A 144,179-nucleotide genomic window follows, 5' to 3' on the forward strand; every position below is an offset into this window, starting at 1 on the left:
CGCCATCACCCTTGGGTCCTGCTGGCTGGTTCACACCTTTCTTTCCCTCCAGCTTGGTGCCACTCCAGATACCTGCTTTTCACCAGCAGCTGGGCCTTCAGCATGCCTCAGCCCACATGTACTTGGTCCGTTTGTTTTCTTGATCCCCACCGTGGCTTGTCCAAATCATTGCCCTTCCTCCAGACCTCTTTCCCCACTGATGGCCTTGCCTTCTCTTTCACTGAGGAAGTCAAGGTGCTCTGGCATAAATCCCGTCAACTTCCCATCCTGCTCCGCACCCCCCACTTCTTCCTTTTGGTCTCAGAGTCGTGTTGATGCTCTCCCGTGACTCTTGTCTCCACTTGTGCTCTCGATCCATCTCTAAGACCAGATAGCTCTTCTGCTGGATGATGCCTCTCTCCTAGGGTTTCAGCCTCTCTCCACTGGCTCCTTCCAAAGAAATTGATAAATATACTCAAATCTCTCTTTAAATAACGACAACAACAAGATTCCTCGTACGAATCATCTAGCTTGGCTTTCTCATTCCCAGTCTGGCAAAGAAGACCACCACCTTCCTCCCTGCCACGTCCAAAGGCCTCTTTTTAGTTCGTGTCTGCCTTGCCGTCTCTCTCTCTTTTTTTTTGAATAATAATACCAAACTGCTTATAGTTCCCTGATAATAGCCATGCAGTTCTTTTTTTTTTTTTTTTATAAATTTATTTATTTATTTTTTGGCTGTGTTGGGTCTTCGTTGCTGCACACGGGCTTTCTCTAGTTGCTGCGGGCAGGGACTACTCTTCATTGTGGTGCACAGGCTCCTCATTGTAGTGGCTTCCCTTGTCGTGGAGCACGGGCCCTAGGCGTGTGAGTTTCAATAGTTGCGGCACATGGGCTCAGTAGTTGTGGCTCACGGGCTCTAGAGCACAGGCTCAATAGTTGTGGCGCACGGGCTTAGTTGCTCCGTGGCATGTGGAATCTTCCCAGGGCAGGGCTCGAACCCATGTCCCCTGCATTGGGCACTGGCAGGCGGAGTTGTACTTACTGCACCACCTAGGAAGTCCTGCCTTGCCTTCTCTTTAGCATTTGATACTGCTGACCTCACCCTCTTAAGGTTGGCCCCTCCTGTCCTATTCTTGCCCTCCTTAGTGGGTTTTTGATTCTCTGCCCTAGCTTTAAGGGTTAGTGTGACCAAAGGTTCTGTCTTTGACCCCTTTCCCTGTCCTTCCTTTCTCTCCCATCCCGTCACTCTCACACCCCTTTCCTCCTCCTCACTTTCATTCTGCATAATCCACTCCCAGGGATTCCATGACAGTTTTTTTTTATTGATTTTTTTTAAGGTTTTTTTTTGTTTTTTTTCCCACGTGGACCATGTTTTAAAAAGGCTTTATTGAATTTGTTACAACATTGCTTCTGTTTTATGTTTTGGCTTTTTGGCCCCAAGGCATGTGAGATCTTAGCTCCCCAACCTGGGATCAAACCCGCACCCCCTGCCTTGGAAGCCCAAGTCATAACCACTGGACCACCAGGGAAGTCCCTCCATGTCAGTTTTTATATAGATGATTTACAAATTGAGTCAGTATGTCATGAATTCTTAGTTCCAAATGACAATACCCAAGCACCCGCTGGTGCTAGCTGTGGATGGAAGTTCCATGGACACTTCAAGCTCAGTGTGTGAAAGTGAGCTCATTAGCTTCCCCCACCTGAAAACTGCTCCCCTGTAACTGCAAAGATGCCACCTGGAACTACCAAGCCGGAAACTTGGAGTCATCTTTGAAGGCTTCGCTTCACAGATCCAGTATACACAATTAGTGGCAAAGTCCTGTATTCTTTTGCTTGCAACATTTTCCATCTCTCTCATCTTCATGGCTTTGAACCATGTCAGGTCCTTACTATCTCTAGTTTGGAGCCCTGCAGGGGTCTCCTAACCAGTGCTTTCACCTTCAGCCTTGCTGACCTCTTATTGCCACCAGAATCATCTTTCTAAAAAACAAAATGATGTCACTCCCCAGCCCAAACCCTTTAAAGTCTCCCTGTTGCCTACAAGACAAAGTTCAAGCTCCGTTGCAGGGTTTCAGGAGCCTTCCATGGCCTGCACCTGCCCTGCCCCCTTCTCTTTCCTGGAACTCCTGCCCCACTCAACACCTTGCTGTTCTCCAGAGTCCCTGTGCTCTTTCAACCCTTTGTGCCTTTGCTCGTACTAGTCCCTCTGTTTAGAATAGTCCCCTGCCTGCCTGGTGGACACCCCTTAACTTCTGAGACTCAGTTCAAGCACAGCTTCCTCTAGAAAGCCTTCTCTGATCGCTTTCCTAGAGTAAAATTGACCCCTCCTCCCTTGGTGTCTGCACTGCACCCATAACTAGAGCTGTGGTAGGGTGGGAGGGGCTGATGGGGCACTTTACTCCTGGCCCACGGCTGCGCATCTCAAGGCCAGGGGCCCTGTCCTTCATCCCTATGTGCTTGGTGCCTCCCCCAGTGCCTGGCCCCTGGTAGGTCTCAGTATATGGCTTCTGTTGGCACTGACCGGGACGGTGGGGGCGTGGGAGGCCCGGGAGGGATTCTGACTTCCAGTTACAGAGGGGCTCGGACTGAGGATGCGGCTGTGAGCCTTTATTCATGCACAGAAGAGCGCCCTTCCCCTCCCTTCACCAGTTTCTTCTTGGGCACCCTCCCTGCTCTGTGGTGGGTCCCAGGTAGGCAAGGCAGTTGGCCGTAGACTCTCCCGAAGGCACAGTGACTGCTATTGGGATGGATCCTCTTCCAGCTGCAGCTGGAGGAAAGCGCCTGCAAGAGAGGAGTGGGCCAAGCATCAGGAGCTCAGAGTACAGCTAGCAGGAGCATTTGTATCGTTCGTCAGCACCTGGGTCCTGTCCTTGTGGTACAGGTTGAGCCACTTATACACAGAAGAAAAAAAAATCCTGATTGGGTTTTCCCTCACTTTGTCTGTGTTTACAGCAAGCACCCAGCCCCACTTTAAAAAGCGGGGCCCCGGCTTGGGGCCGCATCCTCAGCGTCCCCCCTTCTGTTTGTTCTGGGCGTCGCGGTGGCAGGACAGGGCCTGGGGCTGAGGCTGAGGACCTCTTTACCTGAGGCCTTGGCGTAAACTGTCTGCTGGTCTGAGCTCTGGGCGACGCAGGACATGTAAAGCTTCTGGTCCTCAATCTTTTCCACGTCGACGTGCAGCACAGCCAGGGAGCCCACGGGGATCAAGCTGGGAGAGGAGGTGGCTTAGCCTCTCCCTCATGTGAACCCCTGGCCCCCATCCCTTTACCTCCCTGTCCCCCACAGCCTTCTCATCATCCCACCCTGCCTCAAGGACGTAAGTGGCCCTGGGCTCAGGGCCCATCTGCCAGCAACCAGAGTCTGACGGCAGAGGTTGTGTTCTGGCCGGGAACCAGGGGACTGTGCGGCTGGGACAGGAGAGTGACAGGCAGGGCTTCTGCACCCCCGCGGCCACGGTTGGCTGCCCCTCAATAGCCAACACCCCAAGGATCCGTACTTACTTTTTGAACCTGATGTTGAGATTTAGTGTGAACAGCCCCTCTCCAGCCAGGTAAGCAGTTTTAGAAAAGGTCTCGTCTATCATGGCTACCAGGGACCCTCCGTGGGCAAACCTGGGGGTGGGGGTGGGGAGAAAGGCCAGGGCTGGAACTACCCCACCGTCATCTTTCCCCAGGAAAGGAAAGGAAACACATCGGGATCCCGTCTGATCAAACCAGTCAAAATCAGCGGATTTTTTTTCCATGTTGCTACAGCATGTGTTAGCAATCACTGATGCCATTATTTTATTTCACCAGGAAAAAAAGTTTTTTTGTTAGAGTTAATGGGAAAAGCTTTTTCTGATTCATCACCGAATTACTGGCAGCAACTACCATAATTTGGAAAGGTGCATTCTCTAAACCAGGGGTCCCCAACCCCTGGGCCACGGACCGGTACTGGTCTGTGGCCTGTTAGGAAGCAGGCTGCGCAGTAGGAGGTGAGTGGCGGGCGAGCGAGTGAAGCTTCATCTGTATTTACAGCCGCTCCTCATGGCTCATGTTTCTGCCTGAGCTCTATCTCCTGTCAGCATTAGATGAGTTGTATAATTATCTCATTATATGTTACAATGTAATAATAATAGAAATAAAGTGCACAATAAATGTAATACCCTTGAATCATCCCCAAACCATCCCCCACCTCATCCACGGAAAAATTGTCTTCCACAAAACCAGTCCCTGATGCCAAAGAGGTTGAGGACTGCAGCTCTAAACCATGACCTTGGGCCAGTTCTCACCTCACCAGTCACGATGGTCAGCGTTGAGCCCACATTTTCAAGATGGGTAAACGTGAAACTTAACTTAGGACCTATAAAGTGCTGACTAGACGGACTCGCGAGCAGTGCTGCCTGTGGAAAGCCGAGAGCCGGCTTCAGCGGGATGCTGCCAACGCTTGCTTTAATTAAAGGGTGTAACATTCTTGTTCTCACTTGTGTAAGCTGACTTTCATGCCAAAGCTCTATTGCTGGCGAAGTTGGGGAAAATAGAAAGGCACCCAACTTTAGAATGCAGATAACACAAAAGAGATTCAAGTTTCTGATTTTCAACTGTGTGGTCTCGATTCTCCATGGACCAGGTCAGCTGTCCCTGCTGTACTACCATGGGTTACCCTGCTGCTCCTGCCACCAGGGGGCTTCCCACAAGCCTGTTTCCCCCTTCCTTTGGTGGAAAGAGCTGGGGGCCATGCAGCCACACCCACCTGGTTTGACTCCTTGCTCCACCTTCACTATCTGATCTTGTGCAAGTTGCCAAACCTTTCTGAGCTTTAGTTTTCTCACTGTGAATTGTCAATAAAAGTAATTTCTCTCTCATCAGCTCGCATGAGGTAATGTTTACAAAACTCATGTATGCTTCTAGTCTCTTCCCTTCCCATGTTGCTTGAAGGAGGGGAAGAGTTGCTGGGGAAGAACCCTAAGCTTGCTCTTTCCGCGTTGTCCACTCTGCCTGGGCAGGAGACCCATTGCCAAGTGTGTAGATGCTGCAGGGTAGCTCTTGGTCAGCCAGTAACCTACCCCACCTCATCGCCTAGGGGCTGGATGGGTACTTGTAAGACAACAGGAAAAATACATATTGGCATCTGCCCCGATTCCTGGCACAGAGCTCCTGAAACCCTCGTAATTTCCTGGGTGATTGGAATGTCTTTTGTTCCAATGAGGCAACTCTGGGCGGGCTCCTGGTTGAGGGCTCCTCACCAGAAAGATCAAGCCATGATTAGAAGGTTGGAATTTTCAGTCCTACTCCCCTCCCCCCAATTCTCTTGAGAAGGGAGAAGGGCTGGAAAATGGAGTTAACCATGGATCACACCTGTCTGTTGAAGCCCCCATGAAAATTCCGGTTAGTGTGGGGCTCAGAGAGCTCCTAGGCTGGTGAACACATCCACACGAGGAGGATGACGCTCCCCAACTTCACAGGGACGGGAGCTCCTGCGCTTGGGATTCTCTTAGACCTTATCTTATGGGTTTCTTCCTTCTGGATATTCATCCTTTATCATGTCTTTAATACACTGGTAAATGTAACTAGGTGTTGCTATGAGTTCTGTGAGTGGTTCTAGTAAATCCAACCAGAAGAGAGGGTTCTGGGAACTACCAATTGTAGCCAAATCAAACAGAAGTTGTGGGTAACCGGGGGACCTGCCCTTCCAATTGGCATCTGAAGAAGGGTGGGAGCAGTCTTGTAGGACGGAGCCTTTAACCTGTGGGATCTGACACTATCTCCAGGTAGACAGTGTCAGAATGGAGTTCAATTGTAGGACCCCAGCTGGTGTCACAGAGAACTGCTTGTTGTGGGGGAAAACCTCCAAACATTTGGTGACCAGAAGTATCAGAAGGGAAGTGTTCCCTATGAGAGTAAAGGAGCCTCTCAGGAAAGAAAGACATAGCAGGGAAGACCTGAGTTTTTCCTTACACAAGGGATAGACTGAACTGTTTTTTTCTAATTCAGTGCTAATTTCTTCTCGGACCCCCTCAGTCCTCTGGCTCCAGTGTTGGGTGGTCCTCCTCACCTCTCCTGCCCCACCTCCATGAGGCCCTAAATACAAGTCAGCCACACTCCACCCTATCCCTGCCTTCTTGGAGGTTTTCCTCGTCAAAAGGAAGGGCACCCATAGCCTGGGTAGAGCTCTGACCGAGTCTCCCACTGTCTGCATGCACTAGTGTGGAAATCAGTGGAAGATACCTTAAGGATGGCCAAGGTGACAAATGGCTGCAGTCCGAATCCATGGCCTGCAGAGGTGATGACATCTATTAAGCTCTTTGAATTCTGTTTAACTGCAATTGTGTCTCTCTCAGGCCTTGGGACCCTAAAGCGTCTCCTTCCCCCTCCACTCTCCTCTCCCTTGCAGGAATTCTGACAGCTACAACAGCCTTCAGTGACTGTCTAAAGCAGGAGCAAGGATGGAGAAGGCAGACAACCATGGGCGTGCTGACCCAGTATCCTTGGAGAAGAGGCTCAGGGCCAGCCCGATGCTCCCCTGAAGGTATTTATATCCAGTGTGAGTTCTTTCCTGGGTCCATTCCCAGTTTGCAGGCAATGGAGTACAGTGGAAGAAGCAATGGACTTGGAGTCCCAACTCCTGGATTAAAGTCCCAGATCGGACCTTGATTGTCTGTGCTACCTTGGGCAAGATAACTTACCTCCATGTGCCTCAGTTTGCCCATGGGTAAAAGGTGAAGTTTGGACAGATGGCGTGATAGCTATATTGTGCTTTGTGGTTTATAAGCACATACACATTGGCCCATAATATCATATCTCTCAGCTATCCTGGAAGGTAGATATTACTGCCCGAAGATTTAGGTAAGGAGACTGAAGGCCAGAGGTGAAATTGCTTGCTTGGGGTCTCCAGGGGAGCAGCGACAGAGCAGGACCAGAAGCCTGGCTCCTAATTCCAGATCCTGTCTTCTTCCAGTCCGCCATATCCTTCTCAAAGTGGCTTCTAAGACCTCTTCTTACTGGAAAATTCCCAGACCTGAATAAGGAGGCTCTGTCTTATCTGCACAGTGGGGACTGGACCAGATGAGAGAATATCCTTCCAAGCCTGAAATTGTGAGACTGAAGCCCAGTGCCTCCCACTCCCACCCAGCTCCTTAGAGAGAGGTACAGACCCCAGAGTGTGGTCATGCCCAATCTACCTGCTGAGTGAAGCCCAGGAAGCAGCCAAAGATGTCCCCCTGGACCTGCCTGATGTCTTACCCTGGGGCCCCCTCCAGGTAGGGGCCTGGTTGGAAAAGACAGACGGACTTCTTCTCAGATGGGTGGAAAAAGATGACATACTCGTAGCCTTGTCCCTCCGTCTCGATACATCTGGTGAAGATGCGCCAGTCACTTTTGTCTGGGGAGAGATGGGCAGTGACACAGGTGAAGGAGGGAGCGTGTGAAGGCATGGGGCCCTGTCAGGACGCAGGGCCATCATTCAGCAGCATGAATGGAGCCCGGCCTCAGGTATAGGGTTGAGGAGAAAGCCAGAGGACACACAAGCTCTGCTCTCAAGGAGCCTTCAACTGGAAAGCAAGGCATGGACCTGTCCTCAGGGCCCTTGGTTTGAGGGGGACACAGCCCTGTTCTTAGGGAGCCCTGGGTCTTGAGGAAGAAAAACTCATGAAGTTCCCTGGCTGAGAGTGGATACAGGGTCAGGGGCAGATCAGACTTTGAGACCTTAACCATTGAAAATTAAAATGTATGGCATTTAATTCACATATAATTCAAAATAACAATGCTGAACAGAAAAATAAGTGCAGTAGAGTCCCCTAAAGTTCTGGTTTTTTTCTCAAGGCGACTATAAAAACTCTATCTTTTTTGGATGGAAATCAAAGTCTTCAAAAATTTTTGATGCACCTGCTTTGTTTTTTCCATAAACCCAATGTACAATGCATTCATCACTGGGCTGGACGAACACACATGTGAATGAGAGAGACAAGTTAACACCCACACACATGCACGCACCCACACACGCGCAGAGAGACCAAAGTGGAAAGCTCTGTCACTCTGATCTGTGGGTGTTTCAGGAGAGCCTCTGGGCCTAGCAGAGCAGGGATGGTGTGCGGAGGTCTGTAGTGAGCAAGGGGGAGCCCTCAGACCTTTGTGGGGTGGGGAGGAGGGCTTGGGATAAGGCTCCACCGTAAGGGAAGCAGCCCCAGGGAGAAGGCAGCCCGGCAGGGAGCAGAGTCAGCAGTTGTCCAGTGGGTGCCCTCTTGGCTGGGAACAGAGGCAGCTGCTAGGGGTGTGCTTTCTTCCCCTGGGGGAGCGGAGCCAGGGGCCTCAGCGGATGCTTTCCTCATCCACCTGCCTGGGGCTGCAGCAGGAGGGGTGGAGTTAGTAGAAAGAACCTCTGGCTGAGAACTGGCACAGAGCATGTGAATGTCCTTCCCGAGAGTCTCTGACCACAGGGAAAGGGGCTGGTTGAACTGACCCCGGTGGGCCGGGACACGTGTGCCAATGGGCCCTCTTAGGCCAGGCTTTACCTGAGGTAACTGGTAACCCTAGTGGGAGCTTGAGCCCCTGCATGTGGTCTCTGTTGGACTTGAAGGAGGGCACTCTGATCCAGCCCTCGGCCTTAGTCTTCTCCAGAAATTCATGGTACAGGCTCAGCATGTCTGGACACCAGCTGGCGTTGGGGAGGGCGTAATTCTTCAAATCTGTCTTCTCCGGACAGAATCTTGAGACCTGGGCAGGAAAAATCGGGGAGACTTAGACAGCTTCCTTGGAGGTGGGCTGCTGCTTGGACTGCGGGACCTGTAGGTAGTGTGCTCCTGGGTTCTTGGGGTCCTCAATCCCTTCTGCCGGTCTGACTTGAGGGAAATGGCCCTTGGGGACTCCTGTGGGTGACCAGGCAAGGGGACACCAACGTGCACAGGAAGGGAAGGAAAGGCACTGGGGCTGACAGTTAGAGGCATGCTGCTCTGTGCTGGTGCAGTAGAATTGTCCTGTTTGAAAGCCTTTGAGGCTGAGAATGGCTACTATTAGCCCAATGTACAGATGGGGAAACTGAGGAAATATTGCTAAGGTTGCCAAGCTTGTGAGTGTGCGAGCCGGTGGTCAGACTAGAGCTCATTCAGAGACACTGTCTACCCTGGGGGGTGCGACCACAGGTGAGGACCATTCTTACCACCCCTTCACCTCAGGGGCTACTGCAGTTCTGTGCTCAGCTGTGGGCCTGCCGGGAGAGGGGGAGCTCCTATGAAACATGTTTTGGGTGCTCACAGTGGTGCGGTACCTTCTGTGGGAGGAGGAAGTGTCCTCTGTGGCGCCAGATACTCACGTTCCAAATGCAGCCATGGGCAGCAGGCCAGCTGCTTGCCGAGACCACACACAGGGTCCTTTGTCTGCAGATGTCCCAACTCAGCCGTGACAGTCTGAGTCCCACAGGAGGAACGTGGCCACGAGATTCGGATCAGGATGAAAGTAACCTGGTGGTCTTAGTTTTGGATCTGGGCTACTTGGTTTCCTTTGCCACATCAAATAGCTCCCAACAAAGTGCTTGCCTGCCCCAGCCACAATCTGGGAAGCGGAGATTTGGGGTGATCCTTACACCCTGGGCCCCCAGGAGAAGGGCTGCCCATCTGGCTGAGCTGCGTACTCACCAGGGAGTCCGTGGAGGAGCCGAATGCTGAGGCGGGGCTGAATCTGGGCAGGATGTGGGGGCCACCAGGAAGGGCTTTGTGGTGGCCAAGTCTTGCTGCTGCCTGGAAACCTCTCCTAATCATGGCTGAAAGCTGGGATCGGGTTGGCGGGGCTGGGGCAGGGAGGCAGGTGAGTGCTTTGCAGCTGCACCTGGCGGCTGTCTGTGCAGCCACCTCTCAGACAAGCCTCACTCCTCTCTGCCACGAAGCTTTTATGAGCAAGCTTCCACTGCAGGTGATTAGGCAAGGCTGGGCTGGTTTGGTACAACAGCCCAGCCTTGCCTAATCAGCTTGGGGTCTTTACCTAGCCCAGAGCCCCACCCAGCACCTGGGGAGGGGCAGATGCTGCTTGGGCGTGAATGCATAGCAGGACTGGCCTGAGTTCAGAAAAATATTCATTAAGGGAGCAAAAAAGTACATGATGGACTAGTACAGGGTACATGAAGCTTTGGAGAGTTGCCCTGGAGTTTTTCTGGGAGAGCCCAATAACATTGGGAAAGATCAGGGAGGCCTGGTCCTTGACTGGAGGCTGTGGGTGGGGTATCTGTGTGTGGGGGTGGAGCGTTTGTGGCAGGTGCTCTGCAGCAAGACTCTGAAAGCTCTGGTACGATCCTGGGACTAGAAAACCAACTCACAGCCCTCAGTCACTTCCTTCTTCTATCCCATGCAAAGAGGCAGCACAGGCAAGCCTCCACTGCTGGTCCCTGGTGAGGAGAGGGGGAGGGAGGGGAGGGGCTTGGAAGGGGAGGCCAGAAAATCATTCAGGAAGGAAGCAGCGTAGGTAGCAAGGGCATTCTGCGCTTTGGGAGCCCCAGAGAGGGGATGATGGTGGCAGACAGTGCTGGGAGTGAGGTGGGGAGCAGGGCAGAGGAGGCTTTGTTGATGATGAGCCTGGAAAAGAGCGAGCTTTGAGCGGGGGAGTGGGGATGCTCCGTCAGCATCTGCAAGGGTGCGGACTCTTCGGTGGTGGTATTTCGTCTACTGAGTTAAAACGGCCAGTTTGCAACTAAAAGTCCCAGATTTTAATTCCTTAAAATAAAGTATGTTCTAAAGTTCAAAACTATGCAAAGGTGGAATTATGATGATGATGTTGATAGTTTGGTGGGTACTGAAAGATCATACTATTTTAATATGGAAATTTAAAGATTTTATCCCACTTGCTGTAGTTAGCTGCCCTAGAAGACTAGGAAAATATAAATGTTTTCCTCAGCTCTTGTCAAGGCTTGAATGAAACTTCTTTAAGGACTAGGGGAACCCAGTTTTTCGGTTGATTCAGTCTCTGGGTCTAACCATGAATATCTGAGTCAGTTGCCAACATTTAAAACCGGGGAGTTTCGTACAAAGCAGAAAGGCACGGACCTCCAGTTAAGTGCAACCATCTGGCAACAGGATCTTCATTCCTTTGCGGGAGCAGGGGCTGCAGCACATGCCCCGTGCCCTCTGGCTTGCCCAGGCCTCCCCTGATACTGGGCATTCCTTCAACTCCCTCTGCCAGCCTCTGTGTGTGACACTTAATTTGGGAGACGGGGCTCGAGGAAGAGACAGGAGAGAAAAGAGGAATCTTACAAAGGACAGACAGACTGAGGACAAGGGAGGAGGGCGGAGGGAGGAGGGGAGGAACCCACAGCGGGTCCTGGAGGTTGGGAGCTGATCCCAGGAAGGTTGCCCCCGGAGGAGGCAGGGGCTGTCGTCTCAAGAAGAATCAATAGCTGAACCTGGGAAAGGAAATCCTTGTTTCATTGCCCGAGTTCATTGCCCGAGTTCATTATCTGGTTCATGACACAGAGTTCCTGAGTCCCTTGAAATTTCCTAGGTGACAGGAGTAGCTTTTGTTCCAATGAGGTGACTCTGAGTTGGCTCCAGATCGCCTCAGGATGGGGGCTGGTCACCAGAAAGACCAAGCCATGATTAGAAGCTTGGAATTTTCAGTCTTACCTCTCATCCTTCAGGAAGGGGAGGGGGCTGGAGCCTGAGTTAATGGTCCATCATCCCTACATGATGAAGCCTCCACAGAAATCCCCAAAGTAGAGGGTTGCGAGAGCTTCCAGGTTGGCACACCCCACCTCCATGAGGACAGAAACTTGTGCACTCAGGATCCTTGCAGACCTTGCCTTATGTACCTCATCATCTGACCATTCATCCGTATCTTTTATCATACCCTTCATTAAATCATAAGCTGGTAAACATAAATGTTTCCTGGAGTTTGGCAAGCTGTTCTAGCCAACAATCAAATCCAAGGAGAGGACGGGTCATGGGAACCTCTGATTTGTAGCCAAGTCAGACAGAAGTTGTGGGTAACTTGGTGACCTATTCCTTGTGACTGGTATTTGAAGCAGGGCACAGTCTCGTGGAACTGAGCCTTTAACCCATGAGGTCTGCACTAACGTTGGTTAGTGTCAGAACTGAATTATAGGGCATCCAACTGGTATCGTAGAGAATTGCTTGGTGTGGAGGAAAAACCTACACATCTGACATCAGAGGTGGGTATGAAAGTAAAGGCGAAACACAGGAAATTTTTCCTATAGGCACCCCCCTACTTTAGTTGTTTTGAAATTTTTGGTTAAATCAACTTTCAAATCCTTACATCATTATGATTACGTAAATTTTGTTCTCAGCCTTGCCATATGCTGTAGTTCCCTTTTCTTTCTCATACAACTTTTATTTTCCTTGAATTGATAATTTCCAAGGTTCGGCTGGATGCTGTGGTCCAGGGGAATACAGGGAAATTGAAGGACAGTGGTTGAGATGATCAGCCTTCATTTCCCAGCTGGGAGGGAGGAGAGTGAAAATAAAAGAAATGAAGATCTGGCGATGTCTGTGATATTTAAGAGCAGATATAATGGGATCAAGGGTATGACAGATGGAAGGTAATTGGAAAGATATCTGAGAACATCTATGGTGATGGCAAAATTGTATGTGGGGTGCTGGATTCTGATGGCTGGCTTAGGATGGAGGAAGTTGGTTGTCCAAGGCCACCTAAGAAGAGGAAGAGTAGGATTGTGGAGAAAGTGCTCTTTTCCCCCATTTGGACTCCCTTCCCACCATTTCACACACCTTGTGGATTCCTTCTGCAGCACGGAGCTCTTCCTACCTGTGGGCTGGGAATTCAGCTAACCAGGGAGGTGAAAAGGTGTTTGGCCAGTGCTTTGAACACGGGCTTTGGCCGCAGCCCTTCTCCTTCTGTGTGAACTCAGCTCAGAGAGAACAAAGATCACTCAGCTTGGAGAAAAAGCTTCTCCGCAGACCTGGATAAACAATTCGAAAACAGAGGGAAGTCAGTGAAGGTTCAGCGTAATTCAGAACTCCTGTTGGATTCTTATTTAGCTTGTTGTCTGACTGGTGCATTTCCCATTTGGGACCTTGTGGGGGGGATGTTGAGTTTGGGGCCTTCTCTGGCCGAGAAGTGACATGTCCCCAGAAGTACATCCTGGGCCTGACCTGACAGGGGGTGCGCAGAAGAACCAGCTGTGGTGTGCTGGGAAGTGGTAAGGGATTAACCGCTCCTAGTGGAGAGGAGAGCTCGAATTGGTGGCATTTGTCAGCTTCTGTTGTGTAAATATTCCCATAGTGGCTGACTTCAGGCTACCAACATGAGGCCACTGGCCCTGACTGTGAAGCTGGGAGAATGTGTGCTCAACCAGCTCTTGCGAGCTGGAAGGCACTGGTTCCAGCACACTGCTGAACTGGAAGCTTCTTTGGCTTGGAGCGAAGCAACACGGTAACCAAGGCTGTGGTAGGTTTAGCAGATCACTTCCTGGTCCGGGTCCTCCTAAATGTAAACTCGCGTCCTCTTCCCTTTTCAACTCCCCTTCCCTCCCGAGACCGACCAGGTCGTAGCACTTAGTCTCCCCAGCCCGCCCTCCTCCCCTATTGCCCACCCAACACGTTCACAGGCCATCTGTTGTTGTTGTTGTTGTTTAAAGATTTGTGTGCTGTTTCAAGATATTTAAAGAGGAAAATTATAACATTTCTAGAAATCTTCCAAAGTCGTCCTCATCTTGGGGGGCGCTGGAAGCCCTCTCAGATCTTTCTGGACACGCGGTGGAGTTCCCCGGGGGGCCAGCAGGGCTGGCTGGCTCCCTGCTGTCCTGGGGGGATTGGAAGGGTTCTGTCTGCGATGACCCCCTCCTCCATCCCACCTTTCTGGATGAGGAAGGAACGTCTCTAGCAGCCTTCCTGGACACCGTTGCTATTTAGTCCACCGTGAGCTCAAATCCCTCCTGAAGGCTCGGCCCTGTAGGCTCACACAGGGCAGTTTCTGGGGGGCTTCCAGACCACCCATCTCCCTATCAGGGTATGGCTGCTCTCCAGACTCCTGCCCAGGCTGGCCTGCCCTCAGGGACACTGGGTTTCTTGATCTTCTTATAAGCTAAGCGTCAGGGCGCAGGCTGGGCAGGAGCCGCTGTACATAGCAGAGAGCGATCGGCAAACTCGAAGGGCTCCCACAGGCGGCTGCCCTGGCCGTGTCCCATTCGGGACTTGCCACAGTAGAACACAGGCCCAGTTGCCAGCTCTTCTCATTTTCCCAGAAAAGCCAGCACAGATCCGGACTTTTATGTGAAAGCTTCTGACTTTGCAACTAATGTATACAATTTTGCATGAGCCAAACCAAACGTCTCTGATGGGATCTTGTCCTGTGGGTAGCTGATCATGTCCTCGGGGTCTAATCTTACTGCTGGGCCTTTCTCACCTCGCTCTTCCGGAAGTCCCTTGCTGTCTGCCCTAGATCTCTTCTGAGTACTCCTAGATCAGCTTTTTCCTGGTTCCCTCTAGGAAGGACCTTCCTGAGATTCATTTTATACTCTGGCTGCCTGCAGTGGGCCCTCTGGAAAGCAGAATAACTGCCACATGTTGGAACTGATGAATCATTTGGCTCTATGCTGCTTCAGGGTTTTTGCTTTATCCCGTTTCTAAGGTTCTTGGTCTTGCTGGGGGTGGGAGGAGTTAATGGGAAGCTCGGCCTCAGGCTGGCCAAGACAGGAGAACAGGCTGTCTGCACCAAACCTGGGGCACTGGGTGGGGCTAAAAGCAGTGGTTGCTAAGTGCTCTGCCCAGAGGGGCCCTGGGTGGTGGGCTGGTGGGATGCCCGCTGGGAGAAGGACAATACAGGGAGGGCAAGGCTGTGGCAGAAGACCTATGGGAGCTGGGCAGCTGACAGGCAGCTGTTGGCTCCACGTGCTGCTGCCTGGTGTGGTCACTGGGCTGAAGGAGGGGGTCCCGGCAGACTACAGGACCAGGGAACTGGGCCAACCGAGGGCAACCTGAGCTCCTCCCAGAAAGCTCCCAGAGAGCCCCCCGCCCCCACCCCACCCCATTGCTCAGCTGGAACTGACTTCCCATCTGTGAAATGCTAAGAGGCAGAGAGAGGCAGGACCTCTAAGCTCAGAAAGTGACAAATCCTGAGGGTGGGTATGTGTGTGTGGCCAGGCCTACACCTGAAATTCCCTCTTTCTCATACCCGGTCCTTTGAGAGCTGGTACCTTCCAAACCAATGGGACAGGCACATCTGATTCCTCAGCTTGGGGTACAAAGGAAGCTCACATGTATTTATTTATTTATTTATTTACCACATACCATTTGTTTATTTATTTGGCTGTGCTGTGAGGGCCCGTGAGAGCAAGTCCTCTTCAGGTTCCCAGGAGGAACCATGTGCGGCCCCGGGGGCAGGTGGAGGGAGATGCCCCCTCAGTGCTTTGGCTCCTGAGTGGCTCCTGCAGGAGGTTTTGGACACTGTTCTTTACAGGGAACCTCCTAAGACTCTCCCACCTGCAGCCCCCGCCTCTGTGCTTCCCAAACAAGGAGACCTCACCTTTGTTGGGCAATTTTCCCTGCTACCGCCACCCTCATAACCACCCTCTCCACCTCCTATATCCCCAGCCAGCCCTCAGACCTCCACTTAGTCGGGCAGGAGGCCTCTTTCTTCTCCAAATTCTTTCCTCTTTCACAAGAGTTCCCAGAGCTCTCAAACCCCAGCCAGAATGATTAGCATCTGGAAAACACCTGGTTTTTCTTTCCCTGGGGGCTGGTGGGGCTCTATCTTCATACTTCCAGGGGCCTGAGAGGACGCACTGGCATTCCATTCTCCGAGTGCTGTGAAAAGATTAAGTTCCTATTAAACTGGCCTGACCATGGATTCCATCCCTGAAGGTAGGCGGTCCCAGAGCATCTGGCTCTGGGGCTCTGCCCTAGATTCTGTCTATGAAGACAGAGAAAAGGACCCATTGGGAGGTCCCTTCCTTCCTGTTGCTGTGATTCCTGGCCGTCAGCAGGCAGGGGAGTGGGCGATGTGGCCTCCTCTCCTCTCCACAGCTGGGCGCTGGGCACTGGACACACGGCATGACCACTGTGCCTTGGTGGCCCCGTCAGCAAAGAACAATGTTGTTCCAGCTCCGGTGTAGAGTTCCTTGGTGCAGAGAAAGCCCTGCTCCCTCCCCAGTGCCCTCTGCTAGGCTGAGCTGGCCTGGCTCCTGGACACTGTGGACCCCGGTGCTTTACCCCCCGCCCCCACCTCCGGCTACTACAGCTGCAGAGTTGCCTGGCTCTCTTAGTGCCTGCACAGGCATGCACACACACGTGCACCCACTCACAAACGTACTGTGCATGCCCACACGTGCTCACAACCACGTGCACGCACACACACAGATGTGGACATGCGTGTATACACTCAGGCACACAACACACACATGGGATTATGTACACACATATATACGTTTATACACATGCATGCATACGTGTATGTACAGTGTACACACAGCCTCACAACACAAGTGTGAGTACACTTGCCCACACGTAGAGACAGAAATGCACACGCACGCACACGCGGCGTCAGTGTCCACGTTTGCACACAGGCACGCTCACTCTCACACTGACTCACGTAAATACCACACGTACACATATGCACACACGCTCACCTGTTTACAGGTCGGGACACTGAGAGTTATCGCCCCACCCACTGCTCATCGTGGTTCAACATTTTGCTTCTCCTTTAAAATGTGAGTATTCCAGCGACGAGCCACAACGTAAGCAGTTAGTAATTTTACTTCTCAGTTTAAGTGGGATCCTGAAAGTAGGGTTTTTTTTTTTAAAGTTTTATTTCTTTTTGGCTGCATTGGGTCTTCAATGCTGCACACGGGCTTTCTCTGGTTGCAGCGAGCGGCGGCTACTCTTCATTGCGGTGGCTTCTCCTGTTGCGAAGCACGGGCTCCAGGCGTGTGGGCTTCAGTAGTTGCAGCAGGCGGGCTCAGGAATTGTGGCTCATGGGCTTAGTTGCTCCACGGAATGTGGGATCTTCCCAGGCCAGGGCTCGAAGCTGTGTGTCCCGCATTGGCAGGCGGATTCTTAACCACTGTGTCACCAGGGAAGTCTCTGGAAGTAGGTTTTGATAAGGAAAAGGAGAACAACCTTGAGTCTGGAAGCAAAATTTCCCTGGATGCACAATTTTGCCAGGTACCCCTTCCCTGAAAGGGCGTGGCTGGACCAGACAGACTGACTTCTTCATAGGTGACGTTCAGGGAGCTCTCAAGACTGTTTGAGTCCGGAGGTGCCTCTAAAGAGCCTTTGGTCTGAGCCCCTCATCTTATAAATGAGGAAACTCAAGTTCATTGAGGTTAATCAGCTTCACTGATTGTACTTCCAAAATATATTTTAATCCACTTCTCTCCTGTCATCCACATATAAAATCTCAGGGAAAGACTCTACCTAATTACTTAGGTTACGTGCCCCCTCCTTGGACCAATGTCTGTGGGCAAGGGGATGAGGAGCTGTGATTGACTAAGGCTGGTCAAGTGCCTGCCCCAGTGCCAAGGGTATGATTGGTCCCCTCCCCCCCAGAATCAAATGAAACCCAGAAGGGCCAACTGCCAAGTCAGCTTAGTTCCTTTACCAGAAGACAAGGAGGGAGGGGTGATGGACAGACAGAAAACAACTGACGTGCATGGCTGTATCTTAGCAATGGTCCAGAAGTTTTGGCCCCAGAGATGAATGGAAATCAACAAAGAGGTGAGTCATGATGGAGAAGGGTGGCCAAGGAGGCATGTCCCCAGTATGCAGATTGGGTTTTGGGAGAGAAGGGGTGAAATGGAGACAAAGTAAAAGAAAGGAGTGAAAGTGGCTCTCCCTCTGCTGAGCTCATTTAGAAGCCCTATGGTTCAGAGGTTTTTTTTTTTTTCTTCAGAAATGTGGGAGGGACTTCCCTGGTGGTGCAGTGGTTAAGAATCTGACTGCCAATGCAGGGTACATGGGTTCAATCCCTGGTCCCGGAAGATCCCACATGCCGTGGAGCAACTAAGCCCGTGTGCCACAACTACTGAGCCTGCGTGCTGCAACTACTGAAGCCCTAGAGCCTAGAGCCTGTGCTCTGCAACGAGAGGCCACCACAATGAGCAGCCCTCGCACCAGAACGAAGAGTGGCCCCTGCGCTTGCCGCAATTAGAGAAAGCCTGTGCACGGAAACGAAGACCCAACACAGCCAAAGATAGATAAATAAATAAATAAATAAATATATTAAAAAACAAAAGAAAGAAACATAGGAAAGTATGTGATGCATGTCACAAATGACTGAGGACATGGGTGACTTTATGGAAGCATTTTTTCCCCCCATATTTTAGATTTGGGTGAGGTAGATATCATTCCCGGGTGTTGATTTCAGTACTTTCCCTTTTATCACTTTTCTCCTTACTTGTGGAGAATTTATCTTTTCCTGAGAACAATAAGGTACTTCAGAGGGCATCTAAATGCTTCTCCTTAGAAAATTTATTTCATTTGCATTCCTGAGTCAGCTAATGTGCATCTAGAGACAGTTAGCTACAACTCTGTAACATCCATCCCCAGTCCTTTACACTTTTACTTATTATTATTATTATTTTAGGGGTTGTTTTTTCCCAGATCCCAAAATGGAAACTAATGATATCTACTATCAAATCTTGCCCCATTATTAAAATTTTATCAATTTCTTGATTGGTGTATCATTCTTTATAAAATATAAAGTTTTCAACATTCAAGTTTGAAAACTCTGGTCTTAAGTCAGTGATAACAGAAATGTCTCTTCCACCTCTGCCTTCTGCGGGCTTTCTTGTCAGGGCCTAGCATATACTCCATCCCACTTTTATACACTTCAGTGCCCGAGTCACTAATCCCAGGGGACAATAAATCCCAGTGTTGGAAGCTTGGGATCTGGCTTGGAGTCAGGAGGACCCAAATGCAACTCCCAGGTTTGCCTTGACTTCCTTATCTATAAAATGGGAATAATCAGAGTACCTACTTCATAGGGTGGTGGTGTGATTTTGGGAAATTTACTTAACCTCACACAGTTTGCTCACCTGTTAAATAAGGCCATCAACAGCATCTGAGAAGGAAAGGGGTGAGGTAAATGATGTGTTTACACAATGCCTGGAAAACGGTAATTTTCAGAAATAGCTACTACTTTTTTTCTTTTTTTTAACAGTACTTGTACTGCAGTAGGCTTGAATCACTCTAGAGGAAACTTGTGGGCCAACTCACCTTCGTTTCACTCATGAGTACAAGCTCTTCATAGACAGCCTCTGCACGTCATCTTGAACGTTGCTTCTCTCTTGTTGGCAACTCAAGACACCATCAGCTGAGAAGGGCAAAAGCCTTGCATTAAAATCTATGGTACATGTGTTTGTAAAGATTCTTTAAGGTCCGTGTAACTCCCTGCCACCTGGAAGTTGACAGCCCTCAGCTCTGACTCTCTTCCTTCTCCCTCCCCTTTTGTACTTGGCTAGAGTGCCATGCTCTGGAAGCACAAGGCTGAGGGCATAAAAGGAGGTGAGTGAACGATCACAGCTCAAGTCATGCCCCATCCGGCCCCAGAGGTGAATCATCCTTTTGTCTGGCATATCCCACCTGTTACCTTCTTAGCCGTCTCCCTGTCAGGTCCACTGCCGTGGTATCGCAGTTCCAGAAACTCTTATTTTATTTAAGAATGGCCCCAAAGCACAAGAGTAGTGATGCTGGCAATTAGGATATGCCCAAGAGAATTGCCAAAGAGATGTGCCTCCTTTAAGTGAAACGGTGAATGTTTTCAACCTAATAAGAAAAAAGTCATATGCGGAGGTTGCTAAGATCTCCGGCAAGAATGAATCTCCTATCTGTGAAATCTTCTATCTGTGCTAGTTTGCTGTTGCACCTCAAACTGCAAAAGTCATGGGCACAGTGCATGGTAAGTGCTTCGTTAAGACTGAAAAGGCATTAAATTTATACAATAAGGTGTTTTGAGAGAGAGATCACATTCACATACCTTTATTACAGTATATTGTTATAATTGTTCTATTTGATTGTTCCTTGTTCTCTTAACTGTGCCTAATTTATAAATTAAACTTTATCATAGGTATGTATGTAGAGGAAGAAACGTAGTATATATAGGGTTCAGTACTATCTGAGGTTTCTGGCATCTACTGAGGGTCTTGGAACGTATCCCCCACAGATAGGGAGGACTAGTGTTATTATCGTGACTGCTTTTGTGCTACAATGCCACAGCTGAGTAGTTGTGACAGACTGTTTATGACCTACAAGCCTAAAGTATTTATCATCTGGTTCTTCAAGATAAAGCTTGCTGACCTCTGCCCTGTTTAAGTAACAGAACTGACTGGATAGAATTGTATAAAGATATTAAAGAAAAAAAAAAGACCACTTTGTTCCTATTCCATAATTCCCTTCCTTCAGGGGAAGGGTTTAGGTAGTTTTTTGTTTGTTTGTTTTTTCAAAGGTTTTGAGGTTAAGAAATCAGTGGGAAACTGAGACGAAGCGAGAGAGTAGCACAGACATATATATACTACCAACTGTAAAATAGATAGTCAGTGGGAAGTTGTTGTATAACAAAGGGAGTCCAACTCGAGGATGGAAGATGCCTTAGAGGACTGGGGCGGGGAGGGTGGGGGGGACTCGAGGAGGGGGGGAGTCAAGGAAGGGAGGGAATATGGGGATATGTGTATAAAAACAGATGATTGAACTTGGTGTACCCCCAAAATAATAAAAAAAAAATTAAAAAAAAATCAATGGGAAAACTTTCTCGTTTCTTATTACTTTGTCAGATAGTTAGGCAATTTGGTAAGGTTCAGGTCATAGTTAACTGAAAGGTTTTTGAGAGTTAAAGATAAGTGGAACGGGTTTGAAAAAGGTCTGCTGTTGAGAATGGCTGTAGCCTAGGAAGCACCTGGTTGAGAAGCAGTAGAAGAAAAGTTTCTTCTTCAAAGAAAACTTCGAAGTCTCTTGCTTGGGCAATTTTGATTTCCTTTGAGCAATATATTAAATAAGATCTGCAAAATAAACACATCACAAACACAAATTTGATATATTTTCCAGCCCACTTGATTTGTAAACAATTAAAATAATTTTAATTTTATTATCAATACAAATCATATTTTTGCTTTTATTAGAAACACCTTATTTTAATAGTATTTTAAGTGAGATCAATCAAACAGAACACGTCAGTCATTGTTTTATCCTTGACAAAGGACTCCTGGTAATATAAGTGACAGCTCTGCTGTTTTATGTTTGCTCTTTAAAAGTTTGCTTTACTCAACTTTGATTTTACAAAAGACCTATCTGAGTACCTGTTTTCACTAACTGAAAGAAGCCTGAAGAGGATTTTGGCTTTTATGAAAAAAAGTTGAACAAAAATAGCATTCAGCATTTATTTATTTATTTTTATTTTTTTATTTAAAAAAATTTTCTTGGCTGCTGTGCGGTATGTGGGATCTTAGCTCTACAGCCAGGGGTTGAACCCACGCCCCCAGCAGTGGAAGCACGAAGTCTTAAGCGCTGGACTAGCAGGGAAGTCCCTACAGTGAGTCTTTTAGATGCAGCGGGTACCCCAAGCAGCAGCGAGAGTGGCACTGCCAACTCCTTCCCAGGGAACTACACTCAGCACCTCAGCATCAAGCAGCCACAGCTTTGAACTGTGTCTGTGAGAATCTGTGCTTCATCTCAGTTTATGAGCAAGATGTGTCCTTAGGTAATTGCTTCTTCACTTTACACTATTTCAGCTTACGAAAGGTTTCATAGGAACACTGTACTTGGGAATAATGGGGGAAACATGTACTTGCATTTTTTTAAATTACTTCAAAAAATTTATTTATTTGGTTTCACTAGGTCTTAGTTGTGGCAGGCAGGCTCCCTTAGTTGCAGCATGCGAACTCTTCATTGTGGAATGTGGGATCTAGTTCCCTGACCAGGGAAGGAACCCGGGCCCCCTGCATTCGAAGCTTGGAGTCTTAACCACTGTGCCAGCAGGCAAGTCCCTGACCTTGCCTTTTTAGTATTACCTCTTTTAACAACTTCGCTGAGATAAAATTTATTTAACACACAATTCATGCGCTAAAGTGTATAATTCAATGCCTTTTGTATATTACATTAAATTTTAAAAGTTGTGGTAAAAAAATTTATAAAACTAGTCATTTGAACCACTTTCAAGTGTATAACTTTGTGGCATTAATTCCATCCATGATATTGTGTAACTATCATCACTATTTCCAAAACTTTTTCATCATCCCAAACAAAAATTCTGTACCTATTAAACGATAACTCCCTATTCCTCCCTCTCCCCCAGCTCCCTTTTACCCTCTATTTTCTGTGTCTGTGAATTTGCCTACTCTAGATACTTCATACACGTGGAGTCATACAATATTTGTCCTCTTGTGTCTGGCATATTTTGCTTAGCATGTTTTCAAGGTTCATCCATGTTGTAGCATGTGTCAGAATTTCCTTCCTTTTAATGGCCGAATAATATTCTATTTTATGGATTTTGCTTGCCCATTCATCTGCTGACAGACACTTGGGTTGCTTCTACCTTTAGGCTATGGTGAACAATACTGCAGCGGACACTGGCATGTAAGCACCTGTTTGAGTCCTTCTTTTCAACTCCTTTGGAATTGCTAGGTCATAGGGTAATTTTATGTGTAGTTCTTTAAGGAATTGCCAAACTGTTTTCCATAGTGGCTGCACCATTTTATATTTCCACTAGCATTGTCTGAGAGGTATGCCAACACTTGTTATTTTCCATTTGGGCTGTTTCCACATTTTGGCTATTACGAATAACGCTGCTATAAACTTTTGTGTACAGGTTTCTGTGTGGACATATGTCTTCATTTTTCTTGGACAAACACCTAGGAGTAGAATTTCTGGGTCATGCAGTAATTCTGTGTTTAACCTTTTGAGGAACCACCAAACTGTCTTCCATAGCAGCTGCACCATTTTGTATTCTGCCCAACAAGGTAGGAGGGTTCCTATTTCTTCACATTCTTGTTGACACTAGTTATTTTCCGTTAAAAAATTATAGTCATCTCAGTGAATATGAAGTGTGGTTTTGATATGCATTTCCTTAATGCCCAATGATGTTGAACATCTTTTCATGTGCTTGTTGGCAATTTGTATACCTTCTTTGGAGAAATGTCTAATCAAGTCCTTTGCTCATTTTTAAATTGTGGGCTTTTCAGGGTTGAGCTTTAAGAATTCTTTATATATTCTGGGTACTAAACCCTTATCAGATACTTGATTTGCAAATATTTTCTTCCATTCTATAGGTTGCCTTTCTACTTTCTTGATAATGTCTTTTGATGCACAAAAGTTTAAAATTTTTATGAAGTCTTGTATGCTGCAACTTTGCTGAATTAGTTTATTAGCTCTAGTTTTTTTGTAGATTCTTTTTGGGATTATCCACATATGGACCCCCCACCCCCACCCCAGGCCTGGCCCAATCCACATGCTGAAATTCCAACACCCAGTGTGATATTAGTAGGGGGGACTTTTGGGAAGTGCTTAAGGTGAAGCCCTCATGAATGGGATTAGTGTCCTTATAAAAAAGGATCCAGAGAGAAGTGTAGCTCCTTCCATCATGCAAGGACACAGTGAGAAGGTACCAGATATGAACCAGTAAGTGGGCCCTCACCAGAAGGTGACCATGTTGGCATCTTGATCTTGGCCTTTCCATCTTAACTCATTTTAACTGTGAGCAATAAATTTCTGTTTTTTATAAGCTACCTGGTCTGTGGTATTTTGTTATATCTGTCCAAGTGCATTAAGACACTTAGGAAACGAATATGGACTCCTTCCAGTGATGATAAACTATGCTTCGGGTAAGATGCAATACCACAGCCTACATTAACATGGCACAGTAGTTTAATCCCTAGAATCGAAGACAACAGATGTGAGGTATCCAATCCTAGAGGAAGCAGTTGTGTTTCCTACTATAGCCAAAAAGATTTGTTTAGACACAACAAAACTAGTTTTGTAACTTATAATGCATACATATGCACAACACAACACAACACACATACACACACACACACTTATGCACTCACATATTTATTTCTTCCTTTGGTTTTCTGGCATTTCCAAGTTTGTGGTAAAAGTTTCAATATGAATTTTTTCTCTAGTCTGCAATGGATCAGACATCACACCTGTGCAACCTTAAGGAGCCCATTCAAATTTCAGGAGAACCAGACACTTATCCTAAGGAGACAGAAAGAATTGCTGATACTCTCACAGGGAGTGCCTCTGTGTAAAAAAGTTTGGAAGGTAGAAATGGAGCTCCTGGAGTTGTAGTCAGAAGACTTGTTTAGGAAGGTCTGTGTTAGCAGGCTTCACCCGATGGGAGATTCAACAGTGGGTTAGTAGAGCAGGACTGAAAACAACTACTTCTTCTGGAGGAGGGACAGCCTTATGCAGATTGGTGTGGAATTCACCAGAAGCTCATTTACAGCAATTCTTTTTCAGGATCCAGCTTTATAAATATGCCTAAACAACAAAATAACAGAAGATGATTATAAGTCAACTGACTTCAAACTGATGGGACTTCTCTAAGTGTACACACACACACACATACACATACACACACATAGAAAGAAAAGCAATTTAATTTGTATCTGTCATCTATCTATCTATCAATCATCTATCTATCTATCTATCATCTATCTACACAAACACACTTTGATTCATATTGGTACCTTTGTGATATCTGCCTACTCTCATTTTTCAGCTAAATTAAGAATCAACTTTTGGACTTCCCTGGTGGCTCAATGGTTAAGAATCCGCCTGCCAATGCAGGAGACGGGTTCAAACCCTAACCCAGGAAGATTCTACATGCCACAGAGCAACTAAGTTTGTGCGCCACAAGTCCACAAGTACTGAGCCAGTGCTCTATAGCCCGCGAGCCACAATTACTGAAGCCTGCACACCTAGAGCCCGTGCTCCACAACAAGAGAAGCCACTGCACTTAGAAACCTGCACGCCGCAAGGAAGAGTATCCCCTGCTCGCCACAACTAGAGAAAGCTCGCACACAGCAACGAAGACCCAATGCAGCCAAAAAAAGAAGAAAAAAAAGAATCAACTTTTGACTATCACAACACTGTATGAACTCTCCTGGGTAACCAAGTCCTCTACCACTTGGTCATTTCATGGTTCATTACCACTTCCATTAGAGATAGTCAAGTGAAAGGAAGTAAAATTACAACTGAGCCATCTGGTACCTTTATGATACTGAAAGGTTTAGTGAGACAGGAAGTATAAACCACAGCCTGGAATGGGATTTTTAAACTGACTGTGGATTCAAATTATTCCTGATCTTCCTCCTGCTTCTTTTAAGGGGGAAATGAATTTCTTAAACAAGACACAAAAAGCATTAACTGTAAAGGAAAAAATTTAATAAATGTGACTACATTTACATTAAAAACTTCTGTTCATAAAAAAGTTAAAGCAAATAAAAGACAACTTACGTACTAGAAGGAGATGTGCAGCTTATATAGCCAACAAAAAGATTAGTTTTATAAAAAACACAGAATTCCTAGAAATCAGTAAAAAAAAAAAAAGTAAGAAAAAAAACCCAATAAAAGTGGCTGAACACATAGGAACTTCACAGAATGGGAAACAAATATGGTCAATAAATATATGAAGAGATGTTCAGCTCCACAGGTAACCAGGGAAATGCAGTGGTATCTCTCACACTGACACATTTTATAACGATCTGATTGGCAAGAATCAAGAAATTTGACTTTACCAATTGCTAGAAAAGATAGGGATAACAGAATCTCATGTATTGCTTGTGGGAATGTAATTCGGTACAGCTTTAGGAAACAATCTGGCATTCCCCTGTAAGGCTGAACACTCTTATACCCTACAACCGGGAAACTCCACTCCTAAGTATATGCCAGGCTCTTGCCCATATACACCAGCTGGAGACATGAATGAGAATGTTCATAGCAGCCCCACTCATAGTAGTCAGAGGCCCGCCACTACGGGAGGAGATAGGTCCATTGTGGTATAGTCACACAATGCAATGTTACTCTACAGTAAATGAACAGATACATCGCCAACAACATGAGTGAACTTCAGTAACACGAAGCTGAGTGGGGAAAAAAAAATCAAGTCCCAGAAAATCATATATAGCACAATCTATTTTCTACAAAGTTCAAAAACAAACAACTAAACAATATATTACTTAGGCACACATATATTCTTGATCAAACTTAAAAAAAAAGGTGTAAAGGAACGAAAAATCAGAAAATTCTAGATCAGATTTACCTCTGAAGAAAAAATAGGAGGATGAGATGGGGAAAAGTAATTAGGTAGGGATATAATATTATTAAGATTCTGGTTCTTGTCTGATTGTAGGTTTCAGGATGTTAATTATTAAATTAGAAAAATAAACACATTAGTGGATGAGTAAGTAAAAGATGACCATTCATGTAATGACTGCGTATCCTAAATCAAGTATTCTGACTAACCCAAACATGTGCATCTGTGGTCCGTTACAATAAAAAAAATCAAAAAAGAAAACGGGACTTCTCTGGTGGCCCAGTGGTTAAGACTCTGCCCTCCCAATGGGGGGGTCCCGGGTTCAATCCCTGGTCAGGGAACTGGAGCCTGCATGCCACAACTAAAAGACCCTGCATGCTGCAACTAAGATCCCCCACATAGTAACGAAGATCCTGAGTGCTGCAACTAAGACCTGGAGCAGCCAAATTAAATAAATAAATAGACAACTATTAAAAACAGCAACAAATTAACACGCTTAGAATAAGATAAAAGAAAAATAATTCTAAATAACCAAGGAAAAATTAATGTTAATAAAATTAAATGATTATTAAAAAAAAGAAAACCAGCAAGAAAAACAAAAAATATTGGATATCTAAATTAACTCATCTAAGTCTGAAGCTACTGAAGGTGAGGCTTCCAGGACCTCTCACTTGCAAAGGCCCTGTGAGAGCTGACAATATACAAAGCTCCTCATTACAACAGTATTTGCAAGAGCAAAAGACTGAGAAAATATCCATGTCCAACATCTCCAACTCCAATCCAACACCACAGGGTTTATTCTTGTTTACTATTTTTCTGTATCTGGAACTCCTCTGATGTGAGAAACCTGGCTCCCGTCACGGCTGCCAGCCTGTGCAGATGCCACCCTCTCCTTATGGGCTCTGACACCCATGGGGCTCCCCCACGTGGACTCCCCTGACATCCTGTGCTGGGTCACTCCCCTGTGTAGACACCTTCCACTCCACTTCACTCAGCCTCCCAGACAGCAATGGGCTGCTGTAGCCACCCCTCCCTGTGGCCTCCGCCTCATCCTCCAGCCTACCATTCCTGACTCTACCTAATGGCTTTAGAAATATTTAGGAAGGAAGGAAGGGGTGAAATGGGAAGAAGAAAAAGGGAAGGGAATGGGAAGAACCTCTCTATTTTTTCTACACTGATAACAGAAATACATTCACTGTCCTGTATCTTGTGTTTTTCATTCCATATATAGTAATGACTTACACAGCTCCATATCATACACAAAGAGTTCCTGTATCCTTACTACGGCAGCACAATGCTCCCTGGCACTTTTTTATGGCACACATAGTATGTGGATGAACTGTGGCCCCTTTCCCTACTCTCCTATCGATAGATACCTGTGTTTTTCCAGTCCTTTGCTAGTTCAAATAACATTGCATGAGTAGCACAATTACTGGAACCCTAGAGCAACCGTACACGTTGTAATGTTGCACACATGTTAGTACACCTGTGGGATAAAATCCTGAAAATGGGTCAAAAGGTACATGACTACAATTTTGAGAGATGCTGGCAAACAGCTCTCCACCAGCAATGAGTAAGAATACCTTTAACTTGTTCTTTGCATGACAGGGAATTAAAAATTTCATGGCATGTATGGGTTGTATTTGGTTTTACAACCATACCAAAACAAAACCCCCCAAAACAAACAAACAAGAAAACCAAAACAAATTAGGCCAAACCTAAAATAGAAAGTAGCAGCTTCTTACTTGTTGCCTCTGAATATAGAGTCTTCTCATCAACACTTCGAATGTTACAGGAAAGAAACAATTTCCTCCCCTCAGTTTTATCAAGTTGGGTAGTTATCACAACAGTAGAATAAAGGGGGATAGGTCTGCAGAAAAAAGAAGAAAAAACCTAGCTTTTATCAGATTTATGTAACATTGAGAGATGCTCAAGTGCATGACAGGGGTGGAAATTTATGATACCTGGTATCAGTGGGTGCTGACTATCTTAGATAAAATGCTCCTAAAAGGGGCAGACACCACCACCTGCTCACGCCCCCTTCCTCCCAAGCACCACTGCTCTCAGGTGGCTCTTGGGCACCCGGTCCCAGACGGCTGTTGTGGGTCAGGTTCAAAGAGGTGTCCAGATGATTCCTACGATGGCAGAGGCTGTCCCATCTGAAGGGAGCTGAAATCCTTTAAAGCGGGGTCCCCAACCCCCGATCCGCTTACCAGTGCCAGTCCGTGGCCTGTTAGGAACCAGGCCACACAGCAGGAGGTGAGTGGAGGGCAAGCAAGCAAAGCTTTATCCATCGCTCACCATCCCTGGCACAACAGCCTGAACCATCACCCCCCTCAACGCCCTACCCTCCGCGGAAAAACTGTCTTCCATGAAACCAGTCCCTGGTGCCAAAAAGGTTGGGGACCGCTGCTTTAAACAAATGAAAACAGGACCATCCCGTGGCATGGTCCCAGTCACCTGCTCTCATTTCTCTGTCATAATCAAACTTTCTCACTAGAGTAACTGTCACTAGAAAGACACCGAGTTACAAACTGCTGGTAACAGCTCACTGTGCTAAGTCAGTGCTGTCCAGCAGAACTTTCTGTGATGATGGAAGTGTCCAACAGCTGAGCTGTCCAACGTGGTAGCCACGGGTGGCTACTGAGCACACAACATGTGGCTACTGTGAACGAGAAACTGAATCTTTAAAGTTATTTACTTTCAATTAATTCAGATTTAAATTTATATAGCTATATATGTCTAGTGGCTACAGTCACCTCTGGGAATCTTGGAAGATACAGTACTATAATGAAAGAGGCATCTCTTTATAGGTGAAATTTTAGTTGGTATAAACACAATGTAGAGCAGGCAGAGGTGTTTTATGCTCCTATAGCACCACCACATGGATGAAGGAACTACCCCATGCAGAAAGGAAATTAACACTCTCACTACCCCTCTGTCCAGTTTTTGCTCCCATTAGCTTTTCCTGAACTTCTCGATGGAACAACTGAGCTTTGCCAATCCAGGATTTACTAAGACCCAGGGGACATGTGGTGTTCTTGCCTGCTCAGCATCTCCCTTTCCTACTAACACTGCTCCTTTCATTTATCCATCTGTCCTACCCCTCACCACACTCTCTGTTCACATACCTACATTCCCCTTTCTTTGGGGAATCACTCCGATTTTCAGCCCATGTGGGTTGACAAGAGTTGACATCTGATTCTTACCCCCCAGATCCTCTACCCTTGGTTGGGCATGTGGGCATGGGTTGAAACTTAATCCTGGAACTTGTGCTAAAGCCCCTGGGGCTGGGTTCTTTTTCTGCTGGAGTTGCTAGGCTTGCAAGATATAAGTCTGCCTGGTAGCTGTGACACTGCATTGGGAAAGGCTACCTGAGGATGAGGAAGACCTAAAGGAAAGTATGGCTGAGACATAGGCACAGATTCCTAATGGCATCACTGAATACCCGCACCCAACCATACCTGTCTTCTCAACCATGCAAGCCAATATGTTCCTTTTTTCCTTAAGCTACTGTGAATTAAGAGATCTATCTCTTAACAATGAAAAATTCCTTGATTAATATGAGAAAGAGAAAGGAGAAATATAAAATAACTATTTATAGAGTATAATTTTCTAAATGCAGCTAATCATTAGGCACAGATAAGTTTGATTGACATAGAAAACAGGCTTCAGATCATTTTACTTATCCAGTTTTGTTAGACAACTCACTTAGACTTGTGTTAGAGGCAAAACAAAACAAAAGATAACAGAGATAAAAGCAAATTTTAAAAATAAAAGAAAAAACATACAGACACAATAGAGAGGCTTAAAAAACTAAATGGGGGCTCTTTGAAAAGGCTAATAATCTCTGGCAAAAAAGATTAAGAAAAATGAGAGAGTGCATAAATAAATACTATTGGGACCAAAAAGGACATAACTACATACTGAACTGAGGTAAGAAAAATTGAGAACACCATGAATAACTTCATGTTAATAAATTTGAAAACTTAGATGAAATGGAAAAATTTGCGAAACAGAAAAGATGAACAAAATTGCCAAAAAAAGGATTAGACAGCCTGAATAGTTGAATAAAGAAGACACTGAGGCCCTAAGTGGATACGGAAGCCACACCTAGGAAGGAGGCCACATCTTGAATCATTTCAGGGGCGAATCCTTTACTTTCACACACAAGACTGTATGAAAACAAAAAAATGTGTACTGATTTAAGTAGGTAAAAAGTAGGGGTTGTAATAGTACCTAGTGCTACCTCAACTAATTTACTGCAGTTTTTTTTTTAAAAGCCCTTATTTTTGACTTCTGGTTTAATGTGGAGAGAACTTGGCCTGTAAGATTTTGGTTCTTTACAGTATATTGAGATTTGATCTATGAACCAATCTATGATTAGTTTTTGTAAATGTCCCATGAACGCTTGAGAAGAAAATGTATTTTTCTCTAATTACTGAATATAGGGTTCTATGTATGTCCAATAAATCATACTTGTTTAATTTTTTTTTTTGGTCTGCTCGATCAATAACTGAGAACAGTGTGCTGGAATCTCCCACTATGAAAATGGATTAATTTCTTCCTATGAATCCACTAATTTTGTTTATATACTTTGAAGTTATTTTATTATGTACATACTGAATTAGAATTGTTACTATCTCCTATTGAATTGAATCTCATTATTATGAAGTAGTCTTCTCTATCCCCAATATTACTTTATTGATAATTTATTATTTTTTCCTGATATTCCACTTTCTTTCAGCTAGCTTTTGCCTAGCATATTTTTGCTTCCATTTTCTGTGTCACGTTAAAGATATGTCTCATAGAAACAGTTTATAGATTTTGTATTTTAAGATGCAATTTTATAATCTCTTTCTTTGAACTGATGGTTTGGTCCATTTGGTGTAATTAGTGATTTATTAAGAGCTATTTCTACCATCTTATTTTGGTATTCTATTTGACTCCAATGATGCTTTTTTCTTCTCTTTCTTGCATTTGTAAAAATTTAAATTTTCTATTTATTTATTTAGTTGTTCAGTTTTTACTCTTCTACTGGTTAGACTTTAATTATATATACTTTTATTATTATCTTTATTTATTTATTTATTTTATTGGCTGTGTTGGGTCTTTTTTGCTGTGTGCGGGCTTTCTTTTAGTTGTGGCGAGCGGGGGCTACTCTTTGTTGCGGTGCGCAGGCTCCTCATTGCCGTGGCTTCTCTTGTTGCGGAGCACGGGCTCTACGGGCGTGGGCTTCAGTAGTTGCAGCACATGGGCTCAACAGTTGTGTCTCCTGGGCTCTAGAGCGCAGGCTCAATAGCTGTGGCACATGGGCTTAGTTGCTCCGCGGCATGTGGGATCCTCCCGGAGCAGGGATCGAACCCGTGTCCCTGCATTGGCAGGCGGATTCTCAACCACTGCACCACCTAGGAAGCCCTACTCTTTTATTATTTTAAAATCATATCACCCTCCCCACTGAAAAATTCAAAGATTAATTATGTTCACCTCCTCTCCAAACTACATACTATTTTTTTTTGTCCAGTATTTTAGCTGTCCTTTTAAAAATCCCCAGAATATAGCCATTATTACTACTTACATATAGACTTTGTTGAGATTTACGTTATCAACATATTTACTGATGTGTTTGCTCGTTATTCTTTCATCCTCCTGCCTGGTGGCATTACTTTCCTTCTTCCTGAAGTATATCCCTTAGAAGTTCCCTAGGTATTGTCCCATGGTTTGTAAACTTTTCCCATTTTTGTTTTAATAAAAGTACCTTTATTTTGCCCTCATTTTTTTTTTTGGGGGGGTACACCAAGTTCAATCATCTGTTTTTATACACATATCCCTGTATTCCCTCCTATTTTGCCCTCATTTTTGAAATTTAGTTTTGTTGAGAGCCTAAGTTACATGTTTCTTTTAGCACCCTGAAGATATCTGATTATCTTCTCACTTCCACTGTTGCTGATAAGAAGTATAACTGCTTCTAAGAGGGAAGACTACTCTTTTGCGTACCCTGTCTTTTATCTCTGACTGCTTTTAAGATCTCTTTGCCTTTAGTATTCTGTAATTTCTCTATGATATCTCATGATACAGATTTATTTTTATTTATCTTGCTTGATATATGTTGTACTTTCTGTATCTATAGCTCATGATTTCCTTTCGTTCTAGAATATGTTCACCCATTACCTCTTCAAATACTAGATCTCCTCCATTCATCCCACTGTCTTCCTCTAGGACTCCAACTTCGGCACATTAGGACTTTCCATTTGTCCTCTTAGCTCAACTTCTCTTATTTTTCACCTCTTTTTCTCTCTGTGCTGAATTCAGGTTAATTTTTTTCAGCTCTATATTTGTTCCCTTTCAGCTGTGTTTAAATCGCCCTTTAACCTATCTACTGAGGTGCTTCTGCATTTAAACAATTACATTTTCATTTCTAAAAGTTTTAGATTCTGTGGCAAATCTGTTAATTTTTATAATTTCTTGTTGCTTTCTCTTTTTGTGATTTCATCTTTTATTTCTTTGAACAGCTCATACATAGTCCTTTTATACTGTCTAATTATCATGATATCTTAAGCCCCTGAGGCTCGGAGTCCATTATTTATCGTTTCTGCTGATTCTCACTTATGGTGGTTTATTTCTGTACATATTTGGCACAGGATCTAGTTGTTCTGAATGAGGAATGTCCTTCAGCACTTCCTGTCTACCCTTGCAGGAAGACATCTAATCCAGACCTTCTCAACTAGTATACCATGAATGGGTTATAGAAATATTATGATAGTGATCCTTTCAGCTGGCTAGCCATCACTAAGCATTAGCGTCTTTGTCTACTTATCTTAATGTGCTAAGCACAAGGACATAAATCAAGTGTGACATTTGGATCAGGGGGCTGGAAAGTATTGGGGATGATTAAGAAGCAGTTTTGCTTCTTAGAAGAAGGAGGGACGATCAAGACACCTGATGATTGACACTAAACTATCTTCAATTAAATTTCAATCCCAGGTGGTTGTCTCTAGCATCCTGGAGGGCCATTTATTGATTAGATAAAACATGTTTTTTATTATTATTACTATTATTATTATGTATCTAATAACTTTATACAAAAATATAGGGTCTGATAAATATTACGTTCTAGACTACTTATATAATCTAATGTTTTATTTTGGTCTTTAATTATCAATTAATAAAAGAGAATGGAGGTTGTGAATTGTAGGGAAGGGTACCAGACTTAAGAGTCAGAAGACTTGAGTTCTAATCCCGGCTGTATTCTCTCTACCCATGTGACTTCCGGTAAAACTTGTTTTCAGTAAGTTTTCCAATTGTGGGTAACACATGAATAGCAAAGTAACTGATTTATGTGAATAGTTTGTTGGATGAGACAAGGACTAGGCATAGGACCTGGCAGGTAGCATGTGCTCAACACACAAACACTTGAGCTAAATTGTAATCCAAATACTCTGCTGAGCTTGTTTTCAAATGAACTCCCCCTTGTTTTTTTTTTTTTTGAGAAGGGAGGTTGTACTGAATTCTTCACCTTTATTTGAACATAGAAAAATATTTTAAAAACTGTGAAACAAGGAAAAATATTAAAAACACAGCTTAAAATATATTATTTATCATGTTAAGAAAGCCGTTTCTAGGATCTAATTTTTAGCCATAAATAATATAAAGTATTGACTACATGTAAGGATGACAATTTTTCCCAAATTAATCTTTAAAGTCAATGTAACTGCTATCAAAATCACATTTTACTTTTGGGAAGATTTTTGACAAATTTATTCGACCTTTAATTTGGTTTACTCAAGTGATACAGAGAGGTGGTTGATGAGACATAGGGTTATATAAGAGAATGAGGTACAATGACAGGCTGGGTGAGGGGTTAAAAAGCTGAGGCACAACTAGGAATAAGAGGAAACTACCTCAACTTCATAAAGGCCTCATGTGAGAAGCCTATAGGTAATATCATACACAATGGTTGAAAGACTGAAACTTTCCCTCTAAGATCAGGAACAAGACAAGGATGCCTACTTTTGCCATTTCTAGTCAACAAAGTACTGGAAGTCCTAGCCAGAGTAGTTAGCCAAGAAAAAGAAATAAAAGGCATACAAATCAGAAAGGAAGAAAAAAATTATCTCTGTTCACAGATGAAATGGTCTTAACTGTAGAAAAACCCAAAGATTCCAGAAAAAAACTGTTAGAACTAATGAACAAATTCAGCAAAGTCATAGGATATAAAATCAACACACAAAAATCAGTTGCGTTTTATACACTAACCATGAACAATCTAAAAAGGAAATTGAGAAAACAGTTTCATTAAAAATAGCATCGGGGCTTCCCTGGTAGCGCAGAGGTTAAGAATCCGCCTGCCAATGCATGGAACACGGGTTCGAGCCCTGGTCCGGGAAGATCCCACATGCCACGGAGCAACTAAGCCTGTGTGCCACAACTCCTGACCCCCCCACTGCAATTACTGAAGCCCGTGCACCTAGAGCCCATGTGCCCCAACAAGAGAAGCCACCACAATAAGAAGCCTGTGCACTGCAATGAAGATTAGCCCCCACTCTCCACAACTACAGAAAGCCCACACACAGCAATGAAGACCCAACGCAGCCACTTAAAAAAAAAACATTTAAGTAAATAAAGAAACAAAATTAAAAAAAAATAGCATCAATAAGAATATAATACCTAGGAATAAACTTAACAAAGGAGGCAAAATACTTGGATACTGAAAACTACAAAACACTGCTAAAACAAAGACACAAATAAATGGAAAGACATCCTGTGTTCATTGATTAGAAGACTCAATATTTTTAAGATGTCAATATTATCCAAAGTGATCTACAGATTCAGTACAATCCCTATCAAAATCCCAATGGTATTTTTTGTAGATATAGAAAAATCCATCCTCAAGTTCACATGAATCTCAAGGGACTCTGAATAGCCAAAACAATCTTGAAAAAGAAGAAAAAATTTGGAATTTTCACACTTCTTGATTTCAAAACATACTACAAAACTACAATAATCATGACAAGGTGGTACTGGCATAAAGACAGACCTATAGGTCAAAGGAATAGAATAGAAAGCCTAGAAATAGACCCTCTCATGTATGGTCAAATGATTTCCTACAAGTGACCAAGACCACTCAGTGTGGAAAGGACAGTCTCCAAAAAATGTTGCTGGGAAAACTGGATATACACATGTAGAAGAATGAAAGTGGACCCTTACCTTAAACCATATACAAAAAATAATGTGAAATGGACTAAAGACCTACATGTAAGCTCTAAAACTATAAAACTCCTAGAAGAAAACATTGGGAAAAAGCTTCATGACCTTGGATTTGGCAATGATTTCTTGGATATGACACCAAAGGCACAGACAACAAAATAAAAAAATAGACAAATGGGACTACATCAAACTTAAAAACTTCTGTGCATCAAAGGACAGAATCCACAGAGTAAAAAAACAACTTAAAAATGGGAGAAAATATTTGCAAATTATATATCTGATAAGGGGTTAATATCTAGAATATATAAAGAACTCCTACAATTCAACAACAAAAAAAAACAAAAACCTGATTAAAAAAATGGATGAAGGACTTGAATAGACATTTCTCCAAAGATGATATCCAAATGGCCAACAAGCATATGAAAAGATGCTCAATGTCACTAATCATTTGAAAAATGCAAATCAAAGCACAGTGAGCTATCACCTCACATCCATTAGGATGGCTACTAGTAAAAAAAAAAAAAAAAAAACCTAAATAACAAGCGTTGGCAAAGAGGTGGAGAAATTGGAACCCTTATGTATTGTCGGTGGGACTGTCAAGTGGTGCAGCAGCTGTGGAAAACAGTATAGTGGTTCCTCAAAAAATTAAAAATACGATTACCACGTATCTAGCAATCCCACTTCTGGGTACACATCCGAAAGAATTGAAAGCAATACCTCATAGAGATATTTGCACACCCATGTTCATTACAGCATTATTCACAATAGCCAAGAGGTGGAAGCAACCCAAATATCTATCAATGGATGAATGAATAAACAAAATGTGGTACATACATACACTGGAATATTATTCAGCCTTATGAACGAAGGAAATCCTGTTATATGCAACAACATGGATGAATCTTGAGGACATTAGGCTAAGTGAAATAAACCAATCATAAAAAGACAAATATTGTATGATTCCACTTACATGAAGTAAATATAGTAGTCAAATTCACAGAAAGTAGAATTATGGTTGCCAGAGGCTGAGGGAAGGGGGACATGGGGGGTTATTGATGAAGAAGTTCTGGAGATCTGTTTCACAACAGTGTAAATATATTTAATACTACTGAACTGTACATTTAAAGGTTAGGATGGTAAATTTTGTCATGCCCCCGCTTTTTTTTTTCTTAACCACAACTAGAAATTTAAAAAACATTTAAAAAATATAAGGCACAAAAAAATGTTAAATCTAAACTATCAGAGTGAACTCATGACCTTATGAAACATGAATAACTTTTCAGTCTGACACTGTGATGGCCTAGCAGCAAGGTCATCCTGCCCACCATGAGAACGCACGTGGAACCATCTAATAGTTTTCTGGTCTTTAGCGCTATTCTCCACTAAAAGGAATCAGAGATCTGTGTAGAGTAGCTATTCTATGTCTTGGCACAGATGTACCTTATTGTTGTTAGAAGTAAAAGTGACAATAAGAACAGCAATGTCAAGGGCAAAAATGACAAGCAGCTAACACTGATACTTGCTATGTGGCCGGATGCTGTTCCACGTGCTTGACATGGGTTAATTCATTTATTGCTCACAATGACCCTATGAGGTAGGTATTATTATCCTCTTTTTAAAGATGAGGCCATCGAAGCACAGAAAGGTTGAGTAACTTGTCAAAGGTCACACAGCTAATAAGTGCTAAAATGGACATTTGAACCTGTTCCAATGTCTGTCCTCTTAACTAGTGATTATGCTGTCTCTCAGGAGACAAGAGTCCTTAAAAGCTACTTGGATAGAACAGAAAGGACAAGGAGTCAGTCTAAAGAGACTTCCATAGGCCAAACGTAATATAAGCATAGAAAAGAGGGTGATAATTATAGCTAACTACATTATGGAAAGTTCCTAATGATTCTCAAAAAAAGGAAAAGCTAGCATAAGGAGTATAAAAACAACAGCTATAATTCAAAGATGACTATGATTGGATAAGTTTAATTTTTTAAGCAGTTTACACAAGAGAAGAGTCTTGACAAGTAAGTGTTTCTTCTATGAAGTAGGTATCTGTCTTATATGTATTTTACTCTGCAGAAGTAGGAAATGGTAGACACAGAGTAAGGGGTGTGTACAGGTCAGGTTTGGGGAGGTTGTATTCAAAGAATTATGCTTACACACACCATGGCATAAGCAAACCAATAGTTTTCTTAGCTGTAAAGTGTGGGCAGAGGTATATAGCGGATACCTATGTTCATCAAGGAGTCTTCCATGTGTTAGTCAAAAAGGCTTGAGCATCTGCATGAACAAGGCAAAGACTTGTACAGCCCTTAGCATCCCCATCAGGGCTGTTACCTCTTATGTAACCCCAAAGTGTGTGAGGTGCAGGACGTATGCCATTTGGGGGTTCAAAGTCCTGCATAATCTCCACAAGAACCCTCAACAATCCCCTACCCCACACCAAAAGAGAGAGAGCTCTGAGGAAGCCAAACAATTCCGGGAAATGCAAGAATTATACCCTTAAGAGAAAGGACTGATTACAGAAAAGAACCAGCTAGAAAGAAGGTGAATGTCTTGCCCAGTTGAATATCCCTGAAAGAAAACTACACAGACTCTTGCCCTATCTCCTGGAAGACGTTACCTCTGCCAATTAAGTGAAATGCACTGAATTGCAGGTAATCAGGAAACCAAGGCAGAATATATATGACTAAGACATGGCAGACTTAGATACTAAATAAGGGGGAGTAGATTTGGAAAGTCCCTCTGACATGGCAAGGAATCCTCAACTCCAAAAGGCGCTCAGCCTTATGAATTCAGGTTCATGTTCCAATCACCTTCAAAGGCAAAATTCTGTCACATCAAGGATCACTAGGTTTGGACTTCCCTGGTGGTCCCACGGTTAAGACTCCGCGCTCCCAATGCAGGGGGCTGGGGTTCGATCCCTCGTCAGGGAACTAGATCTTGCATGCCAGCAACTAAAAGGAGCCCACATGCCACAACTAAAAAAAGATCTGGAATGCCGCAAAGATCCCGCATGCAGCAACAAAGATCCTGTGTGCCACAAGTAAGACCTGGCCAAGCCAAATAACTAACTAACTAAATAATGTTTTTTTTTTCACAAAGACTTACCAGGTTGACAGTCTAGAACCTACAAATTTGGCTGATATGAGTTGGTTTCTTTAGAGTCTGACACAATTACCAGAAGCCTGGGGAGTTATTCTAACCTAAGGAAAATGTAAGTATTGACAGCCTGAAGACATTAATCAAACCCAGAATGAAAAAATTTTAATATGTTAAGTGTAGGTGAAATGCATTTTGTAATCACTGAGATAATTTTATGTTTAGAAGAAACTACCATACTAGGTTTATTTCCTTTACTGAATTATTTAGTTAAAGCTGACCATGTTTTTAATTAATGCTTCAATATTTAAAATAATTTATATTGTATTATTTTTGTGTGGATTTGTTAATATGTCTGTCGTTGTGTCAGTTGCTGACGCTGAATTTATTTGAGGTGATGGTGATAGCAGTTAAGGGACCACTTTCCCAATCTCCCTTAACGCTAATGAGATTAAATGGGTGTGCTGTGCAGTACTTCCAGAAACTGTCTTTGAAAGAGAGAAGATAGCTCTTCTCCCCTTCCTTAATCCTGCTGTGCAGGACATGTGGTAATGGCTCTTGCTGCCACCCTGGGCTGTGAAAATATAAGCTGGAAAGAGCCTGCATCTCTGGGAACTAGGGAGCTGCCATACTAAATTTCTTTCACATGATAAATTTCTATCTTACTTAAGTCATTTATTTTGAAGTTACTATTATTGGCAGCTGGGGAGGAGGAGTTTAAAGCAGCTGGCCTCCAATTTATTCACTCTGTGTGTGTGTGTGTGTGTGTGTGTGTGTGTGGGTGGTGGGGAGCAAAGAGAAACACTCCCAGGGGAAAAAAAGGAGGTAAATGACCTTGTCTAATTTTTTCTCACTAGGCCTGCAAGGTAAATATACCAGGAGTTAGCAAACTATGTCTCACTGGCCAGCTGCTTGTTTTGTAAATAAAATTTTATTGGAACACAGCTATACCCATTTATTTATGTATTGCCTGTGGCTGCTTTTGTGCTACAGTGGCAGAGTTGCGTAGTTGTGCCAGAGACTCTATGGCCTGCAAAGCATAAAACATTTATAAAAAACTTACATTGACCCCTGAAATAAACTAATGATGTTTGCTAGAGCGGACGAGTCCTTTTCTATAGAATGCCCTGGGTAGGATATGCCTGGCTAAGTATTACTCAGTGTAAATAAACCCATAATTTATGAATGACTGCCACATAAGCCATTCAGCTCTCTGGGGTGTAATATGGAGATGTTTTGTTACCTACATGCTTCCTACTGTGTGAAGTAATAACCCACAGAGCCTCATTTGGAGATCTTCTCTATTGAACTCTGTTCTTAAGCTCTATTCTGCCCTATGGCTCTCTTTCTCTATGCCTATGCCAGTATCCATAGTATTTGATTGACTGTAGAGAAACAGCTGTATAATCGAATAATTAAATAAGATCATGCTGAGCTTTGTTTCTGATGGATACCGAACTTTTCTTGCTGCCCTTTTACTTCTTTGTGTGAACTTATGTAAAACTTATGTTTTATGGGGACTTCCCTGGTGGTGCAGTGGTTAAGAATCTGCCTCTCAACTCGACGATGGGTGATACCTTAGAGGGTCAGGACAGGGAGAGCGGGAGGGAGTCACGGGAGGGAAGGGATACGGGGATATATGTATAAATACAGCTGATTCACTTTGGTGTACCTCAAAAGCTGGTACAAGAGTGTAAAGCAATTACACTCCAATAAAGAGCTTAAAAAAAAAAAAAAGAACCTGCCTGCCAATTCAGGGGACACGGGTTCCATCCCTGGTCCGGGAAGATCCCACATGCCAAGGAGAAACTAAACCTGTGTGCCACAACTACTAAGCCTGTGCACCGCAACTACTGAAGCCCACACACCTAGAGCCCGTACTCCACAACAAGAGAAGCCACCACAATGAGAAGCCCGTGCACCACAACCAAGAGTAGCCCCCGCTCGCCACAACCAGAGAAAGCCGTCGCATAGCAACAAAGACCCAACACACCCAAAATAAATAAATAAAATAAATAAATTTAAAAAAAATTTCCTTTAAAAAAAAACTTATGTAGTGGATGTTGGTGCTTCACTCAGATCCCCTTCAATCTTTTTTCACCTTTGTTTTTTGGATATTTTTATTAAAGCCAGCTTTCCTCAAACACAGTGAGCGAGAAGTACCTGGGAATTTATGGTCCCCAGAATAGCCCTTATCCTATGACAAATGCATGAGAGAAGATGAGGACTCCGGCTCGCTTACCTGAGGTAGGAATAATACCGAGGCACATGTTTCACTCCCGAGTTCCTTGCGTGATCAGGTTGAAGCTACCCTTTGCAGGACTGACAGCCGAACCTTGGGTGGCTTCTCCCCCTTCCCTGTCCCTCTCCCATGCCCTAGCTAGCTTCCTCTGGGAGAACTTCCTCTCTTGCACAGAAATTCTTTTCTCAGGATTTGCTGCTGGGGAAACTGACTTATGATACTGAAGCAGTAAAGAACACCCAGGAATTTACCTTTTAAAACTGATGTTGAGATTGGCAGTCATGACTAATCCCTCACGCACAGCTGCAGAGACACCAACAGTAGTATCAATCATTGTAGCAATGGCACCTCCATGAAGGAACCTAGTTACAGCAGGAGGAAAGGAGAATTGTGTGCAGAAGTTCTGAAAACAGCCCCTTAAGAGAGACAGCTTGTCCCAGCATTCCATATAATTCACTTCTGAAAGTTCCACTTAGTTCATGTTCAATGTACTGAATGTCAAATTATATCCATGTTCGCACCTTTATTTTGCTTATAGCATAATACTGTAGTATTTGTAACAAAGCCTAATAATCAGGTCACAAGTAAGCAAAATGGTAAAATACAACTTAGAAAACTTATATTCTGTTTTTATTAAACTAACTATACACCCCATTGTATAAAAATTTAGGAAATGCAGATAAACAGAAGAAAAAGAAAAAGAAATGAAAAATTATAAGGCCATCTCATGACAAACCACTACTAACATATTGATACTCTAAAATTATACTCTATTGTACTATGTCCTATGCATTTGTCATTTAATAATTTACAGTACACATCTATCCATGTCAACAAATATATATCGACATTACCACTTTCATGCCTTCATCGTAGTCCATGGATACAGGGTGATACCATAAGACAACAATCTTAGATCCACATTTCTGGTTATCATTCTTACCCAGGTGTTCCTTGCAGATAAGGACCTCCTTGAAAGAAGCAAACGGTCCTTTTCTCATTCTCATTATCGAACATCACATACTCAAAGCCCAGGCCTTCCTCATAGCTTCTGGTGAAGATACAGACCTCTGGCAGTAGCATTTCTTTCACAAGCTTTGGGTCTGCAGGGAAATCAGGTGGATGGGCACATGAGAAACAGGTGTGAGAAAAATACCATGTCAGAGCCAAATATCTGTACCCTGCAAGCATCACAGGTCAATGGACGATTGATTAAAATGCCAACGAGATGCAAAATTGAAGGGGCTTCGGAGGGTCCCAAAGAAACAGAACACAGGATCTCTGCTCCTGTGGAATTAGTCTAACTGGGGATAGAGTAAAAATAAATGAAACCAAAACAAAGTCCTAACACATGGCAATCAGGAAACAAAGTACATGAATGTGAAGGGTATATGGAATAAAATAATAAGGTATAGACAGAAATCCCTCCTTAGAATAAGTGTGATTTACACGGAATTTAAAGAAAGAGAGCAATGTTAACGGTAAAGAGGTTTTCCTTGCAGACGTGAGCTTAGCCTGAGCACAAGACAGTTATCATACTGAATCAGAAACAAAGCCAGTTCAGCCCAATATTCAATGTGGTTATGACTCCTGAGTCCCAAACCCAGGGTTAGAACCATCACGGTTCATGAAATCAAATTAGCGGGTTGTACTCAGGCTTTAAAAAGAAACTGAATGCTTCACATATATCCTGGATAAGTGTTAGTGTACTCATTTATTGTTGTGTATTTTTTCAAATACACAACTGCGCACAAGTTGTGTGCTCTGTGAACTTGTGAGTCAAAATGTAGGTAAACTTCAAATTAAAGACTGAAAGCTACTGCTCTGAGGGAAGGGCACATTTGTCCTTTCATATCTATTTTTAGATTTAATTCCTGAAACTCTTAGCTTTCTTTCACAGCTCATCATGATTTGCCACGTATAATGCTGTTTCTTTTTTTGCTACCAAATTTACATTTACAAACTTGGAAAAGGATATGAGATGAGAAGATCTGGGAGGAGTAGGGAGGACAAGGGAGGATGCCTATTATTTCGGCCTTGAGCATCTGCGGACAGGCACCCTGTCTTTTGGACTTTGTGTGTTCCACAACTGGCACAGACAGGCACATACTATATGTACTCTAGCAGATGCTGAGGAACTGAATGATTTGGAGGGCCAGACAAAGAAACTCCAAACTGAGAATCATTCTCATGGGAAGAACCTCGTCCTGGGAGTTGGAAAATTTTTTGTGACTTAGCTTTGGCTTAGAACTTGCTGTTTTCTCCATACTTTCTCCATACAGTGAGGAGATAAACCTAAATGACCTCTAAGATCTGTTCCAACTCTGACATTCTGTGACTTCAAGATAAGCATCAAACCCTTCCAATTTTTTACTTAGGAGTTCAAAATTTCTGGTCTAGATAACTAAACCTTGGGGTGGAGGTTACTTCATAGGTATGGGAACAATAAAGATGGCAGGGGGTCTGTTAGACCTGCAGAATCTTTGGCTCTACCCCTCACCTACTGAAGCTGAACCTATGTTTTAACAAGATTACCAGGTGCTTCATAGTCATGTTAAATTACGAGAGGAACCGGTCTTTTAAGACATGGGAGAGAACACTGAAGGTAACAGAGGAATAACATCATCAGGTTTGTATTCTGAATTACTCTGCCAGCTGGATGAAAGGAGGGGGATAAGAAAGATGAGGGAGAAGACCACTGAAACACTGTAAAATCACAGTCACCAAACTCTTCTGCTTGGTGGGGTGATCTTCTCCAGCTATGTTCAGCTATGCGAGGGCCCGGGTCAAGAAGACATGGCAGGTGGTTAGATTCATCCAAGGCTGGGGTTGTCCCAGATAAGTGTGCTCCAGAAGTTCAGATAAAAGAGGACTATGGGGACAAAGAGAAAGAAGAGGACTCAAAGAACTGAAGGCCTTAGTGAGGCCTAAGAATTTTTTTCTGTGGGGATTGTGAACCAGTAAGCCGGAAGGAAAAATGTTGTGGTCAGAAAAAGGATGTCTAAATGTGTGGATTTGGAGGTGGTACACTTTCTGAAGATGATAAGGCTCAAGATGTCCACGGGAGTGTGTCACTTGGGCTGTGTGAAAGAAAGATCATAGGTGATGAGGAGGTAAATCAATTGATGGTGTGGATGCTGGCTTGCTGAGAACGGTGAATGGATTTGGGTAGAGAGGAAGATGGTTAACCAGGTGCTGAAACACTCAACATATGAGGGAGAGATTGCTAGATGACAGGTTCAAGAAGGGGAAGTTGAGGGCGATAAAGGCAGAAAAAGGCAGATGGCGGCGGGGGCAGGGGGTGGGGGGACTTTGCTGGTGGTGCAGTGATGAAGAATCCACCTGCCAGTGCTGGGGACACAGGTTCAAGCCCTGGTGCGGGAAGATGCCAAATGCCTCGGAGCAACTAAGCCCGTGTGCCACAACCACTGAGCCTGCGCTCTAGAGCCTGCGAGCCACAACTGCTGAGTCCATGTGCTACAACTACTGAAGCCCGAGCGCCTAGAGCCCGTGCTCCACACAAAAAAAGAAGCCACCGCACTGACAAGCCTGCACACCGCAACGAAGAGTAGCCCCTGCTCGCCACAACTAGAGAAAGCCCGTGTAGCAATGAGGGAGGAGATGTGGGGATATATGTAAACATGTGGCTCTTTCACTTTGTTGTACAGCAGAAACAGACACAATAGTGTAAAGCAATTATACTGCAATAAAGATTAAAAAAAAATTAAGTCCAGATGACTGGTTGTAAGGTTTAAAGCAGAAAGCAAGAGAAGACAAAGGTTAAGACTGTAGCAGTAGCTCCCAATCTGTTTTCTATTCCAAAACAACTGAGGTTAACTTTTTTGCAAGGGAAATTTACATTTTTAAAGGAAACCTCCATTTGTAAGGGTGTTTTCCTCTCAGTACCAGGAAGAGAAGGACAACTCTAAATCACAAGAGAATCTTTTCAATGGCGAAAGCAACAACTCACATCTTTTCCTGGTAATCTCCTGACAATGCCCCCCACCCCCAACACCTTTTTCTTGTCTTTAGCTGAAGATGGTATTTAAACTGCTGGCTTAGGGGACTTCCCTGGTGGTCCAGTGGCTAAGACACTGTGCTCCCAATGCAGGGCACCTAGGTTCGATCCCTGATCAGGGAACTAGATCCCACATGCTGCAGCTAAGAGTTCACATGCTGCAACTAAGAGTTCACATGCTGCAACTAAGAGTTTGCATACTCCAACTGAAGACCCTGCATGCCGCAACTAAAGATTCAGAATCTGCAACTAAAGATCCTGCACGCCACAATGAAGCTCCCACGTGCTGCAATGAAGACCCAGCACAGCCAAATAAATGAATAAGTAAATAAATATTAAAAATAAAAATAAGGACTTCCCTGGTGGCTCAGTGGTTAAGAATCCTCCTGCCAATGTAGGGGACACGGGTTCAATCCCTGCCCCAGGAAGATACCACATGCCATGGAGCAACTAAGCCCGTGAGCCGCAACTATTGAGCCCATGTGCCGCAACTACTGAAGCCCACGCACCTAGGGCCTGTGCTCTGCAACAAGAGAAGCCACACAATGAAGCGTAGCTCCCACTTGCCGCAACTAGAGAAAGCCCGTGTGCAGCAATGAAGACCCAACATAGCCAATAAAAAAATAAACAAATTTATTAAAAAAAAAAAGGAATTCATCTGCCAATGCAGGGTACACCGGTCCGATCCCTAGTCCGGGAAGATCCCATGTGCCGAGAAGCAACTAAGCTTTGAGTCACAATTACTGAGCCAGCATGCCACAACTACTGAAGCCCGCACACCTAGAACCCATGCCCTACAACAAGAGAAGCCACTGGAATGAGAAGCCTGCGCACCACAACAAAGAATAGTCTCCTGCTCACTGCAACTAGAGAAAGCCTGCGCATAGCAACGAAGACCCAACGCAGCCAAAAAATTAAAATAAATAAATAAATAAAAAATAAAAAATTTTTTAAAAAATTTAAAAAACCCAAAGAACTGGTGGCTTAGGCCACCTGGAGGAGTTACTCACTTTTCCATGGGTATCTCCCAGGTATACAGGAAGTATATATGCTAATAAACTTTGTTTGTTTGTTTGTTTAAAAGAAAGGAATAGGCAGAAAAGAAGGCAGTCCACTGTTCCTCCCAATTCCTATATGAGGGATCTCCTTTTTTTGTTGTTACTACAGTGCATTTATTTTTTTCACAGCATGTACCACCATCTGACCTACTTTGTTTTCATTATTTAGTGGTCTCTCTCATCACTTCAGGTCGGCAGAGATTTTAGGTTAAAAAACAAAAAGTAGAGCATCTTAAGCAAATTCCCTGGTGTGTGTTTCCTCCCTTCCTTCTTATCTCTCTTCTCCCTACAAATAGGTATAAGGCACTTACTATGTACCAGGTACTATTCTAAGCACTGGAGATATAGTGGGGAATAAAACATACAAAACTCTCTGCCCTTATGACGCAAACACTCTAGTGGTGAGAGAGAAACCATTAAATAAACACAAAGCACGTCAGATGGTAAGTGCTGCGGAAAAAATAAATGTACCTTCATAAATGCATGTTATTAAGTGAAAGAAAACAGTCTGAAAAGGCTACATACTGTATGTATTCTGGAAAAGGCAAAACCACGGAGAGCATGAAAAGATCAGTGGTTGCCAGGGTTTGGGGGAAGGAGCGAGAGATGAACAGCAGGCACACAGTGAATCTTTAAGGCAGTGGAACTATTCGGTATGATACGTGTCATTATACATTTGTCAAAACGCATGAAGTATTAGGCAAAGAGTGAACCCTAATGTAAACTATGGACTTTAGTTAGTGTATCAATACAGTCTCATCATTACAACAAATGTACTTTACTATTGCAAGATGTTAACAAATCGGAAGCTGGTGGAGGGAATTCAGGGGGATACGGGAACTCTACACCTTCGACTCTTTTTTTCCCATAGTCCTGAAACTACTAAAAAAAAATTTTAATTAAAACACATACACACACACACACAGGACAGGAAGTACAATGTGTATACGTTGGAGGTGGGGTGGTTTGCCTTAGGAGTTCAGAGCCGGGGAGATGAGGGGCTGACTTGAGTGTTCTCAGCTTCTTAGGGGGACAGAGCCATACACTGGGAAAAATAGTAAATTAAGGTTAGTGATGACAGCCTCAAGAGAGAAAGGTGATGAGAATGTGGGAAGGTGGAGGCCTTCTGGGGCCCCTTCTTGCTAATGGTGGTGATGATGCCATGGTGGGGGCAGTGTTATTAATGGCAATAGGCTTTATGCTCTCCCGCAATCTGCAAAATTCATTGAGATTTCTAGCCTGTAAAACCGGAGAATATAGCAACCCCCCTGCACTATCCTCCTTCCTTTTTCAAGTTGTTAACAAGTGCTTCAATCTGTTCTTAGTTTTATATTTGATAGTTAAATATTCTTTATGGGAGAGTAGTTGTTCCTACCAAGAATACAGATTTTTAAGTCTTCATGCTTTCGAGTAGCCTTACGTGAAGGCGAACGTTCCCAGGAGCCGTCTTCACATTTCTTCATGAACTCGTCAAAGAGGAGTCTTAAGTCCTTGCTCCAGCTGGGGTTGGGGAGAGCAAAGTCCTTACGAATGACTTTCTCAGTAGAAAATGACCTCTAAAAGAGAGGAGAGAAAGGAGAGTAATGGGAGGTACTTACTATTTCATAACATATTCTCCTATTTTCTAAGACTGTCTTGCTGCTCTTCCTCTTCCTAAAAGCTTGTCGTTTTGAAGTGGAAACAAATTTCTAGGATCATGGGATCTGCCCTCCTTGGGATAAATGGGAGATTCAGAGGGGATAAATGATTTGTTCAATGTCATCCAAATAGCTATTGGCAGCGTTGGCATTAAGCCCAGGTCTGCAGACCCCCTTCTTTTTTTCAAACCTTAACCAAGCACAGGCGAGCCAGGAACTGGGGAGGAAAAGAGATAAAGGACAGACAGTTTTCCTCCATGTAAAAAGTGCTGCCAGTTGGAAACACACAGGAAGCCAGAGCATGGGGGTGAGGTTTTCATCTCAGGTTGTGTATTCAGGGGTTCTTTGACTTGAATCTTCATTAGACAGGCAGAAATTAGCCAGAGAGAAAGAGTACTGTAGGCAAAGGAACACTGTGCAAAGGCAAGGAGACATGAAACAGCTTTGAGGGGCCTTACAACCACCACATGAAGTAGGTACTAATTATTATCCCTGTTTTACAGATCATGAAACTAAGGCCTCAAGGAAGCCTGCAATTGTTTCAGTACAAGGGGAGAAGCAGATAGCTGCAGAGACGTAGGCAAGGGCCTGACTGTGAGAAGCTTCCACGTTAAGTTAACTGGTTTGAATAGCATCTGCAGTGCTCTTGGAGGAATTTTAAACAGGGGAGTGACAAGATCAGACTTGGCCATAATAGGAAAGATAGTGGGAGTGATTTCAAGACTGGAATCAGAGGGCCCTGCCTGGAGCCTACTGGAGTAACTCAGGTAAAAAATCATGAGTGCATGAAGCAGAATTTAGTGACTATTTGGATAACGAGAGTGAGGGAAGAGGAAAGATACAAGAGCCAATGCCAAGTTTCTGAACTGTGCAACGGAGTGGGTGACAAAGCCACAGGCCAAGAAAGACGACAAAGAAAGAGGAGGAGGTTGGAGGGGAAAAGTTCTTGATGTCATAATAACCACAGCTTCCACCAGTGCTATTTCTCGGTAGCACTCTGCACTGCTACCACTCCAGTGCCCACGCAGCAGGTGGAAAGGTACAGGGACCCTGGAGGACTTGGGGGACAAAGTGTCCTCTACAGAGGAGCTGGACAAAGCAAATGCCCATAGGCACCAGAAAGGAAAATCAGTTATTCTGACTTCTGCAGAAATCCTAGAACATTAAGATCACAGAAGCTATCAACTCTGTGGTGTTCTACTTCCAGGCACCCTTACCACTTCATTCAGATTCAGTGTACCTGCAACACTTGGACTACACCCCAGGGTATAGGGTCTAGGGAGGTGTTCTTATTGTGATGGAAGAACCAGACAACCAGCCTTCTGCTGACCTCTGGGCTGGCTCTGATCCTGGCCTGATGGGAAGAATTTAGGGAGCCTGTCCCAAGAACTCTATGGAACAAAAAACTTCCTGGCTAACAAAAGGATGTCTTGGCTTTCCGAGGGGAAACATGAGTAGAGTCAAAACCCTCCACTCCCGAGCCCAGTATTTGTACCTTTGTTTTTTTCCTACGGTTTTGGATTGGCTTGTCCCTGCAGATTTTCAGCTCAGAGAATTTGGGAAGGAAAGAAAAGAAAAACAAAATTTTCTAACCCACTTATCTCTCCATCTTAATGTAACTAACAGTAAAATTTTGATCTATTTCCTCCAGTTTTTGTAACGATAGCTTTTCTTAGTATATTTGTAACCTCAGTAAGAAATATAATTTTTCTTTTGCTTTATCACTTAGAATTCTTTAGTGTTCACTTTCTCATGTCCTTAATCTCTGTTATTACCATTTTCAGCAGCAGAAAAATAGTCCTTTACAATGATGTACTATAATTTACTTATTTAAATTGTGCATGTAAATTGTTTCCAGTCTTTTGCTGCTTTAAGTGAAAAGGATCATTGGAACTCTATGAATATAGTCTTTTCTCTACCTTGGACTATTTCCTCAGAATCCAGTCCCAATCATTTAGTTTTTAAAGTACACAAATTCTGGAAGTACCCTAAGAGACACAATTAGTCATAAATTAATATGTATTGATGAATACCTGTCAATTGCGAGGTAGAACAGGATGTGTATGCTCTGGAGTTGTGAATTTGAGCTCACCTCATTCACAGGTCTCATCCTAAATAGGGAACTCTAGGTTTGATCAGTTCTAGTGTCCTTTATTGGACCAGTGCAACAGAGATAATAGAAGACTTTTAGGACTTAGAATGACTCCCTTGACCCTGGGCTCTTCTACCTGATTTTAACTTTGAAAGTCTGGGGGATTTAGCTAAATGCAACAAACTTTTTTTTTCTTCTTTTTTTGGCTGCACCACACTGGCATGCAGGATCTTAGTTCCCGACCAGGGATTGAACCTGCGTCCCCTGCAGTGGGAGTGCAGAGTCTTAACCACTGGACTGCCAGGGAAGTCCCGCAACAAACTTTTTTGAGCCCTACTATAGGCTCTGGTTCTGTGCCAGGAACAGGTAATATAAAGAGAGAAGACTGAAACCCTGTCCTCAAGTGCCTGCAGCCTCGTGTATGAAAAAGGCTACAAGAGAAGTAGACACAGACACTGAAGGAGTGACTTTCAAGGAAAACTTCAAAAATATGAGGACTGATAGAGTGACTTTTAAAGGATGAAAAGTTCACTAAGGAAAGAATAGGAGGACTGTTCCAAGCAAAGGCACAGAGAAATGGGGAACTGCTAGGATTTCAATCTTCATGGATGAAAGGTGCAAAGAGAAGAGCAGCGAGATGGGGATGGCAAAGCAGAAGAGGAATGACACGACAGCGGCTCTTTGGCTTTAATGAAGGCTTAGGTTAATGTTTCATCTTCTGGGTCAATGTTTCCAAAGGCCAATAGGAAAGATGCTTTTAGCTGGCACAAGGACAATGATATATGTATTTTTAAATGAATATAATATCAGCAAAGGATATAAATAGCACATCACCCTTGTGATTTCATAAACGTTATTGCTTAGGATGAAGGTAATTAAAGAAAGGAGTCTTTAAAGAATCATGAAGGTGGTATTTGAGTGGCAAAGTACTTTTTTCCATTATGGGGAGCCTCAGGGAGTTTTTTTTTTAATGTTTTTATTTATTTATTCATTTATTTATTGGCTGCATTGGGTCTTCGTTGCTGCACATGGGCTTTCTCGAGTTGCGGTGAGCGGGGGTCTACTCTTCATTGCAGCCGGGCGCCTCATTGCAGTGGCTCCTCTCTTGTTACGCAGCACGGGCTCTAGGCGCTCGGGCTTCAATAGTTGTGGCACATGGGCTCAATAGTTGAGGTTCATGGGCTCTAGAGCGCAGACTCAATGGTTGTGGTGCACGGGCTTAGCTGCTCTGAGGCACGTGGGATCTTCCTGGACCAGGGATCGAACTATGTCCCCTGCATTGGCAGGCAGATTCCTAACCACTGCGCAACCTAGGAAGCCCTCAAGGAGTTTTAGGCAAAGCAGTTACCTGAACTTAGGTTTGAGAAAGCGCCCTCTGATGTAAAGGATGAGGAGCCATGGTAAGGTGAGAAGCAACGGTAAGGAAAGCAGTTCAAAGACTGTCGCAAAGCTCCGGGAGAAACGTGGTCAGAAGCCGAACCAGCTGGGGAGGAACGAGAAACATTTAAGAGATATTTAGGATACTGGGACCAAGGGCTGTGGAGAGTGACCCATCACAGGCAAAGAGAAAGCAGAAGAGTTTTGCAAGATTCCTGATCTGTGGTTTGAAGGCTGAAGTGGACAGAAGGAAAAGAAAGAGGAGGTTTTTGTTTGTGTTCCTGTACATGTCAGGAGGCAGAAAGTAGGAGTGGAACCATTAACTTTAGTTTGAGGCATGTTGAGTTTGGGACCACAGAAGAACACTGTGATGTTGTGAGAAATAAAGATGATGAAAGTTTCAGTCCAAGTAGATGAGAACGAAGAGATACTTGGAGTAACGGCATCTGTAAATGCACAGCACAGACTGTGCATGAGGGATACATGTTAGGGATAATCAATGTTTTTTTGTTCCCTGAATAGAGAAAAGGTCTTGCTAGATCTCTGATTACGTATGTTTCAAGTGGGACTTAAGTTACAACTTTTAATGTGTCTCCTTTTAAGATGAAGTTACTGAACCAAAAGAAGCATGATTTGTAAGGCATGTAAATACTACTGTTACAAAGCCTATAAACACTGTGAAATATTCTCAATATAGACTACAAGACGCCAACATATAATTAAAGAAACAAATCTATCTTTGTTGTGAGATTAGCACAGGACATCTTCTTTTCCAAAGTGCATGTTAGTACCCTATTAATAACCAACCTGCACTCATTATTCTTTAAAAGTAAGCTGGTGCGGCCTCCTTCTCTGGACTCTGGTTCTGCGGCAGATGCAGCAGACCCTGAGTTGTCGCCTCCTGGCGAGCATGAGGGGCCATCCTGCTTTGTCCTACAGCAGTGGCCCGCACTCCGCTTGCTCGTTCTTGAGCAGGGCACTGCAGACACCCCATCCCGGCCTTGGTGTTTGGTAAACAGAAGCCCCAGCGTGTTGGGAGCCTGCAACCCTTCGCCCAGCATGGACAGTTCTGGTGTGACCCATGCTGACGGAGGATGGCAGCCTCTGGGGTGGAGAAGAGCATCAAGAAGACCGAGAAGAAACTTGCCGCTCGAGAGGAAGCTAGATTGACCGGCTTCATGGACATCATGAATAACACGTGGAAACTGATTTAAATCCACCACCCAATTTTAGTTGAATCTACAGTCTACCCAGGGATTTATACCCAGGGTCAACCTGAAATCACGCTGGGAGGGACTGAAGGCAGAACCTTGTTGACAAGCTACATAAGTCCAAAGAAAACATTTTGTGATATGATCGTTATGGTCCAGGAACAAAAGATACCTGCTCACGGTGTTGTCCTTGCTGCAGCCAGTCATTTTTTTTAAACTTAATGTTCACAACTAACATGCGTGAGTCAAAGTCCTTTGAAGCAGACCTCAAAGATGCTGAACCTGGCATTATTTATTAACTTGTGGAATTCACTTACACTGCTAGAATTTCTGTAAATGGCACCAATGTTCAATCTTTGTTAGATCCAGCAAATCAGTACCAGATTGAAACTGTGAAGAAAATGGGTGTTGAAAGAACAAGTTGATGCTTCAGATGTCTTGTTATAAGTGTGCTAGCACAGAGTGTCCAGACTGTCCTGAGTCGCAAGCAACTGCAGAGTGAGTTTTTTCATCAGCATTTTACTGAATTTTATAAAACTGATGAATTTCTGCAACTTGATGCCAGGCGAGTTACACGTCTCTCAACCAGGACACTGTGACTGTGAGAGCAGAGGACCAGGTTTACGATGCTGCAGTCAAGTGGTTGAAATATGATGAACCTAATCGCCCACCGTTTATGGCTGACGTCCTTGCTAAAGTCAGGTTTCCTCTTAGATCAAAGAATTTCTTAAGCAAAATGGTACAAGCTGATCCACTTATTCAGGACAATCCTGAATGCCTTAAGACCGTGCTCACTGCAATGAGGTATCATCTCCTGTCTCCAGACGACGGAGAAGCACTGGTAGAAGGCCCAGAGGAAAGAAACATGACTACTGCATGATCCTATTTGGAGGCTCCCAAACACAGTCTTCTAGATATTTTAACCCCAAGTTGAAGACAGAAGTATATTCTGCATGAGCCCGGAAGTGAGAATGCAACATTGGAATTCTCTCTCGATGTCTTTGCTCTTATAAATGGTCCATACCTAATGCTCTTTTGTACACTCACCACAAGTTTTTAGACTTCCAGTGGAAAAATTTAAATAACTGAAGAAATAACGACCAATAAAAACATCCTCATTCCATCAGTTATTGCTTATGCCATAAAACTAACACCATTAGAATCCTATTACAATATTCATTAAATGTTTCTATTAGCAGTACCAGCCTCTCCTTTCTTTTTGCTAAAAACCTTATCTTGTCTGCTTAGACCCTACAAATTGCACTTAGTTCCTCTGCAGATCCAATGCCTATTTATGTCTTCTAGGCAACAGGACAGGGACCTGTAATCCTGCATACCTTATTCCCAACCTTACCTTTATAAATGACACTATCCCTCTTCCCTTATACTCTCAATCACATAAAGAGAAGCGGGCAGCCCTCACTGTAATATCAGTCCTGGGATTATCATTGGGATAGGAACGGGCTCAGCAGGACTTTTAAACTCTATTTTCACTGCCCAACAGCTCTCTCTTGAACTCACACAACAGACTGCCAACCTAGCAGCTCAAATGAACACTCTACGAGAACAAATAAATTCTCTGGTAGGAATGGTTTTACAGACTAGAAGAGCTTTAGACTTCCTAACAGCTAACCAAGGTGGGACCTGTGCAGTGTTAGAGGAGGATTGCTGTTTTTTGTCAACCAATCTGGCAAAATTCAAACTAACCTTTGAAAGAGCTAACGGAATTAATAACAAGGGAGTTTCAGGGGGATTTGACTGCTGGGATTTCAAGACTAATATCTGGTCCTGGTTCTCTTGGCTAACCCCTTTTATAGGTCCAATAGCAGCCTTTCTACTTCTACTGATCTTTGGGCCATGTATGTTTAACCTCCTCATTAAGTATGTCTCTTGTAGAATACAACAAATAAACCTCCAAATGGCAATGCATCAAGAATATCGGCCAGTCAACACCCGGACACTTGAACAAGCGGCCAACACCCCTCCTTAGGTATAACCCTGACAGAGAGCAGGCAATGGGAACCCAGGGCCCTACAACACCCCCGCCCAGCAGGAAGCAGCCAGAGAGATCATCACCCCTTTTCCTTACAAAAAGGGTTCCCAGACACCTGAGAGGGACCTAGGCCAATAGGCATGAGCAGGGTATCCAATAGGGCCAAAGATTTGGCCCTTTAAATAAACAGAGGGGGAAACGTGATGAGCTCCAAGGGCAAAGAACAAGATAAACTCAAAGGGACAACATCACTGGAACAGAGAGTTATCGGAACCTTATCACTCTGTCACTCAGCAACCATTGCAACATCTCTGAGCCTTCCCAAGCAGCACACCGTGCTCCTTTGCCAGCCCATATAAGGAAAGGTGGTCGTCCCAGTCTTCTCCTGCTCTGCCCACTGGAAACACGCAGACCCTACCCAATCAATCAGCACGGGGCTCACAAGTCCCTTTGTTCTCTGGCTATAAAAACAGGCAAGCAACCCATGCTCATGGTCCACTCTCCCTGGCTGCCAGGACGTTGGCCTGCTGTTCTGGCAGCGACCCTTTTCTTTAATAAACTCTATCTTCCTTACATTCTGCCTGTGTCTGCAAATTCTCTGCCAACCCCTGCCCAGACCACGACCGCTGGCGGCCTTCATTATTTCTAATATTAAAACAATTGGGGAAGCTGGTTTCATTATAAATTATTATTAGTTACCTTGAATCTACCAAGGTGAACGTTATTTCATTATTCAAGTAGACTGCTTAATAATAAGTACTGTGTAGGAATTGTTTTAAAATTCTTGAACTCAACATTCTCAGAGATGTTAAAATGGTTTTAACTGTCATTAAATGGGGTCCATTTGTGTGTGTCCTATATGAGCCCCAAAGGATTATCTTCATTGATCTCCTCCAGAGAGGCCAATTTAAGCAGTACCACTTAATTGAATTATCTAGGATTAAGCCAATATCCCTATAAACTATTATCTTTGGATATTCCTTGGATATAGCTGGTGAGAAGCAATGAATAGTTGTATTAATGGCTGACTGAAAAATGATAAGAAAGAAAATCTTAATGTTTTTCTAGTAGATAAGCAGATAAAGAAATCTTAGGTTGCTATGCTGAATTGAAATGATATTGTTCTTGGGACTTTCCTGGTGGTCCAGTGGTTACGACTCTGCCTTCCAATGCAGGGGACACAGGTTTGATCCTTGCTCGGGGAATTATGATCCCACATGCCATAGGGCAACTAAGCTCACATACCACAACGAGAGAGAAGCCCACGCACCTCAACTACGACCCGACACAGCCGAAAGAAAGAAAGAAAGGAAGAAAGGGAAAAACGATATTGTTCTTGTCATGGTCCTTTCATGAAGGCTGCTGAATCTCCCCTTCCCCACCTGTATCTGTTTTTAAAGTTTTCAAGTGCTTAATGATTACTAAAAGAGTTATTTATGTGAATCCAGTGCTCCGTTCTCTTAGTATTGGTGTTTTCAAATTGTAGCATGAGAATGTGTTATGATATTGATGCCGAAATAAAAGCTGACAATAAAAAAAAAAGGTACAATAGCTTTCAGTTCTTGCTCAAGACAGAGCTGTTTCCTCCTCTATGCTCCCTTACTACGTCCCATAGCACACGTATTTTAAAATTTTGCACTTCCATTCCTTTCTCCCAAATTAGATTGTAAGCTCCTTGAGGGAAAGGGTAGTTTCTTACCCTTACCATTAGTAACCAATGTCTGGCATGTTGTTGGTGCTCAATTTATATTAATTGAATATATCAATGAATCAAAATGTAGGGGTATAAGAACATGCAATATTTACTCAATATTAACGCCAGACACTGCTGTTAGACACTTGCCTTATCTCACTTAAACCTTATAACAGCCTTTAAACGTGAGGAAACTGGTTTAGAGGGGGCAGGATTATCTGACAAGCAGAGAACTAGGTTTAAATCCTTATTAGAGACATGCTCTTTTCCTGAGTGTATAATGTAATGGTTATAAGCCACACTGCTAGGTTCAGATTCAAATTCTACCACGTGTGTTTCTGTTTGTTTTGACTGTGTTGGATCTTTGTTGCTGTGAGCCAGTTTTCTCTAGTTGAGGTGAGCGGTGGCTACTCTTCCTTGCGGTACACGGGCTTCTCACTGCAGTGTCTTCTCTTGTTGCAGAGCATGGGCTCTAGGTGCACGGGCTTCCGCAGCTGCAGCACTCAGGCTCAGTAGTCGGCGCTCCAGGGCTCTGGAGCGCAGGCTCAGTACTTGCGGCCCACGGGGCTTAGTTGCTCCGAGGCACATGGGGATCTTCCCCACCCAGGGAGCGAACCATGTCCCCTGCATAGGCAGGCGGATTCTTAACCACTGTGCCACCAGGCAATTCCCTACTACGTGTTTTCTATCTGACCCTGCTTAACTCACCACCTTGCCTTATGAATGTAGCAATGGCATTCCTTGACCTGCTTACCTGATTCAAGCACCCTGCACACTGCGTCAAAATGTCACCGTCCTGTCCAGTTTCTTACGGCGTGCATCTCAGGACTGCAAGATCCGGTGACCCTGTTAACATCGATGCCTTCTGGAGAGGACGTTAGCTTTTATCCTGAGGTCTGCTGGCTGAGGCAATGGATAGACAGCGGAACACACCCGTCCTCACAGGCTTGCTCCTGACGGAAAGTCCCACCCCTCTGCCCACGTCCGCCGCCCCGCGCCCCGGACTCACCCACGCGGGTCCCGGGTCCCTGGTCGGCGGGAGCGCGCCTCTCCCCCGGCCGCCCGGGGCCCCGAGCGCGCGCAGCCCCGCGGGGCAGCGTCTCAGCCTGGCTCCGCGCGCTCGCCGCGCTCCCCGCGCTCCCGGCCGCCCCTGAGGTCGACCCACCCCTCGGCCGCCCGCGAGCCGGCTCTTCCTCTCAGAGCGGCGAGCGGGGGGCGGGGCCTGGCGCGCGGGGCCGGGAGCTTGCGTCTGGGGGGCGGTGCGCGGAGCGGGAGGCAGGCGGCCTTTTCCTCCCGTAAAAGCTTCCGTTCGACTCCTGTGCGGGAGCCGCTTTGGCAGCCGCTGCCGAGCCTCGCCAGGGCGGCCCAGCGGCCTGGAGGTGGGGAGTCCGCGGCTGCCACTCAGAGCCTCGGGGGCGCGCCCACGTGCTGCTGGTGAGGACTCGCTGGCCTTTTCCCCCGTCTGGCCAGCTGACCTCGTTCTGTGCTCTCTGTTCGCCAGCAGTTCTCCCTCCATCACAAGACTTAGGCCCTGAGGCGGGTAGGAGCACCCGCAGCGGACTGTAGGAATCGAATATTTTCTTGCAGGCCATGGACAGTGTCGTGGTCTGAGAACACAGGTTGGTAAAGAATTTCCAGCTGCAAGGCAGAATGTAAGGAAGATAGAGTTTATTAAAGAAAAGGGTCGCTGCCAGAACAGCAGGCCAACGTCCTGGCAGCCAGGGAGAGTGGACCATGAGCATGGGTTGCTTGCCTGTTTTTATAGCCAGAGAGCAAAGGGACTTGTGAGTCCCGTGCTGATTGATTGGGTAGGGTCTGCGTGTTTCCAGTGTGCAGAGCAGGAGAAGAATGGGACGACTGCCTTTCCTTATATGGGCTGGCAAAGGAGCACGGTGTGCTGCTTGGGAAGGCTCAGAGATGTTGCAATGGTTGCTGCGTGACAGAGTGATAAGGTTCCGATAACTCTCTGTTCCAGTGATGTTGTCCCTTTGAGTTTATCTTGTTCTTTGCCCTTGGAGCTTATCACGTTTCCTCCTCTGTTTATTTAAAGGGCCAAATCTTTGGCCCTATTGGATACCCTGCTCATGCCTATTGGCCTAGGTCCCTCTCAGGTGTCCAGGAACCCGTTTTGTAGAGAAAAGGGGTGATGATCTCTCTGGCTGCTTCCTGCTGGGCGGGGGTGTCGTAGGGCCCTGGGTTCCCATTGCCTGCTCTCTGTCAGGGTTATACCTAAGGAGGGGTGTTGGCCGCTTGTTCAAGTGTCCGGGTGTTGACTGGCCGATATTCTTGATGCATTGCCATTTGGAGGTTTATTTGTTGTATTCTACAAGAGACAACTTTAACAAGGAGGTTAAGAATATATGGAAACATCAGGCTATGGAGGCCCATGAACTCGGGGGAGGGCGGGCAGCATCACCGGATTGTTTTCTGAAGAGACAGCAGAGGCCGTCCAGAGGTTGGTAACTGTAGGTGGCATCTCATGAATCTCCGGTTGTTTGATGAGTATCGTCCTCTGGAGGAGGGGCTGCCCCAGTCGTGACACACGGATCCGAGGAGTGAAGCCTTGTATTTTGACAGCTGTGGGGGTGGCCAGCAGGGTTTGGTATGGTCCTGTCCACACTGCTTCGAGCGGTCTTCGATCCTGTAGAAGGGTGTTAACACATACCCAGTTGCCTGGGTGTAAGTGGGGAGAGGTCTCCACGAAATTGGGGTCTGGCTTAGGACTGCTTTGGTCCTGGTATTCCGAGATAGTCTTAAGAGTCAATGCTAATGTTGGGAGATATTGTGCTAAATAATGGGTCTCTGGATCGACCAGGAGGTCTGCATTTAAGAATGGTCTTGCCTAGAGGATGTCATAAGGACTTGGGGGAGTCCTAGCCTTTGGAGTGATCCGGACTCTTAGCAGAGCAATGGGAAGGAGGGTGACCCATGTCTGGTGCATCTCTGTTGCTAAGTTAGTCAGATGTTTCTTGAGGGCTGCATTGGCTCTTTCGAGCTTGCCTGATGCCTGAGGATGCCATGCCGAATGAAGATGATAACTGATTTGGGGACTTCGCTGGTGGCACAGTGGTTAAGAATCTGCCTGCCAATGCAGGGCACTCGGGTTCGATCCCTGGGCCGGGAAGATTCCACAGGCCGTGGAGCAGCTAAGCCCCTGTGCCACAACTACTGAGCCTGTGCACTAGAGCCTGCGAGCCAGAACTAATGAACCCGGTGCTGCAACTACTGAAGCCCGCGTACCTAGAGCCCATGCTCCGCAGCAAGAGAAGCCACCATAAGGAGAAGCCCGCATACCGCAATGAAGTGTAGCCCCTGCTCTCCACAGCTAGCCCGCAGGCAGCAACAGAGATCCCATGCAGACAATAAATAAATAAACAAATAAATAAACAAATAAATAATTTTTTCTTAAAAAAAAAAAAACGGATTTGGAGGACCTCACTAAGCCCTTGGGTTAGGCTTGAAATAAATGCGGGGCCATTTTCAGATTGCAAAGAGCAGGGCAGCCCGAACCAGGGTATGATATGTTCCATGAGAGTAGTGGTAACCTCGGATGCTCTGTCAATCTTAGTAGGGAAGGCGTCTATCCATCCTGTGAAGGTGTGTACCATGACTAGGAGATATTTGAAGCCTTTACAAGGGGGCATGTGGGTGAAATCTATCTGCCAGTCTTCTCCTGGCTCTGAACCAAGCTCCAATATGCTTCCCCTACAACACGTTGCTAGTCTAATGGAGACTATCAGAGGTCACGTCCCCTTCCCCAGGCCTGATCTCTCTCATATCCAAGGAAAACTAAGCTCCTTTAGCCAGGACGCTTCCACTTTTATCAGGGAATTTCAGGCCCTTACCATAGTCTTTGACCTAACCTGGCAAGATATTCATGTAGTCCTAACTGCCTGCTGTACTCATGAAGGAGAGACCAGGATCTGGGCCTTGGCTCAGGCCTGGGCAGACGAGGCACACACCCAAAAGCCTAATGAGAACTGAGCAGGGGCAGAAGCAGTCCCACCGGCAGACCCAGGATGCAGATACCAAGCAAATGAAAATGGGACAATGGGGGGCTGACTAAGAGAAATTACATGATTACCTGTGTAAACTAGAAGATATGAAAAAGGCCATCATCAAACCTGTCCATTATAAGAAACTCAGTTACAAAGAACCCTCTGAGAATCCAGCCCGATCGAGGTCTTACAGGGAAAATCACAGGGGACTAATAGTCCCATTTGGATGGATTTGGAGATTACATTAGTCCCATCAATGTTTTTTCCTTAAGAGGAGATTGTGCTACCCTAGGAAAGGAGTCGGGGCCTTTAAATGCATGATTATTGGAATGGCTGTGGCAGATCTGCCGGGAGCAGAAGTGTCCCATTTCTCCAGGGGAACTTGCTGGAGGATATGGGGCAGGACTTTAGAGTAGGCTTCGTGGTGGTTGTTAAGGCCATATTTCCTGGAGTGGATGATAAAGTAGCTTTAAGTTTTGTTAAAAGGTCTCAGCCTAACAGAGGTGTAGGACAGGCCAGGAGGACTAGGAAGGAGTGTATGAATAGTATTTTCAAGAGAACAAAGTCGGGGAGGTATAAAATGGCCATAAGAGGGTTGCCCGTCTATCCCTGTTAGGAGCATCAAGGAATGGTGAGTGGGATCAGAGAAGGAAGTCAGGGCTGAATAAGTAGCCCCAGTGTCAGTGAAAAACATTATAGTAGCCCCTGCCACATCCAGGGTTACCCTGGGGCTCCTCCAGTCTTAGGGGAACATAGGGGCCTAGATTAAGCCCAGGGCACCTTCAGTCATCCGCATCCAGGAGCCCCAGATTTAAAGCGCCATCTGGTTCCTGCTTCATGATAGTCAGTGACCATGGACAAGGGCAATTGGCCTTGACCTTGGCTCAGGGGGTCGGGACCCAAAGTACCCTGGTATTGCGTGGTTCTGGCAGTGGCCTACCCGCTTAAGGGTGGGAGGGACAACCCCTTTTCCAATGGCCCTGTTGGCGACAGTAAGGGCATGAGGTGGCAGGGGGTGGCCGTTCCTGACAGTGCCCCTGAGGACCCCACTGGCAGCAGATCGATGGTGGTTTCTGAGAAGAAGGAGGGAGTCCTGTGGGTTCCTGTTGTAGGAGGGACTGAGTAATGGCAAGCGCCGTATATTGAGCCTGCTGCTTTAGTTTTTCTTCCTCTCTTAGCTGTCACCTATTCCTGGAAACCTCCTCCCTGTTGTTAAAGCCCTTAGAGGCTGTGTCAAGTAGGACAGAGGATGGGGTTTGTGGGCCCTGTTGTAATGTCTGTAGCTGTTGCCTGATGTTAGGGAATGCCTGGCTTATACAGTGAACTGCAAGTATAGCTTGACCTTCAGGGGCCTCAGGGTCTACGCTGGTGGATTTCCTCATAGCCTCTGCTAATCGGGCCTCAAAAAGGGCCGGATTCTCAGAGGGTTCTTTGTAACTGAGTTTCTTATAATGGACAGGTTTGATGATGGCCTTTTTCATATCTTCTAGTTTACACAGGTAATCATGTAATTTCTCTTAGTCAGCCCCCCATTGTCCCATTTTCATTTGCTTGGTATCTGCATCCTGGGTCTGCCGGTGGGACTGCTTCTGCCCCTGCTCAGTTCTCATTAGGCTTTTGGGTGTGTGCCTCGTCTGCCCAGGCCTGAGCCAAGGCCCAGATCCTGGTCTCTCCTTCATGAGTACAGCAGGCAGTTAGGACTACATGAATATCTTGCCAGGTTAGGTCAAAGACTATGGTAAGGGCCTGAAATTCCCTGATAAAAGTGGAAGCCTCCTGGCTAAAGGAGCTTAGTTTTCCTTGGATATGAGAGAGATCAGGAATGGGGAAGGAGCTGTGAACTCTGATAGTACCTAGGTCTCCATTAGCAACCTGTTGTAGGGGGAAGCGTATTGGAGCTTGGTTCAGAGCATTGGGCTGCCCCATGACTGAATGTGGGGAGGGCAAGGAAGATTTGTGTCCGGGGAAGGAGGTGAGGATTGGGGAGCAGAAGTTGAGGGGGAGGCAGGTGTGACCAGGGACAAGAAGGGTCATCTAAAATACCTGCTGGAGGGGGAGATGGGGAGGGGTGAGGCAGTGAAGCTGATGGAGCGGGAGAAGCGGGAAGACGAGGCAGTAGAGTGGCAAGGGAGAGACGCATGTGACGGGATCCCTCAGGCTCGGATTCGGACTGAGGGTCATGAAGGCCAGGACGTATGGAACCTCGCAGTCCTTTCCTAGTCTCCAGCAATAGAGATCAAGTTGGAAGATCATGTGACAATTTGGTGTCCCCTCAAGAGGCCATTGCTCTTGGTCCCCCAGTTTGTATTGGGGCCAAGCCATGTTTCAAAAGAAAATGAGCCTCTTCTGTTTGAGATTGTCTGGATCAAATTCCTTCCAATTCCTGAGAATACAACCAAGAGGTGAGTCTAGGGGAACAGAAATACCTGAACCCATTCTTAGCTCCGATGCCATAGATTGGGGGTACTGAGAATCACTGACAGGCAAAAAGATGTCCCCCCTTTGTCTCAGTGACATCTTTGTGCGACTTAAGGCACAAAAAATGCTGGTGGTCTCAGCAGTCGCATCTGACTGAGAGAGATGGCCGGGGCAATGAGAAACCATGTGACTAGGGCACCAGTGAACAGAGAGGGGAATTCCTGGAAGCCAGCTGGGAACTGACTCACGTTTAGAAGACCCTCAGGGATGGGAAGAATTTCTCAGGGTGATCTAGAGGTGGTAAGGTCCTTTGGAGTCACTCCAGGCCGGAGGAGAAGAAGCAGAAGTAACAGGAAAAGAGGACTGAGGATCATCCCACCTTCTAACTCTACCGAGGATGCAGTCACCAAGGGACTGTGGACATTGTGTTTTGCTTCAACCACCATGTGCCTTGCATTACACAGAGGTTATCTTGATGGGGTAGATGCTCTAATAGCCTGGTCTGTTCCCTGACCCTCTTCTCCTTTCATGGGAGTATTTGGGTGGCAATCGCCTAATGTCTTTTATTATTTCATTTTTTAAATCAGATATGTAATATGTATTTGTGTATTATTTATGTATGTATGTATGTATGTTTGGCCGCATTGGGTTTTTGTTGCTGCGCACAGGCTTTGTCTAGTTGTGGAGAACAGGGGCTACTCTTCATTGCAGTGGGTGGGCTTCTTAGTGTGGTGGCTTCTCTTGTTGTGGAACACGGACTCTAGGCACGCAGGCTTCAGTAGTGTGGCTCAAGGGCTCAATAGTTGTGGCTCGTGGGCTCCAGAGCACAGGGTCAGTAATTGTGGTGCACAGGTTTATTTGCTCTGCAGCATGTGGGATCTTCCTGGACCAGGGATTGAACTCATGTCCCCCTGCATTGGCAGGTGGATTCTTAACCACTGTGCCACCAGGGAAGTCCCCCTAATGGCTTTTAGATGCCTGACCCATGCCCGCACAATGCCAATTGGCCTAGTCCTCCGTCAGAAGGAAGACAGAGGGACCCTCACCCCTTCTGGGCGGCAGTTACTGGGGCAAAGTGAGCTGTGGAGCCTGCGGAACACACGAGGGTGTGGCCGTGGCCAGAGCTCCTCCATTGCTTCCACAGCCACTCGCCTGTGTGCAGAGGGTCCCAGGGAATGAGGAGAGGAGGTGGGGGAAGGAATCCCCCAGGAGATATCCCCGTACGGGCCACCGAAAATGTCGTGGTCCAAGAACACAGGTTGGAAAAGAATTTCCAGACACAAGGCAAAACATAATGAAAACAGGATTTATTAAAGAGAAGAGCCACTGCAAGAACCCAGGGCCAACGTCCTGGTACCCAGGGAGAGTCAACCATGAGCATGGGTTGCTTGCCTGTTTTTATAGCCAGGGTACAAATGGACTTGTGAGTGACCTGCTGATTGGGTAGGGTCTGCATGTTTCCAATGTGCAGAGCAGGAGAATGGGACGACTACCTTTCCTTATATGGGCTGGGAAAGGAGCACGGTGTGCTGCTTGGGAAGGCTCAGAGATGCTGCAATGGTTGCTGCGTGACAGAGTGATAAGGGTGCGATAACTCTCTGTTCCAGTGATGTTGTCCCTTTGAGTTTATCTTATCCTTTGTCCTTGGAGCTCATCACAGAGAAGTCCATGGTTGGGACTGATTTGTAGAGAGACTTCTGAGTGCAAAGGACATTTACTCACTTAAAAAGCTATTTTCTCTTCCTCTTGCGCCCTTCCTCCAAACACACCCTTAAGGCTCCAGGCAGAGGTAAAAGTCCTTAAGTCTGCCTTTTTCAAATAGAAATATCAATATAAATCGTATCAACACCTGTAGGATGCATTCATCTTTTAGCTTTGGAGGCATAGCTGAGCTCAAAGTCTCATTCCACTACCTAATGACTTGTACACTCTTTAATTGTACCTGGCCTCTTGTTTATTCGTTGTTGTATTAAAAAGAATATATCAAGTGTTACTTGTTGCCAGGAACTTCTCTTTCAACAACAATCACTGAAGGTAGAAGTTACTTGAAGTTACAGAAATAGAGACACAGACGTAGAGAACAAACATATGGACACCAAGGAGGGGAAGTGGGGGTGGGGGTGGAGTGGGGGGGTGGGGGTGGAATGAATTGGGAGAATGGAAGTGCCATATATACACTAATATGTATAAAACAGATGACTAATGAGAAAAAAAAATCGAACTGTACACTTTAAATATATGCAGTTTATTGTATGTCCAAAAAAAAAAAAGAATCCTCCTGCCAATGCAGGGGACTCAGGTTTGATCCCTGGTCCAGGAAGATCCCACATGCCACAGAGCAACTAAGCTCCTGCGCCACAAATACTGAAGCCCGAGCGCCTAGAGCCCGTGCTCCGCTGCAAGAGAAGCCACTGCAATGAGAAGCCTGCACACAGCAATGAAGGGTAGCTCCCTGCTCGCCTCCCCCAACACACATACCCTCTACCTCTAAGAAAAGTTGTCTCCTTTTCAATAGGGTATTCCAGTTTCCTGAGGGCATGGATGGCGCCAAATTGTCTTGTTATTTGTAGTACTTCTTTTAATAACTCACACACATTTCTTCAATACTTGTTTAGCAGCAAGAGTCCTAAGTATCTTTGGTGTTTATTGTATTTCCGTGTGGTGCATGCAGATAGAGGCACATTATAAAACAAACCCATAAATCAAGATGACTTCTGTTAGTGAATAAGAAGATAGTTTATACAGATAATTTACAATTGTATATGTGTACAAATTACACTGTCGTTAGAGTCCATCAAAACCTGTAAATAGACTCCAGCCTTGCTGAGATTGTACCAACAGCTCTTCTAGGTCAATTATACTCAGTATACCTTTCAGATTTGTCAGGTAGTGGCAATGCATTTGGCTTAATCACCCACACTCTGACCTGGCTTCCTCACCAGGTACTTATCGGAGGTATTCATGTTGACAACACATATGAAATGTCCGGCCAAGTTTTGAGGGAGATGTGGTGGATGACAGTCTAGGAATAGGATTGGTAGTTTGTGGAAGCGGAAGAGTTTTTCTTGGATATTTGTGTGGCTTATGCAAAGGATAAATTTTCATCCTTGTTTTTGATAGAATTATGCTTTAATGAAGTAAGCCAACTGTATGAAACTTGTGTTGTCATCATTCTCCTTTAATACTGTAAGCAGCTTTATTTAGGTTTAGTGGGGACATATAATATACTGCATGTATTTAAAGTGTACAAGTTGGTAAATGTTGATACATGTAGACTCCTATGAAGCCACCAATGCAATCAAGATAGTGAGCCTATCTGTCACCCACAAGTTTCCTCATGCCCTTTGTAAACTCTTCCTCCTACCCTCTAGGTAAACACTGGTCTGCTTTCTGTCACTGTAGTTTGCATTTTCTCATGTTTTAAATAGAATCGTATACATATACTCTTTTTTTTAAGATTCATCCATGTTGTTCTTATATCAATAATTCATTCCTTTTTACTGCTGAGTAGTATTTCATTGTTTGGGTGTACCATTTTCCCATTCACCTGTTGATGACCATGTGGGTAGTTTCCAGTTTTTGTCTATTACAAATAAAGCTTCTCTGAGCACAGGTCTTTATCAGAATGTATGCTTTCTTTTCTCAATTCAGTTGTCCTTGCACCTGGATCAAAAATGGGTTATTTTTTCTTCTTTTTCTTTTTCCTTTCCCTTTCTCTCTTTCTCTCTCTCTTTCTCTCTTCCTCTCTTCCTCCCTCCCTCTCTCTCCTTCCTTCCTTCCTTCCTTCCTTCCTTCCTTCCTTCCTCTGTGGCTTACAGGATCCTGGTTCCCCAACCAGGGATTGAACCTGCACCCTTGGCAATGGAAGCACGGAGTCCTAACCACTGGACCACCAGGGAATTCCCTGGTTATCCATTTTTATGTATTGGTCTGGATTCTCTACTCTGTACCTTTGATCTAGTTCTCTTTCTTTTTTTCCTTTTTATAAATTTTATTTATTTATTTACTTTATTTATTTATTTATTGCCTGCATTGGGTCTTCATTGCTGCACATGGGTTTTCTCTAGTTGCAGAGAGCAGGGACTGCTCTTCGCTGTGGTGCGTGGGCTTCTCATTGCTGTGCCTTCTCTTTGGAGCACAGGCTGTAGGCGCGCAGGCTTCAGTAGTTGTGGCACATGGGCTCAATAGTTTTGGCTTGTGGGCTCAAGAGCACAGGTTCAGTAGTTGTGGCATACGGGCTTAGTTGCTCCGCAGCATGTGGGATCTTCCCGGACCAGGGCTTGAACCCATGTCCCCTGCATTGGCAAGGGAATTCTTAAGCACTGCACCACCAGGGAAGCCCTAGTTATCTTTCTTGATGCTAATACCATACTGTCTTGATTCTTGTAGCTTTGTGGCTAGTCTCGAAATTATTTTCAACTTTGTTCTTTTTCAGAGTTGTTTTGGCTATTCTAGATATTTTGCATTTCCATATGAATTTTAAAATAAGTTTGTCAATACTACAAAAAACCTGCTGGGGTTTTGAATTGATATCTTAGTAAACTGAGTCTTCTCATGAACAAGTTATACTTATAAACAAATCTTCTCACAAACAGATTGTATTTCTCCATTTATTTAAATCTTCTGTGATTTCCCTCAGCTGTAATTTGTAGTACAGGTCTTGAACATCTTTTGTCATATTTGTATTTCCGTATTTCATACGTATTTCTGCTATTGTAAATAACATTTTAAATTTCAATCCCTGGGCTTCCTATGTGGCACAGTGGTTGAGAATCCGCCTGCTAATGCAGGGGACACAGGTTCGATCCCTGCTCCAGGAAGATCCCACATGCCATGGAGCAACTAAGCCCGTGTGCCAAAAAAAAAAAAAAAAAAAAAAAATTTCAATCCCTGATTGTTCACGCTCGTATATAGAAATACAGTTACTTTTTAATATATTGATCTTATATCTGTAAACTTGCTAAACTCAGTTACTAGTTCTAGTAACTTTTTAATAGATTTCTTAGATTTTCTATGTAATCATGTTATCTGAGTTTTACTTTTTCTTCCTTTACTATCTGGACAGCATTTTTTTTTTCCTTATTGCACTGGCTAGACCCTGCAGTACAATGTTGAATACTAGTGATGAAAGCAGATAAGCTTGCCTTGTTGCTGATCTCAGGGGGAAAGTATTCAGTCTTTCACCATTAAGTATGATGTTAGCTATAGGTTTGTTGTATTGACAGATGCTCATTAACACATGGAGAAATCCCTTCTATTTCTCATTTGCTGAGAGTTTTTATTAGGAATGGATATTGTATTTAATCAAATGCTTTTTCTGCATCTAATAAGATGATCATGTAGTTTCTCTTTTTAAATTTGTTTAATATTGTGAATTACCCTGATTGATTTTGAAGGTAGAACTAACCTTGCTTTCCCTGGATAAACCACATGAGGGATATTGGTCTGTACTTTTCTTGTGATATCTTTTTCTGGTTGTGATATTAAAGTATTGCTGGCCTTATAGAATGAGTTGGGAAGTATTACCCTCTTCAATTTTCTGGAAGAGTTTGTGTAGAATCGGCATTTTTTTCACAAATGTTTGATATATTTCATTAGTAAAGGCACCTGGGAGTGGAGTTTACTTTGTGGGAAGGCTTTCAACCATGCATTCAATTTCTTTGATAGATGCAGGGCTATTCCTGCTGTAAGAACCTTGCAACAGTGTAATTTCTTCTCTCCTGGACTTTATGCTCTTTTTATCATGCATTTTATGTTTATAAATGTTAAAACCCTCACAGTACATTGCTATTATTTTTGTTTAGGCAGTCATTTGTCTTTTAAAGAATTTTAAATAAGAAAAAAATCATTAATTTACCCATGTAGTTATTTCTGTTGTACTTCATTAATTTGTGGAGATCCAGATTTCCGTCTGGCATCATTTTCTTCTGCTTGAGGACTTCCCTTATTTCTTGTACTGTGTGTCTGTGTGTGTGGTGTGGGGTTCTTCTGGTGGGTAGTGTGGTAATGAATTCTTTCAGCTTTCATGTGTTTGAATATATCTTTATTTTGCTGTCACTTTTGAAAGATTTTTGCTGAGTATGGAATTCTATGTTGACAGTTTTTTCCTTTCAGTATTTTAAAGATAATGCTCTACTGTATTCTCGCTTGCATTATTTCTGATGAGAGATCTGATGTCATCCTTATTTTTGTCTATACATGTGATGTCTTTTTTCTGTGAATGCTTCCAAGATTTTCTCTTTATCACTGTTTTTTTTTAAAAACAATTTGGTTATGATGTGCTTTGATTTTTTTTCATATTTCTGTGTTTCGGGCTCATTAGGATTCTTGGATCTATGGATTAATGGTTTCCATCAAATTTGGGAAATTTTTGGCTGTTATTTCTTCAACTGTGTTTTCAGTTCTCTCTCAGCTTTCTTTTAGGGACTCCAAATACTTATATATTAGGCCACTTACCATTGTCTCACAGCTCACTGATGCTCTTTTTTTTCTTTTTAAATTTCATTAAAAAATTCTCTTTTCTCTGTTTAATTTTGGATAGTTTATATTGCTGTACCTCCAAGTTAACGAATCTTTTCTTCTGAAATAGATAATCTGCTGTTAAATCCCATCCAGTGTATTTTTCATCTAAGACATTGTAACTTTTATCTCTAAAAGTTTGATGTGGGTCTTTTTTTATATCTGCTACCTCTACTTAACCTATTGAACTTATAGAATACAGGTAAAATAACCGTTTTAATGTCGTTTTATGCCACTTTTAATATCTGTATCAGTTCTGGGTTGGTTTCAATTGGCTGATTTTTCTCTTCAATATGGGTTGTATTTTCCTGTACCTCTGCATTCCTGGTAATCTTTGTTTAGATGAGGAAGAATTGAATGCCAGACATTGTGAATTTTACCCTGTCAGGTGCCAGGTAGTTTTGTATTCCTATGACTCTTGAGCTTTGCTCTAGGATGCAGTTAATTTACTTGGACACAGTATGATCCTTTTGAGTCTTGCTTTTAAGATTTGTTAGGAAGGACCAGCGCAATGCTGAGTCCATGGCAAGGTTTCTCAACCTCAGCACTGTTGACATTTTGGACCAGATAATGCTTTGTTCTCAGAGGGCTGTCCTGTGCACTGCGAGATGTTTAGTATCATCCTTGGCCGCCCTACTAGATGCTAGTAGCACCTTGCCCCTAGTCCTGATAAATCAAAACTGTCTCCAGATATTACAGACATTGCCCCCTGGGGGAGGAGAGCAAAATTACCCCTGTCTGAGAACCATTAGTCAAAGGCTAATTATTTCCCACTACTGAAGAAAGACCTTTTTCACACTCTGTCCAATGCCATATGAATCCTGAGGTTTTCCAGTCTAAGCTGCTGGAAACAGGCTCTCTTCCTGGCTCTCTGTGAGAGCTGGGCACTGCTCACTCTCATTCTCTCAATAGTTCTCTCCCCAGCATCTGTGGGATAGTTTCCTCACACAAAGGCACTGATCGATGCTCTCAATACCCTCTGCAGGTCTCGAGTTCTTCCTCTGGACCGGTCTCTCCTCTCTAGCACTCTCTCCCACAAACATTAGCCACCTTGGCTTCCCCATACTGTCGGCAGCACTTCCTCAGCTCGGGGAGTCCAACAGGTTCACCTGAGTTCCCCTTCCCTGCGTGGCAGCCTGGAAACCCTTTTAAGTTAATTACAGGGCTCTCTCCTCATTTGTTTCCAGTCTCTCAGGCATAACTGTCCTTCACTGGCTGATGTCCAGTATCTTGAAAATTGTTGTTTTGTTTATTTTGTGTGGTGGTGGTGTTTTTTGTGGAGAGTGCGGTGAGGTCAGTATTCTTTAAGGTGAGTGGGTAAATCTAGTCCTTATTACTGCATCTTGAACCACAGGCCAGTCCTTTAAGTTTTAACCTTAGACTGAGTGCCTTATTTCCTGGTAAACTTGTTCCCCCTCTCTGGTAAATTTTTACATTACATTTTTAAAAACTGCAAACTTTGATCTTTTTGTAAAACAAAAGTCAGAATGAACATGAGCATATAAGCTATAGTGGACCTTGGATATTCTCGAGAGTTAAGTTTCAAGGCCTTCACAAATCTCCAAAATTTCTGGTATTACCATTGAGGGGGAGCAGAATATGTGACCCCAAAATATACCACTTCAGCATGTGGATTATTTTGAGTTGATGACAAGGCTCAACAGACTCTGAAAGAGCTGTTTACCTTCCCCTTAACTGCCTAAAAGAATTTGGATTGATGGCAGGAAAAGAGCTAATACCAAAGATAACTTTTTATCAGAGAGACTTAGTTATGTGGTATGGCAAGCATTTGTTTATCAAACATTTGCTCACCAAACATTTGCTCTTCTCATCTTCCTGTGAATTGTCTTCCTGCCCTTTGAAGCCCCAGACCCTTCTCCCTTCTTAGCTGAGGGTGGCATATAAGCCTCAGTTGCCTAGGTATCTCTGGGTTTCATGTCTTTGGGGCTCCCATAAGCATGAAATTTGTTTTTATTCTGTTAATCTGCTTTATGTCAATTTAATTGTTAGACCAGCCAGAAAGGAAGAAGGGAAAAGTTTTCTACCCCTACATCATAATATACTATCTCCTCCAAAATTTAATAAAGTAGGGAATTCCCTGGTGGTCCAATGGTTAGGACTCAGTGCTCTCACTGCCGGGGCCTCAGGTTCAATCCCTGGTCAGGGAGCTAAGATCCCGCAAGCCACAGGGCTCGGCCAAAAAAAAAAAAAAAAAAAAAAAAAAATTTAATAAAGTATTATGGAAAAAATTTAAGAGGTATCTTAATGAACTATGAACATACATGAGTTTTTAAAATTATTATACTTATTATGTAATAAGGGAACCAATGAGATGTACAACTATTTTAAAGTAGACTTCAAAGAGCAAATACAGAAATGCAATCAGATATGCTAAAATGGATTTGTTAATACAGATAGAAATTCACAAGGCAATAATTGTAAATTAATGCAAATACAGAAAAGTGCAAATAAATGAGACAAAGTTAACTTCCCTCATCAGGAGTTATTTGCATTCTTGTCGATTCTCTATGTGAACGTACGTGAATTTTGAGTTAATAAATTTTATTTCCTTGTTATAAATCTAAGGGTCACCCTTGACCTCTCCTGTTCCACACTCCTGTACCCCATTCAGTTAGCAGATACTCCTGAGTTAACCTTGTAAGCCAGTTGTCTTCACATTTTTGTTTTTGCTTGAATAACCTGAAAATAATTTTGAAAAATTATGTATTCGCATACATCTTAAAGTTATTTAAGATATATATATAATATAAAGATATATATATTAAAAAAATATATGTAAAATATATCTTTCCTGACTTTATATATACATAAAGATATATATATAAAATATAAAGATATTTAAATTTTTTCTCATATACTTAAATAGTTGTGGTGTTTATAATTTTTTGTGTGTTGTATAATGAATATGTACTTTAAATACATTTTTGTCAAAATCTTAGGGCTGCAGATTTAGCTCACTTAAGTTTGGAAAATGTTTGCCATATGAACTAATTGGCAAAATCAATCCTCTTTGGAAAATCAGTCAGTGAAATCAATCTTCCTATTAGAAAAAGTCTGTAATTTTTCACTTCAAATAATGGTGTTAATATGTATCCCTCTGATAACCATTTCACTTTTGAATTTTAAATTCTGAACCTTGCATTTATACGTGCCCTGGATGATAAAAACATGCTGCCTCGTTTAATATTTCTTGCTGAATTTCCCTCTGATTTGCTATCATAGGACTGTTCCTCAGGAAGGACATATTCCTGAATTCTTATCCCCTGGGGCAATGCACCAAAGTGAGATGCTGGATAGGTGAGGGTATGTAGTGGGAGAAGGGTGACTATGAAAGGGGAAGTTGGAAAGCAGACTGCAGGCTAATTTTCAGGCAGATGCAATTTATTTGCATCATTACTATTTTGATGTAGTATCTAGAGTTGTTGTATGGGTCTTAAAGTTATTTTAATCACATGGGGGAAAGGGAGATTGCTACCTTGGGTGGCCAGGTGGAAGGTATTATTATTTCCCAACTATCGCGTGCTCTAGCTGTACAGGTCCCCTTTCAGCTCTGGGAACATCCCAAGCTCCTTCCTCACTCAGGGCCTTCTCGTATGTTGTTCTTCAGCTGGCAGTGCTCTTTCACCCCATTCTCTATGTAGCCAACTCCAACTAATCCTTTGCTGTCAGCGTAAGTGTCACTTTCTTAGTGAGGCCTTCCTTGACTAACGGGTTTACTGTGTGTCAGACACTATGCTAAGTGCTTTACGTACAATATTTTATTTAATCTGAATTAGGTCCTCATTAAATTCTCCCATAATAGTTGGAACTTTTCCTTTAAAGCACTTATTATAGTTTGTAGTTAAATATATATTTCTGTGCCTCCCTCAGGAGACAATAAGCTTTCTCTGTGTCTCTTTGGCTCACCTCTGCAGCCCTAGTGTCTAGTACAATAACTGACTGATCACAGGCACTCAGAAAATAGTAGTTGAGGGCTTCCTAGGTGGCACAGTGGTTGAGAATCCGCCTGCCAATGCAGGGGACACGGGTTCGATCCCTGCTGCAGGAAGATCCCACGTGCCGCGGAGCAACTAAGCCCGTGCGCTGCAAATATTGAGCCTGCGCTTTAGAGCCTGTGCGCCACAACTATTGAGCCCATGTGCTGCAACTACTGAAGCCCACGCGCCTAGAGCCCGCACACCACAATGAAGAGTAGCCCCCACTCACCACAACTAAAAGAAAACCTGCACACAGCAAAAAAAGACCCAACACAGTCAAATAAATAAATAAATAAATAAATTTATATAAAAAAAAGAAAATAGCAGTTGAATGAACAAATGAATAGGAAACATTTGGAAAGAGGACTGGGCTTTTTATTTTTCTCTCTCAACCCTCTTTCTTTAGGTTATCTCATCAATTCTCCATTTAAACACCATCTTTACACTGAGGCTCCCAATTTTATCTCCAGTTCAAAGTTCTCTTTACTTAATCATCTGGATAATTGTGTGAAATAACCATTATTATCCCTGTTTTACAGATAAAACACCTGGAGAAAATTATATGTTCTAGTGCCATCATCAAATGTAGGGTTTCATGGATGTTATAATGTATTCCTAAGAAGGTTCTACTATAGCGTTCTCAGTACAGAGTGCTGGGTTGGTCTTTTTCCAACATTACTTTCATTGAATTCAGAGTTAAAAACTGCTGTAGGATTTGTTATGTAAAGACACCTGGATTGGTTGATGCAAGCTGTTAGGTGAAGATTCTGGTAATGAGGAGGGTCTGTTGAACTGGATAAGAAGCATTCTTTAGAAAATTCTGATTTAAGAAAGCTTATTTTTGCCTTGATGTGTCATGGGTAATAAAAAGCACAATTTATAAATAATTACAAATGCCCGAAACGAATTTTAAGGCACCAACATGTGCCTAAAGAAACAAATCCACTTCTGTATTTGTGGCATTACTGTAGGCCACACTTCCTTTACTTTTATATAAAACCATTTAGGATTAGACACTAATTCAAATGCCTTCAGAGTCTTGAAAAGGAAAGCTACAGTAGATTAAAAGCAACACCATCCCTGTATGAGTTCCTAAATCTCCGAGCAAGTGAAGTCTGAGTTTTTTTCTTTTTTCTTTTTTTTTTGGCCATACCGCGTGGCATGTGGGACCTAAGTACCCTGACCAAGGATAAAAACTGTGCCTCCTGCAGTGCAAGCACAGCGTGTGGATTCTTAACCCCTGGACCACCAGAGAAGTCCGAGTTATGTCTTGAGGGGCAGCTAGGAGTTGGCCCAGAAATGAGGTAGGAGAGGACATTGCAGCTGCAGGGTGTCCAGGCGTCAACCTCCATGCCAGAGGACAGCATGGGGTCACTCAAATTCAGGGAACTACCAACAGTCTCTGTGGGGTTTGGACATGATTAGGACAGGGATGTAGGGAGAGAAGAGGCTGGAGAAGCAGGCAGGGCCTTCAAGATCCTGAGGGATCATTACCACCCATAGGAATATGCTGGGGGTTTCCTCTGGGCAGTAGGAGCCGGGAGGACTGTTAGCAGAGGAGTGACACTATCCGATTGATATTTCAGAAAGATCATGATGGCCACTATCAGACTGGTGCTGGAGTCAGGGATACGCTTGAGACGCTGTGGGGGAGCCTGGGAGTGAAGGGATTTGGTCGTGGATGAGACCTGGCATGTGGGAGAGAGGGGGAGTCAGGGTGTCACTCGGTTTCTGAGCTTGGATGGGGGATGGTGGAAGGTACTCTTCAACGTGGGAAAGGAGGGGTTTGGGGGCAGAGGGAAGAAAGGTGAGCTCTGTTTTAGAGATACCTGTGGAGATGTTCAGTGAGCGAATAGAAAAGTCAGGAATTTGAGAGAGAGGCCTGAAATGTCCTTCGATTTACTGACACAGGACATATTAGAGACCTCAATAAATGCCATGTATGTGAAGTGAGGCTGGAAGCCAGACTGGAGGTTACAGAGGGGTGAGTGGAATGTAAACAAATGTGTGCAAACAGGAGCAGACTGACTGTTTAACCGGCAGCTTACCCTGAGGAGGGGAGAGGGTGAAGAAACGATTGTTTGTTTTTTAAAATAAAGAGCTTTCTTTTTTTGGCAACTTTTTTTTTTCAGTACAGAGAAAGTATCAACTGTACATGCTAAGAAAATTTAACAACACAGAAGTTATAAAAATAAAAGTAAAACTTGGCAGCCTGTTTTTTGACTGGACTCTTGAGCTGTGGACCTGGCACCTACCATCAATCAGCCTCCACTTCTGGCCCATTTCTGTTTAAACCTGTTCAAGCCTCTTTCACCCAAAACAACAGTCAATAATGACAGTAGAAACCCTCATTCCTATGCCACTAACCCATTGCTACCCTTTCTGTTTCTACCACAGCCAAAGTTCTCAAGAAAAAAGCAAAAACAGAAACAAAACCACATTTTTCAACTCTTTGCATTCAGGCCCCAGGTACTATTTGAATTGTCGTTCACAGCTACTAAATTTAGTAGATATTTGTCAAGCCTTATTTAATCTCTTCACAGCAGTTAATAGTATTGATTACTTTCCTTTAAACTTCCTTTTCTCAGGACTGCCCTGGTGGCATAGTGGTTGAGTCCTCCCACCAATGCAGGGGACGTGGGTTCAATCCCTGATCTGGGAAGATCCCACATGCCTTGGAGCTGCTAAGCCTGTGCGCCACAACTACTGAGGCTGCGCTCTAGAGTCTGCATGCCACAACTACTGAGCCTGTGCACTGCAACTACTGAAGCCCCCGTGCCTAGAGCCGGTGCTCTGCAAAAAGAGAAGCCACCACAATGAGAAGCCTGCACACCACAATGAAGAGTAGCCCTCACCTGCCACAACTAGAGAAAGCCTGAGCACAGCAATAAAGACCCAACACACCCAAAATGAATAAATAAAATAAATAAATTAAAAAAAAACTTTTTCTCTTGGTTTCCTCAACATCAACTCATCCAAGTTTAATTCCTATGTCTCTGGAAATTTGCTTCTTTGTGGAATCATTTTCTTTCTTATTAAATCTTGTGACATCTGTCCTTTGCCCTCTTTTCACGTGGCATGATCTGGCAACCTTCATTACTCTTTAACTACATTGTGGAACAAAGTTTGAGTTCAAATCAGACTCTGTACCTTCTTGGCTGAATGTTTTTTTCAAACAATAACCAATTCTCCAACTTTCTGTTACCAACTGGGTGTTCTATAATTTAACTCAGTTATGACTCCAACTATCTGGAGTCAGTATAGACCCTGGATTAAGGGCTCAATCTCACCATACTGCTCCCATCTCAGATGCCAGCTGCAAATAGGGTACCCAGGTTACTGCTACTTCTGCCTGGCTGACTATAAATTCAGGGATTCCCATGCCCTTTTCCCTGTAACTCCCATCCCAATTTAATAATTCACAGAACTCAGGAAAGCACATACTTTCTGTAACAAATTTATTATAAAGGATATATGTCAGGGACTGCCACATACAAGTTCTGGGGCAGAAGTGAGAGGGTGGAGGGGCATTGGTGCAGAGTTTCCATGCTTTCTCAGCATACTGCTCTCCCAGCACTTCAAGTTCACCAACGTGGCCTCTCCCTCAAACCTTGTCAGAGTTTTTATTGAGGTTTCATTATGTAGGCACAATTGATTAACTCATTGGTCACTGGCGGTTGAACTCAGTCTCCAACACCTCCCCTCCCCAGAGGTCGGGGGGTGGACTGAAAGTTCCAAGGCTCTAATCACACAGTTGGGTCCCAATCCTGAAGATAAGGTAGGGACTCTGCCCTGAGTAACTTCATTAGTATAAATTCAGGTATGGTTGAAAAGGGCTTGTTGTGAATAACAAAAGACCCTCTATCACTCAGGAAATTCCCTTCACGTCTGAGGTATTAGATGCTCTTAGTTCTTTTTCCATCTCTGACTTCCTTCTGTCTTCTTTGAAAATTCATCCTCTTTCATGAAGCCTTCAAATGTCGGCAGTCTTTAAAGTGTGCTTCATTCATCCACTCATGCATTCATTGAGTTTATTCAATAAAGTTTTTATTGAACATTTGCTGTATATCAGGTTCTCTTCTGGGTGCTAAGGATAGAGCAGTGAACAAAATACATAAGTATTTTTAAAAAGTCATTGATGGATGTTATGATGCATTCCTTAGAAGGTTCTGCTGTGGAGAAAGAAGATGTGGTGCATATATACCATGGAATATTACTCAGCCATAAAAAGGAACGAAATTGGGACATTTGTAGAGACATGGATGGATCTAGAGACTGTCATACAGAGTGACATGAGTCAGAAAGAGAAAAACAAATATGATATATTAACACATATATGTGAAATCTAGAAAAATGGTACAGATCAACTGGTTTGCAAGGCAGAAATAGAGACACAGATGTAGAGAACAAACATATGGACACCAAGGGGGGAAAGCGGGGAGTGGGGAGGGGTGGAGGGGGTTGGGATGGGATGAATCAGGAGATTGGGACTGACATATATACATTAGTATGTATAAAATAGATGACTAATAAGAAAAAATATCAAATTGTACACTTTGTATACAGTTTATTGTATGTCAATTACATCTCAATAAAACTCTTTAAAAATTTTTTTTAAAAATGTTCTGCTGTGTGGTTCTCATTGTAGAATGCTGGCCTGGTCTTTCTCAACATTGCTTTCGTTGAGTGCAGAGTTAGAAGGTGATCAGAGCTAAGGAAAAAGATAAAGCAGGAAAAGCTGATAGGAGTACTAGAATGGGGATTGAATCACAATTAAACAGGGCAGTCGGGCTAAGCCTCCCTTGAAAATATGACATTTTTAACAGAGACTTGATGAAAATGGGGGAACTAGCCATTTTCATATTTGGGAAGATGACAGATGCAAAGGCCCAAAGTGGGAGTATGCCTGGTTTTTCAAGGCGTATCAAAGAAGCTACCGTGTCTACATCAAAGTGAGTGAAGTGCATGGAAAGAGCTAGTGAAGGCCAAATTACACAGAGCTTTGCTGGTCATTGTAAGGACTTTGGCTCTTACTCTGAGTGAGATGGGGCACCACTGGAGGGTTTCGAGTAGAGTAGGGACCTGATCTGACTTACACGAGCTAAATTAACAGTGTTACTTTGGCTGTTAGGTAGAGAAGACGCCGAAGGGGTGACTTCCTTCCCTCTGCCCCCAAGCCAATTTCTTTCCTATCCCACTTTGGAAAGTAGTTTCTACCAATCAAGCCCAGAAACCTGGATAGTATCTGACTCCTCCTTCCCTCCTGTGCCTTACATGCAATCAGTTACCACTAATTAGGGAGACCAGTTAGGAAGTTATTTCAGTAGTCTAGATGAGGGAGGATGTTGCCTTGGACCAGGGTGGGAGTGATAGAGGTAGTTATTCCAGATGTAATTGAAGGTAAAGGCAACAGGATCTGCTGATGAATTACAAGTGGAGCGTGAGAGAAAGAAAGAAGTCAGGATGATACCAAGGATTTTGGCCTGAGCAAACGGAGGTATAGAATTGCCCACAACTGAGACGGGACAGACAGTAAGAGGAACAGGTTTAGGGAAGAAGATCAGGAACTCAGTTGTGGATGTATTAGGTTTGAGTTAGACAAAAAGACCCAGGCAATAGAATAGAGTGCATAGACACAGACCCACATATACGTGGACACCTGATTTACAACAAAGGTGTCATCGCAATTTGGCAGAGAAAATATGGTCTTTTAAACAAATGGTGCTGGATCCATTGGATAGCTTGATGGGAAAAGGTGAGCCTTGACCCTATTACATCCCATGCACAAAAATCAATTCCTGATGGATTGTAGATATAAACATGAAAGGTACAACAATAAAACTTCTAGAACATAACATGGAAGATCTTCATGACTGTAGAGGCAATATTTCTTAACAAAATACAAAAATCACTAACCATAAAGGAAATATATTGACAAATTGAACTTCATTATAGTTAAGAATTTTTATTAGTTGAAAGATACCAGTAATGATGAAAAGGCGGGATTTCCCTTTTGGTCCAGTGGTGAAGAATCCGCCTTCCAATGCAGGGGATGTGGGTTCAATCCCTGGTCGGGAAACTAAGATCCCATGTGCGGTGGAGCAACTAAGCCTGTGGGCCTCAACTACTGAGCCTGTGCTCTGGAGCCTGGCACCACAGCTAGAGAGAAGCCCACATGCCGCAACTAAGACCTGATGCAGCCAAGTAAATAAATAAATAAATAAACAAAATCTTTTAAAAAATGATGAAAAGGCAAGACTCAGAATGGGAGAAGATATTTGCAAAAACACATATCTGATGAAGGACTTTAAGTATAAAGAACTCCTACACACCAATAAGGAAAAGTCTAACAAACATACGCATACATAAGACTTGATCAGGCACATCAAAAAAAAGAGGATATCCAAAAGATTAGTAGGCAAATAAAAGGTACTCAGCTTTCTTAGTCATTAGGGAACCGCAAATTAACCAGTACACACCTCTCCGAATAGCTACTGAAAAAACACTGACAATACCAAATTTTGATAAGGAAGTGGAGAAACTGAATCCTCATGTTCAGCTAGTAAGAGTTTAAATTGACGAAACCACTTTGGAAAACTGGCTGTGTCTACTAAGGCTTAACATACACATTCCCTATCAACAAGCAGTTCTACTCCTAGGGTACATGCCTAATAGAAGTGAGTAAAAGAGACAAGGAAAAGAATGTCCATAGTGGCTTCTTTTATAATAGCACTGAAGTGGAAGCAACCCAAATGTCCACCAGCAGTAGACTGGAAAGATTGTGGTAAACTCATACAGTGTCTCTCCTGCAATGAAAAGACATGCAGGGACTTCCTGGGTGGAGCAGTGGTTAAGAATCCGCCTGCCAATGCAGAGGACATGGGTTCGATCCCTGCTCCAGGAAGATCCCATGTGCCGTGGAGCAACTAAGTCTGTGAGCCACAACTATTGAGCCTGTGTGCCGCAACTACTGAAGCCTGTGCACCTAGAGTCTGTGCTCCGCAACAAGAGAGGCCACTGCAGTGAGAAGCCCGCGCCCACAAGAAAGAGTAGCCCCCGGGCCCCACCCCCTGCTTGCCACAACTAAAGGAAGCCCATGTGCAGCAACAAAGACCCAATGCAGCCAATTAATTACTAAATTAATTAATTTTGAAAAAAAAGAAAAAGAATGAGCTGTGCCTCACCCAACAGCCTGGTCAATCTTATAATATTGAGAGAAAAGAAGCTAGCCATACAAGGGTATATTTAAGTTTCATGTATACAACCTTTGAAAACAGGCAAAACTAATATAAAATGATAGAACTGAAGATGGTGTTACCTTTGGGGAGGTAACACCATTGTTGGTAAGGAGGGGGCACAAGGGAATCTACAAGAATGCTAGTAATATTCCACTTCTTGAAATGAGCAGTGGTTACGTGGATATATCCATTTGTATAAACCCATTGAGCTACACTAAAGATTTATATCATATCCTTAATGTCTTGCAGCTCATTTTGAAATAATAGGTTACAGTTTTGATCTGTTTTGTGGGCATGTTTTTCTGGATGCTCTATTGTTTGTAGGGATGTTATGCTGTTCCTTACTCTATTTTTTTAACAACTTGGTGAGGATTCAACCTAAACCTTTTTTGTTGCTGATTTTTATGTATTTTTCCTGAACTTTATTTTTTAAAAAAAATTATTTATTTATTTTGGCTGCGCTGGGTCTTAGTTGCGGCATGTGGACTCTCAGTTGCGGCATGCACGGGATCTAGTTCCCTGACCAGGGATCGAACCCGAGCCCCCTGTGTTGGGAGCAAGCAGTCTCACCCACTGGAACACCAAGGGAAGTCCCTTGAACTTTTAGAATGAGGAAGGAAAGCTTTTATAACTTCACAAAGCTCCCTCTGTGTTTTGGTCTAATGTTAAAAATATGAAGCCTGCTTTCTGACATTTGCGGGAGCTGTTCTCCCTGGACTTTGATCAGGACCTTGCCTCTCTCTTGTCCTGTCTTGCTCAATTTTGATTCTACTCCCTGCATTTTCTCTCCAGCAGGGGGCCCTGTTCTGGAAGGAAGCCCTGGGAGTTGAGTTCTGAGAGTTCACAGGGGCCAAACTGCCCCAGCCCCCTGAGTCCTTGCTGGGAGCCCTTTGCACTCGCCCAGTTTCACCGGTGCCTTCTGTACCTGTTGCTGATTTGGAGTTCTGTTCTTGGGTCCGTCAGACGCTGCCCCATTTCTTCCTTCTCATACAGATGCTGATACTGTTTTGTGACTGTTGATTTGTCCCTTCTTGCTTTCATTTGGGGGTTCATGGGGATATTTTATCATTAAAGCTTTATTGTGAATGTCCGTAGGGCTTAGTTTTGCTTTCAAGCGGCTTATCTGTTTTTACGTGAGGATTCAGAGAGATTGAAAAGCTGTGCTGTTGCCACTATCTTCCCAGAATCTCCTGTATGTGTGCTTGAAAAAGACTACTTTTTTAGAGAAGTTTTAGGTTCACAGAGAAATTGAACAGAAAGTGCAGAGAGTGCCCATATATTCCCTCTCCTCCTGTTTCTCCTACTAGTAACATCTTGCACTCGTGCTACATTTGTTATAACTGATAAACCAGTAACGTTACATTAACTAACGTCCGTAATCTACATTTGGGTTCATTGTTTATGTTGTATAGTTCTGTGGTTTTTGACAACTGTATAATGTGATGTATACTATATTTCTATAAGAGTTAAAAAGAAGAATCACCCTCTGCTTAGAAGCAGCTTACCTGTTTCTGGTACTGAGACCTTAAGACATGGATTTATAGAGCCTCTCATAGAGGGGATTCTATCGGGTTAGCCAGAAAGTTTGTTCTGGTTCTTCTGTAACATCTTACGGAAAAACCTGAACGAACTTTTTGGCCAGCCCAATATAAAATGAAGCAAATAGCATCCCCAAAGACAGCAAAAAGTCTCTCAAGGGCTCTACCATGTAATGTCTCCCAATATAAGCAATGGCAGTGAAGTCCAGTGAAAGACATTTAAGAGGAATGGAAGAGACCCAGTAGGGGAGGTACAACAATATAGCATATGTATACAGATTCCTGATATTCTGGCCTCAGAGGGTAATGTACAAGCATACCTTGTTTTATTGTGCTTCACAGATGGTATTATTTTTGTTTTTACCAATTGAAGGTTTGTGGCAGCCCTCTGTTGAGCAAGTCTATCGGTGCCATTTTTCTAGTAGCATTTGTTCGCTTTGTTTCTCTGTGTCACATTTTGGTAACTCTTGAAATATCTCAAACTTTTTCATTATTATATTTGTTATGGTGCCTTATGATCATTTATCTTTGATGCTACTATTGCAAAACGATTATGACTTGCGAAAGGTTCAGATGATGGTTAGCATTTTTTAACAATAAAGTATTTTAAAATAAAGGTATGTAATTTTTTTAGACTTAATGTTATTGCACACTCAATAGACTACAGTATAGTGTAGAAATAACATTTGCGTGCACCAGAAAATTCACGTGACTCGCTTTATTGTGATATTTGCTTTATTGCAGTGGCCCGGAGCCGAATCCACAGTATCTCCGAGGTAAGCCTGTTCTGTGACTTACATATACTTTAAGTGATCCTACATAAAAATTTTGATAGATGTTGAGAAACAATGGCAATATTATAGAGCTGTTTGCTTATTAAATATTCATTATCCAATTATGCCTTTTTTTTTTGGCTTGAGAAACTAAATCTGAATTTTTAGACTGATATTCTATATGAGGAGAGGTGGGCTTTAAGCATGGTTAATAGTCCACTGACAACTGTGATATCTCACTAGCTGTGGAGACGTGCAGTGGGAATAACACCAGATTCCTTGCAGCATTTTTATTACACTTTTTGTCTCTGTATGGAACTACTTGCAGCTATATGTTCCATAAAGTTTGTGGTTTTAATCCAGTCACTTAGATTTTAGTAACTCTGCCTTCCGTTTCTTTCTTAAATTTTTTTCCCTTTAATTTCTTTTAAAATTACTTTATAGTACCACTGAGCACACACAAGAAGAACACCAGAGAATTTGCTGACAATTTTGGTCAATACATTCTCAACAAAACTGCACATTAACCTTAACAGCCAAAATAGTTTCCTATTGATGCTATAACAAACAAACAAACAGTGACTTAAAATGACACAAATTTATTATCTTATAGTTCTGGAGGTCAGAACTTTGAAATGTGTCTCATGGGGCTAAAACTGAGATGTAAGCTGGGCGGGAGGCTTTGGGGGAGAGTCTGTCTCCTCGCCTTTTCCAGCCTCTAGAGGGTGCCCTCATTCCTTGGTTTGGACCCGCAGCCAGCAATTGCATATCTCTCCAGCCTCTCTTTCTGTCATCACAACTCTTTAACTCGACTGCCTAACTCTTTCACACCTTAAGGACTGCTGTGATTATATCGAGCCCACCAAGACAATCCAGGATCTCATTTCAAGATCTCCTAACTCAGTCACATCTGGTAAAGTCCCTTTTGCTAAATGGGGTAACATATTCCAAGGTTCTGGGGACTAGATGTAGACATCTATCAGGACCCACTATTCTGCCTGCCACAAATACATTTAGATTATAATCTATTTCTTCCTTTTACTTTAAAAAAATCAAATCATAGTTGATTCACAATATTATACAGGTATACAACATAGTGACCAATATCTTTATAGATTAGAACACATTTAATTCTTTCATCCTGAATCTTCTGAATTTCTGGTCAGTAGACAAAATTTTTGGCTGTTAGAAACGTCCTTTGAGTAATTAAGGAAATTTTATACACCATTATTTTCTAATATACTTTAAGGCTAATTTTCCTCTGTAAGCTAATAGGTATGTTTATCTCAATACCTAATAATAGCTTGTACCTTTAGCTGATGACCTCTGTCTTATTAGGGGCTTAGAAGAACTTCAAAACTTAGTCTGCTGGGCCTTACCCAGAGAAAGATTTCTCCATTATTTAACCTTTTTGGTTTCCAAATTGGGTATAAAAGAGCCAACAGATATATAAAATGAGATCTTGGGGACTCTTTCCTCGTCTGTAAAAAGGGTGGTAAGATGTTCCTCTCATATTTCTCCAATTCTCATATCCATAGCAGGACGAAATATGCTAGAGGATGATGAAGTATGTTCAGTGATTCAAACTAGCTCAGAAGTTACCACCAAGAATACCCATGCAGCTAGCTCTCCTTGAAACCTGGACTGCAGTGCTTGTCACCATTAAATCTTATGGAATAGCAGAGAGGATAGATTTTTGAATTGTTGCTTCTCGGGTACTCTGCCAGTAGCTGTAGAGCAGACATAGTAAGAGTGGCCAATGAGCAGTATCTGTGTCCTCCCCGCGATGGGATTAAGGTCGGAGAAAGCAGGTTCCAAGGCAGAGAAATCTATTGTGAGAAAAGTCTGCAGGTGAACGCTCTGTCAGGTTTCTAGGGCTGCAGGACAATTGTACTATGAGCTCTAAGGGCCCTCCTGGGAAATGAGTCACACTGAGGACAGTGCTTTCTCATAGGGGAGCTGACAGCTGCAGGAAGCAAGGGCTCTACCTGTAGAATTTCTCACTTCAGAACAGAAACCACAGAAACAACAACCATCTTTAGCATGGAGGAATAGGCAAAAAAAAAAAAAAAAGAAAAAAAAGAAAAAAGAGAGAGGGAGGAAGAACAAAGAACATAAGACTATTATTTACATTTCCTTGGTTTCTGGCATGACAAGGGATGTAGATCTCTTAACATAATATTTTTCTCCTTGGAATGAGGAAATAAAAGCTACCACTTATTGAGGAGCTACCAGGTACTAGATATTGAATGAGGCACTTTATACCCATAATATCTCACTTGATTATCTCATAGCAACCGGTAAGGTCTATCTTGATACCTCCATTTTAAAGGTGAAGAAATACCTTCAAGAGATTAATGACCTTTCCCAGGATCACGGAGTTAGTAACTTGTAGAGTAGGAATTCAAACTCTGGTCTTTCTGACAATATAAATCATAGTGAAATCCCTCATTTCATAAAAATGAGGAATTCCAAGGCATAATCTCAATATCATTCCCGGAAACATACACTTGTTGAAGCCTGTCGTTGCTCTGTCTCATTGCTGGACCCAGGTTTCTAGGTAAAGATTAAGTGCCATCCAGTAAATCACATTAAAAAGAGACAGCGAGAGAAAGCAAGTAGCCTCGGGACCTGCAGGGGGCATCAGAGGCTCATTGAGCCTTAGGACTCAGCACAATTCAGAAAGAAGCCAAAGGGCCAGGCCGCCGAGCTCCGGGAGGGACCAGGCCTGCGGCCAGGGCGCGCTTCCGGGCGCGCTCCCGGGCGCGCGTGGGCGTGGGTGCGGGCGCGCGCGTTCCCGAGTCTGTGGGCTGCTCCAGGCAGGCCTGGCTTCCCACGTCCAGATCGCTACCTGAGCGTCTTTCCCCGAAGTTAGGGCAGTTGGCTGCGTCTTCTCCCCGCCTTTCTCTGTAACGTGAAGACCTGGAGGAGGTAATTCCTATTCCAGGAATGTATCTGGACGCCTCGTGGAACCCTGTTTTATAGAGAGGCAGCCAATAGTGACCCATTTATGCACTTCGCTGGCCAAACTACTTCTGGAGTTCTACGTTCACCTCTATATCAAGACTTTAAGAAGACCTCAGAGAAGCTGGAATTATTTCAGAAAAGAGCAAAATGATGAACTGTACTCAAAAGCATGACAAATGAAGGAGTACTGTTTGAACTTGGGAAGATTCTTGTAGAAGGGCGAAAGCTACCCGGACTGTCTCCAAATATGTAAAAATTCTTCACGTGACATAGATTTGTTTCATGTGGTCTTAAGAGGTGCAGACTTGAGAGAGACAGATTTCAGATCCTGAAAAGACGATCCCTTTCTAGCACTTGCCAGAGAAGGTGTCTGCTTTAGGTTACATGGACGCCTTGACCACTGGATTTGACTTTAAGTAGATTGTGAAGGCATTCTTAAAAGGTGCAGGGGAGCCAGGCGTCAAGAGAAGAATTAGTTGATGGTATTTACAGCCCTGGGAGTCAATCAGCTCATGGTTCCAGCCTTAAAAGAATTTACAGGTTAGCAATGAGACAAGACAAATGCATCAAAAGGTAAATAATGCAAGAAGGCCATATGATAATGAGAGGTACTAATAATAAGTTCTAGAAATTCTCATGACAGATTGTCCTCATCACATTTCCAGAGACTTAAGGGACAAGACGGAAATTGAAAATCGACTGTGCTTAGAACTGCTCTGTCCAGTAGGGTAGCCACTAGCCAAATACGAGTATTTGTACTTGAAATGTGGCTAGTCCAAATTGAGACATGCAGTAAGTGTGAAATACACACCAGATTTCAGAGTTAGTACAAAGAAAAAATGTAAAATAGCTTAATTCTTATATTGATGACATGTTGAAATAATATTCGGTAGGTATTGGGTTAGTATATTAAAATTAATTTTACTTGTTTATTTTCACTTTTTTAATCTGGCTGCAAGAAAAATATTAAATTACATAGGTCTCCTGCATCTTGTTCTATGAGATAGTCCTGACCTAGAAGGAGATATACTTCATTGAACTCTAAGAGCTATGTTTGTACCCTTTGTAGTCCCTGGGGGATTTTCCAAAACATGAATGGAAAGACAGTCTGATGACAAGATTCCTCAAGAAGAGGAGGAGGACTGCTCATAAAACATGCCACGAACAATGACAAGGACACAAGAGTGCAGATGCATTCTATGGCGAGTAACCTGTTTGTCCATAATGGAAGGTTCTTATTAGAAGGTAGTGACAATAAAGTCAAAATTAGCTAGAAACTAGTTTGTAAGGAGAGACTCAACTTTGAATTTAAGGTATTTATTTCTGTAGGCAATCAGGATTTGGCAGTTACAAAATGAGATTGGCAATATTGAGTAGGATGGGTTGAAATTAATGGGTGGTTAGGCAACCAATTAAAACTCGTACTTAAAAATGTATTATACCAAAAAATGTTCCATAGAGGGTTAATTTAAATAAATTATAGCACATTTCTAAAAAAAAAAAGAAGCCAAAGGGCACTGGGACTGGGGTGTTGCTCTGTGTGTGGGGATAAGAGGCAGGAATAAAATGAAGTGAAGCTTGCAGACAGAAGGACGTCTCACTTTGCTCCCTGCTGTTTTCCCACCACATTTCTCTTCCTCTTCTTTTCACATTTTTTGTTTTGTTTTTGTGCTCTTTCAACTTTCTTCCTAATCCTGTCCACCATAATTGCATTTTACTCTCCTCCCTACATTTTCCCCCTTCCCTTTAGATTATTTCTCTCACTCTCTCTCTGTCTCTCTTTTTTGGCTGCGCCTGTGGCTTTCAGAATCTTCATTCCCTGACCAGGGATTGAACCTAGCCCCGGCAGTGAAAGCGCCGAGTTCTAACCACTGGACTGCCAGGGAATTCCCTTTCTCTTATTTTTAAGAACCTCAAATTTGTCTTAAAATGTTTAAAATTGTAGAGACATTTAAAACTCTCTTTACACATGTAAATTAAAGGTAACACAACAGCAGCACTGATATTGTAAATAATTACTACCAAGAGAGGAGAGTGCCAAGTGTTAGTAGGTGCTCATTGGGGTAGTGCGGGGAGGGGGCACTGAATTAAAATTAAATGGAATTGGGGAATTTGCTGGCAGTCCAGTGGTTAGAACTCTGAGCTTTCACTGCTGGGGGCCAGGGTTCAATCCCTGGTCAGGGAACTAAGATCCCCCAAGCCACAGGTGAGGCCCAAAAAAAAGGAATTGAAAGTAATAGCAGTACCTATACCTCAATTTGGAAAAAAGGGAAAGTTTAACAAAGGTGATTTGAATTGAGATACATTGAGATTGTGCTTTCTTTTACTGTTTTAGAGAAAATTTTTCAGTGATCTAACTGCACATAACTGCTTCCTGCAATCTAAAAAAATTTATGGACTCAGGAAGCCTCACAAACACATCTGTAAAAGGTAGTAAGCACTAAATTCTATTTAGATTCAAGGACTTATAGAGAGTTAAAGCTGAATGAGACCTCAGAGAGCATCTACTCACCCCCTTTCTCTCCTGGAGTGACTGTGAATCTCTTTGAGACCAAGGACAAGGTCCTATTCTTGGACTCCATAAAGCCCAGCCCAAACCCTCGTCAGTAGCAGGTGTTCTGTAAATACTTGAATGAAAAGACTTGAGGCCCAGAGAGATGACTGACTCTTATAACTCCACATAGCAAGTCCGTTGTGGAGCTGAACCTTAGGCTGGGGTCTCCCGACCCCTGCTCACTAGTCTAGCTTGTCCATCTTGAGTCACTGCAGCACCACCTCTGCACTCATCTGTCCATCTGAATTTAAACCCAGCTGTGGACTGTGTGTGTATGTGTGTCTGTGTTCTGAACTCTGCTTTTTTCCTTTAATAATATTTTATATTTTCCGGTATTTTGGTTCTCTATTGGTGCTGTAACAAGTTACCACAAGTTTAGCAGTTTAAACAACACAAGTGTATTGTTATCTTACAGATCCTTAGTTTAGAAGTTCAACACTGGGGGCTTCCCTGGTGGCTCAGTGGTTAAGAATCGACCTGCCAGTGCAGGGGACACGGGTTCTTTCCTGGGCTGGGGAGATTCCACATGCTGTGGAGCAACTAAGCCCGTGCGCCACAACTACTGAGCCTGAGTTCTAGAGCCTGTGAGCTGCAACTATTGAGCCACATGCCACAACTACTGAAGCCCATGCACCTAGAGCCCATGCTCTGCAATAAGAGAAGCCACCGCAATAAGTCCAAGCACCGCAATGAAGAGTAGCCCCCACTCACCACAACTAGAGAAAGCCCGCGTGCAGCAACAAAGACCCAATGCAGCCAATAAATAAATAAATAAATATTAGGGAAAAAAAAGTCCAACACCAGTTCCACTAGGCTGAAATCAAGGTGTCAGCAGGACTGTGTTCCTTTCTAGAGGCTCTGTGGGAAAATGTGTTTCTTTACCCTTTCCAGCTTTTAGAGGCTACTCACATTCCTTGGCTCAGGGTCCCTGTCTTACATCTTCAAAGCCAGCAGTGTTTCATCTCTCTGCACCTTTCTTTAATAATCACATCTTCCTTGATGCTCACTCTTCTGCCTCCCTCTTCCACTTTTAAGGACTCTTGTGACTACACTGGGCATACCTGGATAATTCCTAGCTTACGGTCAGCTGATTAGCTGATTCTGTCTGCAACCTTAATTCCCCTTTGCCATGTTATCTAACACATTTATAGGTTCCAGGGATTAGGACATGGACATCTTGGTGGGGGGCATTATTCTTTCTGCTACATCAATTGCCAACATAGTTGACATACGTAACATCTATTGACTAAAGAATTTGTCGTGTGCATAATCCCTCAGTTAACGAATTCTCTTTTTTATTTTTTTTATTTTTTTTATTTTTTTGGGGGTACACCAGGTTCAATCATCTGTTTTTATACACATATCCCCGTATTCCCTCCCTTCCTTGACTCCCCCCCGCCTCGAGTCCCCCCCACCCTCCCCGCCCCAGTCCTCTAAGGCATCATCCATCCTCGCGTTGGACTCCCTTTGTTATACAACAACTTCCCACTGACTATTTTACAGTTGGTAGTATATATATGTCTGTTCTACTCTCTTGCTTCGTCTCAGTTTCCGCTTCACCCCCCACCCCCTCCCACGAATTCTCTTTTAATCGTGGGCTCTGTGAGTATGGTCCTCCCATCACTTAGGGTCCAACATTCCTTTTCATAACAAATACTTCGTAATGCTCCCTTTACTTTCCCGAAACTAAATTCATAGATAATATAACATCTATATGCATAACAAAAAAAAAACTCAACAATCTAATACCCAAATAGTCATGTAAAAGAGAAATAAAAGGGAAGTAACTTATAACAAAACACTATCAGTTCCAATATGTAATTGCTCAGGCATAGCTCCCTTAGAAGACATAATGAGGAAATAAGAATCTTGCAAGTAGGGACTTCCCTGGTGGCACAGTGGTTAAGAATCTGCCTGCCAGTGCCCGGGACACGGGTTTGATCCCTGGTCCAGGAAGAGCCCACATGCTGTGGAGCAATTAAGCCTGTGCACCACAACTACTGAGCCCGTGTGCCGCAACTACTGAAGCTCGTGCACCTAGAGCCCATGCTCTGCAACAAGAGAAGCCGCTGCAATGAGAAGTGTGAGCACTGCAGCGAAGAGTAGACCCTGCTCGTCACGACTAGAGAAAGCTGGCATGCAGCAAGTGAAGACCCAACACAGCCAAAAAAATAAATAAAAATAAATAAATAAATTTATTTAAAAAAAAAAGAATCTTGCAAGTACACATAGAATCACTGTGATTGCAATAGCTCCAGATACTGGCTGATACAGGTATCCTGATGACTCAAATTGTTGTTGGTCATCTAATTTTACAAAATGTGAACAATTCTTAGGAAGGTTCTGAACACATGAAGTTTAGCTTCACTTGATTTACATGGTAGTTGCATTCCTGGAAAATTCAGTAATATTTAAGCTGTGCAAAAAATGCTTTGCATTTATATGTAAAATGGAATTAGGCTCCAGGTTCAGATAATACAATTTTTTTTTTTACCTACATGGAGACTGGGAGGATATATAAAGTTGTGTGGGATGTGGGGCAGCTTACCACTGCACTGACCCATGAATTGTAGAACACCTAGTATCTGACACCAGCTCTCACCCTATCCACTGAGTGCTGGCAGTGCTTGCCAATCATTGTTGACAACCGAGCCAAAACATAACAGTACAGAACATCACACTTGTAAGTTTCCCAGACTAGAGGTGACCTCATCCTTGATGAGAAACACTGAGTGATGGGATCAGCATTTTTGAGTTATCAGTGATTTTCATTGTGAGAGATAATAATAAAGTTGGCATTTGTTGAGTACTAATTTTATGTGCCATCCACTGTTTTAAATATTTAATCTATGTAAACTCATTTAATCCTCACAACAACCCTATGATGTAGAATCTATTTTTATTCCCAATTTCCAGATAGGGAACTTGAAACTTACTAAGTTTAGGCAACTCATTCAAGAAAACCTAGCTAGGGAATTTCCTGGTGGTCCAGTGGTTAGGACTCCATGCTTTCACTGCTGGGGGCCCGAGTTCAATCCCTGCTCAGGGAACTAAGATCCCACAAGCTGTGCTGTGTGGCTGGGGGAGGAAATAGAAAAAGAAAGGAAGGAAGGAAGGAAGGAAGGAAGCAAGGAAAGAAAACCTAGCTAATAAGTAAAGAAATCGGAATTCAAATCTAGGCAGTCTGGTGCCAGAGCCCATGTGAGTAACCATTGCACCCCACTGCTTTATGGCAGAAGCTGGTCAGTCTTAGGTCACTTCCCCCCAAATAATAGTGATTCCATTAAAATTTATCAGTGTCCTAAGCTAACCTGACGAAGCCTGCTGCTGGGGAAACTGACCAAGATATCTGATTCCCTGTCTAGCTGTCCTGCCCCATTTCTCACTTACACACATACACACACACGCACATGCACACACACACTGCAGCCACATTTTTTCTTTCCCTCTGGCTCACTGAAAGGACTGATGATATCAAAGCTACTGCAGATCTGTGAGTGATGGTAGTAAGGGCTGGAGCAAATGAGTCAGGGGCCATTCACTGGAAAAATCATGTGTGTGTGTATGGTATTTTCACCATGGATGTAGTAACATGGTTACAGTTGCTTGGTAACTATTCACTGTTATAAGTAATTAAAAAAAAATTGAAACTGCCTCTGGTAAAAGTCTATGCAGATTTTTCCACCTCTTTTACAATCTCTAGTTCTCACTACTGTCATGAGAAAACAAAAATCCAGTAGTCTTCCATGCTTTACTTTTCCCCTTACTCCTCCCTTGTGTTTGGCAGCCACTCATAACACTCGCTATGCCAAATTTTGCAAGTTCTGACATTTGAATGCATGGCATGCAATTGCTTCACCGTAGCTTTTTAGATTGCTAATTTTAGATATTTACTGGCAAAACTGTAACACTGCTAACACTGGAAAACTGTAACACTCCTTCACTAAAGGAGAAGAATTAAATAAATTTTGTATTTGGAGTGGTCAACACCCTACCACACTGAATTTGAGTGTAGTAGTACTCCTAGTCAGAGAGGTGGGCTCAGTGGAATCCCAGGACTTCAGGCCCAAGGTACCAGTAGAGTTCCACTCCTCAGCTAGAATGCATGGCTGTCCCATGACAAATCCTCAAGGTGTACTTGCTCTGGGACCTTGGGTAAGTTACTCAAACTCTTCAAGACTCAGTTTTCTCATCTGCAGATGGAAATAGGACTACTAGTCCCTAACTCAGTGCTGTTGTGGGGGATGAAATGAGATGATGGGTGGATAACACCCAGGCCTGTGTGTACCCAAGCAAGTAATAATATGGGACACTAACTTAATATCACGAGTGCTCCAAGGTCACCAAAGCTTTAAAGGTCAGATGCAAATGTTCAGGGGTGTGATTAGTGTTTAGAGGTTGTGAATCACATATTTGGCCATCCAGACAGTCCTTTAAAACATTTTAATAATTTGCCAACTTTAAAAATCAGGAGATTTCATATAACAACCTGAATTTCTGGCTTCTCTTGAAAATGTGGGAATGTCTGAAAATCTCCTGCCCTCTTTCCTACATGGCAGCAATAAACCAGAACTGAGATGGGTTTGTACCTCCAGACACTGTCTCTTCACTTGTCATCTGCCAGCTCCAAGGCATCTGAGTCAGCCGCTACCTGGTATGCAGGACATCTTAATCAGCACCTGCACCTAGAAACAGTAATAGCCATTGCGTGTCCAGCCCTTCCCATGTAGAGGAGCTGGGAAGCAAGAGCCCAGTAAAGCAAAGTTACTGAAAGTCACATCATCCAAGAACTCCTGTAACAGAACTGAATCGTCAGTAATCTTACTAGTTTTAGTAGCTTTAGGCCCATTCTTGAGAAATATTTCAAGCTAGTAGATGAGAATGTGTTTACATGCAGGTCATATTGGGGTATTCAGCTGGAAATTCAAAAGGAAGTTCTTGAATCAGGAGAATGGCTCTGGTCAAATAACATTTCTATGGCCTGTCATTTTCCCTTTTCCTTTCTTTTCTTTTCTTCTTTTTTTAAAATTTATTTATTTATTTATTTATTTATTTATTTATGGCTGTGTTGGGTCTTTGTTGCTGCACGCGGGCTTTTCTCTAGTTGTGGCGAGTGTGGGCTGGGCTACTCTTCGTTGTGGTGCACGGGCTTCTCATTGAGGTGGCTTCTCTTGTTGTGGAGCATGGGCTCTAGGCTCTTGGGCTTCAGTAGTTGTGGCACATGGGCTCAGTAGTTGTGGCTCGTAGGCTTAGTAGTTGTGGCTCCTGGGCTCTAGAGCGCAGGCTCAGTAGTTGTGGCGCATGGGCTTAGTTGCTCTGCGGCATGTGGGATCTTCCCAGACCAGGGATAGAACCCATGTCCCCTGCATTGGCAGGTGGAATCTTAAGCACTGCACAACCAGGGAAGTCCTCCCTTTTCTAATGCATCTAGACAAAGCCTAGTTTTGAAATACTCCAGGATGCCTCATTGATCTTGGTGGGGAAGGGGAGAGTGGGAATATAGGAAATTCTCAAAACACTCCCAAAACCTGATTGATATACATCCTTGAAGTAACTAAACACTTCTGCCACAGAATGGGAGATGAGAGAAGCGATAGTAACCAAGGGGCAATTTGGGGGACTTTGGCCCCTCATTCTCCTTTTGAGTACCTGCCACAAGGCCCTGCAAGTAAATAAGTAAATATGCAACTAAGCAAAATAATCCTTTTTGCTATTGCAGATGAAGCTGCAAGGTAAGTACCCATGCCCCCCCCCCCCACTGCCCCCCAGACTCTTACCTCTAGATCCTTTCTTTCTAGGAATTCTGAGGAAATGTGGGAAGGCTGATGACAGCTTACACCCCTCTTGCTGAAGGGTATTGTGAGTTAAGACAATGGGATTTCTGAGGAATGGGACCCATTCCCCGTCCTTGCATTAGTGGATTCATAGCAAAGAAGGCGGTGGCTTTATGCTTTGTTTTTCTGAAATCCGTCTTACCGCCACCACTGCCCCCCCTTCGAACATGATGCAGATGCTCGGTTGAGATTGTGAACAGAATTACAGGATTTTAAAAGGTGACTGCTTGACTGTGCTCTGTTAGGGCTCCAGTATTCTGGGGAGGCCCCTTTGGCTATAAATACTTCCGAAAAACTGAACATGAGACAAATAGAGAGAAATTAGATAAATTTTAAAAAACACTTTTCATATAGTGGCCTCCCAGTTAGTAAGCAAACTGACCTCCCCCACAAAGCATATTTTAGAGATCAGGCTGAGCCCAGGTGGAAATAACTAAGCTCAGCTGAACGGCAGGTTCTTAAATCTAAGATTGAAATGTGTGGCAGGATGTCCAGGAAGCACCTGACATGAATTAGTTTCTTTGACCCTCACAGCCACCTGAAGAGGTAGGCGCTATTACTATTCCCCTGTTTTGAGTAACGAAACTGAGGAACAGAGAATAAAGTAACTTGCCCAGTGCCAGAACCAGTAGACGGCAGGCGTGGGGTATGAGCCCAGGCAGCCGTGCTGCCGAGTCTGCACTGGGACAGTGAGACGGATTTCTGGCCATCATGGGTTGCTGGCCTCTCTGGGGCAGGCCTCACTGTGACAGGCTGGTGAACTTGCTTATTGCAACATAGCCGTTTTGCATCATGACACAGCATAATGTCATAAGCCCGTAGGGACTTCATGTTACCTTTAATGACCCGAATTAGGTCTAAGAAAACTGCTAGCCAACTGTGACAGAATACTTAAATCACTTCCATGCCTAAAAAAAGTGATTACATTTAATTCTCAGTTTGCTTTTGAATTTAGGTTGGGCCAAATTTCCACTCTTAGCTGTGCATTAAATGAATGTGGTCATTGCCTCCCTTTTCATCTTCTCAAATGGTAGCTCTGGACCCATAGTTAATAGCTGCCCTTCCCCCATCCCCACTTTTTTTTTTAAACAAGAGTAAAACCAGATTTAATTACATACATTTAGGGAATCAGACCATGAGAGAGTCCAAAGGCAGTTGGGTAAAATGAGGTATATGTGTCATCCTGGACTAAGGGGAAGGAGGGAGGGGTCTGGGATGTCAAGGAAAGGAACACAGTCACAGGAAGATGGAAAGGAGCAAATGTTTGGTACACAAATGATTGCTGGACCACACAGAGACAATGAGCCTCAGAGAGTTTTTGGTCTCCAGGCCCTGCCCGGTGCCCCCGCCACACCTAGCCCAGATTCTGTGTCGATATCTCAGAGGGTAGGAATATCCCTTTCTTGAGTTCAAGCAATTCAAGTAGCGGATGGGGCGTCCTGGCAAGTGAGGACATTTCTTCCAGGCATAAGGCTGTCCTCGGGGTTGCTGACAGTCCTCTGCTGGTAGGATGGGTTCTGTGGGTTGTGTTTCCAGTAGTGGTGGTGGACTTGTGCTGATCTGTCCCTGGCAGAACCCCGCTTGTGATGAGGGCTGGGATTTATGGGATGCCTGGCCAAAGTGGGCGGAATCTCTGGTTGTGGAACAGTGAAGCTGCCAGGTATAAGGAGGAATTTAGGTTGATTGGCACCAGAGAACATTCTCCATGCATCTTAGTGGAGCATGTCCATCCTACCAGCTCGGTCTCTGCTATACCACTTCTTCTGTTTTTGCTTATTTATCAGCTAACCTTCAGATTAGAAATCCATCCTGTTTTAGTCTTTAAAGCCTTGATATAATTTGACTTTCGTTGGGAAAACAAATCAACAAACCAACAAAGAACACAATCAGACAACTCGTGAGGATCTTCCTCTCCTATAACATGTGGTGATCAGACATGGCGGTTACGAGTGTGGGTCCTTGGATCAGGCTGTCTAAGTTTGAATTGTGGCTCTGTAACTTACCAGTTATAACCTTAAGCTCTGAGTGTCTCAGTTTCTTCATCTGTAAAACAGGAATAATAATAAGTGATGCTGTGAGGATTAAGTGTCTCATGGTAAAACCTCAATAATTATCATCTCTATTTCCCATCTTCCCCAGATAGTTCAATGTTGTCTGTGAGTAGCATCACAGGAGAGACATAGTTTTTGTTAACAAAGTTAAAAAGGTTTTTTTTTGGTAACAAAAAATTAATTGTATCATTTTAGGTCTCCCTCTTTTCTTTTTGCCTCTTGCACTGCTATATAACAGCTCCTTTGTACCAAATGGCCTCTTCCTGTGATAAATATTTTAAATCTATAACTAGTCAAACAGATACTGGGGTGGGGAGGCGGTAGTACTTAGTCTAACCACGCCCAAGTGAGGGCAGAGGCTTGGCTGTTGCCATGGTGATGCAGAGTATTTTGTAAAACACTTGGCCTGGGGGACAGGTGATGAGTCATACTCCTGGCTGGGTGGGGAGAGGGTAACTGCTTTCAATTAAAACCGCCAGCCAGACCAATAGTTGAGTTGGGAGACTCCCCAGTTTCCTGCAGTAAATCAGAGACATCTCGGGTCTGGCGGTTTGGTTGTACACATGGTTCATGTGTCCTGTGAATGTTTTTGCCTCTTTTCTTCCTCTGGGTAGAGGAAACTGTAGATACCCTTTTACTCTTCCACATACATCAAGAAACTGCAAACTTAGTTCTGATAAAAATAAGGTGTGTTTTCCCGTGCAGTCTTGACACAAAAGGCTTTTTGTGAGCTGCTTCTTCTCTCATTCCCTGTCTCTTCACACATGCTCTTTGTCCATAAGTAAGGCATGCTGAAGTGCATTATAGGAGTTAAGCACACAGGAGGACGTTTTTTCAGACAGAAGTGTTTGAACAGCTACAGGCATCGTAATCTGTACCAGATATGACTCCTCTGGAATTTACTAGCTGGCTGACGTCAGTAAATGAGCATCAAGCAAGCTGAGCAGCAGGGTGACCTGCTATCCCTTGAAAAGGATGTACCGTGGGTCTCAAGTGGTTAGTTTGGATTAATATTTCTCAATTGTCATTGACCATCCATAGCATATTGGACAGGAGCAGAATTTACGCATGCCCTCTAGGTCTTACTGAGCTGTCGTCATGCCCAAGGCACCATGCTAGGCCATAGCAGAGATCTAAAACACAGCTCTTACCTTCTGAGAGTTTCTAATCTAAATGCGAGAAGACAAAAAAAGCAGGAAAAAATAACTAGTGATAATATGATGCCCAAGGTAATATAAAATGAATAGGGTCAGCCATGGGTGATACAAGTGTGGAAGAGAGAGAAATCACCGTGGGCTGGGATTTGAGATGAGCCTTGGAGGGTGGGTAGAGAAGGGGGAGGGGGCACTCAGGCAGCGGAAAGACAAGAGCGACATGTAGAGGTTGGGTCTCAGCCCTGGAACCTGGTCTAGGAAGGGATGTTAGCACATGCGGAAGGAGGGTCAGAAACTGAGGACAAGACAAGGCATTGGCATGGCGTGCTATTAGCCTATAGTGGGGGGTGCGGGTGGGGCAGTCGGCAGCACAGAGCCTAATGATTGCGAAGCCAAACAAAACCAGCAAAGCCACGTAGAAGCCAAAGCAGGCTATTTAAAAAACTGTGAGTTATGGACTCGCCAGGAAAGGAAAAGACAGGAAGGATACAGAATTTGGTCAACTCAAATCATGCATTAACGTATAAAAGTTTAAATGTAATTCCATTATGTTCAAAAGATCTGATGAATTGGCATTATGACATTACGATAACTTGAGAGCCAAAGGGAAGTTCTCATTAATAGAAAAAAAAAAGTAAAGGTAAAATATACTAAATCTACAAAGTCAGCTTGAAACTATTTAAGGGCATTTAATTAATTTGTGAATCCACACCTTAAAAGTATTGTGGAATTTTGCTTAATAACTAGAATATAAAGCTTTATACTAGAAATACTGGGCTTTAAAATTTAACTTTAATAAACCAAATGTTAATCTTAAAAATCAAAACATCTGCAAATAATTTTTCCTGTGTACAACTGCTGCTTTGCTAGACACCAACAACCCAATCTTGGTGTGAGCCATGTGTCAGTAGCAGACCTTCTGGGGAGGAAGACCATGCCTGCAGCTGAAGCGTAGGGATGGCTGCAGGCCCAGCACAGTGTGGGGGTGTCCATGGTAGGCCAAAGGTTGTTCAGGCAGGCAGATGGCGAGTACCAGGAGGGGGCTGTCAACTGTCCGGGAGAGGTTTGGGGAGGGAGTTTATTCCCAGAGGCATGGAGAGGAACAAGATACAATGACAGCAAAGGACCCTGGGCAGGAAATGGAGCCAGCTGTCAGACATTCTAAGTGGCAAAAGGTCTTCTCTCACAAGGTAAATGAGCACAGGGAAAAAGAAAATTTCTTTTAAGGAAGAACACGTGGAAATCCAATGAAATATTTTGCTTTTGCTTTGTATCTAGTGAAACCCTATGTAACCATGAATAAAACTGGTATTGGTCTCTTTGTTATATTGGACATTAATTATTATTAATCTGGACCTTTAAGTAGAATTCAGTGTGTGCTGAGATTGGACCAAAATTCAGAGGCCTGATGTAAAGCACATTAGAACAGGAGAGCTTTTAAAAAATAATACTGATTTAGGCCCCACTGCTGACCAATTGAATCAGAATCCCTGGGGTGGGGACCTGGCATCGCTGTTTACTTTAAAAGCTCCCCCCATGATTTTATGCACATTCAGGGCTGATTCTCTGAACCACCAGTGTGATGGAAACCAAGTTGTGAACTGGAAGCCAAAAGACTAGTTTTAGAGTCCCAGGTCTGAAATAGTTCACTGTGTGAAGTCATTTTAACTCTCTGGGCATTTGTTTACTTCACTAAATAAGATTGGTCCCTAGCTAGGTCCAACATTCTGTGATTCACTGAGGAGAAACTGCCTCCTTTCTTAGCTCAGATACTGACATGTCCACAACCACAACCCAATGGCCCACTCATTCCGGAGGAATTTCACGCAGGAAAGAAGATGCTAGCAGTCACTCCAGAGGCAGGCAGGGCTGGTCAGGAAAATAGATGAGAAAAGAAACAAATAATAGCAACAACAAAAGCAGACTCACTTCCCTTGGCTTGCCTGCATCCTTGTTTCTAAAGTGAACTTGAATGGGCAAAGAATAATTAACTCTCTGCTGGAAGCTTATGTCTTGTATTAATTTTCTATTGTTGCTGTAACAAATTACCACAAACTTAGCAGTTCAAACAACACAGATGCATTATCTTACAGTTCTCTAGGTGAGAAGTCTGACATGGTCTCACAGGGCTAAAATCCAGGTGTCCACCCCTGTATGTCCTCACCTGTCTGCATTCCTTTCTAGAGGCTCTAAGGGAGGACTTGTAGTCCTTCCTCATTTGGGTTGTTGGCAGAATTACTTCCTTGCTGTTGTAGGACTGTGATCCCTGAAATCTTGCTGGCTGTCAGCTGAGGGCTATTCTACAGACCGCCCACATTCCTTGGCTAGTGTTCCCTTTCCTACCTCTTCAAAGTCAGCAATGGTAGGTTGAATCCCCTTTAGCCTTCCAATCTCTCATGCTCCCCTTTCTTCTCTCTAATCCAGCCAGGAAAGTTTCTCAGGACTAATGTGTTAAAATGGAGCCCACCCAGATAATCCAGGATAATCTCCCTATTTTAAAGTCCTTAACTGTGATCACATCTGCAGAGTCTCTTTTGCCATGTAAAATGACATATTTACAGGTTCCAAGGGCTGCGATCAGGACGTGAGGGTGGGGGAGCATGGGGGGAATAAGGCATTATTATGCCCACAGTATGCCTCCAGGCGAAGATTTTTTAAAAAGAAAAGAAACAGGAGTGGGAGTTTGTGGTACAGGGTAAATCAAAGGTTTATTTTCAGTGTCACTGCATACTGATTCTGGAGGCGATGAGAATATTTATCTGATATAAATGGTTTCCCAGAGTAGGTAGAAGGGAATCCCAGACACTGAGAATGATAGGTCTTGTCTTTCTTTTTAGTTCAGGCATAAGAAAATAGCACGTCTAGTTCTATTAGTGTATATTCTTTGAGAGCAGCCATCAGGGACTGAAAACATCTCCCTTCTGGGCAGAGCTTTTCATCCCTGTCCCATGGAATTCTCTGCTTTTCTAGGGATCCTTTTTCAAAAGGGGGTCTGGCCCTGTTGCTTACGCTTAATTTGCTTCCAGTTCATCTTCTTCAGCACTAACAACATCAAGGAATGGAATTTAGGGCATTGACAAAAGTGAACGAAAGAAACCTCAAAAAAGATGAAAATAATTTCTATTTTTTTAGATCCTCCCTATACTTAGGATCTGAACTTCAGGTTAGATGACTTTGAACTCTTAATACAGGAATGGCGAAGATGTATTTGTTCAATAAGTATTTACTGGGTGCCCACTGTATACAAGACATGACCGATCCAAAGATCTCTGAGAGGAAGAAGCAGGGTGTTCCACTAAAAACAGGCATGGAGCCAACTCCGTGTTCTTGTCAAAGGCCTGGCCTTGTTGACTTGAGTGTGTGCACCTCCCACAATTGTTTAACGGCAGAGAGGTATCTGAGTCTCCCTGGAGTTATGACCCTTTACATAGTCAATTAATTATTCAAAAGATTGTTTCCACTTTATGGCAGGAGGAAAAAAGACAGAGTCTTTTGACTTTTTCTTAGCTTTCTTAGGAACATTTTTTTCTGGCATGCTCTGGCAGAGAAAGGAAACAGGTTTGTTTTGAAGAGGATGGAAATATGCATTCTAGTGATTTCCGCCCTGGTTGTTGATTCTGATAAGCGGAATTTGGAAAATGTTGGTGGAAAAACTTATTTTTCCTCATCTTCCATTAAAATGTTGTGCATGACTTTCTCTATGTTAATTTAACAGTGTCTTTGATTTGAAGCATTTGAGTTCTGGATATCACAGTGTGCCAGAGTGGGAAGAGCACTGACGAGAGAGACAAACAGGCCTAGATCGAAACCCAGCCCTGCACTCCTGGGATATGTCTTATTTTGTGAGTCACTTAACCTCTCTAAGATTTTGATTTCCATATGGGGGAAATGAGAGAATATCCACCTGTATCAGCCAGCTTAGTTTATAACAACAGAAACCAACTACACATTTAATTACACACTTAAGCAGATAAGGATTTATTAAAAACAGTATTGGGTAACTCATGGAGTCTTGAGAAAGGAAAAGGCATAGGAACAGGGGAGACCAGGCAGCTGCCAGGACTGCAGAGGAAATGTGTTACAAAGCTGGTCTAGTGGCGACAACAGTGTCCTGAAGCTAGACACTGATGCTGCTGACACTGGACTCTAGATGTTAGCTGGTACCTCTGCCCTCTCTGCTTGTGAAAACTCAGGATTGCTGCCCTCCTGCCCTGCCACCAACTGAGTGGCTTCTCTGCAGTCTCTAACTAGTGTCGCTAACTTCCAATTCAATGTTTGGGGCAAGGTGTGTCTGCCTGCAGAAATAAGGTTATCTGCTATTCTCTAGCAGTGAAGGAATCTGGGAAAGCAAGTATGTAGTGTTTCAGCTTCAATAGTGAGAGGTGGGCTCTCCCCATTCACCCGAACTCCAAAAGACTGGAAAATTTCCAAGCACAGGAAGAGGATGCAGATGCCAGGTAGCCAAACAAAAACAAAAAGCCCCAAAACAAAAAACACCCCACAAAAAACCAAAAAACACCCCCTACTGGAGTCCATTCCTTTGGAAGCCCAACAGTGACCTACCTCCTTTTCCCTATATTTATACTTCCAAAAGAAGAATTTCTTCCACTCAACCTCAGGTAACTATACTTTGTATAATTTAAAATGCTTCTTCCCTAAGGGGCATGCAAAAGTCTCATCTCTTCATCTCCACATTCAAGATCTCTAGATGGTGTGTCCATTCCTTCTTCAGGTCTAGCATAATCCCATCCCGATGTTCTGTAATATTATAGACTGAGTTGTAAAGTTAACGATCACCAGCATATCCTATGTAAGAGGAAGAAAGAGAAAATTAGTTTAAATATGTATTTACATATATATCATTGCAAGAAAGAAACTATGGATACATGCTATATTCCATACTGTTGCATCAGGTCACAAGGCCAAAGTAAATATTTGACTTCCCTCCTTTATTCCCCATTCCATATCCTTTTATCTTGGCAGACTGATGTTCTTCATACAGTGGTAGTATGACCCAAACCTCCACTCTTGGGGATCCAAGCCCTTGGCAATCTTATCTGTATCTTTTCATTCTGGTCATTGGACATCCTTATCCCAAGGATCTCCTGCATCCAGCCATCCTCTTCCCAACCTCATTATATGGCAGTATCCCTATTTCCTCCTAATACTCAGGGTCAACCATCTCTAACAACTCCATAACAGGCACAAAGCCTGTTTTACCAGTGGCATCAGGAGTCTGACCCTGTAGCTGGCTCTTCAGGGCATGTTGAGATCTGCTCTGGTCAGAGGCCCAGGACAATGAGTGTTGGTGTGGGTCGATTGGTAGGAGATGAACTAGCTTCCCCTCTCACAGGGCCTCACTCGAATGGCAGAATCATCAGAGGGGCTGCAACAGTCTCACTGGACAAGGAAGGAGTGGCAGCATTGGTGGACAAGGGATTCAGTGAGGGGGAGGTTTTTGAGTGCTCTGAGTTGGCCAAATGATACTATATTTTCCAATTCCAGTACAGGCATAGCTTGAAGATCTTGCAGCTTTGGTTTCAGACCACTGCAATAAAGTGAAGATTACAATAAATCAAGTCACACAAATTTTTTGGTTTTTCCAATGCATAAAAAAGATATGTTTTTTCTGGGTATATGCCTAGTAGTGGGATTGCTGGGTCACATGGTAGCTCTATTTTTAGTGTTTTAAGGAACCTCTATACTGTTTTCCATAGTGGCTGTACCAATTTACATTCCCACCAGCAGTGCAGGAAGGTTCCCTTTTCTCCACACCCTCTCCAGGATTTATTGTTTCTAGATTTTTTGATGATGGCCATTCTGACTGGTGGGAGGTGATAACCTCATTGTGGTTTTGATTTGCATTTCTCTAATGATTAGTGATGTTGAGCATCTTTTCATGTGTTTGTTGGCCATCTGTATGCATTCCTTGGAGAAATGTCTGTTTAGGTCTTCCGCCCATTTTTGGATTGGGTTATTTGTTTGATATTGAGCTGCTTGAGCTGCTTGTGTATTTTGGAGATTAGTCCTTTGTCAGTTGCTTCATTGGCAAATATTTTATCCCATTCTGAGAGTGTCTTTTTGTCTTGTTTATGGTTTCCTTTGCTGTGCAAAAGCTTTTAAGTTTCATTAGGTCCCATTTGTATATTTTTGTTTTTATTTCCATTATTCTGGGAGGTGGGTCAAAAAGGATCTTGCTATGGTTTATGTCATAGAGTGTTCTGCCTATGTGTTCCTCTAAGAGTTTTATAGTGTCCAGTCTTACATTTAGGTCTTTAACCCATTCTGAGTTTATTTTTGTGTATGGTATTAGGTAGTGTTCTAGTTTCATTCTTTTACATGTAGCTGTCCAGCTTTCCCAGCACCACTTATTGAAGAGGCTGTATTTTCTCCATTGTTTGTTCTTGCCTCCTTTCTCATAAATTAGGTGACTATATGTGTGTGGGTTTATCTCTGGGTTTTCTATCCTGTACCATTGATCTATATTTCTGTTTTTGTGTAGTACCATACTGTCTTGATTACTGTAGATTTGTAGTATAGTCTGAAATCGGGGCGCCTGATTCCTCTGGCTCCATTTTTCTTTCTCAAGATTGCTTTGGCTATTCAGGGTCTTTTGTGTTTCCATACAAATTGTAAAATTTTTTGTTCTAATTCTGTGAAGAATGCCATTGGTAATTTGATAGGGATTGCATTGAATCTGCAGATTACTTTGGGTAGTATAGTCATTTTCACAATATTGGTTCTTCCAATCTAAGAATATGGTATATTTCTCCATCTATTTATGTCATCTTTGATTTCTTTCATCAGTGTTTTATAGTTTTCTGAATATAAGTCTTTTGTATCCTTAGGTAGATTTATGCCTAGGTATTTTATTCTTTCTGTTGCGATGGTAAATGGGATTGTTTCCTTAATTTCTCTTTTTGATTTTTCATTGTTAGTGTATAGGAATGCAAGAGATTTCTGTGCATTAATTTTGTATCCTGCAACTTTTCTAAATTCATTGATGAGCTCTAGTAGTTTTCTGGCACCATCTTTAGGATTTTCTATGTATAGTATCATATAATCTGCAAACAGTGACAGTTTTACTTCTTCATTTCCAATTCATATTCCTTTTATTTTTTTTCTTCTCTGATTGCTGTGGCTAGGACTTCCAAAACTATGTCAAACAAGAGTAGTGAGAGTGGACATCCTTGTCTTGTTCCTGACCCTACTGGAAATGCTTTCAGTTTTTCACCATTGAGAATAGTGTTTGCTGTGAGCTTGTCATATATGGCCTTTACTATGTTGAGGTAGTTTCCCTCTATGCCCATTTTCTGGAAAGTTTTTATCATAAATCGGTGTTGAATTTTGTCAAAAGCTTTTTCTGCATCTATTGAGATGATCGTGTAGTTTTTATCCTTCATTTGTTAATATGGTGTATCACATTGATTGATTTGCACATATTGAAGAATCCCTTGCATTCCAGGGATAAACCCCACTTGATCATGGTGTATGATCCTTGTAATGTGTTGCTGGATTCTGTTTGCTAGTATTTTGTTGAGGATTTTTGCATCTAAATTCATCAGTGATATTGGTCTGTAATTTTCTTTTTTTTGTGCTATCTTTGTTTGGTTTTGGTATCAGGGTGATGGTGACCTTGTAGAATGAATTTGGGAGTGTTCCTTGCACTGCAATTTTTTGGAAGAGTTTGAGAAGAATAGGTGTTAGCTGTTCTCTAAATGTTTGACAGAATTCACCTGTGAAGCCATCTGGTCCTGGACTTTTGTCTGTTGGAAGATTTTTTTATTATAGTTTCAATTTCATTACTTGTGATAGGTCTGTTTATATTTTCTAATTCTTCCTGATTCAGTCTTGGAAAATTGTACCTTTCCAAGAATTTGTCCATTTCTTCGAGGTTGTCCATTTTATTGGCATATAGTTGTTTATAGTAGTCTCTTATAATCCTTTGTGTTTCCTTAGTGTCAGTTGTGATTTCTCCTTTTTCATTTCTAATTTTATTGATTTGTGTCCTCTACCTTTTTTTCTTGATGAGTCTGGCTAAAGGTTTATCAATTTTGTTTATCTTCTCAAAGAACCAACTTTTAGTTTTATTGATCTTTGCTATTGTTTTCTTCATTTCTATTTCATTTATTTCTTCTCTGATCTTTATGACTTCCTTCCTTCTATTGACTTTGGGTTTTCTTTGTTCTTCTTTCTCTAGTTGTTTTAGGTGTATGGCTAGATTGTTTATTTGAGATTTTTCTTGTTTCTTGAGGTGAGATTGAATTGCTATAAACTTCTCTCTTAGAACTGCTTTTGCTGTGCCCCGTAGGTTTTGAGTCATCGTGTTTTTGTTGTCATTTTTTTCTATGTATTTTTTAATTTCTTCTTTGATTTCTTCAGTGATTGCTTGGTTATGTAGTAGTGCCTTGTTTAGCCTCCATGTATTTGTGTTTTTTATAGTTTTTTTTCCTGCAATTGATTTCTAATCTTATAGCATTATGGTTAGAGAAGATGCTTGATACAATTTCAATTTTCTTAAATTTTCCAAGACTTGATTTGTGACCCAAAATGTGATCTATCCTGGAGAATGTTCCGTGTGCACTTGAACGTGTAATCTGCTGCTTTCAGATGTAATGTCCAATAGATACCTATAAAATCTAGCTGGTTTATTGTGTCATTTAAAGCTTGTGTTTCCTTGTTTATTTTCTGTTTGGGTGATCTATCCGTTGGTGTAAGTGGGGTGTTAAAGTCCCCTATTATTATTGTGTCACTGTCCATTTCTGCTTTTATGGCTGTTAGCATTTGCCTTATGTGTTGAGGTGCTCCTATGTTGGGTGCTTAAATATTTATAATTATTATATCTTCTTTTTGGATTGATCCTTTGACCATTATGTAATGTCCTTCCTTATCTCTTATAACAGACTTTATTTTAAAGTCTGTTTTATCTGATATGAGTATTGCTACTCCAGCTTTCTTTTGATTTCCATTTGCATGGAATATCTTTTTTCCATCCCTTCGCTTTCAGTCTGTATGTGTCTCTAGGTCTGAAGTGGGTCTCTTGTAGACAACATACATGTGGGTCTTGTTTTTGTATCCGTTCAGCCAACCTGTGTCTTTTGGTTGGAGCATTTAATCCATTTACATTCAGTGTTATTATCGATATGTATGTTCCTATTACCATTTTCTTAATTGTGTTGGGTTTGTTTTTGTGGGTCTTTTTTTTCTCTTGTGTTTCCTTCACAGAGAATTTCCTTTAGCATTTGTTGTAAAGTTGGTTTGGTGGTGCTGAATTCTCTTAGCTCTTGCTTGTCTGTAAAGCTTTTGCTTTCTCTGTCAAATCTGAATGAGATCCTTGCTTGGTTCATTGCAACACTATTTTCAATAGCAGGACATGGAAGCAACCTAAATGTCCATCAACAGATGAATGGATAAAGATGTGGTACATATATACAATGGAATATTACTCATCCATAAAAAAGGAATGAAATTGAACTATTTTTAGTGAGGTGGATGGACCTAGAGTCTGTCATACAGAGTGAAGTAAATCAGAAAGAGAAAACAAATACCATATGCTAACGCATATATATGGAATCTAGACAAATGGTACTGATGAACCTAGTGGCAGGGCAGGAATAGAGATGCAGATGTAGAGAATGGACTTGAGGACATGGTGGGGAGGGGAAGCTGGGATGTAGTGAGAGAGTAGCATTGACATATACACACTACTAAATGTAAAACAGATGGCTAGTGGGAAGCTACTGCAGAGCACAGGGAGATCAGCTTGATGCTTTTTGAAGGCCTGAAGGGGTGGGATAGGGAGGTTGGGAGGGAGGCTCAAGAGGAAGGGGATATGGGGATATATGTATACATATAGCTGATTCACTTTATCATACAGCAGAAACGAACACAATACTGTAAAGCAATTATAGTCCAATAAAGATTTTTTTAAAAAGTTATGTTTACAGTATGATGTGTGCAATAGCATCACGTCTAAAAAAAGTACATACCTTAAGTAAAAAATACTTTATTGCTAAAAAATGCTAACTATTATCTGATAATGTAGGGTTGCCACAAACCTTCAATTTGTAAAACATGCGATATCTGTGAAGTGCGATAAAGCGAAGTGCAAGAGAATGATGTCTGCCTGTACTTGGGGTTAAATTCTTTACGCTCAGTGCCCTGAAGCTCACACAAAAGGTCTTGCAAGGCTATGAATTGAGCATATAATTTGGTGACCCACAGAATCAAACTCTGTATTGTTTTTTGACTATCTCAGTCTTGTGGCCATAAGAGATAAGAGTTTTATATTTATTTTTTAAAACATTTAAAAGAATTGTGGTAAATACACATGAGAGCTTTATTTTTCAAGTTATATAGTTTTGGACTTCAGTCAACGTTGTGAGGGTAAAATGTAAGAATTTGTGCTTATTATTGTCTTCTTTTGTTCAGTGACATTAGAAGAAACCACTCCACTCAACAGTCCTTGGAATGGAATTCCCCATACTATTCATATTGGTCTATGATTGTTTTGGCCATCATATCTTCCCTTCATTGGTTCTTTATGCCACGTGACCACAGGTAAGCGTTTAATTAGCAGAGGTTCTTCATAGTGCTTCTCTGGGTCACTAGCTTCTGATTCAAGCCTCGATCAGTCTATCTGACAGGTGGCCCAGGTATCCTGCTAACTTCTTAGCTGCAAGGGAGTCTTAGAAAGTGAGAACCTGGCTTTCCAGCCTTTTAGAGGGAGACAAACTGCCTCTAACAGGACTCCTAAGATAGACATTTTCTCAAACATATGCAGGAAGTTCAGATGCTGGGCAGCCTAAAACCTGTCCAGGGTTTACTGCCATACATTATGAGATTGTTAGGGAGATTAAAAAAGATAATATATATAAAGCATCCAACATTGTACCTGGTATGTATTACATCTCAATCAGTGTTATTTCCTAGCATCTCCCTGGTTAATAAAATTAACAGGACTGAGCCATGAAGGATGGGACTGTGAATACATAGACACAAGCATTGAAACTGTGATGTATGACATATCAAAGTTTAAAAGGCAGACTGGGAACGATTATATTAAGGCATTGTTTTCTGATACTTAGAAAACTTTTTTAGGTAAAAAATGACATTTTAATTGAGGAAAAGTGTGAATATAGTAGTCTCTCAGCATCCATGGGGGTATTGGTCCCAGGACCCCCAGCAATACCAAAATTTGCAGATGTTCAAGTCTCTGGTATAAAATGGTGTAGTACAGTCTGCCCTCCTTATCTGAAGATGCGGAGCCTGCGGATACCAGACAGCTGACTCTATTCAACTTTTCCCCTAAAAAGTTCTTTAGTAAAACCAGCTCACCTATTTTCATCTAGTTCTTGTTATTAAAAATATTAAAAAATTAAACAAAATTTGAATCCATCTTCACCCGTAGAAAGTTGTTTAGACCGGACATAGATTCTCTATTGTGTTGATTTCTCATTGGACAGGAGCTCGCTCCTGCTTGCTGTTCCATCTGGGTGTCTGAGTTGGTTTTGCATGTTTGATTTAAATTTATGAATATGTATGAAAGGATTAGTAAAAATGAGAAAATACTGTTTGACTTCCCAGCCAAATCTGAAATCAGAATGAAATTGTTCATGAATTTCCTACTCACAAGCTGTATTGAAATTCAAGGTCCCAGAGGCGTATTTATTGACTTGGAAATACTATCTTCATCTGTTGGCTTCTATAAGCAGCAAAAGAATGTCACCACTCAAGATTTACTCAGAATGACTTGTAATTCCTTCACATGTATATACATGCATTAAATTCATTCATCAAACATTTATAGAGCTCAGTACATATTAGATATTTTGCAGGCTCTGAAAACACATGAAAGCCTTGATCCCTGTATTTAAGGAGTTCACAGTCTAATAGGTAAGACAGATGTTTAAAGCAAGTAGTTGTAGTGTAGTGTTATGGTCAATGTATGTACAAAGAAAAGTGGTGGCTCAAAGGAGAAAATGGTTAACTATAGTTGGGGTGGGGTGGGGGAATGTGTATTCACAAAGGAAGAGGGACTTGAGCTAAATCTTGAAGAATAACATAAGTGTGTCCCAGGAGAAGGGGAGAGGGCATTTCGGATAGAGCCGTGGCATGTGCACAGGTGTGAAGGCATGATGTCGCCTGATGCTTTGGGGGAACTGCAGGTAGTTTGGAGCATAGTGTGAGAGAGGGAGTGGCAGGGGGTGAGGCTGGAGGGGTAGGCTGAAACCAGACCTTGGTGGGCCTTTGATGCCATGCTGAGGAATGTATGTTTCATCCTAAAAGAGCCAATGTGTGATTTAAATGGGATGGGTTTGAATTTAGAGCAATTACTCTGAAAGGAAACTGTATTATCAATGGGAAGTGGAGGTAAGGGTGGAACAGAGTGAAGTTGGGGGCAGGGAAGTCAATAAGGGCAGAGAATATTGTGACAGTCCTTGTGAGAGTGAAAAGGAAAGTTAGAAACCTTCACTCAGCTAAAAACAACTCCATGCTTGTTTTGCTTTTGTGAAATATGCTTGCTGCGCTGAGAAAAACAGGATGACCTAACAAATCAATGTAACTTTAAGATGTTTTGCTAAAAAATGGAATGTACTGCACCTGCTCTTGTAGGTTTCTGTTTGGAAACTTCCATGCTCCGTAAACATGTGCATTATAAAAGTAAAGCTCACCCTGAGTTCGTGGCCCAGAACTTTGGAGCATTAGCTCGTCTGGTGCCGCCGGCTTAATAAACCTGAGTCCTCCAACCCTCCGAGTGTGGTGCTTGGTTTCTCAACGGACCGATTTCTGCAACAAGAGAAGCTACATCTTTGACTCTGTCTGCATCCAATATGATGAAGGTATTGAGCTGTACTAGTAAGCTACAATTCAGTTTCCTGAATTGGCAGGAGGCGGAGGCAGCTAGCTGACCACCAAAGATCTGTGTTCCACTTCCATGGCCTAGGGCATTTGTTGGGAATTGGATGCCCAGTGAGGAGCTACAGTAGCAAATCCCTGACCTTGCATCTTGGTGGGGACATATGACTGGTACACACAGAGGAATGTAAGTGGAAGGGAACGTGTTTACTTTAGGTGCAAGGCAGTTAAACATCAGACCTGAACTCTTTCGTACTCTGTGTCTTCCCTCTTTCCCTCCTCCCCCTTGTTGACTGAAATCCCTGAGTTACTTGAAGGAGAGCTGCCAGGCCTGATTGGACTTTATTGTGCTGTTTGACACAGCAGTTAACCTACTCTGCTACTGCTTGTCTGTTCTGTTGCCAGGTTACAGAAATTTGTTATTAGACTTTGAGGACCTGCTGCTAGCTTATTAAAGCTAACTGTAAATCAATTCATGAATTATGGATTATTTTGACAGTGATGCTATCCATAGGCCTACACAATTTGTGTCCTATTTATTGAAAGCTACTTCCAGAATCTCTGGAGTTGGAGGTTGGTGCATTCTGTGTTGTGTAGAGTGTCTCAGGTGACCACCAGAAGCAAGTTGAACCATGGTGTCTCATGCTGCTTCTCTGAACTGTGTCTTGCCAGTTTGGCTAAGTTATGCTGTAACTTATTTTGAACACTGTTTCAAATTCTTTCCCTTTCATTTCCACAAATATTTTTTGGCAACTATCATGTGCCAGGCCCATTCATAAAGTTTTGTTCTGGGCCTAGAACTGTGCTAGATTGTTCTGGTGCAGTAATGAACAAGTACTCCTGAAACTTAGTGAGTACTGGTGGGGGTTAGAGTATTAAGGAAACTTTCACAAAATGATATGATAAGTGCTATATTTTGGAAGAACAGGATGCCTTGAGAGCAGATAGAAGGAACACAAAACATGAACTTGGAAATTCAGGAAGGCTTCTTGGAGAAAGTGACATTTAAGCAGACATTTCAGGGTTGAATAGCAGTTAGTCAGATGAAGAGTAGGAGATAGAGTGTTCCAGGAGAAGAAAGATAGAATGTGCAAAGGCCTAGAGGAGGGAGAGCATGAAAGGAACTGAAAGAAGTTCTATGCACCTTGAGAAAAGAGTGCAGATTGGGAAGTGGCAAAGGCTAATGTTGGAAGAGGAAGCAGGGGCCCAATGATGAAGGGGATTGTAGCCCATGTAAGGGCACTGTCTTAGGTTGGGGCACCCCAAGAGCAGCAACTGAAGCAAGGGTTTGTGTGGAAGTGGTTTATTTGGAAGGTAGTTCCAGGAAGCATGATGAAGCCATGGGGAAGTAAGACAGGGAAGGAAGAAAGCCTGCAAAGGCTGTATTAACCAGCAGGGTACTGCTCTGGGCAACCGAAGCTCAGTGCCACTGGAGACCTCTGCGAGACCACGTTAAGTCCTGCCTCTTGGCTGTCACGTTGATGTGAGGAAGGAAGCACATTTATCCAGCACTCTTGTCTGTTGCGGACTGGAAGTTGCTCCTGGGGACCTGCCCTAGCTTCCCAGAGAATGCCCTCATGCAGGCTGAGAGACACAAAGCCATTGCCTGTATGGAAGCGGTCTGTAGGTGATATCCAGGGTAGGCCACCGCATTGTAGCAAGGCACTCACAGAATCTCCTAAGTGTCTCAACTTTGCCCTTAAGAACAAATTGAATCAACGTTAGGGTTTTCAGGAATGCATTTTAGGAAGCTCACTTCAGCTGAATGGATAGGGTTGATTGAAGTGGGGCAAAACTGAAATAGACAGATGAGTTAACAGTTACTTTAATAAAATTTCCTTTCTGCTTCAATAAGCCCGAGTGAATTTTATTGTTTGAACCAAGAACCCCCCAAAGTCAGCTTTTTATTTACAAGGTGATCTAGGATAGGGAAAATGAGGCGTACATTTTTTTTTTTTTTTAAATTAGACTTATTTTTTAAAGCCGTTTACGTTCAGAGCAAAATTGAGCAGAAAGTACAGGAATATAGAAGAACTTCAGTTAAATTCAGAAGGAATTAAAGAACCAAACATCATTATGTTCAGCTTCTAAAAAATACTGGGTCTTGGCAATCACCAATAGTTTCTAAAACCAGTAAGTGAAAGGCCTGAGAAGCTCTGTAATGGACAAACTGGGCTGATAACACTTAAAACTAATTGATTTTTAACATCACAAAAAGACACACAAGTAGATATTTAGCTGCTTACCCATGGACGCACATGCCACCACCTATGAAGTATTCTTGAGTAAATTTAAGAGTTCTTTGGTGGGGATGTGGAGGGTGGGGCGCACAGAGAGGCAAGGCTCTAAATCTAACTACTAGCATACGAGCAACGCAGGAGCGAAAGGAACATGATAAACTACATCGTGAGAAAATAATGAGCAGAATCCAGAATGTGGGAAATTCTATAGGGCGAATGACTCTGTTTCTTCCACAAATTAGGGGATAAAAAGGAATACCAAACTAACAGATTAAGAAAAAACATTTAAAACATTTATCCAAAAAAAAAAAAAAAGTACAGGAATTTCCCAGCATCCCCTGCCTCTACACACACACAGCCCTCCCCTTTACCAACACCCTCCACCAGCATGGTGAATTTGTTACACTGATGAACCTACGTTGCCGCATCATTACCTCCCAGAGGCCACACTTTACATTTCAGTTCACTGTTAGTGTTGTACATCCTGTAGGTTTGGGAATATTTATGATGACATGTGTCTACCGTTATAGTGGGATTCAGACTAGTTTCACTGCCCTCTGTGTACCACCTGTTCCTCCCTCCCTCCCCCTTAGTCTCTGGAAACCACTGATCTTTTTACTGCCTTTTCTAGATATAGTTGGAATCAGACTGCTTCTTTCACTTCTATGCATTTGTTTCCTATGTGTCTTTTCATAGCTCGATAGCTCTTTTTAAAATAAATAGCTAAATAATATTTCATGGTTTGGATATACCACAGGTTATTTATCCATTCATCTACATCTTGGTTGCTTCCAAGTTTTGCCAATTATGAATAAAGCTGCTATAAACATCCATAAGCAGGTTTTTGTGTGGACATAAGTTTTTTCAGCATCTTTGGGTGAATACCAAAGAGGATGATTGCTGAATTGTATGTTAAGAGCATGCTTAATTTTGTAAGGAAACTCCAAAACTGTCTTCCAAAATGGATGTGCTATTTTGTATTCCTACCACCAATGAGTGAGAGTTCCAGTTGCTCTACAGCCTTGTCAGCATTTGGTGTTATCAGTGTTCTGGATTTTGGCCATTCCAGTGTGTATGTAGTGGTATCTCATTGCTGTTTTAATTTTCATTTCCCCAGTGACATAGGATGTGGGGCATCTTTTCACATGCTTATTTGCCATCTGTATATCTTTGGTGAGATATATACTATATATACTAAAAAAATGGTCTTTAGCCCATTTTTTTAATGTGCTATTTGTTTTCTTATTGTTGATTTAAAGAGCTCTCTGAATATTTTGGATAACAGTCCTTTGTAGGCCATGTCTTTTGCAGATATTTTTTTCCAATCTGTGGCTTGTCTTTTCCTTCTCACAGAACAGCAATTTTTAGTTTTAATAAAACCTATCTTATCAATTCTTTTTTTCATGTATTATGCCTTTGGTGTTATATCTAAAAAGTCACCACTAAACTTGAGGTCATCAGATTTTCTCCCATGCTGTATTCTAAGAGGTTAATAGTTTTGCATATTACATTTAGGTCTGTGATCCATTTTGAGTTGATTTTTGTGAAGGTGTAAGGTCTGTGTCTAGACTAATTTCTTTTGGCATGTGGATGTCTAGTTGTTCCAGCACCATTTATTAAGACAATTATCTTTACGCTATTGTACTACCTTTGCTCCTTTGTCAAAGATCAGTTGACTATATTTATGTGAGTCTATTTCTGGGCTCTCTTTTCTGTTCCATTGATCTATTTGTCTGTTCTTTCACCAATACCACACTGTCTTCATTAGTGTAGCTTTACAGAAAGTCTTGAAATTGGGTAGTGTAAGTCTTCCAACTTTGTTCATCTCCTTCAATATCGTGTTGGCTAGTATGGGTCTTTGCCGCTCCATATCAACTCTGAAATCTGTTTATATCCACAAAACAAATTTCTGGGATTTTAATTAGGATTGCATTGAATCTATAGATCAAGTTGGGAAGTACTGACATTTTTTTCTTTTTCTTTTTCTTGAAATATAGTTACCTTACAATTAGTTTCAGGTGTACAACATAGTAATTTGATATTTTTATAGATTATACTCCATATGAAGTTATTGTAAAATGTTGACTATATTACCTGTGCTGTTCATTACATCCTTGTGAGTTATTTATTTTATGTCAGTACTTAGTACTGATATTAAACTCTTAATCTCCTTCACCTATTTTGCCCTTCCCTTCAACCTTTTCCTCTCTGGTAACCACTAGTTTGTTCTCTGTATCTGCGAGTCTGTTTCTATTTTTTCTGTTCATTTGTTTTATTTTTTAGAGTACGTATATAAGTGAAAACATACAGTGTTTGTCTTTCTCTGTCTGACTTATTTCACTAAGCATAATACCCTCCAAGTCCAGAAGAACTGACATCTTGACAATGTTGAGTCTTTCTATCTGTGATTGTGGATATTTCTTTATTTATTTAATTCTTCTTTGACTTCTTTCATCAAAGTTTTATAGTTTTCCTCATATAGATCTTATATACATTTTGCTGGATTTATATCTAAGTATTTCATTTTGGGGAGGGTGTTATTATAAGTGGTATTGTATTTTTAATTTCAAATTCCACTTGTTCATTGCTGCCATATAGGAAAGCAATTGACTTCTTTTTTTTTTTTTTTTTTTGCTATGTTGGGTCTTCATTTCTGTGCACAGGCTTTCTCTAGTTGTGGCAAACAGGGACTACTCCATTGTGGTGTGTGGGCTTCTCATTGTACTGACTTCTCTTGTTGTGGAGCATGGGCTCTAGGCGTGCAGGCTTCAGTAGTTGCAGCATGTGGGCTCAGTAATTGTGGCATGCGGGCCCTAGAGTGAGTGGGCTTCAGTAGTTGTGGTGCACAGGCTCAGCAGTTGTGGCTCGTGAGCTCTAGAGCACAGGCTCAGTAATTGTGGCACATGGGCTTAGCTGCTCCGCAGCATATGGGATTGAACACATGTCCCCTGATTGAACCCATGTCCCCTGATTTGGCAGGCGGATTCTTAACCACCATGCCACCAGGGAAGTCCTAAGCAATTGACTTCTGTAAATTAGCCTTGTATCCTGCAAACTTGCTATAGTCACTTATTAGTTCTAGGAGATTTTTTTGTCAATTATTTTGAGTTTTCTACATAAATGATTATGTCATCTGCAAACAAAGACAGTTTTACTTCTTCCATCCCAATCTGCATGACTTTTATTTACTTTTCTTGTCTTACTGCATTAGCTAGGACTTTCAGTATGATATTGAAAAACAATGATGAAAGGGGACATTCTTACCTTATTGTTGATCTCAGTGAGAAAGCTACTTGTTTCTCAGCATTAAGTACAATGTTAGCTGTAGGGTTTTTTTTCATGGATGTTCTTTGTCAAGCTGAGGAAGTTCCCCTCTATTCCTAGTTTACTGATAATTTTTATTATGAATGTGTTGGATTTTATCAAATGCTTTTCCCATATCTATTGATATGATCAACTGACTTTTCTTCTTTAGCCTATTGATTTGGTGAATTACATTAATTGATATTTAAAAAAATTTTTAATTTTATATTGTAGTATAGTTGATTTACAATGTTATGTTAGTTTCAGGTGTACAGCAAAGTGATTCAGTTATATATATATATATCTATTCTTTTTCAGATTCTTTTCCTATATAAGTTATTGCAGAACAATATACGAGGGTAGAATTTCTACAGCCAGAATGCAGATAATTTTTGACTCACCCTGGTACTTTTTCAGATTCTTTTCCACTATAGGCTATTTCAATATATTGAATATAGTTCCCTGTGCTATACAGTAGGTCCTTGTTGGTTATCTATTTTATATATAGCAGTGTGTATATGTTAATCCCAACCTTCTAATTTATCCCTCCCCCCAACCTTTCCCCTTTGGTAACCATAAGTTTGTTTTCTAAATCTGTGAATCTGTTTCTGTTTTGTAAGTAAGTTCATTTGTATCATTACTTGATTTTTGAATGCTGAATCAACCTTGCCTATCTGGGATAAATCTCCCTTAGTTGTTGTGTGTAATTCTTTTTGTACATTATGGAGTTCGAGTTGCTAATGTAGTTGGCCTTTGAACAAAGTGAGGGTTAGGGACACCCTCCCCACAGTCAAATATCTGTGTTTAATTTTATGGTGGACCCTCCATATGCATAGTTCTACATCTATGGATTCAATCAACTGCAGATCGTGTAGTACTGTAGTACGTATTTATTAGAAAGAAAAACCCATGTGTAAGTGGACCTGTGCAGTTCAAACCTGTGTTGTTCGAGTTAACTGTATTTTCTTGAAGATTTTTGCATCTGTGTTCATGAAATATTGGTCTGTAGTTTGTTTTCTTGTAATGCCTTTGTCTGATCTTTATATTAGAGTAACGCCAGCCTCATAGGATGAGTTAGGAAGTATTCCCACTGCTTCTATATTCTGAAAGAGATTATATATAGAACTGGTGGACTTCCTTAACTGTATGGTAGAATTCACCACTGAAACAATCTTGGACTAGTGCTTTCAGATTATCTATTCTTCTTCCATAAGTTTCGACAGATTGTGTCTTTCAAGGAATTGGTCTATTTCATCTGGATTATCAAATTTGTGGGCATAGAGTTGTTTATAGTATTCCTTTACTATCCTTTTAATGTCCAAAGGATCTGTAGTGATGTCTCTATTTCATTTATGATATTGGTAATTTGTGTTCTCTCTCTTTTTTATTTTATTGATATTTTCAAAGGACTAGCTTTTGGTTTTGTTGACTTTCCCTATTGATTTGCTGTTTTCAATTTCATTGCTTTCTGCTCCAAGTCATTGTTTTCTCCTTCTCCTATTCCTTCTCCTTCTCCTTCTCCTTCTTCTTCTGTCTGCTTACTTTGGATTTAATTTGCTCTTCTTTTTCTATTTTCCTAAAGTGGAAGCTTAGGTAATTTATTTTAGAATTTTCTTCTTTTATAATATATGCATTCAGTGTTATAACTTTCCCTCTAAGCACCACTTTTGCTACATCCCACAACTTTTGATAAGTTTATTTTCATTGAGTTCAAAATATTTTTAAGTTTTGCTTGAGATTTATTCTTTGACACGTGTTATTTAGAGGTGTGCTTTTAATTTTCAGTTTAATTTCTAGTTTAATTTCATTGTAGTCTGGGACCAGACATTGTATGATTTCTGTTCTTTTAAATATGTCAAGGTGTATTGTATGGCCCAGGATATAGTCTATCTTGGTGAATGTTCCATATGAACTTGAGAAGAACCTAACTGTTGTTGGATGAAGTAATCTATAGATGTCAGTTATATCCAGTTGATGGTACTGTTGAATTCAACTATGTCCTTACTGATTTTTTTTCCTGCTGCATAATTGAATACTGTGTTACTATCATTATTTTCTGTTAGGTCAATTAAGAATAAGAAAAATAGAAGTTGTTTTTTTTTTCTTTTAAAGTTCTTTATTGGAATATAATTGCTTTACACTGTTGTACCAGTTTTTGAGGTACACCAAAGTGAATCAGCTGTATTTATACATATATCCCCATATCCCCTCCCTCCTGCGACTCCCTCCCACCCTCCCTATCCTGGTCCTCTAAGTCATCACCCATCATGGAGTTTATCTCCCTATGTTATGCAGCAACTTCCCACTAGCTATCTATTTTACATTTGGTAGTGTGTATATGTCAATGCTACTCTTTCACTTCATCCTAGCTTCCCCTTTGCCCCCCTACCCACCATGTCCTCAAGTCCATTCTCTACATCTGCATCTTTATTCTTGCCCTGTCACTGGGTTCATCAGTACCATTTTTTTAGATTCCATATAGATGAGTTAGCATATGGTATTTTTCTCTTTCTGGCTTACTTCGCTCTGAATAATTTATTATTCAGTTGATGACTATTGGAGACATGTCCTGGGCTTTGCTCCAAAATTCTCATGGTTATCTCCAGGAATACTTATGTGATTTTCCTGTGGGTATAGACCTAGATGTGGAATTGTGAATCGCAATCTAGATGACATTCCCATTCTGATTACCAAGAAATGCTGCTGTACTCTTCCTCTTCTTTCCCCAAATATCCTGACTGCATACAAATCCTGTTCTCCTTAGTCTATGGACTTAACATCTATATGCAGGCACTTTGGGAGGAGAGAGGAGAAGGAGAAGGAGGAGGGAGTGCTTCCCAACCCACAAAATGTGACTTTCAGCCACAGCCTGGGGAACCAAAGGCAGACTGTGGTTAGGGCAAGAAGCAGCACTCCCGTTGGCTCTGTTTAGCTAAGGTGGGAGGTGGTGCTGTGCTAGGAAGGAGACTGGGGTCTCAGGCTGCAGCTTAGTTGATGTCACAGAATCTTCCAGGGTCATTATTATGCTTTGGGACACGCAAATTCAAAAGGACAATAATGTTTCATTGTGAAAAGGAAAGTCATTTAGTCCATACAAAAGGAAGCTATCTGGAAATAGCCTACTGCCCATGACCTGGTGCCTCTTATGTTGGGCTTCCAAGGTTACTGCCTCCTTGTCCAGTTATCACAGCATCAGCGATCTCCAGCCCCTCACCATATTCTGCTGGGTGCATAAGGACTTCCAAGTTGTTCTTCCCCAAATTGCCTCTACTTTTCCTACAGGAGGCTTTATTATTTCCTAGTAATGAGTCTATCCTACTGGATCTTTTACTTTCAGAAAGTTGTTCCACTGTCTGTGCAGTAGGGAGGGCTCTGAAGATCATGAAAGACCAATTTTTCTGGGGCTTTTATTTGAAGACCTTGGAAGAGAGTCAGGATGACAAACAATGAAAGTACCCTTGGGACAATGAGGGAAGGAGGAGATTCTTATTTTTCACCTTCACTTAATTCACTCATGGATTCTGATTCAGAAACCTACTATTGATCATATACTTCCTCAACTTTAAAAAAAAAAAAGTGCACAGTCAAGTGCAAACTTCTAAGCACAGCATTTGAGGCCTGTGGCAATCCGGACCCAATCATTTTAACTGTCTTGTCTCCAACTGCCCACCATGGGCACACCGTGTGCAAGCCAAACTTGACTCATGAGTGTCTTTTAAATGTATGTTCTCTTATCCTCTAGTATCAGTACTGCGAAGGCATTGCTCAAATTTTACCTCATGGTCTAGTTTTATATCCTTAATACATCTTTGTCTCCCTACAGAAACTCAGTTTCTTTAGGGATAGAATAAGGGCTTATTCACCAGGATGCACACCTCTCCCTGTCCCATGCCAAGCAGAGAATAAGGCACACGGTAAGCACAATGTCTAATTAGAAAAATACTGAATGACCAGATCTTGTTCTGCTAAACTGGAACATCTTAAAATGCAAACAGGAGGTCAGAACTGTCCAAACTGAGTTTATTTAATGTTATCACTGCTCATCCTCTTGAACCTTCCCACCTCTGTGAATAGCACCACCACCCACCCAGACCATCACGCAGGAAACCTGGGGGTCATTTCATATTCTCTCCCATCCCTCACTCCCTTGTCTAATCACAATATTCTATGGAGTCTGTGTCAGGGACCTCTCTACATGCCCATTGCGCAGGCCTTTTATCAGCTCTCCCTTCACGGCTACGGTCCTGACTGGCTCCTCTGATTCTGGTTGTCCTGCACTCACCTGTGCAGTGATCATTCTAAGCATAGGTACGGTCAAGTCACTCCTTTGCCCCAAACACTTCCCTAGGCCCCATCCCATAACCTGTCTGAGCACATAGGTCCTCCGAGTCCACTGAGCTGTGAGTTTACCAAATACACCCATCTGTTTTCATGCTTTCAAGCTTCTGATAAGCTGCACCTCATATCATAGCATGCACTTTCCACTCTGTCCGATACGTCTTTATACATACCAATGATTAACACAGGGAAAAACGTGTAGTAGGTATTTAATTGTTTCAAGAAATAAATGAATTGACTAACTTCAAGAAATTATTTTTCTCTATGTCTGAAACAGGCGGGTGGATTGGGATGACACTGGAGATCCATTCTCATCCACATCCTCGAGTGCCATGAATGGTTAAACTGTGCTCTCGCCCAGACTAGGAAGAGCTGCAGAAGAATGGAAGGCACAAGGACACCAATCTCTGGATTATGGCACCCCACCTGGCCTACTTTTAGATTGGCTTCTTCTCATTTTTTGAGATAACCTAGACCCTTTTTGGGTGGGGCTGAGGGTGCTGTATTCCTGGGAGGACGAGCCTTGTCCTCTGCCCTTCGGGTCCTTCTCCATGTTACCTCCCCGAGTGGTTCCATGGAATTTTAGGATTGATTTCTCCTGCTCTGCACTATTAAGAAGGGGAGGCCTTTCAGTGGAAGCTCTCTCCAGTTTCATTTTGTTCCTAGGAGCTTCAGCCTTGAGTTGGGAAACTATCTGGCCTCCAGCCTGTTCACTCCCGCTGCCTTTACTCTGTGAGGCTGAGACGAAGAGTCCTGCTCCTGGACCTTCAGCAGTCTCTGTAACAGGTCTGTTGATCATCTCTCCCTCATGAGTGTGATCAGCCATACTCATGCTGCCCTCAGGTGCTGCTGAGGCTGCCTCCAGCGCTGCCACTTGCTCAGACCCTGTAGGCAAACAGCGCACATGGGAAGCATGAGTTCGGATTCCTTCTCCACTAGGATAAACAAGAGAAGTGGTCCCTGACATCTCAGGAGCCATGCGAAGGCTCCTGATGCTGACTTGATCTTGGTCTTCTGCATGCAGCTCCACGGCTGCTGGGCTCTTCTTGTCCTCTGCCTCCAACACAGGTATGTCCATCATATCACCAGCTGGTTCAGCCCGGGTACCCCTGTAAGCCTCCACTGGAGGTCTCAGGAGGTACAGCAGATCTTCCCAGTGCATAAACAGATCTTCTTTTGAACCTGAAGGAGTGTACAGCTGTAGGTAAAAAGAACGACCAGTGGCAAGCTTCAGGCGGAGCTGTTTTTTCTCACGATTGTAGATGGATAACTTTACAAAATTCAAAGGAAGCAGCCTGGTCAGCTCCAAGCTCTTTGATGACTTGAGGCCCCTTCCCTTCATGTCCTTGTCATGTCTGGCATGGCTTGCAGAGCTCACAGCTGGTCGTGCCAGCAGCATGATGTCAGGCAGTGTGAGGCTGGGGCTGGAGAACGTAATGCCCACAGTCACCACCTGCACACTGTTGTGCACATCAATCACTTCTCCCCTTTTGCTGACCTGGATGAAGTCATTCTCAAACATGGGTACGTGCTTGAATTCATCGTACTCTCCCTTGTCTAGATGCCGCTTCAGTTTCCCCATGGTGTTCTTAAACATGTAAAACACACTGGAGTTTTGGATGCTGCGATGCAGTAACGTCGTTTTGCTGGCCATGGTTATCTTTTATTAAGACAGCTTACCACACTCTGCAAGGCGCCTTCCTCCAGCTCCACAGCCCCTTTTCCCCAGAGTCCTGCGGAAGGAACTGAAGCCTTCTGGCAGGCACAGGCAGGCTGGACCAGACGCGCTCTTCTAACGAGGTAGAGAGGCCGTTCCAAGCCGCCCCGGAATCCACCGCAATCCTTCGCGAACAGGATCGCACTGGTATGTTCCCTCGAAACCTCCGTCTCGGTAGGAACTGCCACCCCAGCCCCCGTGCAGCTGCCTTTACAGTTTTGCTGCCCATTGTGACCTTACCCATCATGCAGCACTGTGTCCGCATCCCCACAGGGAGCCCCCCACAAGGGCGTAGACCACATAAGGCGCAAGTGCATGCTTACGCCTCCACTGGCAAGACACGCCCCTCGAAAAATAGAAGTTTTAATTTTACCTTCACTTATTCCTTTTCTGATGCTCTTTCTTTCTTTATGTAGATGCAAATTTCTGACCTAAATGATTTTCCTTCTCCCTAGAGAACTTCTTTTAACACTTCTTGCAAGAAAGATCTACTGGCAACAAATATCTTCAGTTTTGATTTGTCTGAGAAAATCTTTATTTCTCCTTCAATTGTCACAAGATACAAAATTCTAGGTTTTTTGTTTCCTCTGAACACTGAATATTTCACTCTACTCTATTCTTGCTTGCATAATACTGGGTGTAATTCTTATCTTTGCTTCTCTCTAGGTAAGGTGTTTTTTCCCTCTGGATTATTTCAGGATTTTTTCTTTATCTTTGATCTTCTGTAGTTTGAAAATGATATGCCTAGCTATAGTGTTTTGGGCATTTATCCTGCTTGGTGTTCTTCAAGCTTCCTGGATCTGTGGTTTGGCGTCTGACATTGACTGGGGGAATTCTCAATCATTATTGTTTCAAATATTTCTTCTGTTCTCTCTTTCTTCTGCTTCTGGTATTCTCCATATGCGTATGGTACACCGTTTTCAGTTGTCCTGAAGTTCTTGAATATTCTGTTTTTTTCAGGCCTTTTTCTCTTTGGTTTTCAGTTTTGGAGGTTTCTATTGAGATATACTCAAGTTCAGAGATTCTTTTCTCAACCATGTCCAGTCTATTAATAAGCCCACTTAAGACAGTTTTCATTTCTGTTGCAGAGTTTTTGATCTTTAGTATTTCTTTTTTGTCCTTTCTTAGAATTTCTATCTCTCTGCTTACATTGCCCACCTGTTCTTGCATGTTGTTTATTTTATGCATTAGAGCCCTTAGCATATTAATCGTAATTGTTTTAAGTTACCTATCAGGTAATTCCAACAACACTGCCATTTTTGAGTCTAGTTCTGATTCTTGCTCTGTCTCTTCAAACTGTATTTTTGCCTGTTAGTATGTCTTGTAATTTTTTCTTGATACCCAGACATGATGTGCTAGGTAAAAGGAACTGCTGTAAATAGGCCTTTAGTAATGAAGTGGTAAGGTGTGGGGGGAGGGGAAGCATTCTATAGTTCTGATTGGTCTCGGTCTTTTAGTGAGCCGGCGCTTGTAGACTGTGAACTTCACACAACCTTCTCAGTTCCTCCCTACCTCCCTTTAGGTGAGACGGGGTGGCTAGAGTGAGCTGAAGTTTGGTATTTTCTTCTCCCAACTGAGAACCAGCTGGAGTTGGGTATTTCCCTTCCCCCAGGTCAGTTGGGCTCTGATAAAACCCTAGCAAGCTCTGGTTTAATAGTTTCTTCTGAGGACAGAACTTGTTAAAAGAAACAGAATGCTATGGAGTATTTCATAATGTTTCTGTTTCTTTTCCCCCTGCTGGAAGCACTTTGGGATTTTTCTCGAATATTCACTGTGAGAACTTGGTGGAACTTCAGAAGGTAAAATTTTTAGAAGTGTTAGGGCCTCCCAATAACTGGGCCTCCCTGGAGTTTTTTGTCTCTTAGGCTTGCCCACAGTGAACCTCCAGTAATTTGTTCATTGATCTATCCAGTTTGGGGGCCAGTGGTTTTCCCTGTGACCTCACTTCTCCCATGGATCTAAGAAGAGTTGATTTTTCAGTTTGTTCAACTTTTTACTTGTTGTTAAGATGGAGTGGTGGGCTTCCCTGGTAGCGCAGTGGTAAGAATCCATCTGCCAATGCAGGGGATGCAGGTTCGATCCCTGGTCTGGGAAGATCCCACGTGCTATGGAGCAACTAAGCCCATGTGCCACAACTACTGAGCCTACACTCTAGAGCCCATAAGCCAAAACTAATGAGCCCACGTGCTGCAACTACTGAAGCCCATCCATGTGCCTAGAGCCTATGTTCCGCAACAGGAGAAGCCACTGCAGTGAGAAGCCTGTGCACCACAATGAAGAGTAACCCCCGCTTGCTGCGACTAGAGAAAGCCTGGGTGCAGTAATGAGGACCCAACACAGCCAATAAATAAAAATAAAATAAATAAATAAATTTATTTAAAAAGAAAAAAGGTAGAGTGGTGGCTTCCCAGCTTCTTACACGCCAGACGGGAAACTCATAATTGTAGTTTTTATATTGATTTTGAGAGGCCTGTGGAACATCCGAGTGGGTTTGTTACTGTATTAATGGTAACTAAATGGGAGAGGAGATGTGGTAAATGAAATTCCCAGGGCAGAGTTAATGTGGGAGGAGAAGAGGGACTAGGCAATATCCTTAAGAAAGATCCACGTTTAAGGAAGGAGAGATGCCAACAAGGGAGAATAAGAATAAACCTGAGAGGCAGGAGGAAAATCAGAAGAGTGAGACCTTGTGGAACCCCAGGGGAGAATGTTTTAAAAGAAAGAACAGCCAACAAAGGTGAATCCTGCTGAAAGGTCAACTATATTAGGCTAAAAACGATCTGTTGGAGGGAGCTTTCTGGTAGTTTAGGTGAAAACATTTTCATTGGAGTGGTATGGGCATCATGTAGAGGAGAAAGAATTGAGGAGGAGGAGGTAAGAAAATGGAGATAGCAGGTGACATTAATTTTTTCAAGAAATTTGTGGAATACGGGTGTGAGGGAGTTGTTTTTTCTTCTAGAGGAAGACAGGCATACATAAATATTGAAGGAAATGAGTGGAATGAGCTGGTAGAGGGAGTGATGGGATGAGGACATAGAGGAGAGGAGGTGACTGGTAGAGTGAAATCTCTTAGAAGTCAGGGAAGAGCTGAGAACCAGAGCACAGGAGGAGGGATTAGCCTTAGAGGGGAAGAGAGATGTCTGGTCCATTTTAAAAGGAGAAAGACCAAAAAGAATCAGTGTGGGTTATATATTATGTCATTTAGTCATTACAAAACTCTCCAGGGACGGGTATTGTTTTCCCCAATTTTCAAGTTACCCAGGAAAGTTAGATAACTTGCTCAAAGTCACAAAGGAGAACCTAGGTCTTCCGACCCCTAGGTTGCTTTGAACCCAAACTGTGATGCTCGTTTGCCTGCAGTATTTTATAAGCTTAAGTTTCCCATAGGAAGTGCCCTGAAAATTACTAAAATTTAGTTATGCCCTTGTCTTATGACTTGATAAGCTAGAATGGAAAGAGATTTTACTGGCACAAATATGCAGTGTCATTTGGTAGAGATCGAGCAAAAGAGGCTGCCCTTAATGTTTGACCAACTCGGTACCAAAGGTCTGACTTTTCTTCCTAAGCAAGACTTTGCTAGAATAAACAACCTTGCTTCTGCTTCTGTGTATGGCTGAGAAACACCAACATACCTATTTTATATAATCTTTCTTCTTTTTAATTAATTAATTAATTAATTAATTAATTTAATTGGCTGTGTTGGGTCTTCGTTGCTGCACACGGGCTTTCTCTAGTTGTGGCGAGCAGGAGCTACTCTGCATTATGGTGCGCGGGCTTCTCATTGCAGTGGCCTCTCTTGTTGTAGAGCATGGACTCTAGGCGTGTGGGCTTCAGTAGTTGCAGCACATGGGCTCAATAGTTGTGGCTCATGGGCTCTAGAGCACAGGCTCAATAGTTGTGGCGCACAGGCTTAGTTGCTCTGCGGCATGTGGTATCTTCCTAGGGCAGGGATCGAACCCATGTCCCCTACATTGGCAGGCGATTCTTACCCACTGCGCCACCTAGGAAGTCCCTTATCTGCTTTATTCTTAACAATCCTGCCACTTGGATATAATTGGGTCTGTGTTTCAAATGAGAAAACTGAACCTCAAAGAGGTCAAGTAACTTACCCAAGGTGACAGAGGAGGTGGTGAAGTAAGAGCTGAACCCAAATCTTTCTGACTCCAAAGCTCTTACTCTTTCAACAAAGCATTGCTTCATGTAGCTTGAGGAGGGTAGGGAGGGATCTGCTGGTTGGAAGATGAATTATGTGGCTTTATAATATCCCTTGGCATATAACCTGTCTACCAGGATTTTGTCTTTCTCCCTTAAAAAAACTAAGTTGAGAAAAAGTTGCAAGACTAATACTAGTCAATAATTATATAGTGCCAAGCATTGTTCTAGGTGTTGTAGCCACAATAACTTAATCCTAGAGGAATCTTATGAGGTAGGTTCTATTATTTTACATAGGAGAAACAGAGGCACAGAGAGGCTGGGTAACTTGTTCACAGTTACATAGCCTGTGAGTAGCAAAGCCAGAATCTGAACCCAGAAAATCTGACTCCTGAGTGTGGATTCTTAAGCAATTATGATATTGCTTTACAGACTGAGATTGTTGGTCTCTAATGCAGAGAATAGTTAGACTTGATTCTCAGATCTGTTTTTCTGACCTCTTCCCTGTCTACTCACTCAATAGTTATTTGACTAAAGGCATAGACTTTGGAGTCAGACCTAGGTATAAATCACAGCTCTACCACTTAAAAAGTTGTGTGACCTTGGACAAATCATTTAACTTCTCTCCAGCTCAGTTTCTTCATCTGTAATGTGGGAACAATAAGAATACTCAACTCAAAGAGTTGCTGTGAGTATTAAATGAGATAAAGCACATTAAGAGCTCAGCAGAGGACTTCCCTGGTGGCACAGTGGTTAAGAATCCACCTGCCAGTGCAGGGGATACAAGTTTGATCCCTCTTCCAGGAAGATCCCACATGCCATGGAGCAACTAAGCCCGTGCGCCACAACTACTGAGCCCACGCTCTAGAACCCACAAGCCACAACTACTGAAGCCTGTGCACCTAGAGCCTGTGCTCCACAACAAGAGAAGCTACCAAAATGAGAAGCCTTCGCACTGAAATGAAGAGTAGCCCCTGCTCATCACAACTACAGAAAGCCTGTGGGCAGCAACGAAGACACAACACAGCCAAAAAAAAAAAAAAAAAGAGCTCTGCAGAATGTCTGGCCAATAGAAAATGGACAATAGGTGGTACCTATTCTTATCAGTGTGTCATAAAGTTGACAATAACAGGCAGGGTTTGAGCACAGGTCCGCTTGACTCCAGAGCCCCAGTGTTAAGTACTGTACCAAGTACCTCCCAAGTGTTCTCATCACAGCGCTCGCAAGCCCCTCCCCTGGCTTCCGGGATATTGTCAATGGACCTCTCAATCCTCTGTCCACTCAAGCAGCTCCTTTGACCCTTCCCTCTTCCTGTTCTCACTGTGATGAGTGGTCAGTGCTGAGAAGGCAGAACCAGGCCCAGACTGAAGCTGGAGGCCAGTGAAGGAGGGATAAGAAGCCAAAACCTGGTCCATGAAGTGTAAGTGGGGGTCACAGGCATGGCCAAGGTCACACACCAGACCCGCAGTGTTGGTGACAGATCCCAGCAGAGACTGTGCAAAATCTACGGTCTAATGCCAGGTCAGAGTCAGGTTTTGGTTTAGACAAATCCTTGAATATGATTCACTGCAGTTCGGCTTCTTTTTGAAGTCTGCCACCCCAGCCCCCAGCCCCAGGGGTCAAGCTTGCATAGATTTTGAAGGTGCTTCTAATATTTTTATTTTGCATCCATTTTAATCAGTCATTGAGTCCTGTTGCATTTTTAAAATACTTTGTTTTTTGTCCTGGTCCCTGGATCTGTGACCTGAGAATGCCTGGTAAGAGTGGTGCTCCCCAGGAGGCTGCAGTCATGGAGAAGGTTCTCGATCTTTCAGGGTGGTCTGAGAAAACATAGATTAAGAGCATCGGTGTTAAGGAAGGAAGTCAGGATTGCCAACACGCAAAGTGTGGGTTTGCCTAAGTCCTAGAGTTGGGGTAGGGCCGTAAATAAGAGCATAAACAACAAGGTCAGACACCAGGGGGATGGGAGAGTAATTGAGGGGGGCGTCTAAGGGCAGAAGGGGTGTGAGGATGCTGGAAGCTTGCCGTGTGGGGCTGTTTGCATTGCATGGCTGAGCCTGAGTGCCCAACGTGGGCTTCCAAGTGGGTCCCCCAAAATGCTGGTTATAGCAGAGGAAAGTGAACATCTGCTTCTGTGTGTGTGTGTGTGTGTGTGTGTGTGTGTGTGTGTGTGTGTGTTGGAGGGTGGTATCCAAAGAGTGCAGCCAAAAGAAACACCAGGTAGGAGGGAATTTTCTTAGAAGTCCTGTGTTTTATACTGAAGATCTGTTTTAATATAAAGCTGTTTTAAATGACAACCATTAAGTAAAATGGGTGCTCCAGAAAAGTGCTCCCTACTGAGGCTATAACATGAGTAAACTCTGTCATTGACTCTCACCCCAAACCCCTGTGAAAGCCACAGTGTGAAGAAGCACAGGCCTAGGGGATCCTTAGCAGATCCTGGGTATCTGATGTTCACTGTGTGTATTCAGTGTGAAGAGTGGCTTTTGAAGAATAAATTCTCCTTCAATTCCAATACTCATCCCTGCTTTCGGTATCATTCTTTCTCCATCCACCTCATTCTTGCCTTCTTGCCTCGAGTACTCTAGTGCAAACCGTAACTTCTCTGACTCGGACTATTACAAGATGCACATAAAACCTTAAAAGAATAATGTTACACTTTGTTTATTAAAACAGTACTAAAGACAGGAATGTTCTTTAAAACATTTCTTAAAAGCAATGAATTATTTTTTAAAGTATAACTTTATTAATTTTTTGTCTTATTAATTTTATAATTTTTAATTAATTTTTATAAATTTGAGTCTCTACAGCCATCCTGTTCTTTCTGGGAAGCATCCAGTTTCATCAGTTTCTTGTATATTCTTCTCAGGTATGTTTTTTGCATATTTGAGTAATTATGTACATATATTCTCCCCTGTCATTTCTCCACAAATGATCGTTTAATAGACATATAGACAGACAGACTCAGACTGTTCTGTACTTCTTCACTCTGATACTGTGTCTTGGAGGCCATTCCAAATCAGCACATTGAGATCTTTCTCAGTTTTTTCATGGCAGCCCAGTGAGCAGTCGACTTTTAATTGGTAGGTCTCTAGTCTCTCCCACATCTGTCATTTGTGTGACATTAATTGTGCTGAAATACCACTCCCTTGCTCAAACACCTTGATCAATCCTACCAGGGGCCCCCGCTCCCATTGGCCATGAGGTGGTCCTTGCCCATCCTCCATGTGACTGCGCTCCGGTCCCAGGTCACAGCCCTGCCAGGCTTCTCACTGCTCCCTCTTGCCTTTTCCACATTTTCTATGTGTTCCTCTCTGCTCTTCCCTAGCCTGCCCTGCCCAAAATGGATCTTCCTTTCAGTCCTTTCTGACCAAAATGCTTCCTCCATGAAACCCCCAGCCCTCAGAACCAACACCACCGATGCTGTTTCTTTACCTCACACACTGTCGTGGGTTGTTGCTGTGAAATGTACAGCTCTTGTTCCACCAGACTGTAAACTTTTGCAGGCCAGTGACTACATTTTCTGTGTCATTTGCTACTTCCTGCAGTGCTTTAAATCACATCGTTGAAAGGAAATTTTAATATTTGTAAAATTTGTAAGAAGACCAAGAAACCTGGCTCTGTGTGCTGACTCACCAAGGAAGGGGTAGGACAGAGCAGAGTCCTCCCTGCAGAGACCAAAGCTGAATCACCTCCCTCCTCCTTCCAGAAAAACAGGCTTGAGGCTACGTGCTATTTGTGCTCATTAAAGCCTTGATGGCTGCGCCTAGAAGAGCTTGAAAGGAACAGGCTGAACCTTCTCAGGAAGAACCTGCAATGCAGGGAGTGCGCATTGATCAGCTGCTTTGGGTTACATGACAAATAGGATTTTTACATTGAGCAGGACAAGTTCTGTGTCTGGAGAGCTCACTGAAATTGTTTTTCTGCCTTTGGTCAATCTTATCGAGAGGATGATGTAAAAATGTTAAAGAAAACTTTCATAGCACGACCACTTTTACTTTTACATAATCTCTTCCAGACTTCGCCCTGAAAAAACATAGCTGAGCTATAGTCAGAGCGAACACACCGTTTTGCAGATAAATGGGAATCTTGGTGGGAAACAAGGTGAATTCATGTTCTATGGAGGCGGCTTTCTCACCCAGACCTTATGGCTCCATCGTCTTGATTTTTTTTCTCCCTCTCTTGATTTTGGCAGGACTTGCCAGAGGTCAATTTTTCTCTTTCCCCCTCCATTCTCAGAGCTTTTTAGAAAGAGAAATAAAAATCTCCATCCTGCTTTATCTTTTGTAAACTGGAATGTGATTGGAGTGTGAGATCTGGAGAACATTCACAAGAACACGTTTTCTGCTGATTACCTCCTTTTAAACAAGAGGCTCATCTCTGTCTCCCAAAGGAATATTGAGGACTCAGACCTTAGATTTGTGGAGTTTTTACTCCAGTGACCTCACCTGCCACACTTATATCATTTACTATTTCCCAGTTATCATTCACTTATCACCTCCTACCTTACCGGTGCCACCTACATGCACTTCCTTACATGAACACACTCCATTCTAGCCTGCGGGACTATGCATGGCCTCCCAGGTGTTCTTTGTCTGGATGTTCCTTTGTGCTATCATTACTATGTCTGGAGATGCAGCTGGGAAGAGTGGTTAAAACCTTAGATTGTCTAGATTCAAATTCTGCCTCCACCACTTATCAGCTCAGTACCCTGGTCAAACCAACTCTTAAAATAATAGCACCTTCCTCATAAGTTGAGAGGAGCAATGAGTTAATATTTATAAAGCACCAGAGCAGAACGTGGACTGTACCAAGAACGCTATTATCCAAACGTTTTCTAATCTTCGAAGACCAGATAAGATTCTACCTCTTACACAAAACCTTCTCTGACCAGCCCACAATGATCTCTTACTCTTTTGAATGTTATCACATGTGTGATATTTAATTTACTCAAATAGCATCTTGACACAGCCGCGGAATAGAAAGGAAGGAAGGAAGGAAAGAAGGAAGAAAGAAAGAAAGAAAAAGAAAGAAAGAAAGAAAGAAAGAAAGAAAGAAAGAAAGAAAGAAAGAAAGAAAGAAAGAAAGAAAGAAAGAAAGAAAAAGAAAGAAAAAATATCTGAGTTCAGATCTTGATATTGTCACTTACTGTGGGACTTTGAGGGAGTTACCTGAGTCTTAGTTTTGTCATCTGTAAAATGGACGTTATAATACCTTAACAGGGTTATTGTGAGGGTTAAATAAGATAATGTTTAAGAAGCATCCACACAGGTCTTGACTCATTGTAGACCCTCAATAAATACACATGCTCTTTTTAAAAATATTATTTAGAATTTTGTTTCCCAGACTGTAAAACTAGAATTATTGTAGAAAATTTAGATAATGTAGCAGTGCGTTGAGAAGAAAATTAAAAAAACTTCTTTCTGGAGACAACAATTTCCCTAGCCAGTAACTCCTACCTTGGAAACTAAAACACAGGTGGGTATGTTTCCTTTGGTCTTCTTCTGTATGTATGTGCAGACACACATATTTTGAAAACGGAGGAATCCCATTATATACCAATTTTGCCGTCTGCTTTACTTTACTAGACAATTCCACATCTTATTTAATATTCTTCAAAGTCATGGTTCTCATGAATTATATAGTATCCCATGTACATCTACACTTTATAACCGTATTGTTGGACGTGGAGGTTGTATTTGGGTTTTAACTATTCTAAAGAATGCTGTATTAAATATCTTTGCATATGAATCTTTGTCACTATCTTTGATTACTTTGTTACAAGAAATGCTTAGGAATAGAAATATTGGATCTAAGAAAACACAACAGAGGATCCTGGTACCTACTGCCAACTTTTGCCTCCTCTGGAGGTTGTATAAATTCCATTCTTACCAACAGAAACCAAGGGTGTCCATCACATCTCACCCTTGCCAATCCTCTGTGGTGTTGTTATTTAACTTTTTGTCTGTTTTAGCTATTCACGTTCAACCCGATTATAATCTCCCTGAGCAGGCCCTGTTCTGCTTCTTTATACCTGCCACAGAACTTTGCTTGGTGTCGTTCATATAGTAGCCCTTGTAAATATTTGCCAAATGACTGAATTTCTATTCACAACTATCCCTCTGTGGTTAAGAGACAGAAAAGGTATCTGAACAATCACTTTCAAATTGGTCGACTTGAGAGAGGTGTTTACATACTGGCCCTTGGTCTCCCACTGAGATGAGTTGGGTAGAAAAAGTACTAAATCACAGGTAATTGGCTCATGGGCAGGGTCCAAGAGAGAAAATGAGGTGTTTTTCAGGGTCAGCTCTGTAGCATGTTTGAAACTGGCTTTCTGTACTGCTATCCATTCTTCCTCCACAGCTGGGTGTGGAGAGGGGCGGGATCTGCTTTTACAACTCAGCCATGTAGCAGAATGAGTGGAATTTTCCAGATGGTTCCTCTTGATGACTGTTGGCATAATTATAGCTTTGCCCCTGGGAACCATTAGGCTGTGGCCCCAAAAGCCTGGATGGTTGTTTCAGCAGGTCAGATTGTGGAAGCTCTGTGTTTTTGTTGGCATGGAGAGCCATGCAGGATTTCAAACCGTAAATAGCCTTTTAGTTTTCGTTATACTAACTCCCTACTAAGTGCTTTGAGCAAGGGGGCTGAAGTGAGGAAAAGTATGTTATTGTCCACTTTCCCTCCCTGCCCACCGCCCACACACCCCTAATACAGTGATCCAGATGATTCCCTGACACTTTCTGAATGCCAGTGTCTGAGGCTGTCTTCTGGGAATAATATGTTGCTTTAGAAATTTTTTGAATCCACAAATCCACTGTGAAGATGAATACTTCCTCTCTCCTAGCCCCACAGCCCTCTCTCTCGGGATAGTTCTCTTTCCGTTTTCAGGTAAAGAGGCTTAGAGTGTGAAAGCTTGCTGTGGATTTGGGTACATCTGGACCTATAATATCTCTGTGCTACAATTTCACCTGCCCATTCCCAAACTGAACACCAGTTTCATAATACCCAGTAAATACAGTTGCCCCACGAGGCAGGTGGTGTAAACTAAAAGGGTAAATCCGGACTGATACACATTCTCACGGAGAGAGAGAGTTTGCCTTACTGGGTTGGGCCAGTTTGCTTCCCTGTTCCCTGGAGCTGTCAGAGGTTATCTTTTTAGAGCCTCGTTTCCGTAGAGCAATAGTCTCTTTTACCTACAGGCTGGAAGACTTCTCTTAGAATTAAGAATTGTCACTGTGGCAGATGTGGTGGACCAGCATGCCAACCCCTTGTGTGGAGACTGGAAAATGTAAAACTTTATTTCCCAGACTCCCTTGCAGTTCGGGTTTGATGTTATTGAGGTTCTGCTAATTAGATGCACTTCTTTGAGACTTGCATGTGGGAACCAAGTCATGCATGGAAAGAGGCAGGGCAGTGGGTATCCATATGTGGTGGTGTGGACTGTGCCATGGGTTGTGTGGTTCTGCAGCTGCTAGCTTTAGCAATGGCTTCCCAGCTCAGCAGGCAGCTTTCTGAACTAGCAGCTCCCTAGGTGGCCCAGTTCTGTGGCATAGATTTGGGAATCACTCCTAGAGTCAGTTCTTTAGCTAGCCAACTCCCTTCCTCCATTTAATATCTTATGGTAAATCCCTCTTTTTAAATCTGCTGATGTAACTCTATAGCTGCAAAGCTATCAGTTGTCTTATGTTGTCCATTTGTTGGCTGAGACAAAATAAAATGGTTGTAATTTTATCTTTGACCTTGATTTTATTACAGATATCCTTTCCCCAAAGATAGTTTTGGACTATCCTGTTCCCTTTTGCATGCTTTTCCTTGTGATCATAGATGACCTTATATTGAACTTTTCCCCAGAATTATGTTGATGTTTCCATCTTCATTGGCCTATTTAATTGGGACAATTTCATATGCCAATTCATACCTCAGCTCTCCATAGAGTATTATATTATTAATAAGCATAGCTATTTAATAATAACTATGGAATGTATATCTGCTGAGGCTCATAACAGACACGAAGGGTTGGGAGAAACATTTTGCTATTTATCAAGACTTAAGTACTCGCATTTCATTTTCAACAAAAAAGCACTACCCCATTATACTTATAAATCATGGCTAGCCTATTTCCTGACATCTTAGTACAATCATGGCATCTCACGACAACTCAAAAAATGTTAATGTGATATTGTTAGAGGCATCATACTGACCTCTGATTTTGATTATTTTTGATCAGAATAAATCTTATGGACTTATTCTCACCCAAGTTTGCTGAAACTTTGCCATGAAAAATGGACTCAGACATCTCAGGCATACAAAATGCTGGTTGGAAAGGCACTGATTTAACTGGGCAGGACTACGTTCAGGAATATATTCCTGAGGTGTAACAACTAAGAATTCATGTTGGACTAGAGTGTCTCTAAGATTGTATCTTTTAATCCTTGGAGTTGCTGTCCTTCAGCTATACACAGCTACAGGGAAGATCAATTCGGGAAGTTAGACTCCAAGCCTGAGTAAAGAGTGCTTTCCCATTTTGCAGGTTCTGTGGAACAGAGCTCTGCTTTGCACTAGATGCTCAAGGGCATGTGGGCTCTTTGTGAAATGAAGCAGGGAACACGCATTTCTGAAGATGGAACAAACATTCTGTCTCAAATTCAGAACTAAAAAAGGAATTTGTTTATTGAGGGCAAGGAGATGCAAGCAATATAAAAATCAGAAGCTTATCTGGCTTTAATTGACTTTTCTTTCTCTGCTTCTCAAGGTGGAGTTGGATTTTATTTGTACATTTTCTAAGGGTCCCAATCTGCTCAGGAAATCCTTATACAGGGGGAAGCTGTGGGGCAGATTCCTTAAGCGACCCTTTCTGAGAATTCTTATCAGGGTGGGAGTAATTGCTCAATGCTGCCTACTTCTTTCCCTTCTGCTTCATGTGTACTACAAAATAGTCATTGCACGCAATGGTGAGCCCAGCGATTAGTGAAAAGAAGCTCTGGAAGCCCACTTTGCCATCTCGGCACTGGTCCAGGTCCTTCATTATTTTGTCCACAGCCAGAGGGTCTTTTTGATTCTGAAAAAAAGAACAGAGGCAAGAAATACCAGTCAATGGTTGCAATGATGAACTTCTTTGATCTGTACTGCTGGCAACTGTATATATAATCTCCTAATTATTTGAATTCTTGCTTTAGGTCATAGTGATCTTTGGAGGTCGTCTAAATGTATTTTTCTACCTTGAGGGAGCATTTCAGTAAATTCCTGTTTATTTCAAGCTAGGAAAGAGGTTTCCATGGCATTCTTTTATATAACTCAGGAACTAGAAACAGCCTATTTCTAGAAAGAGGAGATTCAGTGCCAGAGAAGGGAGACCCACGACTCTGAATTCTCAGTCCACTTAGAATCTGACCTGCTTTACTTACAGTCCGACTGTTACCACAGTTTTCAAAATCACAAGATTCTGCCTAAGAACCACCCTAATCTCCCCATTTTATAGTTTAAACTTACATTCTCCTAACTTTCATTCCTAATAGCAAGGTCAAGTCCTTAAAAAAGGAAACTCCTTATGAAAGACCTTGAGATTATTTAGGGAGTAAATTTCGGATCATGGTCCTATGGATTTTAAAGAGGCACTAATGATGCCCTGGGGTGTGTAGGTTTAAAGAGGACAGGCAGATGGTCCTCATTTCTTGGCACAGCTGAGGCCAGCCTAGTGTGGCTTCATATCGTATTAGCCAGGTGACTAAGTCACTCAGCTTGGTGGGCCTTTGTGTAACAACTAAGAATTGAGGTTGGACTAGAGTGTCTCTAAGATTGCGTCTGTTCTATAAAGTTGGTCAATCTATGCCCTCTTATACTCTTTGCTGGGTGTACGCTGTTGTACACTGATGTACTTCAAAAGCAGTATGTGTGGTGGAGTCATAAAACTCCCCACGATTCTCAATGCCTAGCATGAATGCATGGAACTGAGATGAGCGGGTAAGATCCCCTTTGTTTTTTCCTTTCCCTTGCTTTCATGGTGATTGGCTTGATCACTCCTTTTCGTAGTGATGATGCTTAGAAGTGGGGAAGTGTGGTTTCTCCTGTAGGGTCCGTGCCATCAACCAGAAGGAAATATGGCCCTTTACAGGTGTTAAAGGACTCAGGTAAAGTATTTATGAATTTCACTGATTGTATACATGAGCGAGGGAACTGACACTCCGTGTCTCAAGTGTGCTGGATGTTTATAAACTGAGCTCAGAAATCCCTTAAGGTAAAGCAGCATCATTTCCTACTTGCCCTAAGCAATCAACTGTAACCTATCTATGCAGCTACCTCCGCTTTGGTGGGTTTCAGTTAATTCTGGCCTTAACCCCAGCTTCCTGGCTGTGGTCAGAAGGAGTGAAATTTGGATGACATAAGGGGTCAACTTTAGCAACAAAACGCTCTGTCAATGCAGCGAGTGTGGGTGTGCCTACAATTATGACCCCATGCTTAGAATAAATTATACTGCTGTGTTCAGTACTTGGTGCTGAATGCTATGTTTATCAAGCCACAAAGCCTTTAGGGAGGAAGGGTCTTTGTTTCATGTGATAGTCATCCTGGCTTCTAACTTATGCAACAACAAAATTAATGGGTGTTTAGAAGTAGACCGAGAGCATCTTTGTTTGTGTGATGGGCAGGTTTACAATGAGCACATTCTGTCCTTGAATTTTATGCTTGCCTGGAAGGATCACAGAAAGTGAACATGGTCTTGGAGATAATCATGTCCAGCCTCGCGTTTTACAGAGGCGGGAACTGAGGCACAGAAAGGTGAAGCAACCCAGTGTTTGTTAGGGTCCTGGTCTGGGGCTGTATCACAGAACTCTACAGAAGCAGAGCAATAGATCCTCTCCTTCTGGGATAGCACTGTGGTAACTGCAGCTCCAAGACACTAATTAAACTATTTATGTCTTATTTGACCCGTAATGATAACATGTAAATCATCATGTACTACAGAACCCTATGTTTACTGAGTCAGGAGTCAGGGGCTTGATTAATACTGTTTACCAGGCAGATGACAAGAGGCAGGATCCCGCCTTTTACCATCTCCTCCCTTCACCCTTTAGAGGCTACTGCGTACCAAACACAGTACTGATCCCTTCAAGTGACTCTGGTTGTGGCAGGGAGAGAAGGGCCTGCATTTCAGTCTAGGATTTTGTTAGCCAATGTTTCACCTTCAGTGAAATGCAACAACCATCTCTTGAAGGCCTATGATTTAAAAGGGCAACTGTGCCTTGTGGCCTAATGTCCTGAGTGATGTATCTGAGCTCACGGCAGATCCTCTTCTAGTCTTCACGGGTCCCTCAGTCTGTCAAAGGTGAGGTATACACTCAAACTGCACTCCCATGTTCTCATAACATTTTCAGTGTGAAAAGTAGTTATTTCTGGAGCAACACTTGGCTCTCATTCAGCAGATGCTTGACACCATTCCTTTAGCGTAGTGCTGGAAAAAAATTTTAAAGCCTTTATCTAAAGGGATTTAAATTAAGGAGGGAGTTTCAAGTTGCTCAAAGTGGATGTGACCAGGATGTGGTACCTCCAAGTGTCAGGTTTATGGACCTGAGGGCAACAAGGCAACCTGGTTGATTACTCTGGTGAAAGGCCTTCTTTCCTGCAACTCTGTCTCAGTGGACACAGATGACTCCAGATGGAATCCTTCTAACACCATGTATTGTGGTGATTTGTGTGTAGTCTCATTTCACTTCCAAACTGGAAGCTCCTCGAGGGCAGGGGCTCTGCTTCCTCCCCCAGTATCTTACAAACAGCAGGCACTCAACAACATTTAATAAGTAAATGAATGAAAACACCTTTGTAGTAGTGACTGCCACAGGAAAGGGCTGGAAAGAGGAAGGGAAAGGAACCAGGGCCCAGAAGCACTGATTTTTACATCTGGTTCTTTCTGAGCCTTTCAACACTTACTTCCAAAAATCCGGGGAATTCCTTTTCCATGAGTACTCTCAGGTCCTCCTTTGTTAAGTAGCCTTTTTCCCCAGCAAATTTGTGAAATGTGAACATCATGGTTTCCATGGCGTGTTCCATTTGAGAGGGCATTTTGGTGAGGTCTGTTGAAACCTATTAAAGGATGTAAAGAAATAATTTACATGAACTTTTAAGCGACATGAATTACCAGTCTTTTGAGAATGATTGGAAGACAGTGATTAGCTCATCCATTCAGTCCTTTTCAGCTGTAAAATCAATTAATATAAGGACCAATTCACTCCAGGTTTTGGGCCTCCTACTGATGGAAATAGGCACTTCAGGTATTGGTGCTCTGAATGAGGGATTTGTCTAGTTGCCTACTAATTTTGTATAAATCACCTAATGAAGAATAAAAACTGTAATCATTTGGAAAAGCAAGGTCAGTGTCCCTTCTTTTAACCGACAAAGCACCTGCTGAAAGAACAGATGTTTCATCATTCCTCTTGGTGCTGATAAATGGCACTTCGATATACCAACAACCCACAGTCAAGTCCAGTTAATATAAAAATCTCAACTCTCCAAGCTTAACTAGGTAACCTTGTTCAGTCTCTTTCTAGGGTTTAAAAATCTGCTTAAAAATGAATTTTGTCTCCTGAGCATTTTTTTTTTTGGGGGGGGGGGGCTGCATGGCATGGCTTGTGGGATCTTAGTTCCCCAACCTGGATTGAACTCAGGCCACCGCAGTGAAAGTGCCAAGTCCTAACCACTGGAAGGCCAGGGAATTCCCTGGATTCTTTACTAAAGTTCTGAACTTGTCATTGATTGTAACAAAGACATTTGCATATTTGGTAGTACCATGCAGTTGTCCTACCCAAATAAAAGCTATCCAAAGCCCATTATCTACTTCCTTAAGAAGGAACAAGTAATAGTATAACCTAATTCCTTTAGGGATCTGATATATTTTTGGCAGCACTAGACAAAAGAGCTACTCTCACAGTCTGGGGTGCAGTGGGAAAGGAACAGCTTTTCATTGTGAATAGTGTAAAAGAAAGGAAAGGACGTGTCAGAACATTATATTCAGGTATAATAATCTGGGGGCATGTGTCTCCTCAAGACACAATGCCTGGTACTTAATAGGGGCCCGGTGAATTTTGCTTAATTGGAAGGCATGCTTCAGCCAGAACAGAGTAGCTGTGGCTAACACCACCTACAATTACTACTGGATAGGAAACAGGTGAATTTGAATCAAGACTCGACTATACCACTCAAAAAAATACTCATCAAGAATAGGTTTAGAGCAGAGGCTGAAGGAGAGGCTGGCACCTTCCCCTGAAGAGTCTCGACAGGAGCTGGAGACATGTGTGCTCAACACAGATACCTAGGTGCTATCTTTTACAGAGGAGGACGTGCAGTTGGTAAACACGGGGATTGAGCAATTACACTTTAAGAGTTGAAAGTTCTACCCCTTAATTCCCAGAAAAGTACAGGAATCAGCATGCCAAAGAATGTGCTACTCTAGAGAATACTATAAACCAGAATCTGGCATGATTCATCTGGAAGGCAGTCCTCTTGGAGAGAGCAGCAAATTCAAGGCCCACTGTGGGATGAATTCTAGGGGAACCACACCCTTTCCCCTCTCTCCTGACACAGCCAGGGTCTGGCTTCAGATGGCAGTGGGCTTAGAGGGAGTCAGCCTTGCCTGGATTGGCTCTGAAAGTCTAGCAACATAAGAGAACTGAACTGAGTGAGTCACCTACGGGAGAAGGCTGTGACATCCCACCCCAGTTCTGAAATATCTCAGGAAGGGAGTCAGCCACCACAGAGGTTTAAAAATACCTGTGCCCAAGATCAAGTGGCAGAGCACTTCACAACCAATGCCCCAAGATCCCAGAAACTGGAACTGGCTGTGGGACACCTAGTTCACTTTCTTCACAGGGCAGAGCAGAAGGAAAATGCACTGCAAAGCCAGAGAAGTAAGAAAGGAAATGCGGCAGGGTAAGGACCCTTAAAATAGGAAACAGGCTAACTGAGGAACTTCTAAGAAATACAAGTTGTAAGCTGAGGAAGTCCTGGCCACCTTGAATACCTTCTTCAAGAGAGTCAGGCCAGTCTTTCTCAAGTGAGCACTCAGGTCTCAGGTCCCTCCAATCCCAGCTCTGGAATGTCTATGCTCATTACGAAGTGACGCAGCTTTCCTGCCCCACCGCATCCCCGTCTGCGGTTTACTCAGCACATGGGCTGTGGACACAGCAGCCAGCACAGACTCCCTGTTTGTTCTGCAATAAGAATGCAGCACAGGGGCTGCTCAGGAGATCTAAGGTTGCGAAAGTGAAAATATCTTTGAAAACCAGAGGCGATGACCACCCTCTCATCAGTAACCAGGGCCCCTGAGGGCACTGACCAGGGCAAGTTATTCCGTTTGGAAGGTGAAGCTTGCACACTGGTCTTAAAGAAAGATGAAGAGAAGCGGAAGATGTGATTAGCCGTTCTTTTGGCTGGTGAATGAATCGTGCAGCTCTTCCAGAGTGCAGCGGTTACCCTACTGAGTCGGCCCGGCCCTCCCACCTCGGGCGGGGCTTGCCCGGGCTGGGCTGACGGCAGCACTGACCATTGGTTGCTAGAGCAGCAGTTCAGGGACTTGAATCCGGCGTTCGGTTTCCCCCTCTCCCCCACCCCTGCCACCGGACGAGCTCCACCCCCGGGCAGGGGTGGGACTCTAGCTTCTGGCTCGGAAACAATTCCAATGGATGGCCCTGGGCCTGAAGTTCACAGGCAGCAACGTCTTCTCTGTTCCCCAGACAACCTACTCTTGCACCTGAAACACTCGCTCCATTTAATCATTTACCTGTCTTACAGTTTAGTTCCTCTAGGTTAAGAGCTGTGACTTATTCTGTTCTATCCACGAATCTCTAAGTAGTGGTTTAGTGTTTGCCAATCGGCGAATGAATGAATCAAACAATTCCCTCGGCTGCAGCTGAGGTGCAGGTGTGATTGCCTGGATCCGGGCTGAGATGAAACCCTTGACGCCCCGAGCTCTCCGGGAGGAGGGGAGGGCTGGGAGGCTGGGAAGGGCCGGCCTATGAATGAACGGCAGAGCACATTCCAGAGCGCGGAAGAAAATGGTGTGTCCTGCTAAACAGGTCTGGTCACCTAACGCGACTTTTTTTTTCTTCTCACTCTGTTTTCTCGAGTTTTGGTTGATCCCACTCTACCCCTCTCTCACTGTGAGCTCCGCAGGCTCTGACTACCTCATTGCTCACTCACCTTTTATTGAAGTCATTTTATTCTGATGTCTGTGTATCTCCTATAAAGGTCTGAAGAGTGGAAGCTCACATGTCTTTCTCTATGTAGTTTTCTCTTCAGAAAAGAATTCTGGGCTCTAGACATTTAGTTACAGTGGTGGGAATTCCATTTTCTATTTTTGCTGTTCCTACACTGAGCACCTACTTTGCACCATCCAGTCATGGGGTCAGGCACACGTGGGTGCGCTCTCACTGCCCCCTGCCTCCACCATGGTGCTTGCCTTTGGGGAGTTCACCAGCTAAGGTCATACTATTTAAAAATACGTCCTGAATTCTAGGTAACTGTGTTTCTGTTTCTTCCCTCACTAAACTGTGGGCTCCGGGAGCAGGGTCCCAGAAGCTAGCGCCTTGCCCTCAGAGCCTGTTCAGTGAATCAGTAAGAAGGAAACTGACAATAATGTAAATTTTGATCCTTCTGGGAGTAGCAGGGAAGTAGGAGGTCTCCTTAGAAAAGTGTCCGCTCCTAAGCAATACCAAATATTTGCTCAGGAGCCATGCCCCGATGCAGGCCATAATTTCAAAAAGGAGACTTCCAAAGAGCAAGAAGTCTGATCTACTTTGCTCTTCTGTGTCTTGTCCATACCCTAGTTTTCTTACAGCCCACCCTGAAAATAATTGGCAGAATGTCAGTAAAAACAGACATGTTATCTAAAATGTGTTTTAGGTTTCCTTTCATTTGCTTTGAGGAATTTAAAAAGAAAAAAAAAAATTGGTGAGTGGGGTGGGGAATTGAACCCAGAAAACATATTTGAATTTGATCCCAAAAGGGAATTCATTAAAAGTGAGTTGAGGCAATGGATCTGATCCAGGCTGTCTCTCCCATCTTTCACCAAACATAAAACTTTCCCACTAAAAAAGCAAGCAGCAAAAGAGAAGTTCCAGATGCAATCCAATAGGAAGGACTCTGAAGCCTTCTCTACCCTAACAGTACATCCAGTTTTCCTTGAAGAGTTATCAGGCATCAGCCAGAATTGAAAAACAATAGCCATTGTGACAACTGCTGCTAAACTCATTGTTGGGTGGGGTGGTAGTTATTTAATGAAGAGCCAGGAGGTGCTGAAAATTATTGAAAATAAGCAAATTCATTCTTTTTGCTTTTGATGTGAGATTCCTAAATTGTTGAGTCCTGGGAAAATGAGAAGGTTAAGAAAGATCCTAAAAAGATCAGCCCAGCTTTTCCAGCACTGAGTACTAATCTACACATTGTAACTCCAAAAGGGTTCCATTGTTTCCCTCAAACTTTAAAAGACTGGACTGGATCAAGGCCATACCAAGTGGGTAGTGCTTGAAAAAAGTCACATTTTTGGAGTTGTCCGTGGAAAGCAAGAAGGCATTCAGTCTCAGCTCCACACAGCTCAAGGCCTGACCTCACTGAAGTGGCTGCTGGAGAGGTTGGCCAGGGGGCAGACATGGGAGGAAAAGGGGCCATTTGATGTTGTATGCAGGAAAAGCCAGGGAAGAGCATCACCTAGAAATCAAGGTGCTGGGACTTCCCAGATAGTGCAGTGGTTAAGAATCTGCCTGCCAATGCAGGGAACACAGGTTCGATCCCTGGTCTGGGAAGATCCCACATACCATGGAGGAACGAAGCCCATGCACCACAACTACTGAGCCTGCGCTCTAGAGCCTGCAAGCCACAACTACTGAGCCCTAGTGCCACAACTACTGAAACCTGCGTGCCTAGAGCCGGTGCTCTGAAACAAGAGAAACCACTGCACAGAGAAGCTGGCACAGAGAAACAAACAGTGGCTCCCACTCGCACAACTAAGAGAAAGCCTGCACACAGCAACCAAGACCCAACGCAACAAAAAAAGAAAAAAAGAAAAAAAAAAAAGAAATCAGGGTGCTTTATGCCCAGTAGACCCTCAAGAAAATTTGAAGAACCAAATATCTCCAAATGGTGCATCAAGGACCAAGATGAAGACAGTAGCTTCTGGCTGTCAAGGAAGGAATACATCATTTGGAAGAGATGATTAAATAGAAACCAGATAGGAATCTGTGGGGGCAGGCCTGATGAAGAAATTTCAAATGAGTTATATGAACTCATTCCCGTCCTAAGGCCCGGCATTACATTTTACTGAAACACGTTGGAGGCAAAGATCACCGACAGGGTGTTTCCATGAGCCTGGCCTCACCTGAAGCACAGGATATAAAAATCCACTGCCGCAGGTTCAAACTCATGCTGCAGGGGAAAAAGAATCTGCAGCAACTGCAAACCTCTTAACGGGAAGAGCTACCTCCCAAATAAAGCTGAGGAAGCCTGCCAGCAGGCATACCGGCCAATAACCCAGCAGCAGTCCTGCCAGTCTAACTGCTGTCCTCACCCACAGTTCAGTCAAGAAACCTCTCCTTCAGATTGCAGGCCAGTCCTGGTGTGACTCACTTCCTCTTGGAAAATGCCCTCTAAGATGGCACAGTTCCCTTTTTCCTTTAGGGCGTGCTCGGTCTGAACCATCTGCAGAGTCTGGAACTATCCGGGCCACACCCACATGGTCTCACAACTGAGTCACAGGCCTCCACTAGGAGAATCCGGGAGCCCTTTGTGCTAACCACGCCCTGCAGAAAGCTCCCAGCTCAGGGAAGGGAGGGGGTGGGCTTAATGTATTCCAGAGTCTGGTCGTGGGCTCTGCAGTGCCCGACGCATTCCTAGCTGCTGTTTTCCCCACCACCCCAGCCCAACAAGGCAGATTCCGGGTTTCAGTTAGGTGGAGCCGGGCCGAGGCTGGAGAGTGCGGTATCCAGGTCTGGGGGAAACGCCAGTCCTTTGGCCAGGCTCAAATTGTGACCAGGTGCCAACGGCTCATTGCACTGGGTCAGATTAATCTGGGTTGGGAGATCCTTCATTACGCCTGCTCTTCCCCTATCTCTGTATAGTTCCACTTGTTTAAGATGGCAAGAAGGGAACCCTTTCAGTACAAAAATCACTTCATACAGGCTCCCCCGCCCCGCCCCGTCCCCCCAGCAAAACTGCGTTATAAAGAAAACAAACAGACCTTCTTCCCTCCGTCGGCAGTAAGAACCTTCCCGTCTAGCAGACAAACAGGAAGCCCAACCTGAAGCATCGAGGAGAGGGACTGAGGAGTGTCCTTTAGGTAGAGAACTCGCCAGCACCCCCCCGAGCCTGCATCGGCCGTCCCGCTAGGAGGAGGCCACGAACATCTGGACAAAGGTCAGCCTGCAGCCGGAGCCCACAAAGAAACATGCCGGCCAGGACAGGGGGCCAGAAGCGGGCGTTCGGCTAACTGGGGAGACGAGTCGAAAAGTAGGAAAGTGGCTGTAAAGAGAGAGAACACCTAAAGGCAGGAGAAAGCAGACCCCGGGGCACCAACACAGAGGTACTGTAGTAAAAGACAAGTGCTCCCTCCTCCTGCCGGCGAGGATCTGGGGGGTCGCGCCGGAGCGGGACAGGGGCGCTGCTCGCCAGGCTGGGGTGTGGCCCAGAGCGCGGAGCAGCGGATACACCCCAACCCCAGCCGATCCCCGGCCAGGCCCTCGGGCGCCCGGGACACCCCGAGAAGCCGGCGC

The 144,179-nt window shown here is 43.1% G+C and overlaps 3 protein-coding genes, 2 long non-coding RNA genes and 1 pseudogene across 5 annotated transcripts in view; 2 read left to right on the forward strand and 4 right to left on the reverse strand.

The window, feature by feature from the left end:
• Positions 1-1,350: 1,350 nt before the first annotated feature.
• THEM5 (thioesterase superfamily member 5) lies at positions 1,351-9,850 on the reverse strand. Its single transcript, XM_057723723.1, has 6 exons — positions 9,587-9,850; positions 8,468-8,669; positions 7,200-7,338; positions 3,480-3,590; positions 3,063-3,187; positions 1,351-2,760 (listed from the first exon to the last, which is right to left on the reverse strand). The coding sequence occupies exons 1-6, from the start codon at positions 9,707-9,709 to the stop codon at positions 2,717-2,719; spliced, it is 744 nt and encodes a 247-aa protein (XP_057579706.1). The 5' UTR covers positions 9,710-9,850; the 3' UTR covers positions 1,351-2,716.
• Positions 9,851-12,795: 2,945 nt separating this feature from the next.
• LOC130845904 (uncharacterized) lies at positions 12,796-16,652 on the reverse strand. The gene is made up of 4 exons (XR_009051478.1): positions 16,537-16,652; positions 15,516-15,715; positions 15,200-15,336; positions 12,796-12,870 (listed from the first exon to the last, which is right to left on the reverse strand). It is a non-coding gene; the product is annotated as an uncharacterized LOC130845904 (long non-coding RNA).
• A 3,997-nt stretch (positions 16,653-20,649) lies between these two features.
• Positions 20,650-51,874, reverse strand: THEM4 (thioesterase superfamily member 4). Its single transcript, XM_057708424.1, has 7 exons — positions 51,833-51,874; positions 47,150-47,330; positions 41,642-41,801; positions 40,950-41,060; positions 27,902-28,026; positions 23,944-24,379; positions 20,650-20,901 (listed from the first exon to the last, which is right to left on the reverse strand). The coding sequence occupies exons 1-6, from the start codon at positions 51,872-51,874 to the stop codon at positions 24,339-24,341; spliced, it is 660 nt and encodes a 219-aa protein (XP_057564407.1). The 3' UTR covers positions 20,650-20,901; positions 23,944-24,338.
• Positions 51,875-51,913: 39 nt separating this feature from the next.
• LOC130836455 (kelch-like protein 7) lies at positions 51,914-57,215 on the forward strand (annotated as a pseudogene).
• A 694-nt stretch (positions 57,216-57,909) lies between these two features.
• LOC130845897 (uncharacterized) lies at positions 57,910-75,888 on the forward strand. The gene is made up of 3 exons (XR_009051477.1): positions 57,910-58,236; positions 75,108-75,179; positions 75,299-75,888. It is a non-coding gene; the product is annotated as an uncharacterized LOC130845897 (long non-coding RNA).
• Positions 75,889-134,074: 58,186 nt separating this feature from the next.
• The window catches only part of S100A10 (S100 calcium binding protein A10), a 10,363-nt gene continuing 258 nt past the window's right edge, over positions 134,075-144,179 (reverse strand). The window contains exons 2-3 of the mRNA XM_057723765.1: positions 137,353-137,505; positions 134,075-134,488 (exon numbers count right to left, since the gene is read on the reverse strand). Of these exons, the coding sequence (XP_057579748.1) occupies positions 134,327-134,488; positions 137,353-137,484 (294 nt within the window). The 5' untranslated portion in view covers positions 137,485-137,505 and the 3' untranslated portion in view covers positions 134,075-134,326. The remainder of the gene's footprint in view (positions 134,489-137,352; positions 137,506-144,179) is intronic.

Source organism: Hippopotamus amphibius, chromosome 1, assembly GCF_030028045.1.
Source record: "Hippopotamus amphibius kiboko isolate mHipAmp2 chromosome 1, mHipAmp2.hap2, whole genome shotgun sequence".
Lineage (NCBI taxonomy): Eukaryota > Metazoa > Chordata > Mammalia > Artiodactyla > Hippopotamidae > Hippopotamus > Hippopotamus amphibius.

Bases quoted from the DNA above. Each gene is read 5' to 3' on its own strand.
- THEM5 (XM_057723723.1), bottom strand. From the start codon at position 9,709: ATGATTAGGAGAGGTTTCCAGGCAGCAGCAAGACTTGGCCACCACAAA. The intron at 3,188-3,479 runs GTAAGTACGGAT...CTCCTCTCCCAG, and splicing joins CTCAACATCAGGTTCAAAAA to CTTGATCCCCGTGGGCTCCC. The intron at 2,761-3,062 runs GTAAAGAGGTCC...CCTCTCTTGCAG, and splicing joins AGTTTACGCCAAGGCCTCAG to GCGCTTTCCTCCAGCTGCAG.
- THEM4 (XM_057708424.1), bottom strand. From the start codon at position 51,874: ATGGGGTGTCTGCAGTGCCCTGCTCAAGAACGAGCAAGCGGA. The intron at 47,331-51,832 runs GTGCGGGCCACT...CCTCTCTTTTAG, and splicing joins CTCAAGAACGAGCAAGCGGA to AGGTCATTTTCTACTGAGAA. The intron at 28,027-40,949 runs GTAAATTCCTGG...TTTTTTCTGCAG, and splicing joins CTCAACATCAGTTTTAAAAG to ACCTATCCCCCTTTATTCTA.